The sequence below is a fragment of the Lissotriton vulgaris genome, chromosome 10 (genome assembly GCF_964263255.1).
Source record: "Lissotriton vulgaris chromosome 10, aLisVul1.2, whole genome shotgun sequence".
Lineage (NCBI taxonomy): Eukaryota > Metazoa > Chordata > Amphibia > Caudata > Salamandridae > Lissotriton > Lissotriton vulgaris.
In genome coordinates, this window is record NC_141698.1 from 1,091,948,088 (window position 1) to 1,092,092,266 (window position 144,179).

The window sequence follows — 144,179 nt, forward strand, 5'->3', positions numbered from 1 at the left end:
AACAATAAAAAAACGTTCTTTTCAGAACTACCTCCCATTTATAAAAAATTGCTAGAATGTTTAGCACTTTGGCAACCTCTTTTTCTTTTGATTCGCGCGCCGGTTCGCGCGCCGGTACGCGAACCGGAAGCGAAACAAATTTTTTTTTTTTTAAAAAGGAAGAGTGAGTATAAGGGAAGGAAACAGAGAGTAATGTTAAAAGAAAGACAGCTAGAGGGAGTAACACAGAGATATTGTTTAATAGATCTATTTTCCAAAGAAAAGATGTAAGAGGGTATAATTGAGAAAAACGAAATAGATAAGGAAGTGAAAGAAAAAAAGGAGTGTAGAAGAATAATAACAAGAGTTACTTGGAGAATGTGAGTGAATGTTCAAATTAAGAAGAAAAACAGTAAAGAATGTGGAATGAGAGGTAGGGATAGAACCGGACTAAAACAACAAGCGTGAGGGAAGGTGTTAAGAAAACAGTGAGCGAAAGTAAATAGGAATAAAACAAGGTGTATCATAGTAAATAAGATTAAAACATGTGGAATGACAGAAAGAAAAAACAGAAAGCAGAAAAGAAGAAGTGACAGAAAAGGAACAATTGAAGCAACAAAGAAATGTAAATAACATAGTGTGCTTCAACTACAGGGAGAAAACATAATGAACAAGTAGTGAAAGAGTGAAGAGACAGAGACAGTGAGAGTAATAGAGACAGACTGAGTGAACAGGAGTGAGGAACTATGAAAACAGAGGGACTGAGAAAAGGAGTGGAAGGAGTAGAATAAGTAAGTAATAGAAAAGGAATGAGGGAAGTAGCAAAGGCAGGAAACTGAGGGTTAAAGAAATGAAGCAGTGGAACTAATCGAAGTTAAATGTGATAGAGATGTAACGGAAAGAGTACTAAACACTTACCTTATAATTGTCGTTAACTTAGTCACTTGTTATTTTTATACTTTCAATCTGTGAAAGAAAGAACAAAAATTTTAAAAATATTAAAACATGTATTTAAAAATTAGAAAAGACAAGGGAAAAGATTAAAAATCATCCAATTTTACGTTAAGTTAGAGATAAACATGCAGAAAGTAAGAGAAAGAAACGGTGATAGACAGATAGAGACAAAAAGAAATTGTAATACAGTAAATTACTAAGAGAAAAAAAAGGAAGATAGTTTCATTGACAGAAAAGAAGGATGAAAGAGAAAACTAAATTGAAGATGTGTAAGATACTAAAAGAAAGTGAATAAGGTAAACTATATAAGGAAAGGGTGAATAAGGAAAAAAGTGTGAGGGAGAGAGGAGACAGAAGAAGTGAAGGAAAGACTGTCAGATACAGACTGAGTAAGGCAAGAAAGAAAAATAAGAAAGTGAGGGTGAGTTATACTAACTGATTGCACCAAAAAAGGAGAACCTAAAATGTTTTAATTTAGAAAACAAAGGGAGGAAGATGGAAAAGACAAGCGAAACAGAGGGTGTAAAAGCTGGAAAATGGTGCAAGGGAGAAAAGAAAAAAGCAGAGTTAGAATAGGGAAACAATGTTTGAAAGATAAGTGCAGTTAGAGAACAAGGGTGAAAGAGAATAAAACAAAAGGCAATGTGAGTATCTAAAGAGGATTGATAGAAGGTAGTGAAAGATGAGTGAGCATGAGACAAGATGAGTACATATTAAAAATCACAATTCAAAGTACAGAATTAATTATACATATTAAATGGTTTATTTTTGCTGTTCTCAAAATATATCAAATTCCACTAAAAACAGTGAGTTGAAGGTATTCATCATATAACAGCGGGGAAAAAAACACAATCAAAATGATTGTGTTTAAAAAACCCATATAATATAACCAATCAGAAATCAGAACTCCTCAAAAGTAACTTACTTTCCATGACGTCAAAGGATGTCCTATGAACAGCTTATACTCTGTTGTGCTGTTATTATTTTCTGCCCGCCACTTTCTGAAAGAAAAGCTCCATCGTTTCAACAAAAATGTGACATACAATAAATGACTTCTCGCTCTCTACCGCACTTCTCCTCAAGGCCATTTATAACTCTTGGAATTCTTCTAAGCAAATCCCATCATTTTCTTTTTCCACAACTTTCATAAAGAAAACGTCCAAGATCAGTTTCACAATCCTGTACTAGTATCTCACCCTTCTTGCTCACTCATGTTCCACATTTCCTATAACACTGATACTGCTTACTATGAGGCACACTTACACTACCTCTATGACTACTACAATTATTTAATTCTCTTGAGCACTGTTAATCACTAAGCAATTTAAAACAGCACACTAAATATATCAACACCTAGAAATAAGCTGTGTAATATCCTGATGTTGTCAAAGGACCATCATGTCATATATTAACTGCAGTTACAAATGTTCTTCCTGAAATCGACGACTGTGTGGCCAAAACATTTTTAATTAGAGTTGACAACTTACTTTCATCCGGTTTATATAGTTGAAATTGTAAAATGACATTTCACCCATAAGTTTCTATAAATAATGTGGACAGCATTGCAGACTTACATTACCTCTACTCCTTGTTTTGATCTGCTGCTTGAATTAGCTCATTAAAACAAACAGTTTTCGCTCTGTACTACAGTTATCCACAAGGCCATATAGTGTAGGAGCCATTAGAACCTCTTGAAATTCCTCAGAGGAAATCCCGAGATTCCTTCCCTAAAATTTTGGTTGTAAGAACACCAGGTAAGAATTTTTAAGGTGAAAAGGCAATCTTTTTTTGAAAGTTGAAACAGAATCATTACAGAATGACCAGCCGTTTCCAGATTTCAAATAAGTTGTGTAATGTCCTGATGTTGTTGAAGGACCGTCATGATATATAATTGCTGCAGTTAGAAAAGTCCTTCCTGATATTGACAACTGCGAAGCCACAATTTCTTTTATTAAAGTTGTCAATTTTGTTCCATCAGGCCTACATCATTGGAACATTAAAATGACATACTGGCCATATCTTCGTATAAATAATGTAGACAGCATTGCAGACTTACATTGGCTACACTCCATGTTTTGATCGGCTGCTTTTACTAGCTTATTAAAGGATACTGATTTACTGTCTGGCAAAGTTAAATATATAAATCTTTCTGAGTCTACACTAGTAGTACTTGATACCCTACAATTCTCGCAGTCATGCTGCCATTGATAAGAAAGGCCAAACAGATGATTTACATCTACACCTTCATCTTGCAATACATCAGGCATATACATTAAAAACTCCTGACAATCTTGCTGAATATTTTGAGAGAATTGTGTTTGACCTGAACATTTGTCTAACAGATTTCGAATTTCAGACACACTTTCTACTCTTGTTCTATCAGCGCTACATTTCTCTAACACAGAATTCAACAAACAGCAAAAACTTTGATCCGAATTGATCACAATCTTTTCTTTTAAAGTTTCTAGAGAAAAGACAACATTAACCACTACATTAGCATAGCAGTTGACACCAGAACTATTTTCAAATTGAAAACCAACAACATCTTCAACAGAATTCATTCTCTTTCTGCTTACAATTTTGGGTTCATCGACTTTTGGTCTTTTTGCTACAACCTCCCTACTATTGGTGACATTTCTTCGTTTCCGGCCTACCACACGTTTCTCAAACAAAGGATATTGAGGCAAATGTGGCGCATACTCTCTTCTTAACCTATTGTATTCCTTAACACAATCTATATCCGCACAAATGTTTGTGACATCACACTCAATCAAGTACAATCCCGATAAAGTTCTGACTCGTGACAATGCTACATAAGCCATACCCTCTTTGAACACAGAACTGCCAATATTCACCAAAGCACTGTCTACACTTAAACCTTGTGATTTATGGATTGTCACCACATATGCCAAGCAAACAGGAAATTGCTTACGGCGAACATATAAGTCTTTTACAAGCAAAAACCTAGCTGTGCAACGCCCAATTAGCTGTACTTCCTCAATGCCATCAAATTTAATTTTTAAAAATTCAATTCAATCTCTATTTCTGTATTTCTCAAAATCAACAACATTACCCATTGATCCATTTACCAGACCTCTTTCAACATGTAAATTCCTTCTCAAAATGATACGGCAATTTAAGCACACATTCAGAGTCTTTTCAAAACCAGCAGTTTTATATATAGTCTTCTCTAATGAATCCAATTTAGATTTCAAATTCTCAGACAAAATACTTGTTGCTCCCATATGCTCTATTCTGTCAATAGCTTCCAGTTTCACAATCTCTTGGTTTTCTAAATTCAACATTTTGTTGTTGAAGATGGAATATTCTGCAAGAGTTGGCATCAAACATATTCCAGATTTCTTCTCAGTAATTTTCTGAAAAATATTCTCTGGCAGAACGTCTTCTTCTGGATACAAATTTGACAGTAATCGTGCATGTAAAGCTTCTTTCCCACGCTCGGTCACTTTGAGGTTCCGTGACAATTGTAAGTGGTGTTTTTAACTCGCACGAATATGGTCGAGTCTAGTATCTATGAACCGCAAATGACGAGTTTTGTAAGTGTGCGCAGTTTCGCTGTGCTAACTTAAACCGTTCGTTTGTTATGTGGGTTTGTCATCTGTACCCACGGGTTCCATCTTAGATACGGCATCCATTTTGTCTCTTGCCCTCAAGTAGCCAGCGAACGGACGCTGTCCGCTTCGCGACCCTGGGACTCCCAAGATATGGCGGAAGACGCATGTTCTTTGTAAGTGTCTTTATGACGAGGGGGATGCTACTGTAAGGCAGATGGCGCCGCTCGAGGCTCATCTTGCCGCACGGGCTTATTGTCTCAGTCGTGCATCTCATTAGGCACGTCCCTTTGATGCCTGTATCTCGTGCTTCTCGACACTCCCCTTTTACACCCTTTCCGATCTCCCTACTGTCTCCGTCTTCCTCTGCACCTGTCTTCGTTCCTATTTCGATCTACTTTACTGCTGATTGGAATTTGCTAATGGTGGGAAGATGGGTTTTTACAGTTGGGAACCGCCAAATGTTTCCGCACTTATGTTCCGGATCTTGTGTGTTTCAAAGTGATCTAAGCGACCCCTCTGAGAGCGACTTGTGGGAACCAGGTTGTAAACTATTGTGTATCATGTTATCCTATGGGTAAAAACTGTATAAAAGGAGCGATCCACAAATACAATTTGAAGCAGTCTCCCCGAACTACACTCGATGTACTTCCTGTGACTTCTGTGTTCCCTGCAGTAAATAAACCTTGACTCTTTGACGCCGAAGGAAGTGTCCCGTGTCTCTGTGACTTGTACGCCGGAGCAGGTTACCCACGAAGGTTTCAGGTGTTGTGCCCTGGCACCGCTGGGTCCAAAGAACCCAGTCCTTCAGTTGGCGCCCAACGTGGGGCTGCATCAGTGGTACCGGTCCAAGCCCGACGATCGTGAGGAACTTCGTGTGAAATCTCCGAGGGAAGGTGCACCCCGCTTCATCGATCCTGTTGTCGAAATAAGTGGCCCGAAGACTTTTCCCGCGAAGATTCCCGCCTCCTAACGGCTGCGACGGACTGCTGCCCTGACTGTAGACCTGTTTTGGCGCCTGGCGTAGACCTTGGTATAGCGAGACGATTGACGGGCCTTCCTGAGGACGCCATTGATCTTTGAGTTAAGTATTTGTGGGTCGCTCCCAGAGTTCTTGGTTGTAGACACTTTAGCGAGTGTCTTTGTTGTAAACACTTTAGCGAGTGTTTTTGTTGTAGACACTTTAGCGGGTGTCTTTGTTGTACACGCTGTGTGAGTGTTTTTGTCGGTGACACTTTGCTAGCGTACTTTGTTGTTGTTGTATTTGTTTGACGACTGCAGCCGCCAAAGACCGAGGGTTTAGTTCTTTGCTGGGACTTGGTAAATCCCGAAATCCCGTAACCCTTGAAGTTTGTGAAACTCGGCTAGTGTGCAAGATGCCTGGTCGCAGTACTTTGTTCAGTTGCTTTAGACCTTGTGGTGCGGATTCCCTGCTGGAGGACTCGTGTCCGATACCTCCGGTTGGAACTCCTACATATGACTTATATAGCAAACATGGGCTAGGCCCGATTGCTTTTAACGATTATTGGATCAAATATACAAAGAAAGACGGCGATCTTCGTTGGCCACCTCACGGTAGCTTCGAAGCGTCGATCTTAGATAATTTGGAAATAAAGTTGTTCGAACGTAAATCAAGGCCGGCCATGTTTGATGCCTTTCGGTTCTGGCGCAAAGAAGCCCGACAGAAAGAGATCAGACAAAATAAACGTAGTCAGCGAGATACTGTTGCTACTATAGTGAAGAAAGCTGAGCAGTTTCAGCGTGATAAGGAGGATAAGGATAAGGAAGTGTTTGAGAGATTACAGCGTATGTCCATAGACAAATGCTATCCTGTTTTGCCTACGGAGTCGGATAAGAAGGAAGAGGCAGTTGAGGATTCTTTAATGTCCTATCTTATGAAGTCGCCACCTCCGTACGTACAGGGTACCGCAGCTCCTGTGGTCCCTGCCGTACCTGTTCTTCCACCTGTTATTCCTCCACCAGTTCCTCAACCTGCACCTGCTCTTCCGACTGTTCCTGCTCCTTTGCCTATTTCTATTCCTACTGCTCCTCCGCTTCCACATACTCCTGTTCCCGCTACTGCTCACGCTACTGCTCCTGTGTTGTTAACCCCTGTTGCTGCTAACGTCTCTACTCCTTCTCTTGTTAGTCCTGTGTCTTACTCTTCTCCCTCTACTCGTAATCGTGATTCTCCCCTTGCGACAAACTTCTTTCAGTCGCTCGGACCTGTTTTTGGGTCTGCAGGTTCTGATGGTCCACAGAGACGTAGCCAGCTTCCTGGTAATAGAGAACGTGTTGCGCTATACAATATGGCGATGGGTTGGATGATAAACCCTGTTAGAAATCCACCTCGTGTTGTCCTCGAAACGTTTGATCAATTCAACATACCTACTCAGAGATATGTGTTTGATGAAATGTGCAAGTTCTTACATGATCAGATAGCGGCCAATGCGCCTGACGAGGTGCTGACCGCCCTGTCTGAACTCCGGCTTCAGTTCGCAACTGGACTGATAGTCGACACTAATGTCCGACGTGCTATTGAGCGGTTGCTATCTCTTCGTCCCGCTCCTATTCCTCATGCATTGTTCGTTGAGGACATTGAACAACGAGATGGGTCTGGCCAATATCCTATGCGTGAAGTTCCGCCAGTTTGGGTACCCGCTGATAATACTAATGCTAATGCTCCAATACCAGCACATTTCCAGAGAGTGTGGATACACCTCCCTTGGAAACGATCGGAAGTGCTTCAGGTGAAACAAACTTTGCCTGATCCTCGCAAAAATCCTGCGGGGTATTACAAAGAATTATCGCAGCTCGTAGACGCTACGATAATGAATCTGGCCGATATCGACATGTTGTTTGGCAATGTCGTACCGCAACCGGTATGGGCCAAGATTCGTCACCAAGATCACGCGAATGAATTAGGTGGTGATTGGGCTGCCATTACAGCGGCAGACGCTGGACAAGTGGCTGCTACTAAACCCGATCAGTTGATTGAACTTCTTCCCCAGCGAATCATTACATTAATGAAAACGCTTATGCCAGCTATGAGGGTAAATTGGGACAAGTTGTCAGCCTGTAAGCAGAAGAAAGATGAGAGTGTTTCAGACTTCTTTACGAGGTTCGAGGAAACATTCGTCGATCATAGTGGGCAGGATATGGGTACTGAGGGTGGACAGAGGTTGTTTGTGGATAAATTCGTATCGAACTTATTGCCCGACTTGAGCCATAAATTGAAAAATTCAGAAAGTTCATGGGCCGTTTCTACCTCAGCTCAGATATTGGCTACGGCACAATATTACGAAAATAGAGAAAAAGAGGAAAATGACCGTGCCGATAAAAAGACGAAAGAGCTGAAAACTAAAGTGTTGTTACAACAAGCATATCCGCCGCGTTCTAATCAGAATGCGCCTCAGCAGAATAGATCGCAGTCGCAATCGAATCGATCGCAGCCGCGTAATGATTCATCTTTTCAGAGATCTTCATTAGGGTACAATCAATGTGCTTATTGTAGACAGGAGGGACACATTAAATTCAATTGTCCTGCTTTAAATGACCGTAGTGGTGGTAATTCGTCTAGAGGAGGTCGTGGTGGTGCACAGCACGCATCACGTGGTAGAGGTCGTGGTGCTCAGAATGATCGCTCTGACCATTCATCAAATTCTAATAACTGTTTCGATCAACGTGGATCATCGCAAGGACGATCTGCGCAGTACAATGTAGACGATTATTACGTCGATCAGGGACCTGACGATAGTAATTACTAGGACAGCCAAAGACAAGGAGAGGGAGTGGTATCAGTTCCGGTTGATCAGAGAGGGCCTTACGTCGCAGTTGCTACATCGGGCGTCGTTGAGCCTTTTCTGTTGGACACTGGTGCAGCGAAAAGTTCTATCATGCATTCGAAACTCCCTGGCGCACCTTTGTCTGGCTTAACAAATGTTTCCGTTGGATTCTCTGGCGCCCCCGTTAGCAATCCAGTTTCGCGCCCTTTGCCCCTTAAAATTGGGCCACGTGAGCTCGAAGCTCCATTGATTTTGTCTACTGGTTGTGGCGAAAATCTTTTGGGTCTGGATTTGCTTAAACGCTTGTATGCGACTTTGTATTGTTCTCCTGCGGGTGTAAAGCTTACGTTCGGAGAGAGGGTAGTCTCTCCCATGTACTTGTCCCTCGATAAGCTTCCACCGGAATTGAGTTCTCTTCCTGCATCTTTGTGGGCGACGGGTCCAAATGACGTGGGCCTACTTGATATCTCCCCTTATGTTGTTCAGTTGAAATCGAATGTGCGATTGCCACGTATTCCCCAATATCGTATCTCCCTTGATGGTGAACGAGCTTTGTTAGCGATCATCTATGATTTGATCGAGAAAGATGTCATTGAAGAAACTCGGGGAAACGTGTGCAATAGTCCTGTACTGCCCATTCTTAAACGTACTGATCCTACCAAACCGCCTGTTTATCGTTTTGTTATCGATTTACGGGAGGTGAATAAAATTGTGGTTCCTCAATTCCCTGTTGTGCCTGACATTACGGCGCTACTGACTCTGATTCCAGCTACAGCTTCATGGTTTTCGGTGATTGATTTGAAAAATGCGTTTTTCAGCATCCCGATTGCCGAAGAGAGCAGGGACCTTTTCGGTTTCTCTCTTGGTGGACGTAGCTTCCGGTTCAAACGCGCTCCTCAGGGCTACTGTGAAAGTCCATCGATTTACAGTCAAGCTTTGAAGGGTCAACTAGATGCGTTTAGGTTGCCGGTTGGTGCGGCTTTAATCCAATACGTCGACGACTTATTGGTGGCTGCTGATACTCAGGACATTTGCAAAATTGCTACAGTGTCGTTGCTGCAACATCTCTGTGAGTTAAATCACAAGGTGTCACCTTCTAAACTCCAATATTGTTGTCAAGAAGTAACCTACCTAGGTCACTTATTGTCAAAGGAGGGAAGGAGATTGACCCCAGAGAGAATTGCAGCGATTGCGCGCATGGCTGTGCCACAAACCCAAAGAGATGTGCGTGCCTTTCTAGGTATCACATCGTACTGCAGGCAGTGGATTCCTAATTTTTCATTGCTAGCGAAACCATTGGTGGCTCTTACGTGCAAGGATGTTTCGACTCCTTTACCATGGACGGAAGAATGTCAGAAAAGTTTTTCTGAATTACGTGATTCATTGTGTTCGGCTCCTGTGTTAGGTACCCCTGATTACAGTAAACCGTTCACGTTATATGTTCACGAGAGGGAAGGTTGTGCTTTAAGCGTCTTAACGCAACCTTTTGGTGGTAAGCAACGTCCATGTGCATATTTTTCCTCGACCTTAGACCCAGTAGCTAGAGCATTGCCGAGTTGTTTGAGAGCAACTGCGGCAGCTGCGGTCTCCATCCGACAATCAGCAGGATTGGTCATGGATAATATGCTTACGGTGATGGTTCCGCATGCAGTCGATACTCTTTTGAACCGTACGAAAACTCAGCACTTGACGAGTGCGAGGTTATCTGGGTACGAATTGACGCTCTTGGCAAGCCACATTCAGATAAAACGTTGTAATGTCCTAAATCCGGCAACTTTGTTACCAATTAGTGCAGAGTCAGATGCAGTAACAGAACATGACTGTTACTTGCGGACAGAGGAGGAAACAAAAGGTCGTGTGGACCTTAAAAACACCCCATTGGAAGACCCGGATGGCATCCTGTATGTGGATGGGTCATGTTTTAAATTGCCGAATGGTGATGTGACTACTGCTTATGCTGTGGTGACATTGAATACTGTTGTTGAGACTGCGAGATTGAATCAGAATTCTGCCCAAGCTGCAGAGCTGATCGCTCTTACTAGAGCATGTGTATTAGCAAAAGGTAAACGTGTGAATGTGTACACCGATAGTCAGTATGCTTTCGGTGTAGCGCATAGTTTCGGACGATTGTGGCGAGAACGTGGTTTCTTGACGTCACATGGCACGAAAATACAGCATGGCCAGCTTGTGAACGATCTTTTGGATGCATTGACTTTGCCTGCTCAAGTTGCAATTGTTAAATGTAGTGCGCATCGTAAAGTGACGGATGATGTTGGTCGTGGTAATGCGTTTGCAGATGAGATTGCTAAGGAGACTGCCCGGAACCTTAGCACTCGAATGTATGTGACGAATTCGGTTAGGTGGCCTACAGAATCAAGTATGTGTGAGAATACTATAGAGAGTGTGAAAGCAATTCAGAATGAGGCCACCGACACTGAAAAGATGAAGTGGAAAGAAAGTACGGGAAGGTTGGATGTGAATGGTTGCTGGATTGATTTGTCAGATCAGAAAAGATGGATGTTGCCTGATGCGTATGTACTGGCCGTTGTGCAAATGGCACATGGGTTAGCACATATTAGCGCGAAAGGTATTTGCAAGTTGTTGGCTGATGTGTGGAAGAATGATGGAATTACTAAGTGTGCTGAACGTTTGGTGAAGAATTGTATGGTGTGTATAATGTACAATCCTGGCAAAGGAACCCCAACTCCCCCTGGCAGTTTTGCTCCTCCTTTGTATCCCTTTGAGGTGATCCAATTGGACTTCATCCATATGGAGCGATGCAATAACCTGAAATACGTTTTGGTTGTGGTTTGCGCATTCTCCCGATGGATCGAGGCCTATCCCCTCAAAGACAATACTGCTTTGTCTACTGCGAAAATCCTACTGAAGGAATACTTTCCTCGGTATGGAATGCCTAGAGTCGTGTGGTCAGATAACGGAAGTGAGTTTGTTGGAAGTGTGATGAAGAGTGTGTGTAAGGGCCTTGGAATAAATCAGAAATTCCATAGCGCCAATCATCCCCAGTCAGCTGGATTGGTTGAAGGGTACAATGGCACCCTTAAACTAAAATTAGCGAAGATTCAAGCTACGACTGGACTTTCGTGGCCTGATGCTTTGCCTCTAGCATTACTGTCAACTAGGGCGACTGTACACTCCCGAATAGGGCTCAGTCCCTATGAAATAGTGTTCGGCCGTCCTGCGAATGTGTGGGGGGTTCCTAGGCCAGGAATATTCTCTGATCTTGAGTTTCCGATGTTGATTGATTACTTACATGACTTGACTGCTAAACTGAGGTTAATTCATCAACAGGTTTACGACGCCTTGCCGACGCAGACGGAGGGTCCAGGCCACCAGCTCCAGCCCGGAGATTGGGTGGTTACCCGAAATTTTTCACGAAAAAACAATCTGGACCCTCGCTTCACCGGACCTTACCAGGTGCTCCTGGCCACGAGGACTGCCGTTCGTCTTGAGGGGCGGAAAAATTGGGTACATGCTACCCATTGTAAGCGAGTCCCTATTCCTTTGTCGGCAGACCCGTGGGTAAGGAAAGGCATTGCGTCAACAGAAACAGAAACATTGCCGGCGTTTGTACCTTTTAGCGACGCACAGCTTGTTGGAGAACCCTCAGCGCAGCAGAAAGCCACTGTTGAACATTTGTCAGCAAGAGACTCAAGACCAGACCAACGAACTGATCAGCAGGACGCTGTCTCTTCGACAGATCCTTTGTTCGACGTGCAGACACGTCCCGGGAAACATCGATATTCTTTGCGATCTCACACTAAGGACAAATAAAAATTTGCTTGCTTTGCTGAAATTGATAACTGCAATATCTTCGTTTCCCATGATCAACTTTGAACATTCGTATCATTGAAAATTGTTTTGTATATATATATATATCAAGCTTCTTCCTTGTATCTTTTTCTTCCACAGCTGAGAAATATTGTGCTAATATATACATATTGTGTATTGAGGGCCGTAGGGCCGCGCGCGTACTTCCTTCTGGACAGTAGGTCTTGACACTAGGTTAAAGACCGTCGGTTCCTAGGAACTCCTGGGGATTGACTATTGCTGCACAGAACGAAGTGCGTCAAGAAACGTTGCGGACGGTCGTAGGGAAATGGCATTTTCGAAGCTGAATGATTTGGAAGGAGCTCAGGCATATAGAGTCAAGCTGCAGAAACTTAGTCGTACGAAATGTTTTGTATCCCAGTTGTTTGTTTTGTTTTTAACTGCTTCTGCATTTTTGGCGGGTGGGGTGTATTACACTATGTCTTACTTCTTACTTCCTACCCCTACTCCTACTCCTTACCCTAACATTACTTCTACTGCTTCTCCTCATTCCTTTCATATGTTACCAGAACACGAACAGGCTAGACGTGTAGAATTCCGCAACAATTCCTTTATCCAGCTCCTCCATCAGCATCAGTTAGTGGTTAACACTACTAATTGTTGGGTGTGTGGGTTGATGCCACATACTACGGGTAAGGGAATTCCATATCTGGTGTTACCGTATAGTTCCCAAGGGTCAGCTCGAGCATTCCAAACAATGCTTCGAAGCGCACTGGGTTTCCACCCCACTCCAGAACAACGTTCCCCCAACGCTGGTCCTACCTCGTATCAGTGGGTGCTATCGATGGCAATAGAGGAGATGGAAGATGAGATCCATGATCCTTTTCTTATCCCTAAAGAAGAGGTACAAGCCTATAGGGTCCTAAGTAGAGGGGAATATAGTATGTTCATTAATGAAAAGCAGCTTAAAAGCTCGTCTCCAATATGGGTCGTACCCCACACTGGTAATCTTTGTCTTGTGGGTCGTGGCTCGCAAGCCTCACTTGGAGTAAGTGCTTGCACTGAAAGTTACGTTTTGCCAATGTCCCCGTCCCCTGTGTTTCTGGCTGCCAAGGGTACATACTTTATCTGTCATGATCGTGCATACACATGGTTGCCCGCAGACTTCATGGGCTCATGTTTTGTTGCAAATCTGTTGCCTCCGACGTTTACTGTAGATGCCGATTATCATAAGACTAGAGTTGTACGAGGCGTAATTAGCGAAGAGGATACTGCCGGTCAAGAGGCAGGAGACTTTTTCAAGGGTTTCCTCCCGTTTTGGGGACCTATGGTTAATAGTAGGAACCTGAGACATTTGACTCGAGTGGTAGAATCGACAGCTAACATTACTGCCAGTGCCCTTGGTAATATCACCACAGAACTTCAGGCGGAGAGACTTATGACATTACAAAACCGTATGGTTTTAGATGTTGTCTTAGCAGATCGCGGTGGGGTATGTAAAGTGATCCATTCGAGCTGTTGCATTTTCATTCCAGATAATGCTCCTACTGTCTATCAAGCCATCTCGAAGTTGCACAAGATCTCCGAATCCATACACGTGGATGTAGGGGATTGGACGCTACTTGGTTGGTTTTGGGGCCTGGTGTCGACTTGGGGTTGGAAGATTCTGACGATCATCGGGGTTGTGGTAGTGTTCCTGTTCACGTGTTGCCTTTGTGTGCAGTGTGGTCCTGCCTTATGTGGCCTCTGTGCTACAACGTGTATGAGACAACCATCTGTTACCAAGGGGACTCGGTTGGACAGAGCTATGCTACAACGACATCTTGATGGTCTGATGAATATCGAGTATGATTCCGACTAGTGCTTGCCTACATGAGGGCAAAAGGAGCGTCTGAGGTTCCGTGACAATTGTAAGTGGTGTTTTTAACTCGCACGAATATGGTCGAGTCTAGTATCTATGAACCGCAAATGACGAGTTTTGTAAGTGTGCGCAGTTTCGCTGTGCTAACTTAAACCGTTCGTTTGTTATGTGGGTTTGTCATCTGTACCCACGGGTTCCATCTTAGATACGGCATCCATTTTGTCTCTTGCCCTCAAGTAGCCAGCGAACGGACGCTGTCCGCTTCGCGACCCTGGGACTCCCAAGATATGGCGGAAGACGCATGTTCTTTGTAAGTGTCTTTATGACGAGGGGGATGCTACTGTAAGGCAGATGGCGCCGCTCGAGGCTCATCTTGCCGCACGGGCTTATTGTCTCAGTCGTGCATCTCATTAGGCACGTCCCTTTGATGCCTGTATCTCGTGCTTCTCGACACTCCCCTTTTACACCCTTTCCGATCTCCCTACTGTCTCCGTCTTCCTCTGCACCTGTCTTCGTTCCTATTTCGATCTACTTTACTGCTGATTGGAATTTGCTAATGGTGGGAAGATGGGTTTTTACAGTTGGGAACCGCCAAATGTTTCCGCACTTATGTTCCGGATCTTGTGTGTTTCAAAGTGATCTAAGCGACCCCTCTGAGAGCGACTTGTGGGAACCAGGTTGTAAACTATTGTGTATCATGTTATCCTATGGGTAAAAACTGTATAAAAGGAGCGATCCACAAATACAATTTGAAGCAGTCTCCCCGAACTACACTCGATGTACTTCCTGTGACTTCTGTGTTCCCTGCAGTAAATAAACCTTGACTCTTTGACGCCGAAGGAAGTGTCCCGTGTCTCTGTGACTTGTACGCCGGAGCAGGTTACCCACGAAGGTTTCAGGTGTTGTGCCCTGGCACCGCTGGGTCCAAAGAACCCAGTCCTTCAACTTTCCCGATTCTAACATCTTGTAGAATATTCTTGTAATCTTCATCCTTCACCTGACGCATATTTTCACGCAGCTCAGCATAATTGAAGTTTAACCATATGTTAACGTTGCCAATGCTCCCTAGGCACTTCCTGGTATTTTCATGCGTAAGCAGTTTAAACACTGGTTGTCCTTTCACTGGTGTCAGCTGCAGAAGATCACCGAAAACAATGATATGTTTGCCACCAAATAACACATCATACTCTGTTTTAAGAACTTCCTGCATTCTCAAATGCACAAAGGCAAGCATGACATTGGAAACCATGCTTACTTCGTCAATGATAAGAAGTTTCATCTTCTTCAGGACTCTAGATACTTCACAACAAGCATCTCCAGATAACTTGTGGTATTGTAATTTGTTATCATGCTCCACTGGCAGCATCAGTAGCCGATGCAAAGTAATACCTTAATGTTATGTGCTGCCAGTCCAGTTGGAGCGGTGACAACACAAGACAGCGATGACTCAGTCCTTTTCTGCAGATAATATGAAATTGCTTTAATGAGGAAACTTTTTCCAGTTCCTGCTTCTCCACTCACGTACAGTCGGACAGGCTTCAACGACGTACATGAGCACTCTTTCTTCTCATGACTTAATCCATGATCAATTTGGTTGGTAACTTCGTCATATATTTTCCTCTGCTCAACGTTGAGTTGTCTTTCCAAATCTTCTAAGTTAACTGCATCCTCCTGAGCATGTGCCATGGCTCTTTCCACTTCAATCATGGCAGTGGCAGCTTCATTTTCGATAACTGGTCCTCCTAGTGGATCCTGACTCAATGAAACAGAACTCTGACTGTCCTGAGAACTGTCTCTAGCAATCTCGGCTGCAATTGTTGCTTCCTGCTTGATTTCTGCATTCAACATTTCTAGATATTTTGGAAAAACAGGACATTCTATGGACTCCTTGGCTGCATTGAATGAGTCTTCGTAACAGAGGAAATCTCCAAGCAGTTCCTCTTCTGCACGCCAAGGCTTGAAAAGTTGCAAAAGAGCTAAATAGAAAAACTATTTTCTTTCTGGAGATTCGCAATTCAATTTTCGATGATTTACCAATTGACATTTTTTTTGCTTCACCAGACATCCCTCACTTCCAATTACAGCATACACTCCTTTAACAATATCTTCTTTGATGTTCCTCTTGAAAATGTAATTTTGTAGAACCTCATACAGACAAACATTCTCCAGGTGACTGCTTCTATTTGGATAATATGTATCCAACATGTTGGTCTTCAAAATATCTGTACTGCTTGGCTCCTTCTCCGCCAAATACTCAATTTCCCGTACAGGTTTCAGAACTCGATTACGCGTTGCAGCAAGACCAAGACTTGCCCAAATGATACTCCTAGATTTGGCATAGAGACTTGCTGAAGATAACCGGTCAGAACATTCGTAAGCTCCGATTTCTCGATGCGACAACATCTTCAGACTGAAACTGTACAACTTCTTACTGAGGCTCTTTTCATGGGAAATGTCCTCCCACATATCCTTCAGTTCTGTCTTTTCTTTTTTTGTGATGTAAGACGTCACATACCGAGCCACAGCCATACAGTTGTCAGGCACAAACTGTATATCCATGTTAGCATTCCACATGGACAAAATCACTGGGTTGTAGTCGTTGATGTACTTGGACTCTTCGTTTCTTTTCAAATTGTATGTATTTTTGGGTGATTTCCTCGTCACATTATGTCGCAGCGAAGACATCAAATTGTTCACTCTTCCTTTAGATATCACCGATCGTGGAAATCCAAAACGACATTTGGTGTAGTACTTGTTCTTGTTTCTGAATTTACGACGACAGTACTTTCCACAACGATGGCTTTGAAACCGTAAAACTTGTTCTCTTAGACTTTTGTCTTCCTTTGTCTTTGGAACTGCACATGTAGAATACTGTTCTATGAAACTCATCACTAAGTCATCCAGATCTGTTCCAAATTTGGGTGCATCTTTGATCCATAGCAGCATATGTATATGAGGAGCACCTCTTGCTTGATACTCCTTTCTCCAGAAGAAATCCAACACCTCTCCAAGAGGTGGATTTTTCTTGTTCGTGATGAAAGACATCATAGCTTCAAATCTATGATTGAAGTACCTGCATACATTCACTGGATCCAAAGAGCACAGTTCTCCGGGTGTCTTGAATTCAATATTTTCAATGTTTCCATTTGCCTGTCGTAGAAATTCAAGTAAGTCTTCCCAGCCATACTCAGCACAGCTGAGAGTGAGGAACCATGTGGGAGTTCCTAAGTTCCTCAGCATACATTTTAAGTCACCATGACGACGGTACCAATACTCATTAGTACCACGCTGACATGCCATGAGATTAATCAGGTGAGAATCCAAAATACTGTCTTGCACATTGACTTTATCCATAAAGTCCCTTGCCGAGATATTTCGCAGTTGTACACCACTTTTCAAGATGTGGTTCACTGCATAAGACAGTCCAGACAGATCACTTTCAAACAGTAGATGAAATAAATAGGGAATGCATTGACGAAACCTAGGATCTTCTGCATACAATCGTAAAGTCCGGTATTCAGAAGCAGGAATTTGATCAGGTCGCTCATCATATCGTCCTCCTCGACCTGTGGGAAATAACTGTGGAAAACACTGAGCTTCCAAACTTTCCTCCCAAACACTAATGGGACTCCCTTTGGCTTGTTTCATTTGAAACAACTCAATAGCATTCCCCATGACTTCCTTGGAATGCAAAGGATGAACACTATAATGTTCATATATTTCTTCATTTATAGAGGCTTCTACTTTCTCAATTTGTCCAGCACACAAATCGCTGTCCTCTTCTTCACTTACTTCCTCTTCTGCAACACATACATTCTTGTAGTACTCATTGTTTTTTTATCAAATACAATGTTGCCTTTTTGACTTTCCTAACATCCACCAAATCTTGCCAGATTTTCTTACTCTTTGTCGGAACCCCATTAACTAGGATAACCAGAGGTTCCTCTTCCACTTTCTCTACTCCAATTGTATTAATGTTTTTCTTCAAATCTAAAGGCAAATAAACAACTCTTCCCTTTAATCCTCTCTGTAAATCTGATGGAGGCAATTTCCCTGTCTTTGGCTCCATTCGTACAATAGCCTGAAAGGGATGCACACTTTAAATCAAAATAGATTCATAAGTATTTAAATCCTTCAATTCAGAAGGAATGTCAACCAATTCCAGATTAATATGAACCGCTCTAGCAGGCATCCGGTATTGGTTTAATTTGTTAAAACAATAAGTACACATACGTTGGTCCGATCCCAAATCAAAACAATTTTCTACCATCAAGTATGTGGCAAAATCCTTCCATTTATTATTGTTTTCCATTTCACTTTTTCCATATAAATCCACTAACTTAGTCTGATTCTTATAATAAGTCCGTCGACAACACACACAAGTGAAATTAGGCCTCTCACTTGATTTCACCTGAAAGATGGAAATTTCCTTGTGAAACTTATCTATATTAGAAATCTGTACACTCTCTTCCACATTACCTTCTTCTACTGGGTCAATTTCAACATTGTTCTCTTTACTAGCAAAGTAACAGAACTCAATTTCTTCACAAATATTCTTCACATGTAGTTCGGAACCATGCAAAAGAGCACTGCTTAATTGTTTAAGCATAATTGCTGGACTCTTAGCATAATACAACATTCTCACTAATTTCCTCACTTTATTATGATTAGGGCTCCCGGTTTTCCGTTTTTACGGATTTATACATATAAATACAGACGGAAATCTATATTTCCTTTGTCTGTATTTATATTTATAAACGGTAAAATACTAGAAAATGTTGCCGCGCTGGAATCCAGAGTCCTCGCCATGCCCCCAGCCTGCTGCTTGAAATTCCTTCCTGGGCGCACACACACACAGCCGCACCCGAGTACTTCACACGTCTTTTCACAGACCATTTACTTGTTAATGAGGCTTATTGTTCTGGCACCCCATGATTGTTCTATCGCCCCATGCCGTAGCCTCTCCCAACGCCCCTGACTCCCTGTCCCAGGCCCCAAAATGTGCCTCCTGCAAAGGTGTGACTGACAGTGCACCATGCAGATAACAGACTCGAGTGTGAGTGAATTAGTAGCATCCAATAGAGGGGCTAAGGGGATATGAGGGGTACTGTTGGAAGGCGGTAGTGACGAAATTCGTGGATGGGAAGGGGGGGGAGCCAAACATATTGTAACACCAGTCACGAACAGCGCTAAAGCTGGCCGTGCATGCTGACTATCATCTGTGTGTTTTGTTGTCATAAGTGAGCTGCTCGGATAAGTCTGGGAGGTTTGTGTGGTAATGTGCCCCAGGACTAAGGGAAGCAGGTGTCGAAGGTCAGCCTGAGTCTTAACTTCTGAGTTGTCCAAAGAAAAGTCTGCAAAATTGTGGAAAAGCCTTGCTGCCTGCGTCCCACCTGTTGCTCTGTGACCCCCCCTCACCTCCCCTTCAGTTAAACAAACAGCCACTCAGTTTACTCCGACATCATATCCGAGTTCTAAATAAAAACACTTTCCTTCAGCGCTCTTGCGTTTTATTTTTTGCTTGTCCTCGGTTAAATTGAAATTTTGGCAGAAACAAAAGTTTCAGCGTTTTTTCGGCAGCTAATAACACTAACTGCCGTTTGCAAAGACCTCTCATCTACATGCATCAAATAAAATGGAACATTTTAAGTGTATATTAAAGAAGAAAATGTATCGTCACTAACCACATATTTGAAAGTTAATATAAATGTGGTTATGAAATCCGACGGTGCCTAATAGCTATAATGTGTTATAGGAATTTTCCAGCCAGGAAACCTACAGGAATGCAGAATGGTTCTTGCCGAGCATAGAAAATACTGAATAGCAGTCCCCAATGGAAATGTCAGGAACCTGCAGCTTAAGCCTGCTGCCCACAGTTAACTTGGATGATCAACTGCACTGCATAATTAAAATGCCCCTATTACTGAACGGTTTGTTAAACATTGGAAATCTATGTACTGTACAATTTTCTTGTGACGCAAATTGACATAGTCCCCCCTGGATTTTATTTGGAAACCTTCAAGAGCCTTAGGTTTTCCTGGAAGCGTCCATTCCTGAAGGAGCTGCCAATCTGTTGGAGTATACCAGGGGCCTGCCTCTGAGTTGGGAGTTAAATTAATGAGGTAAGACCAGTGTTTAATTTGCACATAAACAAATAAGTGCCAGGGATCTTGTCAGGAGGTCACCCCAACTTCCACCACCCATTGCCACTGCCGTCGCTTACAATGTCAGTACTTACAAAACTACTGCAAATTGATTGCTTTATTTTACACATTCATGTACAAGAACTGAAAGCTAAAACAGCTCAATGATAACTATGCTATTTTTTTCCGCATTGTATACCCCCTTTCTTAGACTGTTACATACTTGTTTATTGTACTATTCTCCATGTGTCATTTGTCTGGAAACTATGCATTGATTTGTCTGAGATATATGCGTTTATTCCTTTTGTATATTCTTACTTGTGGTCAATACTGGATTTATGTCCTTCCTCCCTTCCTTTGTAAAGCGCTCCGATATCCCTCAGGATTTTGTTCGCGCTATATCAAACTTTATAAATAAATAAGCACTTAAATTCACAGTGCTGCAGCAGTGCATCCTGGCACATGGCTTAAAACCAATTGATTTCTTATTCGCTGTACAAGAAATAAAGTACGTTGGTCATTTAGAAAGGAAACCTAACATCTCACTCAGTTTGCGAGACGAAGGCGAGTGCTGAATTCCTGTGTATGCCTGATTCCCTGAACATAACTCGCTCATTGGCTCAACTGTACATGCTTGACTGTCCCGCCCCAACTGGAACACCTGAATGGGGACGCATATGCGGCCACAAGTATCCCTCAGAGGTCCTTACAGAAAGTCCCCACTTTGTAAGTACTGTGCCCTCTCACTGATGTTCCCCATTTACATCAGTGTGAGCTGTGTGATACACTGCATGTCTGGGTACCATGGCGACAAGAGACACGAAGTGACAGGACAATAAAAGTGTACGTGTACAGCACTGGGTTTATACTGTGCACACTTTTAATCCGTGTTTGTTTTAGGATGGCATCCTTCCAAGAGGAGGGGGCGCGGTTCCTCTGAAGGGGGTAGAGTTAAGTGCCTGTGACAGGTGGCTTTACATGTTTGCTCCTGATAAGTGCTTGTACTCTTCCTAAAGTGTTTTTATAGCAGAACTGAGAAGCACATGTACTCTCCTTTTCAAATTACTCAGTACTGGACCATTTAAAGCACTGCCAAAGCCACAAATCGCTAGTTTAAGTAAGCGCATGTGTGAATTGTCAATTTAAATAAATGTGGAAAAATACTAGCTATAGCATCGCATTCTACTTGTGGCAAAAATAAATGTGGATAAATACAGAAAAAATGCCCCAAAAATAAATATGGATAAATACAGACGGAAATGGCAAAAAAATAAATACCATAAAACCGGGAGCCCTAATTATGATGCACTGCTACCATCCTGAAATGATGAAAAACACTTTGGCATACTCTTCTGGAAAGACAAGCCAGTGAATGACCATGCAAACCTGTCACTTCTCTCACTCTGCAAGGATCTAATTCTTGCAACAACTTCATTTTCTGTTTTAAACTTTTCTTATTAAATGTACGAACAAAATCACAAAGCAAATCGATGGAATCCTGACGCACACTGCAAACACTACTACATTTCCAGGTGTACACTGGACCCTTAGGACATCTTCCTAAAACTTCATCACCTAACACCTCTTCTGCATCTGCACACACAAGTTTTTCTTTTTCAATCGGACAACCATCTTTCACCTCATATGCTCGACCACTGGTGTCAACTGCATGCACCAAATCATTGTCCTGGAAGTAACTCTCCTCATTGAAAAATGCCTCACAACTTGAACTATGCATCCATTCTCCTGAGAAAACTTCACAAAAATTACTACGATTAACTACTCTCTTCCATCTACTATTTGATTTGAAATCATAAATTGCCTTGTTTAGTTTCCTAATTCTATTGATTACCAAAATAAATAACTTTCGCTTAATTTCGAAAGCCTGATCAATAATTTTCTCAACATTTTTCTTTTTCTTATAAAATGCCACTTTCTGTTGACCTTTCTTAAAATTTTTTAACAAATTGACAATTATCCTGTTGCGGAACATTCGTCTACGTATGTCCCTGAACTGATTTTCCCTTCTACTGCCATGCACAGAGTTATCTCCTGCTCTAGCAGAAACTTTTTTGACGGGCCTTTCCTTTCCCTTTAAATTGTCTCTCTTCTTCTGCACTAAAACATGTTCTATAGTGGTATTTTTTCATCTGCAAATTCTTTTTAAAAATGATTTTATTTTCTTACCCGGAGCTTTTTTGGCGACTTGACATCTTTTTATAGTAGAGGACTGCTGCAAATGTTTACCAAGGTGGGGTGTAAGTCGCTTTGCTTCTTTTTATGTCCTCTGCCTTGAGGGCATTTTTGAATTTTTCAAAAGATCTTGAATTGAATCTGTGGAAATTTTTTTTAAAAATTGTTATTTACCACTATTACCAAACAGTAAACCAATAACAGTAGGCAAACAATTAACACACTAGTTGTCAATTCTACCGACAGTAATTTAACAACATAGACAAATTTTGAGGGCGTATTTACAAGGCCCTTGCACCAGGGGGAAGTGACTTGAAATGGCCAAGCACACATGGGGGCGTATTTACAAGGCCTTTGCACAAGGGGGAAGTGACTTGAAATGGCCAAGCACACATGACGGCATATTTACAAGGACCTTGCACCAGGGGGAAGTGACTTAAAATTGCCAAGCACACATGAGGGCGTATTTACAAGGCCCTTGCACCAGGGGAAAGTGACTTAAAATGGCCAAGCACACATGGGGGTGTATTTACAAGGCCCTTACACCACTTATGCGTCACTTTTAACATTTACAATGTGGAGCACCATGGGGCAAAAACGGAACAGATGCGTCACGCATCTGTACCGCAAAAGCGGCGCATTGCAGGAGTCACGTCGCAAGCGCGACATGACTCCTGCAATGCACAGGGGCGAGCCATACATAGCATGGTGCTTCACTCCTTACGCCTGCTTCAAGCAGGCGTAAGGATTTGATTCAGCAATGCCATAAAGCTGACTCTGTAAAATCTTGTAGATTTCACTGCGTTAGTTTTACAGGGCTTTCATGCGAGGGAACGCCCACCCTGAGACAGAATGGCCACATGAAACCTGACGCAGGTTTCACGTGGCGCAGGGCTTTACAGCGTGACACATCTGCCTAGATGCGTCACGTTGTAAATATGTCGCAACATGGCGCATCTTTTGCGCCGCCGCTGCGTCACAAAAGTGACGCAACAGCAGCGCAAAAGAGGCGCACAGCCATCATAAATCTGCCCCTAACATTTTAAATGATTGGTTCAGGATACCGATAAGGTGTGACCTATCCAGAGGTTTGTTTGAGGTGAGGCCTACTCAGGGTTGCAGATGAAATTTAGGCTTGTTGAAGAGTACATAGGAGATAATACATGTGCAGGCCTACAGATGAAGTGAGTCATGTCCACTGCACTCTTGAACAAAGGCCAGACCTCCTCTGTCTCCCTGGACAGGCCTAAACCTCATCTGCACAATGTGATTAGTAATGTTAGGAAACACAGGTGATGTAATTGGAAAAACGTGCAAATATTTTTGCTCATTTCACAATCACATCACCTGTGTTTCCTCAGCTTAGGTATCTCATTCTGCAGATGTAGTTTAGCATATCCAAGAGTACGCAGAAGGTGAGGACTGTATGCAACAGTGCAATGTACATAACTCACCTCCTTTGACAATTACAGAAGCCTCAGCATATCCATGCCCCCTAAACAGTCCTAAATGTATATCATTATTATCATAGTGACTATGAAACTCTAGCAGTACATATTGTGAAACCTAAATGCCTTCAAGAAACGAGTTTTTAAACCAACAAACAAGCAAATTATTCTCCCATATTCATGGTGGGAAGTGAAATATTTATTTAAAGAAACACACACTATTTTGTCCTTCTCATAAATGTAAAAAGCATTTCTTTTTAAAAAAAACGATTTTCTGGTCATAATTTGAAAACACAGCACAGCTACTATGTACAAGCACACCCTGTCAGTACTAATATTTCACATTATCTCTAATTATAATTTGTCAAAGAAGCAAAATCTTTTTGTAAAACATAATGCAAACACTTGACACAAAACAACATTTTAAATGCACAGCTGGCTTCCTTCCAAAAAGCATACTAGTCTCTTTCTAAATTAAAGGAATCTTTTCTCACCTTAGCACGATTTTTAAACACATCATGTAAGCAAATTAGTCTCCCAGATTCATGGGAGAGGTGACTTAAAATTGTCTAGCACACATGGGGGCGTATTTACAAGGCACATGCACCAGGGGAAAATGACTTAAATTTGCCAAGCACTCATGAGGGCGTATTTACAAGGACCTTGCACCACCTTTAAAGTCACTTTTAACGTGGAGAAAATGACGTGAATGTGGCTCATAAGCCTTGTAAATATGCCCCCATGCTGACTATGAAACTCTTGTAGAACATAGTGTGAAACCTAAATGACTTCAAGGAACGAGTTTTTAAACCAACAAACAAGCAAATTATTCTCCCATATTCATGGTGGGAAGTGAAATATTTATTTAAAGAAGCAGACACCATTTTGTCCTTCTCATAAATGTAAAAAGCATTTCTTTTTTTAAAAAAACGATTTTCTGGTCATAATTTGAAAACACAGCACAGCTCCTATGTACAAGCACACCCTGTCAGTACTAATATTTCACATTATCTCAAATTATAATTTGTCAAAGAAGCAAAATCTTTTTGGAAAACATAATGAAAACACTTGACACAAAACAACATTTTAAATGCACAGCTGGCTTCCTCATTGTGTCCAAAAAGCATACTAGTCTCTTTCTAAATTAAATGAATCTTTTCTCACCTTAGCAAATGCTTTTTGAATTTCAAAACAGTCTCAGAAACACACCAATTTTTCTTTAGCAGAGTAAAAGGTATGCACTCCAGAGGCTGCAACCAACAATGGCACAGAAATGCTGAAATTCATCACACATATCTCTCATGTCACCTAATCAAAACTCTTCCCTCACTTTTTTCAAATCAACACCCTTCCCCCCTCTGCCCTTTCTGCCCTTTTTCCATAGCAACTACCTCCTGCCAGACCTCTCATGTTTACAAGTTCACACAACAATGTTTCAAATGAACTCTGAACTCTCAGTACACCTGCTAATCCACTGCAATGTTTCTTAAAATCATTTTTTCTTAACCATTCAAATTACATCTTTCAAAGAACACATCCATGCACCCTAACTTTCTGTTTTCAGCAATGGAAATCCACCAATCACTGCTACTGAATCATTAGCACTCAAACTCCACAGTTTTTTTTCTTTACAAACTCCTACTGTTTCAACTGCCATTTCATTCCCACACTTCATCTGACTGCAGCAGAACCTCCTCTCACCATGTTTTCTGTCTGGATTCTTGGACATAGCTACATCCACTGGGCTCACAGGTATGCTGATAACAGAAATTTACACAACCTCAATTTACAAAATGTGGAAATCAAATGGATTGGGCAGAGAGGATTGAGATGTCACCAATTGATACCATTGGTGAAAACCTTTTTGCATTTGCCAAACCCTGACCTCTTAATAGTGCACTGTGGAGGAAATGACCTAGGCACTTTGACTGGGGTAGGTCTGGAAATGCTTTTAAAGGACACCTTTGAGCAATTGATGGCACTTTTTCCTCAAACTGCCTAGGTATATTCCAATATATGCCAAAGACAGAAATGGAGGTGGTCCAATCAATTTTGTCCGCAAATTGAGAAAGCGAGGAAGCATGTAAATAAGTCTGTTTCAGCTTATATGAGAGACCATGGAATGGGCTCCATCTCCAACAATAACTTGTGTTACTACATGCAAGATATCTACAGAGGAGATGGTGTGCACTTCTCAGATGAGGGAAACAGAGTTTTCATACAAAATTTAAGACTGTGTATTGGTACCTACTTATAAGTACCTAGAACTTACACAGAACCCAAAAGCTCTTTTCAGAGCTACCTTAACTATGATTACTCTTTAAAAATTTCGAATGTACCTTTTTTCACTAATTTTCACTTATGTTCGCTTCCCGGTTCGCTACCCGGTTCGCGTACCGGCAGCTAACCGCACGAAAAATTCAAAAAAATGTTTTCGACATATATGAGCCTCCTCAGCCACCCTTAGAAAACCTAGGGGGTCAGGATACATCTCCCGTGCCCCCTTATACCCTATCCCAACATTCTTTATCCTCCATCTTGTGTCTAAATTCATCTGAAACACAAGATGGCGGACTCCCGTTACGCTGCCGAATAGTTTCCCGATACGCTATCCGGAACGCTACCCGGTTCGCGTACCGGGTAGCGCTTCTACCGCGAAAAAATCGAAACTTTTTTTTTTGCCCCACGGGACCCTTTATTAGCCCCCACATCATTCCTAGGGGGTCGGGAGGGGTCTACCTTGCCCCCTTTCATTATTTCCCCCTTCGTTTTTCTCCTCCTCTTGTCTCTCAATCTTACCGAGAGACAAGATGGCGGCCGTTCCGGACTGTTTAGAATGTTGACAGACACCGGAGAGCCAATCAGCTTCACTTTGCGAAGTTCCGTTACGCGTCAGGTACGCGAACCGGGGCGCTAACCGGAGCGCTGTTACAGATATATATATTTATTTGAACGTTAATTTATCAAAATCCACTGGAGCACATATATTGAGGCATAGCAAAGGCACGTCGGGCAAACAATATCTACAATTTTGCCAAGTTTCGTGGAAATCCATTCAGCCGTTCGAGCTAAAAGTGAGTCCAACGGCCCTATGGAAAATTGCATGGGAAAAACGCGTTTTGAGACCCCCCTTTTTTCTTGGCCCCCCCCCTCGACGAAACCCCCCCGAATTTTCATGAGCTGCTCAGAAACAAAATGTTCAATTTTCCTGAAAATTTCAGCCAATTCCGTCCACAAACGCCAAAATAATTCGACATAGAATTTTCAGAAATCCCATAGGAAAAAAATCCTAACTATATATACCTGCAGACAACCTGCAGATGTTGGAAAATTACACCAGGACAAATGCAGAATGTTTCCCTGGGCCGGCGGATCCCTGAAAAAGCTGCTAGAGCTGTAATCTGGTGGGAACCTCCTGCTTACCAGCACTGGTGAGGGAACTCTTTTTTGGGGAGCTTCTCTTATTTTTCATCATCAGTGTCGCCCCAGAGCGAGAGAGAGAGAGAAAAGTAGAAATGGGAGAAAGAACGAGCATGAGAAAAATGGGTAAACAGTAAAACAGTAACAATGGGATAAAGGAAAATGAAAAGGAGCCCAGACGAGTGAAATGAGGAGACAAAGTGTAGAGTGGTGGAAGACACAGGCATCAACACTAGGTACGCAAGGTAGAGGCGTGCAAGGCTAAACCACTCATGCCTCTACCACGCAGCCTGAACCACGAATGAGTCTTAACCATGCATTCCTTTACCACGCAATTTTGTTGTAAAGGCATGATTGGTATAGGGGTATGCGTGGATTCGTTTGCACCTACCCTGACCCCAACCCCCCCACCCTAATCCCTAAAATTCTAACACTCTACCTTAAACTCTACCTTGAGGCCTAAAACCAGCCCTGCCCTTAAAACTGCCCCTTCCCCTCTCCCTCCCCTGGGGCCTAAAACCCTGCCCCCTACCATAAACTACCCCAACCCCCTGTCCTGAGCCCTAAAACGTACCCCTGTGCTGTTCATAAAACTACCTCAACGCCTTCCACTGTCGTGAGGGCAAAAACCCTGCCTCCATTTTTTTAAAACTACCCCGATTCCACCCCGCCTGAGCCCTAAAACCACCCCACTTCTAAAAACTCCCCCCAAACCATCCCCAGCCCTTACAACTACCCCAACCCCCCCACCCCGAGCCCTAAAACCCTGCCCCTTCCAAAAAGTACCCTGAGCCTTAAAAGTGGCAACTACCCCTTAAAACCACCCCGAAACCCAACCCCAGCCCCACTTACCTGCCCATTTCGGGGCTTCCTGTTCCGATGCTTCCTCTTTTTCTCCCCACCCATCCTGAGCTCTAGACCGCTATCTGTCTTAACCACGCATAAGAGAGGTTAAGGCTGCGTTCAGTCAAGCGTTGTTGCGCTTGCATTGTTCCAACCGTTCCCGCATTTACATTGGGAATACCATAAGGCTACTGAGGGAAAGCATAAAAGAATACATTAGGCCAATTAAAAACAACAACCCAAATTATCAGTTGACTGTCCACTATAACACATTCATTTCGGGTCAGAAATGATTAATATCAAATTCCAGGGCATAGCACTTGTTGGCTCCAAGCCCAGAGGCGACGACAGAATAATGGCCCTAAGGAAAATGGAGACTAAGTGGATGAATAAGGGCCTCACGCCTGGACACCCTTGGGCATTCTAGCGCTATATAAATTTCACAATCAAATGAAGTCAAATCATTATGATGGCCGAAGGACCGTCGGTGGAGGCTTCTCGGCCATCTTACCAGAGCTCTCCATCCATCCTATAACTATCTATAACTATGGCATTTTGATGGGTTGCGGTCTGACACACCAACCGCCACGGTCCCGATAGGCTCCCTTGTGTCTGGACAAAGCTATACCTCTCTGGAGAGCTCTAATGAGAGCAAAACACGCGTTAGGGGTTGCTTTTATTCATTTCAGGTTGGCTTGGTTGGTAATTTATCAATTCAAAGCTGTAATACTGTGCCTGGAGTGGTAAAAGGCTTTTGTCATTTTACAGCTTGGAATGGATAGCACTGTGCTAATCCTATGCTTAAAGACTTTGCTGTAGAAACGGCAAAATACTTTGTCCCTTCCTATCTCAGTGCGGATGGCACTGTGCTAATCCTATGCTTAAAAACTTTGATAGAAAAGCAAACGTTTGAGGTGAGCAGATCTAGAGTGTCGCTGGTGTTGAGACTGCTCTATACAGGAGCTCCTTTTTACCTAAATTTGAGAACTACTCTGCTTTTTTTGCATAATTTATGCGTCACTCTATGCCTGCAAAAAGACTGCCTCCAGTGACGGCACTCCGGTGGTACGTCAAATTTTATTGAACATTAAGGTAGCATGTAGATAGACAAACGTTTATATATATATATATATATATATATATATATATATACATATAGGAGCCGGGAATCTTTCATCTCTACCACTGCCTGCTTCTTTGCTATTGTCATCTTTGTTATGCATACATGCCATTAGACATGATTCAGGTGGAAGGTTCCTAAGTTTTGAATCATAATATGGCTTTATTTTGGTTGTTTCCCACATGAAATTGGCTCCACTTCAATAGGAGTTAATGGAAGAAATATGTTCTCCCGATTCTTTGTTTTAAATCTCCCACTTTCCACTTTAAGAACGTTGGCATGTATGGCTATGATTCAGCGTGCGCTGGCCATGAACAACTCTGCACACCGTCGGGTGGCTGATTGAGATGGAGCACAGGTCTGTCGTGAAAGGTTGAGTGCCCAACTGATACAAAGCCTCTGTCCTCAGTCAGACTACACAATGTTTATCTCCTGTCTCCTGCTCCAGACAGATCAATTCAAGCACAATCACCAAGGCGATAAGAAGAATTAGCTCAGCACACGATGACGTCAGTCAGGTGTGTCCAGCCAGCTGTGACACGGAGAGGCTGAGTCGCGTGGCACGTGAGACCAGCAATAGTCAGGAGAGGTTATTGAAGCTACAAGATCAATGGGTTATTTAGAGATTGGAGGATGCATATCATCTGCCCAAAAGGGGCAGATGTCCCAACTGCTGGACACCCAATGGGAGGTCCTACAATCGTCCTATTAGCTTGATGGGACTTCTCAGTTACATTCCCTCTCAGCATCAGGCAAACCCCGCACTGCAAGCTTTCAGGAGGAGCCTCAAGACCTGGCTCTTCGGATGAGACGAAGCTGCGCGTAAACCCCCTCTCCTTCTCACCCAGCACCTTGAGACCCTCGCGGGTAAATAGTGGGCTTCACAAATCCCTGGTTGATTGAGAGTACTACATCAGACACAAGGAGCTATTATGCAATGAATTAAAAAATTGGTGAAAAAAATCCAAAGTGAAATCTCTTCTTGATGAACGTATATCTACAACCAACATCATCTGGGAAGCTTCAGAGGGCAAAAAAGCTAGAGTCGTTATCACACACATCAGACTCAAGCATGATAAAGCACATCTCCTCTTGACTGGGGACTTTAAATGTGTTACAGAACTCTCAGCGCAGCAGAGCAGAAAAAACTGTGGACTTCCATGAATTCGATGGAGAGATTGAAACTTTCAGAGATGTGGAAGTGGTGGGACGGGGCCACACGAAAACATTATGTAAAACTAAATAGGATTCCAAGGGGTCTGCGTTCACAAATCATCCACACATCTGGACGAAGACTTGCCAAATATATGAACTTCAGTATTTGTATTACTTACAGCCCTGAGGAAGTCGTAGGGTGTCTACCCTGATACGACGAAACGCGTTGGCTAAAGGGAGTGGAAGATTTTGAAACATTAAAAAAGAAACAAAGCCCATACTATTGTTTTTATGTTATTTAGATGTATCTTAATTTGATTGAGAACAAGGATGCGTGTGCTTCAAAAACTGTAACTGTTGACTCCCAGTGGCTGATCCCATCACAGAATTCCAGGTCACAAAGAACTGACTCAATTGGACACACGTTTGTAGCAACTCTGGAGGCACTGTCTCTACCAGCTCTGAGCGGGCGTTTCCCAGAAGATTACTCCCTCACGCTACCCGTTAGTGCTCAAAAACCCAGAAGTTTTAGACTATACGTTCTGCTCAGATTCTCTGTTCAATACAATCCCGTCATATTCCACCCACCTGTGCTGTGAAAGTGACCACGTGCCACAGGTCCTGCTGATCAGAAAAGCCATCAACGCTCAGGCCACTTTAAGCCTTATTGGCTCAGAACAGCCACTTCACAACGGAAGACGCGTTAAATGGAGGTCGGACACCGCTATAAAATACAACAACTGAAAAGCATGGCTACCTACTCTATGCACCGCCCCCATCCGCACAACTAAGGACTGGGAAATCTTTGTACACAAGCTGGTTTCTGCCCTTGTGTGCAGCCGTTGCGTAATCCCATTGACAAATTTTCAGGCCACGCAAACACGGTTCACAAAAGGTCTAAGAATGCAGAAAAGAACATTATGCAAAAAAGTTGGAAACTCTTAAAGCATGCCGATTCCCACTATGGTAGCCAAAGGCAACACCCTCTGTAGCCAATACAAAAAATAAAGCTGGCAAGCCAAACAAAGATATATGAGTAAGCATCGCAAACAGAACTTTGCCTGGCATGTCAAAATACAAACTCAAAACATTTCTGGACAATACAAACACGATTAAACAAGGATCAAAACTGCCTACCACAATAGGGAGCAATGCCATCTCAATTAATTGGATAAAACACGTCACCATGCTCTACAAATTTACAACTGAAATGCCTGTTCAACAACCACCCTCAGGAAAGCAAATAATTGACCAACAGAATCCTATGGCAACAGAAGCACAACTTGGCCAACACACGATCACCTTCAATGCAAGGAGAACAGCATCTGGTCTGCAAGAGCAGAGCTGACAGTGCCCCCCACCCCTATGGTATTCCAGCAGCTGTCCCCAAACAAGACATGGAGGATTCCGGACCCTCTTCTTCGTAGCATATTGCTCTTCTACTCTGATACTTGGGCCAGGGTCAAACTGGGCTATATTACCGCAGTCTCTGACAAAATAAACATCGAACAAGGCGTCAAGCAGGGGTGCGTATTAGCTCCAACTTTATTCAATCCATTTATGTGCGACCTAGTACCAGCATTAAACTCAGTAGTCAATCACACACCAAAATTGGCGAACCAGCATATCACCTCGCTTCTTTACGCAGGTGATGCTGTCCTGAGAAACCAAACCCCAGTTGGGTTCCAGTGACTGTTAAATGGTCTAAATAATCACTGTAGCTCAAATGGCATGACAATTAATTCTGAAAAAGCAAACATTGTGATTTTTGGCAGGAAAATGATAAAATGGGGCTACTGGCATCTTAATAATAGTCGCCTGATTTTTGTGAATATATACAAATATTTTGGGTGTTGGCTAGATGACAAGTAAGGCCATTTACTACATTTAAAATTCTTAAAACTGAAACTGGCCTCATTACAATCTACCTTTTGAACGATCTTTAAAAGCACAACACATTACACATAAGGCGTCTTGATGCCCATTGGGCTGAGTACGCGCGTTATAAATTTGCTTTCATTTCATTTCATTACACATTAGATCTATTGCTGAACATAGTCGCTGCTAAACTCACTCCTACCTTGGCATATGGGACAGAAGCCTTCCCAGGGAAACTGGGCACTTTCTTGAACATCGCACAGAGCGCAGTATTCAGATCATTGTTTACTTCTTCTTTTCGTCTTCAAGGTTGGATCCTAATGTTCTACTGAATAGCTTACGCCGTGTTTGCACGCCTTTCCCTTATTGCAGCCCTGCTCCTACAGTAGTGAGCGCTGAGCTCGACCAAAATGGCCTTGAGAGTGTGATAAAATGTACCCATCCGGCAGGTGGTAGCTCATCCGTCTGTACCTCCTTTGTTCACCAGTGCCCAGGCTGGAAAGTTCCAGCCTGGGAGGGGATTTAGGGTGTTATAAGATGCATATTATGTTTTACGAAGTGTTCTGAAGTCAGTCCCTCAGCAGCTATCTCATGAGGCTTTTCAGACTGGGCTCCTCTGCAGGGCATTACTAATAAATTACTTGGTTTCTATACTCTACTGTCTCCTCGACTCTTCATTTCTTGGAGGACAGAGAGGTGGTCGGGAGTGACCCGGGTGGCCCGATTCGGGTCACTTCCTTCATAGCGGCAAAAGACATTATAACAACTTAGAATTAACAGAGCTAATGGACCACATAAAAGGCCCTATCATAAAAATCTTCTATTAGCAGCTAACGAATGAAATGTCCAAATTGTATACTCTTGCATTATGTATCTGCACTGACCATTATGATACGTTATTAATATTCGCGCTCCTAAGGTGTTGATAACTTAACTTTGAAGTATAAATTCTCTAAAGATATATTTTTGATATTATGTGTTTTTACTCTCTTTTATAAACATGGCTAAATGTGTGCATTATGCTGCTGATATTCTTCTACTGTACTTCTAACCTGCGCCTGGCACTTTAAAGGGATTGATTGTACAAATAAAGTGTTTCTTCATTCATTCATTCATGTGCTACTTGCCTGCCCATCTGCCCTGGGTACACAGAACATTGTGCACCACTCCTCGCCCTCCTTAGATGCATTTCTCAGGGCTCCTTTCAAGACTAATAGTAGCAAAATAATGAGTATTAAGAACTACTATACTTACATAGCATACTATATAACATGGGTCTCCCACGTAGGCCAGGATCCCTTCTGTGTCTGTAGGATATCCATATTTATTACATTTACACAGAGCAGGTTATCATAGAGAACACATGCAAGGTATAAAGACTGTCTGCCTCCACCACTCTATGGTCCCTCTGGACAAAGAATCTAATTACTGCATCAGCTCATATTCAGATCAACAAATCGTGCCTCTGACAATTAAGTTGATTGATCTCACTGCAGATGTTTACATTTTTAATTTATACCTGTGTTGCCAAAATTTGCATAGAAAATGGATTTGCATATTCATTCTCTCTTTGTCCATAGGCTGCTGGCGCCCCTGAAGGAACACTAGTCTAATATGGTTCAGATTTGTTTCATTCTAATTTAATTTTTTAAGCTGCTGTCTTTCTGTCTTTGCTGAGTAATTGATTTAAAATGTGTTGTTTGCTTCTAATTACCTTCGCGTGGCTGGCTTTGGGGTTTTGGAGCACCGTTGTTAATAAACATAAATTGGTATATGTTTTAGGCAAATGTTTGCACATTTGCAAATAGCTTCCTTGGGGTTTCTTCCTGCTTTAGCAGGGATATCGTTGAATGAGAACTGGGGCCGCATTCCAACTGGAATGGCTCCCTGGGACCCAGTTCACAAAGCTTTGGCTTGGTCATGTCTTTAGCCTGACTTGGGAATGGCTCCCTGGGACCCAGTTCACAAAGTTTTGGCGTGGTCATGTCTTCAGCCTGACTTGGGAGTAGCTTCCGGGACCCAGTTCACAAAGCTTTGGCGTGGTCATGTCTTCAGCCTGACTTGGGAATGGCTCCCTGGGACCCAGTTCACAAAGCTTTGACATGGTCATGTCTTTAGCCTGACTTGGGAATGGCTCCCTGGGACCCAGTTCACAAAGCTTTGGTGTGGTCATGTCTCCAGCCTGACTTGGGAGGGGCTCCCTGGGACCCAGTTCACAAAGCTATGGCGTGGTCATGTCTTCAGCCTGGCTTGGGAATGGCTCCCTGGGACCCAGTTCACAAAGCTTTGGCATGGTCATGTCTTCAGCCTGACTTGGGAATGGCTGCCTCGAACCCAGTTCCCAAAGCTTTGGTATGGACATGTCTTCAGCCTGACTTGGGAATGGCTGCCTGGGACCCAGTCACAAAGCTTTGGCGTGGTCATGTCTTCAGCCTGACTTGGGAAAGGCTGCCCGGAACCCAGTTCCATTCTCTGCCTTTCTCAATTATGCTCTCTGTCAATGTCTAATGATGACATGTAAGTCTGGGTCCCCATTAATGAGTGCTGGCGCTGACCACTGGCAGCCACTGGCACAAATTAATCAATGGTGCTATAAAAAAGTTATGTCTTTCGGCATGAGGTTTAAAGAGTGGGGATATTGTGAGTCCTTTTTCCAATTGTTAGCATCATCCTCAACCGTGGTCTATACCCGAAACAGATTTCTGGCTGGCAAATGGTTTGTGTGCCTCAACCAGAAAATCCATAAGAATCAATAGCTCTCTTGTTCTATGTTGAATTGAAGGTAATGTTTATGTTTGGGGTGTTTGTAAAGCACACTTATCACAACATTTCATGGTGCAAATAGTGCAGACTGGAGGGAACTAGTCGCTAAGGGTAAGGGAATAACAGTAATGCCTTTAGTTGTTTCCTGAAACTCACAATAGACAGTGAAAATCATAGAGTAGTCGGTGAAGAGTTCCATTTTCTGGTGGGGGCAACAAAACACGCTTACTGACCTCAGGCAAAGTTATCACCTTTAGTCCTGGGGCTAGAAAAGGTGCATAAAGAAGGAATTGTTGGCCAGGACGGCCACCAGTGGTGTTTAGTTGAATGGATTATTGCCAGTAGGTTGTTGATTATACCTGTCTGGGAGCAAGGGAGGTTCCCTGGCACTCCCAAACCCTATGGACCAAATCAGTTTATATTGCCAGAGATGGCGTCCAAAAATTCCATCTAATTAAGAAAATGCCTTACTGGCACTGAAGTAGAAATTAAAAGAGGACATATGCGTTAGCATAGCATTCAGGGCACTTTCCTGTTCTAGAAGGTTCCGGCTTATAAACCAGAAGGGTGGAATGCAGGACCAGGAGGACTAGATCCATGCCGGTTTTATGTATATCCACGAAGTCAACACTTTTCTGCACTTCTCTCCATACTCAGAGTAACTGAGCTACCTCGCTTTCAATTTCTCTATATACTGCCTAGAAAAGAGTGCTTTTAATACATCCTGGACACCCTGTATCTTAGATTCTATTCTACTCTTACTCTCCATCTCTGCCCTTTCCTCCTCCAGTTGCCTCTGCAGTTTCCCCACCTTCTGTTCCAAATTAGTTACTTCTGACTTTTCTTTTTTTTTCTGATAGTGGTTTAAGCTTAACATACGCCCCTGCAAAAATGACTTGTATGCATCCCACACAATATGAATGCTCCCCGTACCTAGGTTCAACAACAAAAAATCCTTGCACCACATGCCCGTAGTGCATCTCCTCCCCTCCCTTAGATCAGCACTAAGCATGAGCGAATTTTGCGGATCTCGCGTTCGCGAATTTTGCGGATTTGCGGATTCGCAATCCGCAAAATCCGCGAATTCCCGCGAATTTGCGAATTTTTTTTTTTGTGTTCGCCCGTGTTTCTGCCAGTTCGCGAGGGTTTTGTACACTTTCGCAAATTGCGAACTTACCTGTCGGGTCGCAAGTTTCGCGAACTTGTTGTTTCTACGTGTCCAGCCTGTTTGGGACACTCTTCTTCATCACTGCCACTCTCTGTCACCACTGCCACTCTCTGACTACTCATGCCACCCTCTGGCCCACCCATGCCACCCTCTGTTTCATCACCACACCCTCTGGTTGTCCAGTGTACATTATTTTCGGCAAAGCAAAGCACACCTTCCCTGCCTCAAGTGACCTGAATTAATTTGGGGCTGATTAATGTGTCGCAGAATATTTTTTTAGCTGGCACCTGCTTCCTTAGTGCGCCCTGATTAGTGATCTTTTGCACTTGCTAAGTGCTTTCATTGTTGCAAAATTAGTTACAACACCTGCCCTGCCCCAACTGACAATAATGAATTAGGGGCTGATTAATGGATTTTAACTTCCAGCCTGGCTCCTGCTTGTCTCCCTTAGCTGTAATTCAGGACCTTTGTGGCATATGTGTAACTATTCTGAGGTTCAGAGCAGGGTCACATAATAGTTTCAACTGGCAACTGAACTCTGGAGGGGCCCCTCAGGAAGCACTACAGGAAATGGCTACTAATGATGAGCCTGAACTTTTGAACCTGGTAAGTAGTTACTTTCAGTTTTGCTAAGATCGTATTTCTGCAATTTTGCACTTATTCGCGGGGCGCGAACTCACGCGAACTCACGCGAACAGTGCGAGCAGTGCGAGCAAAATCCGCTGCTCGCGGATTTGCGGATTTTGCGGGAGATTCGCGAATCTCGCGGATTGCGGATTTCCCGAAAATCCGCAAAATCCGCGAGCGGAACGGATTTTCCGCCCATGCCTAATCAGCACCTGCAAGTTTCAAGTACGCAACAGCATGGTCTGAAATACTTCTCCATCTCCCTTCTATCTATCAGAAAATAATCTAGCCATGAAGAATGCCCCAATTGTTTTGAGTAATATGTGTGACCCATACTCCTTCCTGCCCTCACTCTCCATATGTGTACTTAATCAAGTTCTTCCAGCATAAAGGCTAGAAAGACAAGTGACTTAGGTGCGCATCAAGAGTCTATCTTATCCACTGCCCATCATGACATTAAAATCCCTGCCTATAGCTATTGGGAAATCATAGTTCACCAAAGACAAAAACATTTCTCTCAGCACTTCTGGATCATCTATAGTTGGGCCATGATACCCTAAACATACCAGGGTCTTGGATCTCAACCAAAACCTTGCTATTACCCATCTTACTTTCTCATCTGCTTTAATGTCAATCACCTCTACAACTTCATGTTGCCTGACCGAGGTTGCCACCCGTTGCATACGATTGATCCTTTGCAACTATATCCCTAATCCATAGATCTTGCTTAAAGAGCACCAAGCTTTCTTTTTTGTGAATATTTTCTCCTGCAGTATCATGATATCCGTTCCATATTCTAAGATAGCCTAATACTAATTTTTGTTTATTCTGCACCTTCATCTCATTCACATTCTTTGACACTAATATTATTGCATGGTCGGCCACCCTATCCCTAGTCATCCTTTCTACCCTTTCCTACTATCTCGCCTCACTGTATGAGTACTGACAGTCCCTACTTAGCCAAGGTGTTCATGAGGACAATTTTTTTTTCTGCCTCATGCTTCCCACCCTTTGACCCCATTACCGAAACCATACCCCATGCCCTCCTCCCAGGGGTACCCTCCCTCCTACCATCCTTGACATTTCTAACATCAAGATTTGAGTTCTGCCTACGGAGTGCTCTCAACCCACATAACCCTCTCATCGGGGGCCTACTAATTTCCCTTCCCCATTTTTACTGTCTGAATAAACTGGTCTACCTACTCAAGGTCCCTGAAATTAAATAGAACTTTCACGTGCATGACTTTTAACAGTGCTGAAAACTTCAGCTGGAGCCTGGCTCCTGTCTCCTTCTGCTGCACAATCCTCTTCCCCGACTACCGTTGCCTATCCTGGGCCTGCCTACAGAGATATAATAATCCACATTTGTAAAGCGCGAACCATCACCTTCTGCTAAAATTCACCTCTTTCACCTAGAGTAACTTAGCTTAAAGAGCTGCCACTAATATTTGTTCCTTTACACTGTATGTCAAGAAATTGACCAGAAGCTTTCTTGGTTTTCTGCATCCCTGATTTAACTTAAAGGGGTTCAGGTGCACCCTCTGAATCTCCAATGCGAGGTCAAAACCTGCCACCTCTGACAACACCGTGCTCTTTAAAGGGTAAATCACAATGGCCTTCAGGTGACCCTCTTTCCAACCCTTCTGCCAGCCCCACTAACATTAAGTTATTTCTCCTGGTATTATTTTCTACTTTCTCCATCCTATCTTACATCCTATCTTTTCATAATTTGGATTTCTGAAGCATTTGATTCTGAACCCTTACTCAGCTCACAAACATTTTTCTCTAGTCTTGTAGTTCTCACCAGTTTTCTTTCCATAGCCTCACACTTATCTTGTATCCCTTTTTGATTGGCCATTGAAATCTCAAAATCCCCCTTCATTTCTAAGGAAATATTCGGTAGCAATGCACGAATCCCAAGCTCCTCACTTGCCTCTATCCAATGACACCTGTTTTGGCGACTCCTGATTACTCTTGTAAACTGAAGTTCCGGCCAAACCCTGCTAATTCTCCCATGGCAGGTTGTTTTCTCCCGAGCAGCTCCAGAAAGTTAAGTTGGAGACCCAGGTTTGGTGGCCCACCACGATTTCCAGTCACTATGAGGACATCTTCCGAGATCTTTCTAATACAGGCTTTGCCAGTGCTCGTAGTCAGAAGGCTACCACTCAAGTAGAAAATCTACTGGAGTGGCCACAAAATCAACTCAAGTAGCTGCACCCTCTCGCTGATATTCAGCACAGAAAGGGCTACTGGCGATAAATCACAACCCGAGCAGCCTAACATGCCTATTTCCACCCATTTGTGAAATCTGCAGAATCTTGCAGAGTTTTTCACAGAATTCCACAAAGTCAAACCTGTTGCAACTGCAAGATTAAACACAGGGGTCCCTGGATCTCCTTGTCAACTTAGGCTCACACTTAGTTGCTGCATTGGAACTTCCTCAGTCCTTAATGTTTTCTCCATCATCAGCTCACCCACCCTGGTGTGCCTCACCCATTCATCGGACATCTCTGCTCTGTTCTTGGCCTTCTTCTCACTGTCTACCCCTGTCAAGACCTCATTTGACTCAGTGCCTACCTTACAAAATGACTTAAGGACGGGGTTATCTTGATTTGGGTCTTTTGAGTACTCTTCCCCCTTTGGATGGTTTTCAACGGCAATTTACAAGTCTTCACAGTTTGTAACCTGGTCTGTTACCCATTCACTCCCCCTGTGAACTCTCCTCCATTTCTTTATGGTGCCTTAGATTTAGCCGGTTCAGCCTCCCAGACCTCAGACTATTCCTACATCCCTCACGTGCAACCCCGGCCTCTACCCTTTCTCCAGTCACCTCACTCACTACTTCCCTGTGCACAACCCTCCCCCCCCTCTAGTGCTGCCAACCTCTCCACCCTTTGAAATGGGCAAACAGCCCAGGACAGTTCTCCACTCCATTTCTCTTGCCACCACTACTGGCATTGTCTGGAGCACCCACCTTTGTACTGGTGCCCTCTTGAAGCTGTCTTGGTCTTTGCCCCTTAATTTTTTCCTTGTCCACTGAACATGGCTGTGCTGCCACTTCCAGCCCTCCCCAGGGCTGTACTGGGAGCTGAAACTGGCCCTGGCAAAGAGCTCTGCCGGCCGGGGGGTGCTTGTGGAAGGAAAGCTCTGTGCCGCTTTTGTGGCTGGGTCGCGATACTGCAGCTATGCTGCAAAACAGGTCCCTGGTAACAAAAACGGACCCCAGGAATCTAAAACCAGTTCCCACCCTGGCAGCCCACCGGGAAAATCCCGGTGCCAGCTACGACCCTACCCCACGGTGAGACCCGCCGCCTGTCACCGCCTCAGCTCTTGGGCTTCAATCATCCAGCTCCCGGACCCCGGCAGCATGAAATTCAGGTTGCGGGGGAGTTGGGGGGGTTTGTATTTTCTCGCCTTCCTTCTCCTAACACCTTAAACTTTCCTCACCCTTCTCTGCCCCAGAATTGCAGCGCACTGCCGAAACACCGCACAAACCTCCCTCTTTCCTCACATCGCACCGCCCCCACAGGCAGATTCCCGACCTAGCTCGTCAGCTGGCCACTGTGTTCCACATCTGAAGCGTTCTATGTACAAGGATTCTAAATGGAGCTCAACTATGTAGGAATCTTTCATGGATTTGGCCCACCTTGGAACTCCTTATTGTAGACCAGTTTGACTTAAAAAAACTGTGACCCGGGTGTGGTAAGTTTTCTACATCGCCTCTGCGTTATTGTCCATAATGATGGCCAGTATGTTCATTTCCATATTCATCAGGGAGGTGTCATGTTGAGATGCTGTTATCCAGCACTTAACACCTCCTTGGGTAATATGGGGGGGCATATTATCAAGGAACGTCGTTAAAATTATCGCTGCTTTAGCGGCAGGAAACTCCTGCTAAAACGGCGATAATGGGCTTGATAATATGCTGTCGAGAATTCCAATCAATCAATCAATAAAGTCTTTATTTCGATTATTCATCATAAAAGACAAAATCATCCAAATTTTAAAACAAATACACCTTCACATGACATCTTTTCTTAAAATACATCGTATAAGTAGAAGAGTGTTGATCACAATTACAACTCCAATTCATCATGGATTAATAAATAAATATATGTACTTTTTAAAACAAGATTTTAAAAGATAAGAATTGGGTACATAAATCTACATTACAATCTTGAATTCGACGTCAGATGCACTAAAAACCATGATAACTACCTTACATAACTGAAGTAGTTTAATCCATAATTCATTAACCATACCCATCCAGAATAAAATCCATCTTTACTCTATATACTGCTTGGCCCCCCCATGTTTGTTTCGGATGGCCCATGCCCAGCTCAAAAACTTTGCCACACCAATCACTGTAAGGGCAGTGGTGTCTGACCTTAGAATCCTTCTGGCTTCCTTCGCTGATCTTATATTCATGGCCATACAATCCGGTTTAAGCCATTTTGTACTAGGCAGATGGTACGCGGGACAGACAAATAAAATGTGGTCTATATTCTCACAGTGAACCTGGCAGAATGTACACTTATCACAAGTTGCAGGATTCCATTTACTTATAAAGAATCTTACTGGCAGGGTGCCTATTCTAAACTGGTAATAAAGTTTCCAGTCAAGAGGCTTCGTAATTAGATCCCAATAGGCTTCCAAAATGGCCTCATCCTTTATATCAAGGAATTCCCTCGACAGTGACTGCCTTGTATGGGAAGAATATGTCTTGGTTTTAACCATTTCCCAGTAGGTTGCCCTGTATGTCTTCTTCGAAGGAAATTCCATAGCATCAGGTTTTTCCCATGGGTTTCTCATCCCCATTTCAGACAACATAGACTTGATATTCATTAACCATGGGATCTTGTGTAATCGACCCAAACTCCTCACTTCTAGTAGGGCCTTGGCATACAAGGAGAGTTCCGGAGTAATCCAGAGTCGCCTCCAGAATGCAAATGGTCTATATCGCGCTACATCCTCAATTTGACGGCAGCCCAGGTCTTAGTAGAGGGGTTGTAAAGGGGAGGATTGTGGGAGGCCTACTATTGATCTCACAAACTTGTTTAGGGCTATTGTGAGAGGGGATATATTTTCAAAGCCCCATATTTCGGCGCCATATAATATGGCTGGGCTAATTTTGGTTGTGTATATTTTTAGTACGGGGGCAACAGGTTTAGTTTGGGTGAATCTATACTCCTTAATCAGTGTGCCAGCTAACTGCGCATGTTTTAGTGCCAACATGTCGACTTGGGGTTTCCAGTTCAACTTTCTACTAAGCATGACGCCCAAGTAGGTGAAAACATCAGTCTGCTCCAATAGAACATCGTTCATGAATACTCTTGCTTTCATGGACTTAGATTTATTGAGCACCATGAACTTTTTTTTCCCAACGTTTACTACTCATGTTCACGTCAGAACACCTCAAAACAAGACAGGGCAGCTTGCAACCCCTGCCTCGTCTTAGATATTATCAGGGTGTCGTCCGCGAACAAGAGCAAGGGTATTTTCATACCAGCTAACAATGGTGCATCAGTTGGGTGGTTTGAAAAGTACTGTACTACTCTGTTTATAAATAAGGAAACCAGTGTAGGTGCCAGCACGCACCCCTGTTGAACCCCTTTGGACACCAAAAACCTCTCAGTAGTCTTGCCCGGTTTGCCCCATCAAACCTGCGCATACGTTGATTCGTGCAGTTTTACCAAAATAACCACCAATTCTGGAGGCATCCCCATTTTCAATAACGCATTCCACAGTTTCACACGAGGAACAAGATCAAATGCAGATTTTAAGTCCACAAAAGCCACAAAGAGTTTGCCCCCGCCTATGACTACCACATTCCAATATATTAAAACAAACCTAAGGGCCTGATCAAGGGTGCTTGTATGCAACTGAAACCCTGCTTGTAATGGTATTAAGATATCGGTTTCAGTCATCCAAGCCTGTATTCTACCAAGCACTAATCTGGCTGCAATCGTCTGAACTGAATCTATTAAACTAATTGGTTTGTAGTTCCCTGGTTCAGAACGGTCACCCTTCTTATAGATCGGCAATATTTCCGCTCCAGACCAGGTTTCTGGAAGTGGGGCACCATTCACTATCACATTTGCTAGAAGCTTTAAATACGGTACCCAAAGTTCTTTATCCTGTATAAATAAGTCTGCTGGGATACAGTCGAGCCCGCGGGCCCTGACTCTCGGGACTGATTTAAAACACGGTCTCAACATCTGCGCTAGTAAATCTCAGCGGTTCATTAGTTATATAAAACTGAGGGATCGCTTCATTACTATTTGTATACTTAAACTGTGCCTCAAAATGCGCTACCCATTTTTCTGGGTCAACATGGTTATTCGGTGTCTGAGTCTGATTGCCGTTGCCCCATTTCACTAAATGCCAGAATTGGGTCATGTTACTCCCTTTACATGCCATTACCAAGTCCTGCCAACGTTCTTCATCCCACTCTTTCTTCGCCTGCTTCTGAACTGCCTTGTAGTTAGCTCTAGACTTTTTATTATTTCCTGGTACCCTTGCTCTAATAGCCTTCGCAAACGAATTTATAGGCCTTTCTACACGCACTATTGTACCATGAACCTGTCTTCAAGATTCTGTTCTTCCTGGGGATACTACTTTTAACGAAGAACGTTTTCAGGTTCTTAAAAAGTTCTTCATGGACTTGGATTAAGATGGAATTTACTACCTCCTGTGACTCACAGACGGAGAGTTTAGACAATGACCCCAATACCTTATCCCTCATCTGGGCAAGTTCACCCTCATTGTTGGCGAACCTTGCCCACTGAACTCTTCTCAGGTCATTGGTAACAGTGACCTCTTCGGTGATAAACTCACCCTCCCTAGTTTTTGCACAGCAAAAGCTTGTATCATTGATTTTCAAAACTAGCGGATTATGGTCACTTTCAGGCCTCCTCTGAACCTCCAAGCAGTGAACCTAGCCTCCACTTACGACTCTCCTCCCACAGCCTCACTTGAATCCAAAATACAAGTGATCACAGGCTTCAGAAGAGAATACCACCCCTCTAAAGTTAAAAGACCCCGCCCTCCCTCTTGTCCATACCTAAGGCCCCACCAGGAAAGTACCCCAGCAAAAAGAGTCTATCCACTAATATCTGCTCATTAACTGTAGATCAGCTCCCAAACATGCAACAGATTTAGCAGAAGCCATCCTCTCCCATGACCTAGACGTTGCGTTCATCACAGAGACATGGCTAAAAGAGTCCTGCACATCTAACCTGGGCTTCTATTGGAATTCTATAACGCATATTAGCAAGCCCATTGTCGCAGTTTTAGCGGGAGTTTCCTGCCGCTAAAACTGCGATAATTTTAACGAGGTTCTTGCTAATATGCGTCTCAATGTTAAATTCACACAGCTGTGCACACTGTAACTCAGCTACATGTTTACTTGACACACTGCATTGGTAATCAGAATGGGGGATTGGCAGCTCCCAGATACTGTGTAGCACGCAGAGATTCCTCCAACAGTTGATTGTTAGGGTTGAATTTTGTTGTAGAAACAAGGAGTGCGCCACACACATTATTTTTTGTTACAGTGCTCAAGAGACCCACGTCTGGGCATACACAGCTCACCTAGGATGTTGCCCTGAAGAAAACAAAGAAGGGATGGTGGAATGGTCGTATTAATCTCAGCCACTGATAATTACTCAGGCTGCATTCCAGACTTTTTCCCAGCATGCCACCTTAGAAAAGAACCAGCCATATGCAAATCAGCCTTACTCCTCCTCCAATACTGGTCTTCCATCCTGAACTCGTAGACCAGGTTACCTCTGAATTTGAACACAATCAACCCCAGAGCAGTTGCGGCCTACTTGGGCCTTCTTTTTGTTTGTTTTTTTGCAGATTTTCTATAGCGCGAACTCGACCCGAAGGTATTGGAGCGCTTTATATGAGCATGAGCACTGGTTACGTTACATATTCAGGCACGGGGAGATTAAGGGGCAGATTTACAAGCCCCCTGCGTCCCCACTACGTCACTTTATGTGACGTACTGGTGGCGCAGGGGGCTCCTCCATATTTACAAGGACAAGAAAAGCCACCCTGCGTGACTTTTCCTCTCCTTGTAAATATGGCCTCTTCACACGCAGCACTGTGTGTGGAAAGGGCGTTCCATGGGTGTTGTTGTGGGTGTTCCCACGCAACACCCATGGAACAGACACATCTTCAGATTTACGAGAAATCGTGAATCTTGAGATGTGTGTGAATGCTACGCCACCCTAGAGGTGGCGTAGCGAGGAGACATTTTTCATTTCAACTTGTTTTTTCTTCTTTCAATGCATGCTGCATTCTACAACACACATTGAAAAAGGAAAAAGCCTGTAGTGCTTGCTTTTGAGCAGGAAGGGGCCCCTTGCTTCACAAAAGCAATCTCCCCATGACAAAGGCATCCTTGTACCATGGTGCAAGGGTGCCGGCGCATGGCAGCAGTTTGTGCGCCAGCGCTGGGGAGAGCACAGGAATGCGACATATTCTTGTAAATATGTTGCATCTCTGTGCTTCCCGAGCTAACGCAGCACGGCGCAGCAAGATGACTTGCTGCATCGTGCTGCGTCACTTTGTTGCAAATCTGCCTCTAAGTGATTTGCTCAGAATCACAGGATATGGACGCGACCCCGAGGCGCGAACCTTGGTTTCCAGCACCAAAGTCGGCAGTCTAGCTGACGGACCACATCCTCTCCCCTAAGTAGGAGACGGTGGTCCCCTTAGTAGGGTGCAGCTTGAGTTCTGTGGCACAGTGAGCAAGGGACAGGTCTCTGCAGACTCCTCGTATTCAGGGCGTTTAGCAAACAAGAAGATGATGGGTGGGGTACCTCAATGAATATAAGACACTAAATTGAAGTATTTCCATATTCAGGGGTGCCAGAGATCGCAGTTGTAACCCCTGTGTGCTGACTTGCGACCCCTGGCTCTGCAGTGACCAAGCAGCGCTAGGAAAAGAGAAATCTATTTCCAGTTTGCACCTATCCTTTTCTATTTCCAGTGTGGATTGGCTCACTGAGATTGTAAACAAATGTGCAGAATCTGTTACAATTTGTCCTGGAAAGCTTCCCTGAGTATCCATGTGATACAATACTGGACACATTGTGTCTCCTTCACAGAAATTAACTCTTTATGAGAATGTTTTTGTAATCCTTGCAGGCCTGTGCTTTTATTTAATTGGATGCTGCATTAATCGTTGTACCACATTGCAGCCATTCTTGTTTACAGTTCTGTCCTGTGGACTGAAACTCATTTCTGGCCCTCCAGATTTAAGTTCTTATTTTTTTAATAAAAGGAGCTGTGAAAGAGAGCGAGGCCTACTGGTGCAGGCCCTGGAAGGGGGCATCCAAAAGAAAACCTGGATGGCTCTGACAGGAACACAGCCCTGGCAGCTTGCCCTGTGGGCATCCTGACTGAGCCCTCCTTGGATTCTGCCCCTTTTTTTATTAGACTAATAGCGAATATTAGCCTGTTATTCATTATTGGTCTAACACAAAAATGCTAACCTTTGCTGCAAGGGTCAGTTGGGCAGTGAATGTGTCTGGTGGCAGCTCTGAGGCATAGAAGCGCCTTCAACAGCCCTCAGAGAGAAAGACCAGAGCCAGCCCAGACTCAGCCCTGGCCTCAGAGGCCTCGCACACCTATAGGCCTTGCCAATCCAGATACTCTGCGGGTGCCCCAGGGGCTTCAGTATTAAGTCTTAAAGGCTTTTCCACAATCAGGCTGTCAACTCACAGTCTTAGGTGTCATCACAGGGTGGGGGTCAAGAGCCTCCCTGACCTCACCCCGCCCTAAGACAAGAAGGAAGCAGGTGAGGTGAAAAGTCAAGAGGTGAGAAACTGAAGTGCAGTGACTATGCAGTAAATAGAGGCAGACTTCAACTTTCAGTTTCCTGCCTCAGAGCCTGAGCCTGGAAGTGACTGTGCACCTGCTTGAGGGTCCATGCACCTGCAGCGGAGGGGCTGAAGTGACTGTGTGCCTGCATGAGGGTTCATGCACCTGCAGCAGAGGGGCTGAAGTGACTGTGCGCCTGCCTGAGGGTCAACGCACTCGTAGCGGAGGGGCAGCCATGACTGTGCGCCTGCCTGAGGGTCCGTGCACCTGCATCGGAGGGGCTGAAGTGACTGCGCGCCTGCCTGAAGATCCATGCACCTGCAGCGGAGGGGCTGAAGTGACTACATGCCTGCCTGAGGGTCCATGCACCTACAGCGGAGGAGCTGAAGCGACCGTGCGTCTACCTGAGGGTCCATGCACCTGCAGCGGAGGGGCTGAAGTGGGCCGGTGCGCCTGCCTGAGGGTCCGTGCACCTGTAGCGGAGGGGCTGAAGTGACTGTGCACCTGCCTGAGGGTCCATGCGCCTGCAGCTGAGGGGCTGAAGCGACTATGCGCCTGCCTATGGGTCCATGCACCTGCAGCTGAAAGGCTGAAGGGACTGTGCGCCTGCCTGAGGGTCCGTGCAACTGCAGCGGAGGGGCTGAAGTGACTGTACGCCTGCCTGAGGGTCCATGCACCTGCAGCGGAGGGGCTGAAATGGGCCGGTGCAGGCATTTGAACCCAGGCATGTAATGGCTGCATCCCTGATGTGATCGCAGACTTGTACTTCCTCCAGCATATTTTTGCTATTTTATTGAATCGGGTTTTTAATTTGCTGTAAGTGTACTTTTATTAACTTTGATGATGTTCTATCCATGATATCATCAGGATCATCATTTGTAATATGACATCACTTCCTGTAATGCTACAAGGGAGATGTTATTTGATGTCAATTCCTACGGTGCCATACTAGGCCAAAAGGCATGTGATGCCACTCCCGGTGCCCCTGGCATTTTGGTGAATTGACCTCTACCACGCCTTAGTCATTGGTGGAATTGGGTATGGACATCTCAGAGTCCATAGGAAGCAGGAATATATTCTGATTGCAGGGGGGCTGGTAGGACTGCTTGGGCTTGGACCTGCTTGTGACAGAGGTGCCATGGAAAGGTTGAGACTGAATTTATTGTGGTGATGGCTACAGATAATTGGGGTTATTTCCTGTAACATCTGTGACCTGGGACCACAGAGGTGAAATACTTGCATCTCATGATGCCCCATCTAGGCAAATGATCCGGACAGTTTTCTTTGCACGCCTGCGCTTTCTTTCCATTGATCCAGTCAGTGGCTTCTACAATTGTGGTCAACACAGGATTAACTCACCATTTATGCAGAAGACCGGCCAGCTCATTAAATATGGGATAAAGTACCCCCTGCTGTACATTGTAAGGATATTGCAGGTCATCGGGGAATTCCATAACCAAATAGAGGAATGAGGTTGAATACGGAGTTCCTTTATAAGGTTACTAGCAGCCCGTCCCGACGTTGTCCGGGAATGAATTGCAGCCGGCCAGTAGTATATTGTTTTGTAGGATTTCGTTTGGATAGCATTTCTTATCTCTGACAGGCCTGTGAAACGCTCCGATTCACAGTGCACTGCTGATGCACTTAAGACTCACCTGAAAGTGGTTGGTGGTTGCTGTTGGACGCGCGTTCTACAAACTGACCTCTTGCTGGGTTCTGCTTTTGCCGCTGCTTCTCGCCGCACCCGCTCCGCGGGTGCCGCTTCGCGGCTGGAAGAGGGAGAGGTGAAGGCTGCGCGCTGTCCCTGGGAGGCGCCTGGAAGGTCTAACTCGCCGGCGCTAAGCAGGGACTCAGAAGACCAGGAGTCCCTGCTTCCCCAGGCCTGAGAGCGGACGCGCCCCCCTTCAGACACGCCCCCGCCTGCAACGCCCACTACTTAACAAACTGCCTGACGCTCAGCGGGACGCGAGCGGGACGCCGAGCGAAGCCCGGGCAAAGGGCGGGCAGTCTTTGGCAGTCAGGGGCTGTCAAGGCTGGGCTGGGCCACGTCCCTTTCCTTTCCATAAGCAGTGAGTACATACGCCCGGTGTGAGCACCCGTGCTGCTCCCCACAATCATGTCTACCCGCTCTGGAAAGCTTCTTAGGAGTGAAGGCGAAAGGGGGTCCAATGCCGCGAGCCCTGTAATAGGAACTATGGACCCCTTTATCACCAGGGTGGCGGCGGTGATTGAAAAGGAGATTGCTATGTCTGAACGGCGTCTTTCCGAGGTCTACCTCCCCTCAAGACGCTCATCCTTAGGGTCTGCAGCCCAGTCGCTTACTCCGGCGAGTGTCCGGGGCAACTCTGTTACCCCACCTAATGTCCCTGGTGTTTCCGCAGACCCCCCCCAATTGGTTGATATAGAACAAAATATAGATAGGCTGGAAAATCTGGCCGCACTCCTCCCTATAGTTACTGCAGAAGATGGTGGCCTTACTAACCTGTCCTCACCACTATCACCTAATCTCCCAATTGTAGTTACCAGTGATCCTCTGCCTTCAAAACCGCTCACCCCCTCCTTAGTTATATCAGAAGGGGAGCCAGATAGGGTTTCCCCTAACACCCAAACTCCCGAATCTAGGCAGGAGAATAGGCCCTTAAGTAAAAAGCCTAGAAAACGTAAAAAGGGTAGGCTAGTGAGACAGACCGCCCTGTACCAAAGATTAAGAAAGCCCTCTGGTCCTGGTATGAGAAACACAAGGGGTAGGTCTATAGTGAATGAAGCTGACATAGTAGGGGATGTGCTGATTTCTCCCAAGGGGCTACACTCAGAAGCCAACACCATCAAGGACTCTAAGCCAACTGATTCAGTAACAGTTGAAAATATCTTCGAGAAGGTATATAGTCTCTTGAAACCGCTGCTAACACAGGTCAAGGGTCTAGGTGAGAGGATAGACAAGCTAGAGCAATCAACCCTTGATGGGTTTCACTCACTCAAAACCACAATTAAACAAATAACTAGAGTGAGTGAAAACAAGGACCTGGGCACAAAGGGGAAAGAACCACCATCCCAGAGAGACCCTAAACCCCCACTATGTCTAAATAAAGTTGTTACTAATAGTCCATTAGTCCCAGCTCCAAAATCTCCTCCCCGTCCCAAAGCAGGACCAAAACATAAGGTGCTACCAACACAATTAGAGCCTGACAAAAATAAGCCTAAGTCTCTCACACAAAAGCAACCACATATAGTTAGTGGCAAAACGGAAGACTCCCAAAATCTAGGCACACGCATTAAACCTAACGGGTTAGCGATAGGGAAAGCCCCTAGATCTGTATCCCAACCTACTGCCCCATCTACCACCTTACCGGTCCTTAGTAATCCAAAACGAAGGATTCCTCCTGTAAACCTTCCACCAGACTGTCAGCCTTTTGTTGCTGTCATGGTTAACGTGCCCCCTTTAAAGGATGGCCAGTTGGAAAACCACCAGTCACTCAAGAATAAGTGTATCCACTGGCTGAAGGCAAATAAGCCAATCCCGTTGGGTGTGGATGGTATCATTCTAAGTGTCCGTAGAGTGGGGTGGGTAGGGCAGGGGAAAAAAACTCAGGAGGGGGATTGTATAATTATACATTTTCAAGACCCTAGAGTAGTGCCCTCGATCTGTACTCCTATTAAAAATATGGGGGCTCCGGGGGTTAAAGTGGTTGATCTTTCTTATTTCTACCCCAGGCAAATTGCTAGCCCAACTAGAGGTAGCTTAAGTACCCCTGTTTTCAGTCAAAACTGGGCCTGGGTTACGGGGATTACAAGGGAGAACCAATTGTGGGCACTAGGGCCTTGCTGACTGGAATTCGGGAGTAGAGCTGAACCAGTAGGAAAGCCACCCACCCAAGCAAATCCTGCAAGTGGGATAGTAGCCCCTATAGACATCCCCCAAGATCCCTGCTCCCCTCAGATACCCTCGAGGAGGACCAAAGATACGGGCACTCTGGCGCCCAGCGACACTCCAGCTGTGACGGACCTAGCTATTAAAGTTTTCAGCTGGAATGTCGCAGGGATTGCAAGAAAATTGGCTCTACCGGATTTCGCTGCTTGTATAGATCAGCACTCCTTGTGCCTCTTCCAAGAGACATGGAGCTTGGCGCCGGTTCATAGGGTGGGATTTTCCTCCTATTCCTCCCCTGCGAAAGTCTCGGAAACAGGGAGGGGACGCCCTTCGGGGGGCCTCCTCATTTGGGTCGCAGCCTCTTTAGACTGCAGAGTAGTGGAGACTCCCACAGATTGCCCGGACATACAAAACATCACCCTAATAGATCAAAGGGGAAGAATTGTCCTAAATGTCTATAATGTTTATGCCCGGGGAACCAAGGGCGGGAGAAAGTCTCCTGTAATATCTCTCCTCGAGTCCTTGTTAAATAACACCCCATATAAGAAGCGTACTTTGGTTGCGGGCGACTTGAACTGTATGTTCGAGCCCTTGGGCTCGGACGTCTCCCTCAACCAGGATGAGGAGGACACCAAGTTGGGGATCCCGGTACTGGAAATCCCACCGATCAGAAGGTGGACAAAAGTGGCGCTCCAGATATATTCCCTAACCCTCGAATTTAACTTAAGGGCAGCTAATGGGAGGACACCTTCGGATAGGGGGGGTGCCCACACGTTCAATAGACCAGGACATACCTCTAGGTTAGATTATTTCCTAATAGATGTAAACCTATGGTCTTATGTAAGGGACATGCAGGTGGTCCCCACGACCGAAAGTGACCACAACTTTCTCTCTTTAAGTATGGACCAGTGGTGGCGCCCTTCAAGGAAGGACAACACTAACCCGGTAGCCGCATGCCCGGATGAGTCTGAAGTCTCCCCTTGTGGTAGACGTATAAAATGGGCAAAATTGGTACTCTCCGAGGCAAAGGTAGGGGAAATTCAAACCCTCTTAAATCATCCGGTAACAACCCTGGGAACATCTCTAGAAGGGGTGGGCAGTGTCAGTGGACTATTTGTCTCCTTGGTAGAATCCTTAACCAACGTGTTTACCTCACACCCTAACAAGTCGGGTAACAAGGAATTTAAAAAACCAGTTGCTGGTTGGTATACCCAAACATGTAGGGTTCTTAAGGCAAAGTTAGTTGAGGCAGTTAAGCACAAATCCCGAAGTGTGACACAGGAAGCAAGGAAGACCTATAATAAGTCCCTCCAAGTTGCTAGGAGGGAGTGGGAAGACAAATTCTGGGAAGACCTGCTCCAGGCTAGTAAAAGTAGGGACTCAAGAGCCTTTTGGAACCTCATAGGCACACGGAATAAACCCGACGCATCTATGAGACCCTGCAATATCCCGCCTCAAAACTGGGTAAAACATTTCGGGACCTTATATCTCCCCCCAGATGGGGAACTGAATGTTGGGATGGTCCCTACGCTAGTAACTGAACCTCACGCCTATGATCTCTTCACTCCCGCAGAGATTGAAGGGGTTATAGGGTGGGTAGCGCCCCGCAAGGCGGCGGGCCCAGACGGCCTTCCGGGGGACCTTATGAGGGCATACCCAGCGAAATGGGGAAGGGTCATTGCCGCTCTCCTAAACGATATCATGAGAGGAGGGGCAGTGCCAGAATCCTGGAAAGGGGCGGCGGTGGTCCCGATCTACAAAAAAGGGTGTAGGGAAACCCCGGGGAACTACCGCCCCATAAGTCTGATAGACTCCTCCCAAAAGATAGCTGGTAAAGCTATCCTTGGTAGGATTCTCCACTGGGTGGAGGAGAATAAAATCCTATCAGACTTTCAGGCAGGTTTTCGGGCGGGAATGGGGACAATAGAGCAGGTGTTTAGGTTGTCACTACTGGGGTGGAAGGTGGTGGAACTGGGCAAGGGTAGTCTTTATTTGGCCTTTATAGACCTGAAGACTGCCTTTGACCTAGTCCCCCGGGAAGAGCTTTGGAGCGTGCTTTATGAGTTGGGACTTCCCCCCTACATCTTGTCCCTCCTCATTAGCCTCCATGCCCATACCTTTGCACAGGTCCGATGGGGTAAGAACGGAGAGCTCACTGAAAAGATACCTGTGTCCAGGGGCGTAAGACAGGGCTGCGTCTTGGCGCCCACCCTATTTTCACTATATGTGAATGGGGTGGTAAAACATCTACAACAAGAACCAGCTGACGCCCCCTGTCTTGGAGGAGTCCGTATTCCCACCTTGCTTTTTGCGGACGACACACTTCTGATCTCGAAGACCCCCCAAGGCCTACAGAAATTGCTAACGCGTTTCCAGGACTTTTGTGCTGCTAAAGGTTTAATAATAAATGTGGACAAAACAAAATACCTAGTCATAAACCCTCCTAGGAAACTGGGCCGCCCACCTACCCTAAACTCAATTCCCCTAGAGAAAGTGGCTGAATTCGATTACCTCAGCATTCGGATCACGGACAGGATGTCTTGGGCAAATCATATCGATAAAATGGTCCTCAACCATAGGAGAGTAGGAGGAGCGCTCATGAGGGAGTTCCGGGCCTCACCCAATAGATCACTTTCCCCAGTAATCGACATCTACAAGGCCAAAGTAGTGACATCAGCCTTGTATGGGGCAGAACTGTGGGGCCACTGCCGTTTGGATGCCCTAGCGACAGCGGAGAGTAAGCTGCTAAAATCCTTTGTCTCTATTCCACTGAGCACACCATCTGTACCAGTGCTGTTGGACACGGGCTGTAAAAACATCAAAGACCAAGCCTTGCTTCGCCCGCTCCTACTATGGACACGAATCTGGAGGGGTGAAGAGCTAAAACCCTACGCAGACGGCCTGGGGGAAATAATGAGTCTGGGGGGTTGGGCTAAGATAAGGTGGTTAAGAGAAACTAAAAAGCTTCTGGAAAAGATCGGTCTAGGGGACTGTTGGTCATCACGCTCAGCCCCTCCAAAAGAAGTGGTCAAGGCGCTTTTCTGGAAATGGACTGCGGAGCGCCTAATTACAAACTCGAATCACTGCAAGTCCACCGTCACCTTCTTACAAATTAAAGATATTGTGGCCTTTGAACCTTACCTAGACCTGATTACTCTCCCCTTTGACCGAGCCCTTTATTTTAAATTTAGAGTTGGATCCCTCCCGCTGGGTGCTGTGGTATCAAAATGGACATCAGCGGCCCGTACTTCCCCCAATTGTGCATGTTGCCCCAGTAGGGTTGAGTCCATCGCGCATGCTCTATTTGAATGCCCGGATTATGCAAGGCCTAGGAGTTTTTGGTTGAAACCCCTTTGCCGTAATATGGGCACACGCAGCCACCTAGAAGCCTTGCGTATTCTAACCACGGACACTTCCCCCTCTATTGTGTGTGGAACAGCAAAATTTTTAAAACAGTTCTGGCTTATTCGTTGTAAGAGATTGTCAGTAGCGGTTTAATTCCCTTTTTAGCTAAATTATTCACGGGCATTTCATGTCCTTTCTTTTTTAAGAGTTCTTATACTGACTTCTTATAGCTATGTTATTTTTGTATACTGTGTATGAATTTATTGTAAATGTGCTTATAAGATATCTCTGCATATCGAATAAAAGCTTATGACTGACTTAAGAGTGCGCGTTCAGTAGTGTGTGAACTCGAGTTTCCCTACTTTATTTTTCCTTGCAATATTATGTAGCGCAAACTCGACAACATGGCATGAGCACAATTTACATTACAGAAGAACACATTCATTTGTGGTAGGCACGGGGAGACAAAGTGATTTACCTGGAATCACAGGATGTTGAGCTGATGCCGAGATTCGAACGTAGCTCCCCAGCTCTAAAGTTCGCAATTCTAAAACTTGTGGCGGGAGGTGTGTCTAAAAGTGTATGTCGGTACTGGCCATCAATGAGAGAGACCTGTGCATTTTTTCAAATGGGTGGTGAAAAAATATGAGTATGTTGCTGGAGATGTGGGCCGCTGTGCCACCAATGTACTTACCAGGGGAGGGTAAACACCCATTATTCCGTAACTTTCTTTCCGCATACCATCACTCCGCATACTTTCATTACGAAAGTACCATGAGTCTGCAATGTCATTATAACGCATGGCATTACATTTTAATGCTTTTACCACGCATACATTTACAACGAAATTCGTTGTAAATGCATGAATGGTAAAAGCATGTTTTTTTTAAATGTTTGGATAAGGTAAGTATGGGTATAGGGGTATATGTTTTGGGGTACTGAAGTATATGTTTTGGGGTGTTTGGGTATTTTAAGGGTTCAGATATAGTTTTGCGTTATGCGGTACAGGGGTAGTTTTAGGTTTTAGAGATAGGTATGGGTTTTGGGGTACAGGGGTATTTTTAGGGTTCAGGGCTAGGTTTGGGTTTTGGGGTACAGGGGTATTTTAAGGGTTCAGGGCTAGGTTTGGGATTTGGGGTACAGGCGTATTTTAGGGTTCAGGGGTAGGTTTGGGTTTTGGGGTAAAGGGGTATTTTTAGGGTTCAGAGCTAGCTTTGGGCTTTGGAGTACAGGGGTATTTTTAGGGTTCAGGGGTAGGTTTGGGTTTTAAGGTACAGGGGTATTTTAAGGGTTCAGGGCTAGGTTTGGGTTTTGGGGTACAGGGGTATTTTAGGGTTCAGGGGTAGATTTGGGTTTTGGGGTACAGTGGTATTTTTAGGGTTCAGGGCTAGTTTTGGGTTTTGGGGTACAGGGGTATTTTTAGGGTTCAGGGGTAGGTTTGGGTTTTGAGGTACAGGGGTATTTATAGGGTTCAGGGCTACGTTTGGGTTTTGGGGTACAGGGGTATTTTTAGGGTTTAGGGATAGGTTTGGGTTTTGGGGTACAGGGTATATTTATGGGGTTAAGATGGGTTAGTGTTAAGGGTGTTGGGGTATTTTAAGGAGTGAAGGACTGGGCTTATTTAAAGCCCAGCGGTGCCAGGGGACAACACCCGAAACCTTCGTGGAGATACCTGTTCCGGCGTACAAATTACAGAGACACGGGACACTTCCTTCGGCGTCAAAGATCAGCGTTTATTTACTGCAGGGACACAGAAATCGCTAGAAGTACAACATAGTGTATGTTCAGAGAGTCTGCTTCAAATTGCAAAAGTGGATCGCTCCTCTTATACACATTTTAGCCATTGCACAACATAACGAACAAAAGGTTACAACTCAGTTCCCACAGTAAACTTCAAAAGGACCGCATTCATGTTTTCAGAAGCCCGGAACATAATTACAGAAACATGTCGGTTCCCAACTGTAAAAGCACACTATCCCACCATTAGGCACATTCCATTCTAGTCGTAAACGACCTATGAGAAGGGACAGAACCAGGTGCAGGAAAACAAAGACAGACAACAGATTGAAAAGAGTGTGGGGGCAATATCGGGAGCGTGATCACAGGATCAAAGAATTCAAGCCTAACGTATGCAAGGCTGAAACAATAGACTGGCACGGCAAGATGAGCCTCGAGCGGAGCCATCTGCTTTTGCTGTGTCACTTCCCTAGTCATAAAGGCACACTCAAAGGAATATGCATCTTCCGCAAGAGCTTGGGAATCCCAGGGTCATCAAGCGGACATTGTCCGTTCGCCGGCTACGTGAGGGCAAGAAACAAAATGGATGCCATATCTAAAATGGAACCCGAAGGTTCAGATGGAAAAACCCGTAAATAAGATGAACCCTTCCAAGTAGTGTAGCGAAAACACGTACATCTACTAATTTCATCATTTACGGTTCGTAGATACCAAACTCATCCATATCCGAACAAGCCCAAAACGTTGTTCCGATTTTCACCGAACCTCAGACGCTCCTTTTGCCCTCATGTAGGCAAGCACTGGTCGATATCAAAATCAATATCGATATTCATCAGATCGTTTAGATGTTGCTGGAGCATTATTCTATCCATCAATGTCTCTCTGGTAGCAGATGGTCTTCTTATACACTTTGTAGCACAAAGGCTACATAAGGCTGGACCACACTGTACACAAAGACAACACGTGAACAGAAATGTCACAACAACCCCTACAATCATCAGAATCTTCCAACCCCAAGTCGACATCAGACCCCAAAACCATCCTAGAAGTGTCCAATCACCTTCGTCCACGTGTAATGACTCAGAGATTTTATGCAACTTCGAGATGGCTTGATAAACAGTTGGAGCATTGTCAGGTATGAAAATACAGCAGCTCGAATGGATTACCTTGCACACACCACCTCTATCTGCGAGTACAACATCTAGAACCATACGGTTCTGTAATGTCATCAGTCTATCCGCTTGCAGCTCTGCTGTCAGGTTACCAAGAGCACTTGCAGTTATGTTAGCAGTTGATTCTACCACACGAGTCAACTGTCTCAGGTTCCTGCTATTAACCATAGGCCCCCAAAACGGTAGGAAACCCTTAAAGAAGTCTCCTGCTTCTTGACCGGCAGTGTCCTCTTTACTAATAACGCCTCTCACAACTCTCGTTTTGTGGTAGTCTGAGGCAACTGTGAAAGTCGGTGGCAAAAGATTCGCGATATAACATGTGCCCGAGAAGTCACGGGGCAACCACGTATAAGCGCGATCATAGCACACAAAATAGGTACCCTTAGCAGTCAGAAATACAGGGGAAGAGAGCATCGGTAAAACGTATGTCTCAGTACAAGCACTCTTCCCAAGCTGAGCTCTCGGATTTCGACCAAGACCTTGCAGACAGAAATGACCAAGGTGGGGTACAATCCAAATTGGAGAGGAGCTCTTAAGCTGTCTATCACCTACTGAAATACTATACTCGGCCTCACTCAGATCCTTGTAGGCTCGCACCTCCTCCTCCGGAATAAGCGATGTATCAAAAATATCTCTATCCATATCAGCAATCGCTATCGTCAGAGACTTGTGGTATGGGCCAGAACCAAGGTCTGTGGAACGTGGCTCTCGACAGGGGTAGGAATCTAGTGCACTCCGGAACATGGTTTGGAATGCCCGAGCTGACCCCTGGGAGCTGTAAGGAAGAACTAAATATGGAATACCCTTATCCATGGTAAATAAATAAATAAAATAAATGTGGCATTTACCCACACACCCAACAGTTGGTAGTGTTCATCACCAACTGATGCTGATGCAAAAGTTGGACAAAGGAATTGTTCATAAATTCCGCACGTCAGACCTGTTCATGTTGGGGCAGAAGATGAAAAGAATGTGGAGAGATAGTGGGAACAAGAACAGAACTCAGATCATAAGAGGGGGAAGTAGGTGAAGTGGAAGGCAACAGTGACTGAATCCCAAAATACACTCCACCCACCAATAACATAGACACAGTTAGGAACAACATGAAAATCTGAAACAAAAAACATTTTGTTTGTAAAATCTTATGCAACTTAGATCTTTGCGCCGACATCATCTCTATTTCAGACAGCTTAGAGAACTCCATCCTCTAAGGACGTCCGTAACGTTCTTGACGCACCTAATTCTGAGTAGCAATTGTCAATTCCCAGGAGTTCCCAGAAACCGACAAAAGTAACCGACCTAGTGTCAGAAACCTGCCAAACAGAAGTAGGTACCCGTACGGCCCTACGGCCAACCCAGATGGTAGGTTTAATCAATTAAGCATCCAATTTTATATAAGTCTCCTAGCTGCACAGAAAAGGAACACACGTGATATGTAAACAAAATTAAAGTACTCAATATCAGGGAAAAAGAATGCAAATGTCCACAATGTTCATAGCAACAGGGAGGGGGTAATGTAGATTCAAAAACAAAAGGGAATTTTTTATTTGTCCATAGTCACGCGATCGAAGGAAATATCGACATTTTCCAGGTCGAGTTTGTTCTTCAAAGAATGGTTCAGGTGGCAAAACAAAGTTCGATTGTTCAGGTAACTGTTCAAAACTTGAATTCTCCGATGGTGAAGACAAAGGTACAGTTCCAGATGATTCAACAAACGTATCTGGCTAAGCTGGATCGATCTCTACAGGTTGAGCATCACTAAATGGCACATACTTTGGGATGACATCAGTTTCAGTCGGGGCAAACCCTTTCCTTATCCAATTATTTGCTGGCAATGGGAGCGGCACTCTCTTCGTATGGGTGGCATGCACCCAATGTTTCCTGCCGTCCAACCGAACTGCAGTCCTCGTTGCCAACAAGACTTGGTAGGGTCCCACAAACCTGGGCTCGAGATTTCGTTTTCTCCCAAAGTTATGAATCAGCACCCAATCTCCAGGTTGGAGTCGATGTCCAGGTCCTTCTGTTTGTGCCGGTAGAGCTTCAAAAACCTGTTGATGAATCAAACTCAATTTAGCAGTCAGATCGTAAAGATAGTCAATCAACATTGGATATTCAATTCTGCTAAATTCCTTAGGCCTTGGAACTCCCCAAAAGTTCGCAGGACGGCCGAACACAATCTCATATGGGCTAAGCCCTACTCGAGAGTGCACAGTCGCCCTGGTCGACAGGAGAGCTAGAGGCAATGCATCAGGCCATGATAACCCACTCGTTGCTTGGATTTTGGCAAGTTTCAGTTTCAGAGTACCATTGTACCCTTCTACCAAACCCGCCGATTGAGGATGGTTAGCACTATGAAATTTTTGGCGAATACCCAAACCCGCACACACACTCTTCATCACATTTCCCACAAACTCACTACCATTATCCGACCATACGATACGTGGCATTCCAAACATTGGGAAATATTCTTTGAGTAGAACTTTTGCTGTGGACAGGGCAGTATTATCCTTAAGAGGGTATGCCTCAATCCATCTGGAGAACGCACAAACCACAACCAATACATATTTTAAATTATTGCATCTCTCCATATGGATGAATTCCAACTGGATAACTTCAAAGGGGCATGTAGGAGGAGCAAAATGACCAGGTGGAGTGGGGGTGCCCTTGCCAGGATTATGCATCAAACATACCATACAGTTCTTGACCACTCTCTCAGCACACTTGGCAATCCCATCATTCTTCCATACGGGAGACAACAACTTACATATACCTTTCGTGCTAATGTGTGACCTGCCTGGGCCATAGTAACATATTTACAACAAGGGGTGGTGAGGGACAGAGTCTCTGAATTAAGCAGAAAGCTCTCACCCAGTCAAGAGATCAGGGCTAGATCCAACACCGTTTTTTAGCTCACTGCACCATCCCAGTTTCAGATCCTGGCTGTATGCAAATTAGTCTGTTCCTGTCCCAGTGCATGATGGGAACAGGGCAAACCAAACTACAAAAGCCAATTCTTACACTGGGAAGGAAACAAGCTCCCGGGGACCGGTTTCTGGCATTACAGCCGTCTTCGGCCCGGTTTGCTTGAATCCTGATGGTGCAATGAGTAAGGGTCTCCCATCTGAGAATACCCTTCCACGCTTAGGGTGGACAAAAATATTTACAACAAGGGGTGGTGAGGGACAGAGTCTCTGAATTAAGCAGAAAGCTCTCACCCAGTCAAGAGATCAGGGCTAGATCCAACACCGTTTTTTAGCTCACTGCACCATCCCAGTTTCAGAACCTGGCTGTATGCAAATTAGTCTGTTCCTGTCCCAGTGCATGATGGGAACAGGGCAAACCAAACTACAAAAGCCAATTCTTACACTGGGAAGGAAACAAGCTCCCGGGGACCGGTTTCTGGCATTACAGCCGTCTTCGGCCCGGTTTGCTTGAATCCTGATGGTGCAATGAGCAAGGGTCTCACATCTGAGAATACCCTTCCACGCTTAGGGTGGACAAAAATATTTACAACAAGGGGTGGTGAGGGACAGAGTCTCTGAATTAAGCAGAAAGCTCTCACCCAGTCAAGAGATCAGGGCTAGATCCAACACCGTTTTTTAGCTTACTGCACCATCCCAGTTTCAGAACCTGGCTGTATGCAATTTAGTCTGTTCCTGTCCCAGTGCATGATGGGAACAGGGCAAACCAAACTACAAAAGCCAATTCTTACACTGGGAAGGAAACAAGCTCCCGGGGACCGGTTTCTGGCATTACAGCCGTCTTCGGCCCGGTTTGCTTGAATCCTGATGGTGCAATGAGCAAGGGTCTCACATCTGAGAATACCCTTCCACGCTTAGGGTGGACAAAAATATTTACAACAAGGGGTGGTGAGGGACAGAGTCTCTGAATTAAGTAGAAAGCTCTCACCCAGTCAAGAGATCAGGGCTAGATCCAACACCGTTTTTTATCTCACTGCACCATCCCAGTTTCAGAACCTGGCTGTATGCAAATTAGTCTGTTCCTGTCCCAGTGCATGATGGGAACAGGGCAAACCAAACTACAAAAGCCAATTCTTACACTGGGAAGGAAACAAGCTCCCGGGGACCGGTTTCTGGCATTACAGCCGTCTTCGGCCCGGTTTGCTTGAATCCTGATGGTGCAATGAGCAAGGGTCTCACATCTGAGAATACCCTTCCACGCTTAGGGTGGACAAAAATATTTACAACAAGGGGTGGTGAGGGACAGAGAATCTGAATTAAGCAGAAAGCTCTCACCCAGTCAAGAGATCAGGGCTAGATCCAACACCGTTTTTTAGCTCACTGCACCATCCCAGTTTCAGAACCTGGCTGTATGCAATTTAGTCTGTTCCTGTCCCTGTGCATGACGGGAACAGGGCAAACCAAACTACAAAAGCCAATTCTTACACTGGGAAGGAAACAAGCTCCCGGGGACCGGTTTCTGGCATTACAGCCATCTTCGGCCCGGTTTGCTTGAATCCTGATGGTGCAATGAGCAAGGGTCTCACATCTGAGAATACCCTTCCACGCTTAGGGTGGACAAAAATATATATAACAAGGGGTGGTGAGGGACAGAGTCTCTGAATTAAGCAGAAAGCTCTCACCCAGTCAAGAGATCAGGGCTAGATCCAACACCGTATACACAGACATGAGTCCCTTTCTCACTGCACCATCAGGATTCAAGCAAGCCGGGCCGAAGAAGGCTGAAATGCCAGAAACCGGTCCCCGGTAGCTTGTCTCCTTTCTGGGGAAGAATTGGCTTGGTAGTTTAGTCTGCCCTGTTCCCATGATGCACTGGGCCAGGGACAGACTGATTTGCATATAGCCAGGTTCTGAGCTGGGATGGTGCAGTGAGATAAATAACGGTGATGGATCAAGTCCTGATCTTTGGACTGGGTAAGAGTGGTCTGCTTAATTCAGACACTCTGTTCATCACCACCCCCTTTTCTGAATCGATTTTGGCCACTATAGGTGTGGCAGGGTATACTCAGACATGAGTCCCTTTCTCACTGCACCATCAGGATTCAAGCAAGCCGGGCCGAAGAAGGCTGAAATGCCAGAAACCGGTCCCCGGTAGCTTGTCTCCTTTCTGGTGAAGAATTGGCTTGGTAGTTTAGTCTGCCCTGTTCCCATGATGCACTGGGCCAGGGACAGACTGATTTGCATATAGCCAGGTTCTGAGCTGGGATGGTGCAGTGAGATAAATAACGGTGATGGATCAAGCCCTGATCTTTGGACTGGGTAAGAGTGGTCTGCTTAATTCAGACACTCTGTTCATCACCACCCCCTTTTCTGAATCGATTTTGGGCCATAGTAACAACAGCAAGCACATACGCATCCGGTAACATCCATCTCTGATACTCTGACAAATCAACCCAACATCCATTCATGTCTAACTTCCCCGTGCTTTCTTTCCACTTAGCCTTTTTAGTTTCGGTGGCCTCATTCTGAATCGCTTTCACACTCTCAACTGTGTCCTCACACATACCAGTCTCCGCCGGCCATCTCACGGAACTCGTAACATACATTCGGTTTGTCAGATTCTTGGCCGTTTCCTTAGCAATCTCATCTGCAAACGCATTACCACGATCAACATCATCTGTAACCTTTCGATGCGTGCTGCATTTAATGACTGCCACTTGCTTAGGCAATGTAAGTGCATCCAAAAGATCGTTCACGAGCTGTCCGTGTTGAATCTTCGTGCCATGAGACGTCATGAAATCTCTCTCTCTCCACAATCGACCAAAACCATGTGCTACACCAAACGCATACTGACTGTCAGTAAACACATTCACTCGCTTTCCTTTAGACAAAACACACGCTCTCGTTAAAGCAATCAACTCTGCCGCTTGTGCCGAATTCTGACTCAATCTCGCAGTTTCCACAACCGTACTCAACGTCACTACAGCATACGCAGTCGTCACATCACCATTCGGCAACTTGAGGCATGAACCATCAACATACAAAGTACCATCAGGATCTACCAATGGAGTGTTTTTCAGGTCAATACGACCCTTCGTCTCTTCTTCAGTTCTTAAGTAACAGTCATGTGGTGCTACATCACATGATTCCATATGAATCAGCAACAATGTCGCTGGATTCAACACATTACAACGTTTTATCTGTATATGACTTGCCAAAAGTGTCAACTCATAGCCGGACAACCTTGCACTCGTCAAGTGTTGAGTCTTTGTTCGATTCAAGAGAGTGTCAACTGCATGCGGAACCATCACCGTAAGCATATTATCCATGACCAGACCTGCGGACTGTCGAATGGACACCGCAGCTGCCGCTGTCGCCCTTAGACAACTCGGCAACGCTCTAGCTACTGGGTCTAAAGTCAAAGAAAAATATGCACATGGACGCTGTTTGCCGCCAAATTGTTGCGTCAAAACACTTAACGCACAACCTTCTCTCTCGTGAAAATATAGTGTAAACGGCTTACTGTAATCAGGAGTACCTAACACAGGAGCCGAACACAACGCATCACGCAATTCAGAAAAACTTTTCTGACAGTCTTCAGTCCATGGCAAAGGAGCCGGAACATCCTTGCACGTGAGAGCTAACAATGGCTTCGCTAACAATGAGAAGTTTGGAATCCATTGTCTGCAGTATGACGTGATACCTAGAAAGGCACGTACGTCTCTTTGAGTTGTTGGCACAGTCATTCGAGCAATCGCTGCAATTCTTTCTGGGGTCAACCTTCTTCCCTCCTTTGACAATAAGTTACCTAAATAGGTTACTTCTTGACAACAATACTGCAACTTAGAAGGTGACACCTTGTGATGTAAGTCACATAAATGCTTTAACAATGATACTGTAGCAGTTTTACAAATTTGCTCAGTATCGGCAGCCACTAACAGATCATCGACATACTGAATCAAGGCCGCACTAGCGGGTAACACAAATACATCAAGTTGACTCTTAAGGGCCTGACTGTAGATCGATGGACTCTCACAGTAGCCCTGTGGTGCGCGTTTAAACCTAAAACTGCGACCACCTAATGAGAAGCCGAATAGATCTATGCTTTCCTCAGCAATCGGAATACTAAAGAAAGCATTCTTTAGGTCTATCACCGAAAACCAGGAGGCAGAGGCTGGAATCAGGGTCAGCAAAGCTGTGATGTCAGGAACCACTGGAAACTGTGGAATCACAATTTTATTCACTTCTCTCAAATCAATTACAAAATGGTACACAGGAGGCTTGGATGAGTCAGTTCGTTTCAAAATAGGTAACAAGGACTATTACACACATTTCCCCTAGTTTCTTCAATAACATCCTTTTCAATCAAGTCATAAATGATCGCTAATAGCGCTCTCTCGCCATCAAGAGAGATGCGATACTGGGGGATACGTGGTAATCTCACATTTGATTTCAATTGGACTACATAAGGTGGTATGTCCAGTAGGCCCACATCATTGGGACCTGTTGCCCATAAAGACTCAGGAAGGGAACTCAATTCCGGTGGGAGCTTATCAGTTGATAAGTACATAGGAGAGATCACTCTCTGACCTAATGTAAGCTCCACTCCCGTAGGAGAGCAATACAGAGTCGCATATAACCGCTTCAACAAATCCAGACCCAAGAGATTCTCACCACATCCAGTAGTTAAAATCAAAGGAGCCTCTAGCTCACGTGTCCCGATTGTAAGGGACAAATGGCTAGAAACTGGATTGCTAACTGGGGCGCCAGAGAATCCAACAGAAACATTCGTTAAGCCAGACAAAGGTGCGCCAGGGAGTTTCGAACGCATGATGGAACTTTTTGCTGCACCAGTGTCCAACAGAAAAGGCTCAACTACGCCCAATGTGGCAACTGCGACGTAAGGCCCTCTCTGATCAACCGGAACTGATACTACTCCCTCTCTTTGTCTATGGCTGTCTTAATAATCGCTGTCTGCACCAATCTCATGCTCAACACAATAGTCATCCACATGATACTGTGCAGATCTACCAGACGATGCATTTCGCTGATCAAAACAATTTCTCGTGTCCGATGGAGGAGCAGAACGCTCATTTTGATTTTGAGAGGTGCCACGACCTCTACCTCGAGAGACTTGCTGATAACCACCACGACCTCCTCGAACCGAGACACCATTCGTTCGGTCACGTAAAACAGGGCAATTAAACTTATAATGGCCCTCACCCTTACAATATGCACACTGATTATTCCCAAGCATAGATCTGGATGCAGAGTATTCAGAACGCGACTGCATCCTAGAAGACTGCGCCTGTGGTCGATACTGCACATGCTGCTGTTGCGAGTCATTCTGATTCGAGCTAGGAGGATACGCTTGCTGCAATAAGACCTTAGTTTTTAGCTCCTTCGTTTTCTTGTCTGCACGATCATTATCCTCTTTTTCTCTATTCTCATAATATTGAGCCGTTGCTAATATTTGAGCTGTGGTTGAAACAGCCCAAGCACTTTCAGAATTTTTCAATTTGTTGCATAACTCTGGCAAAAGATTGAACACGAACTTATCAACAAACAATCGCTGACCTCCCTCAGTGCTCATATCCTGACCACTATGATCAATAAATGCCTCCTCAAACCTAGTAAAGAAATCGGAGACACTCTCGTCTTTCTTTTGTTTGCAAGCAGACAATTTATCCCAGTTCACCTTCATCGCTGGCATGAGTGTTTTCATGAGCGTAATGATTCTTTGGGGCAGATCCGTAATTAACTGATCAGGCTTGGCCCCACCAACTTGCTGTCCATCGGCCGCTACAATTGCAGCCCAATCACCACCTAACTCAACTGCATGATTCTCGTTACGAATCTTCGCCCATATCGGTTGCGGTACTACATTACCAACCAACATGTCGATATCAGCAAGGTTCATAATAGAAGCATCTACAAATTGGGATAACTCCTTGTAATAACCTGCCGGATTCTTTCGTGGGTCAGGCAAAGATTGTTTCACCTGCAAAACTTCTGATCGCTTCCATGAGAGGTGTATCCAAACTCTCTGGAAGTGTGGCAAAACTGGAGGAACGGCAGCAGCATCACCTGGCCTCCACACTGGGGGGACCTCTCGCATGGAATACTGACCAGGTTTCATTTTCAGATCACCGGAGTCGTCGTCAAACGACACTCGTGATGGTACCGCGGACCTAAAGGCTAACAAACGCTCTAATGCACGCCGTACATCATCACCTACAATCATACCGTTCGAAAACTGACTCTGAAGTTCAGTCATATCGGGCGGTACGATATCTAGCTCATCATTATCCCACTCTTCTCTCAATGATTTGCACATCTCTTCGAACACGAATCTCTGTGTGGGCTCATTAAACTGAGAGAACGTATCGAAAACTATGCGCGAAATGTACTTAGCAGGGTGTCTAATCCACCTACGCGCCATAGATACTAACATCTCACTTTCCTTTACACCAGGCATTTGACTTAGTCTCTGAGAGATTTCAGAGACATCGGATTCAAATAACGTTCCGAAAAATGGAGAATAGAGATTAGCAACAGAATGAGGTATACGTTTACGAACAGAAGGAACAGAAGGAGAAGAGGAAAGTAGAACAGGAGCAACAATATTAGGACTAAACGTAGGAGCAGTGGAAGTAGCCAAGATAACAGGAGTAGTAGTAGCAGTAGACTGAGAGGTTACGGCCAGAGGAGCAGTAGGAAGAAGAGGTGGTAAAGGAGCAAGACCCACTGGAAGAACAAGGGGATTTGGAGGAACAGGGCCAACTACAGGCTGACCAGCAGCCACCGGAACGACAGGCGGAAGAACTGGAGGAACTATAGGGGATATAGTACCCTGTACATAAGGAGGTGGTGACTTTAGTAAATAAGATAACAAAGGATCCTCTTTCGATTCTTCTTCCTTCTTTTCAGAACTCGACGGTAAAACCGGATAACATTTATCCACCGCCATGCTATGCTGTCTGATAGAAACTTCCCTTTCCTTCTCTGCCGTGTCTCGCTGATACTGTTCTTCACCTTGCATTATCGAAAGGACACCCTCTTTCCTATTTTTCTTAGTAAGCTTGATTTCTTTCTGTCTGGCCACTTTGCGCCATAACCTAAAGGAATCAAACATTGCTGGCCTAGCTTTCTTTTTAAACAATTTTGCTTCGAGATTATCTAAAATCTCAGTTTCAAAGCTACCATGGGGTGGCCAACTAAGGACACCATCTTTTCTCGTATAACGAATCCAAAATGCGTTATATATAATGGCGCCCACTCCATGTCTACTATAGAGCTCATAAATCGGAGTTCCAACTGGAGGTATCGGACACGAGTCCTCCAACCGGGAATCCGTGTTGCAACATCTAAGGAAATCAAACAAGATACTACGGCCAGGCATCATGCACACTAACCGAGTTTCAAACTTCAAGGGTTATCAAATTACGATATCCTCGCAAAAATACGAGACCCTCGGTTTTTGGCAATCGCAATTGTCAAAGAACCCAAACAACAAAAAGAAAGAAACAACAACTAAGGACCAAAAATGCAATGGAACCATGCAATCAACCAAGTTTCAACAACAACAACCAAGTTTCAAAGTACGAAGCAAATGTCAAGCAAATGCCAAGTTTTCAAGTTTGAAACAAATGTTCCAAAAAGGAACCAGAGAGCTAGCGTAAGAACTGGGAGCGACCCACAAATACTTAACTGAAAGAACAATGGCGTCACCAGGAAGGCCCGTCTATCGTCTCGCCGTACAAAGGACTACGCCAAGCTCCAAAACAGGTCGACAGTCAGGGCATCAGTCCGTCGCAGCCGTCGGGAAGCGGGAATCTTCGTGGGAAAAATCTTCGGACCACTTATTTCGACAACAGGATCGATGAAGCGGGGTGCACCTTCCCTCGGAGATTTCACACGAAGTTCCTCACGATTGTCAGGCTTTGGACCGGCACCACATGATGTCGCCCCACGTTGGGCGCCAACTTAAGGACTGGGCTAATTTAAAGCCCAGCGGTGCCAGGGGACAACACCTGAAACCTTCGTGGAGATACCTGTTCCGGCGTACAAATTACAGAGACACGGGACACTTCCTTCGACGTCAAAGATCAGCGTTTATTTACTGCAGGGACACAGAAATCGCTAGAAGTACAACATAGTGTATGTTCAGAGAGTCTGCTTCAAATTGCAAAAGTGGATCGCTCCTCTTATACACATTTTAGCCATTGCACAACATAACGAACAAAAGGTTACAACTCAGTTCCCACAGTAAACTTCAAAAGGACCGCATTCATGTTTTCAGAAGCCCGGAACATAATTACAGAAACATGTCGGTTCCCAACTGTAAAAGCACACTATCCCACCATTAGGCACACTCCATTCTAGTCGTAAACGACCTATGAGAAGGGACAGAACCAGGTGCAGGAAAACAAATACAGACAACAGATTGAAAAGAGTGTGGGGGCAATATCGGGAGCGTGATCACAGGATCAAAGAATTCAAGCCTAACGTATGCAAGGCTGAAACAATAGACCGGCACGGCAAGATGAGCCTCGAGCGGAGCCATCTGCTTTTGCCGTGCCACTTCCCTAGTCATAAAGGGACACTCAAAGGAATATGCATCTTCCGCAAGAGCTTGGGAATCCCAGGGTCATCAAGCGGACATTGTCCGTTCGCCGGCTACGTGAGGGCAAGAAACAAAATGGATGCCATATCTAAAATGGAACCCGAAGGTTCAGATGGAAAAACCCGTAAATAAGACGAACCCTTCCAAGTAGTGTAGCGAAAACACGTACATCTACTAATTTCATCATTTACGGTTCGTAGATACCAAACTCATCCATATCCGAACAAGCCCAAAACGTCGTTCCGATTCTCACCGAACCTCAGGAGTAAGGGTGGGTTATGATTATGGGGTGCAGGGTTATTTAAAGGGAGCAGGGTGGGATTAGCACACAATATGAGACATGGCATGAAGGGCAGAACAAACCACACGCCCCCAGGTTTTGTGACGCCCCCCTGCACACGCCCACAGCACAACGCAGACACGCCCACAAGGGACTACTTTGCTGGCACAGTTCTTTTACCTTTTAAATGTATATGGTGGGTGTCTGCATAGCCTATGTCCTTCTGCTGCAACTGTCCTCTCCAGCGCTGTATTGGGTGTTGTGATTGGTGCTGTGGTTCCTGAGATTGCCCGCCTCAAAGGTTTGGGCTCTCTCTTCATTATATTAGTATGGATGGAACTCCAAGGTGACTTGCAATATCTTTAACATGTACGACAGGGGTACTTTAGCCTATATAATACATGGTCACACCATCACCTTTCCCACAACCTACTTAAAACCTTGGTGCATAACTCTTTCATTTGAAAAAGCGAGAATGTTTGCAAACATGAAGAATAAAAATAAAACCTCTAGTGCAAAATTAAACACACCAAAATCCTGTTAGATTCTTGTTGCAAACAGATATTAGAAACAGTCCAATACAAGTAGGTTTACAAAAGTAAAGCTGCAGTAGCTCAGAATGTGTAGAAACATGCAGAAATATTCTAGCTTATTTACAACTGTCTGAGGAGTGCAAAACACTAACATGCTCTCTCTGCTTGTCAATGTAAGCTATTAAAGTAGAGCAGAAAAAGAAAAGCAATGTTCCATTTGTGCTTTAAAAAGCTGCTTTAATTATGCTCCGTGACCTGACCTGCCAGTCACCTCGGTAGTCGCTCTGGCAGCAGGCACTGTGAAGCCAGAACTGGACTGTAATAACCTTATAATAGTCAAGTTCTGGCATCTTTTCTTTATAATCATCGCCTTGGTGCTCCACGAGTCACTGAGTAGAAAGAAATTATTGACTGCCGTTTATACAGGGATTGCAGAATCCCATAGGAGGCATTAACCTGCAGTGATGTGTTGTTTGTGGCGCGCCCTGACTACAATGTAGTGTAAATACCAGGATTATGCAGGTGCGTACGCAGGCCCCTGTAGGGCAGGGGGCTCCGAGCCATTCAGTGGGCCCCTGCCAACGCTTTAGGGGGACCCCACCAATCCTTCTAAGGGAATCCATTCAGCCCAAGACCAATGAATATCTGTGATAGATGTCAGACTCAGATGCCCTCATCACATTCTGCAGGGGAGCCCCATCATTTTGAGGTTCAGTACGGGGTTCATGATGCAGACGTGTGATGGCACAGACGAAGGATTGTCTGTGCCTCTTATATTCCATTGGGATGTAATGAATGGTCCGTCTTCTCCTACTTTCAATATATTTAACTCATTGTCATGCTTTCATCATATGAAAACCCTGATAATTCTACTTTACGTAACACAGACACGTGACTAGCCGCTTCGGACACCTATGACAGGAGCAGTCCTCTTTTCAACCGCTTCTTTAATTTTTAGGTTTAATGCCATTATAGTGGTGGGAAAAACTGTACAATCCTCATATAAAATGTGACGATAGACCATCTTGGCTTATTGAAAAAAAACGTATGTGCCTCCATTTTCCCCTATGCCAAATACCTAAGTGTAAAAAGGTTTACTTATGTTGGAAGTCTAAACTGCCACTATCATGAAAATATTTGGGCTGTGTGTGTGATTTTGATCTCTTTGCCACATAGGCAGATTCCTTGGTCTGCCCAACCCCTGCACTGGATCTTTAAGCTCCCAGTAGGAGGGCAGCAGGACGAGGCGGTGCAGACATGTTTCCGCAGAATGGATGGCCTGAGGGCTGCAGGCCCTGAAAGAAGATGGTGGAACGCGCAGACAAATTGCAAGGCAAGCGGGAAGTTGACTGGAGGGGTCGTCCATGTTACAGCGGGGAAGGGAAAAAGGCGCGTATTGGTAACACATGGAGAGGCGCGCAGGCAGGAGTCTCCTCATGCAGAAATGCAGGGTCTGGCCAAGCCTGGCAGAAACTGGGCGACCTTCAAAGCTTTTGGAAAAGACATCATCACTCGGGCCAAGCAAAAAAAGTAATTTGGATTATAAAAAGTTACGGTTTAATTGCTTATACAGTGTTTAATAATTGCATTTGGCCTTCTTTTGTGCGCTTACAATTTAATGCAGATGAGGGAACTGAAGCGCACTGACAGTTAGAAATGAAGGGCCTGGTTTGTCAAGGTTTTATGTCGCCCTTGCGCCGTCTGATTGGGACGCAATGGCAACGCAAACCTAAGTAAGATTTATGAAGTCACGCAAGGCCATTTTGCGTGGCCCTAATGGCTTGATAAAGCTAGAGTAACACAAGGCAGTGCAAATTGCTGTCCTGCAATACTCTGTGGCAGGGAGGCGTGCCATCGGTGGGTGGAGCGTGGGTGTTCCCACACACCCGCCAATGCATTCTGACACATTCGCAAATTTGCGCAACACACAGAGGAGTAGCGAAAAGTGATCGAAAGGTGGCACATGCTATGTGGAGAAATACTGACCTCACTCAGAAAATTGTGGCATGTTTCATCATGGGCTTGCTTACAATACGCCCCTGCACAGACCATGAGTTTATGGGGATGTATATGGGATATTCAACAATGAAATGATTTTGTGTTTGTGTGTTATTTTTAATCTGTATATAATAATGCTTGTTTGTGGTTTTTCCGTTTTTTAATGAAATAAATATGAACTGTATTTTAGATGTAAATAATAGGTATCGAATGGTATATTTAGTATGCATTGCTGTTTTTTATTTAATGCTTCCAGCCTTGAAAAAGTCTCTGTGATGTAAATTACAATTTTCCTTTTGACAACCCTCACTTTAAACGTATTTGACCTTCTATTGTTGACATTACTCCTAAAATTAAATAGTTTGCCGTTTGTCACTGTCCTTATGCTATGTAGTTTGGTCTGGTTAATATAAAGTGCTGGTGCTCGACATTATAAAAAAAGTGACTAATATATTTGTGCATAGTGATTAAAAGGTAGTAAAAAATAGAAAAGGAACCTTTTTTGGGTGTAGGGGGAAGGGGTAGGCCATGTTTTTGTTGAAACACTACATGAGTGTATTAATATTTTACACATGTATATATTAATCTAAGGCCTAATGGCCAGGGCACATTGTGATTGTATGGTTATTTCAGAAAGAAGTTGCTTGCTTGACTCAACAATTTCCACCATAGGGTACTGGCTAAAGGCATTGTATGGTAAGACTGGTTTCACTCAACTGAATTGTATAGATAAATTATTACAGTAAACTGGCATGTAACTCCTCCGAGCTATTTAGCCCGTTTGGATGTTTACTATCAAGGTTGAGGATGTAGTTAATTTCCAATATTCTCAGGTCTCGTTCTCTATCCCCACCTCGCTTGCTCTTTGGGACAGAGTCAATCAGGTAATATTTGAGATCCTTTGAATTGCCATCATGACGTTAATAATAATGTCTGGCTACTGGGTAAGCTGGATCCTGATTCTTGATCGCTCTTATGTGTTGGAGTACCCTCCTGTGCCCGGGTAAGGTGATACTCCCTATGTATTTCAATCCACAGGGGCACTCCAACACATAGACCCCAGGGTCTGATTTACAGGTAAGGCTCTTTGTTATTTCCCTATTTGGGCCTCCAAATGGTGTTACAATTTCAGTAGTATTTATTCCATGCTGACAGGCCTTGCATTTATAGAACCCTTTTCTCTGTGAAAGCCAAGAGCCCTTGGCCGGCTGTCCACATGGATCATTCACCACAAGGGTGTCTTTCATTGATACTCCTCTCTTCTATGTAATGAGAGGGTTTTTCGGGACAGTCTTAACTATCACATGATCATGTTTAATGTAATGCCAATTTTTTCTGATAATCTTACGTACTGCCAAGTGTTCTTTATTGTAGTCTAAGATAAAACTGAAAGTATTGGGAGTCTCATCATTCACAATCATCTTTTTCCTATTTGAGACTAAGGCTTCCCTTTCCACTTGGTTGCATTTTACGAGAGCTTTTTTAAGGAACGTGTTGCTGTAACCCCTTTCTTCGAATCTGGCCAAACAGTCCGCCTGTGCTGTTTGTGCCACATCACTATTGCTACAGATTCTTTTAATATGCAATAGTTCTCCATAGGGTATATACATATACATACACATATAAATTATATATATATATAAATCAATAAACAAAGTGCCCTTCAGCTTCGAGAAAGGCACACAACTCCACTCTGCTCCCTCCGGTATAGATATCAGCACATCAGATAGCTTCCATTCTTTTATTTCATTTGCCAACGCGTTTCAAGACAAACAAGTCCCTTCTTCATGGGCAGCTTTTGGAACCTCTCTGATATTTACAACAAGTTTTTGCCGGTTTAAACTACCCACATGTCCCTGCTGCAACTCCTCCCATCACGTGTTGCAGCACTGTACTTTGGGACATGTAGTACCGATGTTGTAAATTGATGGGGTGATGACTTTAAGTAAGTTCAGTCAAAGTTCCTTTGTTACCAGCATTTAAATTACTAAGTGGATGTGGAATACACCGACGTGCCGCTTTCATTAAATGCAGAGCGAAGTGCAGATTTAGTGAAGATAAGTTCTTCCCCCAGCCTCTCTGTGGTTTACGAGATGGTGCGTCTTCCCCACGGCAAGGACCAGCCGTGTAAGTTTATCAATAAACAAAGTGCCCTTCAGCTTCGAGAAAAGCACACAACTCCACTCTGCGCCCTCCGGTATAGATATCAGCACATCAGATAGCTTCCATTCTTTTATTTCATTCGCCAACGCGTTTCAAGACAAACAAGTCCCTTCTTCATGGGCAGCTTTTGGAACCTCTCTGATATTCACAACAAGTTTTTGCCGGTTTAAACTACCCACATGTCCCTGCTGCAACTCCTCCCATCACGTGTTGCAGCACTGTACTTTGGGACATGTAGTACCGATGTTGTAAATTGATGGGGTGATGACTTTAAGTAAGTTCAGTCAAAGTTACTTTGTTACCAGCATTTAAATTCCTAAGTGGATGTGGAATACACCGACGTGCCGCTTTCATTAAATGCAGAGCGAAGTGCCGATTTAGTGAAGATAAGTTCTTCCCCCGGCCTCTCTGTGGTTTACGAGATGGTGCGTCTTCCCCACTGCAAGGAGCAGCCGACAAAGTATTTTGCCGTTTCTACAGCAAAGTCTTTAAGCATAGGATTAACACAGTGCTATCCATGCCAAGCTGTAAAATGACAAAAGCCTTTTACCACTCCAGGCACAGTATTACAGCTTTGAATTGATAAATTACCAACCAAGCCAACCTGAAATGAATAAAAGCAACCCCTAACGCGTGTTTTGCTCTCATTAGAGCTCTCCAGAGAGGTATAGCTTTGTCCAGACACAAGGGAGCCTATCGGGACAGTGGCGGTTGGTGTGTCAGACCGCAACTCATCAAAATGCCATAGTTATAGGATGGATGGAGATCCCTGGTAAGATGGCCGAGAGCCCTCCACCGACGGTCCTGCGGCCATCATAATGATTTGACTTCATTTGATTGTGAAATTTATATAGCGCTCGAATGCCCAAGGGTGTCTAGGCATGAGACCCTTATTCGGCCACTTAGTCTCCATTTTCCTTAGGGCCATTATTCTGTCGTCGCCTCTGGGCTTGGAGTCAACAAGTGCTATGCCCTGGAATTTGATATTAATCATTTCTGACCCGAAATGAGCTGTGTTATAGTGCACAGTCAACTGATAATTTGGGTTGTTTTTAATTGGCCTAATGTATTCTTTTATGCTTTCCCTCAGTAGCCTTATGGTATTCCCAATGTAAATGCGGGAACGGGTGGAACAATGCAAGCGCAACAATGCTTGACTGAACAACGCATCTGCCTTAACCTCTCATATGCGTGGTTAAGACAGATAGCGGTCTAGTGCTCAGGATGGGTGGGGAGAAAAAAAAGAAGCATCGGAACAGGAAGCTCCGAAATGGGCAGGTAAGTGGGGCTGGGGTTGGGTTTCGGGGGTCGTTTTAAGGGGTAGGGGTCACTTTTAAGGCTCAGGGTACTTTTTGGAAGGGGCAGGGTTTTAGGGCTCAGGGTGGGGGGGTTGGGGTAGTTGTAAGGGCTGGGGCTGGTTTGGGGGGAGTTTTTAGAAGTGGAGTGGTTTTAGGGCTCAGGCGGGGTGGAATTGGGGTAGTTTTAAAAAAAAATTGAGGCAGGGTTTTTGCCCTCACGGCAGTGGAAGGCATTGAGGTAGTTTTATGAACAGCGCAGGTGTACGTTTTAGGGCTCAGGGCAGGGGGTTGGGGTAGTTTATGGTAGGGGGCAGGGTTTTAGGCCTCAGTGGAGGGAGAGGGGAAGGGGCAGTTTTAAGGGCAGGGCTGGTTTTAGGCTTCAAGGTGGGGTTTAAGGTAGAGTGTTAGAATTTTAGGGATTAGGGCAGGGGGTTGGGGTCAGGGTAGGTGCAAACTTAACCACGCATACCCCCATACCAATCATGCCTTTACAACAAAATTGCGTGGTAAAGGAATGCATGGTTAAGACTCATTCGTGGTTCAGGCTGCGTGGTAGAGGCATGAGTGGGTTAGCCTTGCACGCCTCTACCTTGCGTACCTAGTGTTGATGCCTATGTCTTCCATCACTCTATACTTTGTCTCCTCATCTCACTCGTATGGGCTCCTTTTCATTTTCCTTTCTCCTATTGTTACTGTTTTACTGTTTACCCATTTTTCTCATGCTCGTTCTTTCTCCCATTTCTACTTTTCTCTCTCTCTCTCGCTCTGGGGCGACACTGATGATGAAAAATAAGAGTCAATCAATCAATCAGGAGTTTGTTAAAGCGTGACTACTCACCCGTAAGGGTCTCAAGGCGCTAGGGGTGGGGGGCGTGGGGGGGGGCAGGTTTCATTCCACCAAGGAGGGGGTCTGTCGAAGAGCCAGGTTTTGAGGTTTCTTGCGAAGATGGGGAGCAATGTTGTCTGTCTGAGGTGGAGCGGAAGGGCGTTCCATGCTTTGGCCGCGAGGAAGGAGAAGGAGCGGCCTCCCGATCTGGTCTTTCTGGTGCGGGGGACCACGGCGTAGGAAAGCTGGGCATGATCGTAGGGTCCTTTGGGGTGCGTGGAATTTGAGTCCGCTGTTCAGGTATGTTGGCCCGGTGCCGTGGAGGGCCTTGTGTGCGTGGGTGAGCATCTTAAAGGTGATTCTCGCCTCGACGGGGAGCCAGTGGAGTGTGCGCAGGTGCTGGGAGATGTGGCAGTGTTTTGGCAGGTTGAGGACCAGTCTTGCGGCGGCGTTCTGGATGTTCTGTAGCTTGCGGATGAGGTTTTTGTTTATTCCGGCTTAGAGTGCGTTGCCGTAGTCGAGTCTGCTGGTGACCAGGGCGTGAGTGACTGTCTTTCGGTGTTCGAGGGGGATCCATTTGAAGGTCTTACGAAGGAGGCGGAGGGTGTGGAAGCAGGAAGATGAGACAGAGTTGATCTGGCGGTCCATTTTGAGCTCGGAGTCCAGGATGATTCCCAGGTTGCGTGCGTGGTCTGTGGGGGTTGGCGGGTTTCCGAGGGCAGTGGGCCACCAGGTGTCGCTCCAGGCGTCGGGGTTTGGGGTTCTCGAAAGTTGCGTCTGGCGGTGTTGGGCTCGTTGGATAGGGAGAGGATGAGCTGGGTGTCGTCTGCATATGACACGATGTTGAGTCTGTAGGTTCTGACGATGGGGGCAAGTGGAGCCATGTAGACGTTGAAGAGCGTCGGGCTGAGGGAGGAGCCCTGGGGGACTCCGCAGGTGATCGGTGTGGGGTCGGAGAGGAAAGGGGGGAGTCTGACCCGCTGCGTCCTGCCGGAGAGGAAGGAGCAGATCCAGTCGAGGGCCTTGTCCTGGATTCCTGCATTGTAGAGTCTGCGTATTAGGGTGCGGTGGGAGACTGTGTCGAACGCCGCTGATAGGTCGAGGAGGATGAGGGCTACTGTTTCTCCTTGGTCCAGTAAGGTGCGGATGTCGTCTGTTGCGGCGAGGAGGGCGGTTTCCGTACTGTGGTTTTTTCTGAAGCCGGATTGGGAGGAGTCGAGGATGTTGTGTTCTTCAATGAATGTGGCGAGTTGGCCGTTGATGGCTTTCTCAATGACTTTCGCTGGGAACGGGAGCAGGGAAATGGGTCTGTAGTTTTTGAGGTCGGTGGGGTCCGCTGAGGGTTTCTTTAGGAGGGGGTTGACCTCGGCGTGTTTCCAGTCGTCGGGGAACGAGGCGGTCGCCAGGGAGCGGTTGATGGTTTGGCGGAGCATGGGTGCGATGGTGTTGGCGGCTCTGTTGAAGATGTGGTGGGGGCAGTGGTCCGTGGGGGCCCCTGAGTGGATTGACTTCATTGTCTTCAGTGTGTCTTCGGTGGTGAGGGCTGTCCAGTCATCAATCGCTGGTTTCCAGGTGTCGGGGGTGGTTGGTGAGGGTTCAGTGTGTTGGTTGTCTTCGTCGAAGTTGTCGTAGATGCTCTTGATTTTGTGGTGGAAAAAGATGCTGAGTTTGTCACAGAGGTCTTGTGAGGGAGGGAAGTCGGTAGACTCGCTGGTGTGTTGGGCGAACTCCTTGATGATGCTGAAGAGTTCCTTGCTGTTGTGTGCGTGGGTGGAGATTCTGTCTTCAATCGCTTTTTTCCTCGTTTCTCTGATGAGTTGATGGCGGGCGATGGTGGCGGCTCTGAAGTTGTTGTGGGCTTCTGTGGATTTGGTGTTTCTCCAGGCCTTTTCAAGGCGGCGGCATGTGCGCCTGGACTCTCGAAGTTCGGTGGTAAACCATCTGGCTTTCTTGGCACTGGTATTGTTTTTCTTGAGGGGGGCTATCGTGTTGGTGCTGTCCGAGATCCATCTATGCAGGGTTCGGGCTGCGGTGTTGGGGTCCTCGTTTTACGCGATGGTTGGGGTGGAGTTGTTGAGTGAGGAGGTGAGCTGGTCATTGGTGATTTTGGTCCAGTTTCTTTGTGGAAGCATGTGCTGGTGTCTGTGGATGGTGGGTGTTCTGAAGGTGAAGTGGACGCAACGATGGTCGGTCCATGGGAGTTTGGTGGTGTGGCTGAAGGTGATGGAGTTTCCTGTAGTGAAGAGGGGGTCGAGGGTGTGTCCTGCTGAGTGCGTGGGCTCGGTCACGATCTGGCGGAGTCCAATATTGTGGAGGTTGTCCAGGAGGGATGTGGTGTTGGGGTCCAGTTGATTGTCGAGGTGGAAGTTGAGGTCTCCCAGCAGGGTGTAGTTGGTGGATGCGATGGCCTGCAGGGAGATAATGTCCGTGATGGAGTTGGCGAAGGGTCCGCGGGGTCCAGGGGGTCGGTAGATGAGGGTTCCTCGGAGGGCGGCGGTGGGGCTGGCCAGTATCTTGAAGTGAAGGTGTTCCATCAGTTCTGTGGACTCGTCAGGGAGTGTGGTCAGGCGGAGGCTGGATTTGTGGACGATGGCGATTCCTCCTCCTGGGTGGATGGGACGGTCCTTCCTGGAGATCTTGTATCCTTGGGGGATAGCGATGGCGATGTCCGGTCCCGAGGTGGTGTTGGTCCTGGTTTCGGTGTGGAATGCTACGTCTGGGGTGGTGCTGTCGAGGAGGTCCCAGATTTCTGTTGCGTGTTTGTGGAGGGATCGGACGTTGAGGAGGATGCATTGTAGGGTCTTCGGTTCGGTTGTGTTCTTGTGGGCGGGTTGTGCTGGATCCGAGTTCTTGGCGGTGCTGCAGGTGTGCCGGCAGCGGTGACAGCTGAAGGGTCCATGGGTGTCGGCTGGTGATGCTAGCTTGCAGTTGTTGTTGAAGCCTGGGTTGAGTGCGTGGAGTGCTGCTGAGTCGTAGCGTTGGCGGGGCGGAGGTCCAGGGTTCCTGGTGCTGGTTGCGGACGGGTCGCAGACGGGCGCAGACGTGCTTGCCTTTGACGCGCCTTCGGTGCACCAGCGGCGCACCCGCGCAGTGGCCGCCATTAAGTAGGGGTCGGGGAGGGCTGGACAGCTGGGAGGCGGGGAGGGGAGCTGGAAACAGAGTTCCGTCACCAGTGCTGGTAAGCAGGAGGTTCCAAGCAGATTATAGCTCTGGCAGCTTTTTCGGGGATCCGCCGACCCAGGGAAACATTCTGCATTTGTCCTGGTGTAATTTTCCAACACCTGCAGGTTGTCTGCAGTCTGTTCGGAGCAGCAATCTAGAGTCAGTGAGGTGGCTTTCCTATTTTCACTTCCAGCCAGAACCAAAACAAAAGCCTGATTTAAGAGGCAATCCTTCTTTTTTTAGAAGGTGGCCCCCCGCCCTAGGCAGCGCACCCAAACCAACAGACCACACACGCAACCTGGGCTTCATCCTGGACTCCTCCCTCTCCATGACCCCACAAGTCAACGCCATCTCCTCGTCGTGCTTCAACATCCTGCGCATGCTACGTAAGATCTTCCGGTGGATCCCCACCGAGACCAGGAAGACGGTCACCCAGGCCCTCGTCACCAGCCGTCTGGACTATGGCAACACCCCCTACGCCGGAACCACCGCCAAACTCCAGAAGAGACTCCAGCGGATCCAGAACGCCTCGTCACGACTCATCCTGGACATCCCCCGCCGCAGCCACATCTCCGGACACCTGAGAGACCTGCACTGGCTCCCGGTCAACAAGAGACTCACCTTCCGTCTCCTCACCCACGCACACAAAGCCCTACACAGCCAAGGCCCAGGATACCTCAACAGCCGCCTCAACTTCTACGCTCCCAAACGCCAGCTTCGATCGACCAGCCACGCCCTCGCCGCCATCCCCCGCATCCGTAGAGCCACCGCAGGGGGACGGTCCTTCTCCTACCTCGCCGCCAAGACATGGAACTCCCTCCCCTCCCACCTCCGCCTGAATGTCTGACATAATATCGACAGACAGAATATCGAAATACAAAAATATCGGAGCAAAAATATCGACATAAAAAATATCGGAATCCTATCTTCATAAAGGTAAGTACAAAAATATCGAAAAAATAATATCGTAGTACAAAAATATCGGAATCAAAAATATCGTTTTTTTAAATGTATTAATAATAACGTAAAAATAATTTTAAAATACATATAATTTTACAAATATTAAATAAAAATATTAAAACAAAATTAAAACTAATACATATACATTTAAAATAAATAAAACACTTAATAATTTAATGTATTTTTTTTTTAATGTTATTTATTTGATTTAATGTAATATTTTTTTATTTTTACCCTGTACGCCTGTACCCCAAAAACCCAAAACTGACCTTGAACCCTAAAAATATCCCTGTACCCCAAAAACCCAAAACTGACCCTGAACCCTAAAAATACCCATTTACCCAAAAACTGAAAACTGACCCTGAACCCTAAAAATACCCCTTTACCCATGAACTGAAAACTGACCCTTATCCCTAAAAATATCCCTTTACCCAAAAACTGAAAACTGACCCTGAACCCTAAAAATACCCCTTTACCCAAAAACTGAAAACTGACCCTGAACCCTAAAAATACCCCTTTACCCATGAACTGAAAACTGACCCTGAACCCTAAAAATACCCCTTTACCCAAAAACTGAAAACTGACCCTGAACCCTAAAAATACTCCTTTACCCAAAATTAATTAATATTATTTAATTACCAATTAATTATTAATTAACAATAACAATAAAGAAAATATATTAGCACATTAGCTGTAATTAATTTAATTTAATAATTAATATAATTTTTCCCAATTAATTAATTAAGAATAAGAAAAAATTATATATAAAAAAATTACTATAATTAATGTAATTAAATAATTAATATTAATTAATTACCAACTAATTAATAATTATAAATATGTACAAAATTATATTAATTAATTAACTGATTAATATAAATTAATTACCAATTAATTATTAATTAAAATATGTACAAACATATATTAATTAATTAATTATTATTAAATTACTTCCCACCCTATTCCCCTATAAACCCATAACCCGCTACAGAACATATTTATCAATTAATCAATTAATTAAAATTAATTAAAAATTATTTCTCAATTAATTAATTAATAATTCCTACTAATTAATAATTAATTTAACATAATTAAATTACTTCCCACCCTATTCCCCTATAAACTCACAACCCGCTACAGAAGTAAAAGACAATATTTATTTAAATTACATAAAAAATAAATAATAAAACATAATAAATACAATATAATATACACTAAATTTATTTAAAAATTGATATTAGTAACATCAAAGTTATTTATTTCGATATTATTGACATCGATATTTAAAACTTCGATATTACTAATATCATACTAATATCGATATTAAGACTGTCAATATTACTTACCTTCGATATTTTGTCCCATCGATATTTAAACTTCGATATTTTTGTATATCGATATTTAAAAATCGATATTTTGTCTGTGTACCCCTCCGCCTGACCCAGGACCACTTCGCCTTCAGGAAGCAACTCAAGATCTGGCTGTTCGAGCAGTAGCAGATCCCCCTCCCCCAGCGACTCCCATTAATTAGATTGGAGAGATTGAAACTTTCAGAGATGTCGAAGTTTGTGGGATGAGGCCACATTAAAACATTATGTAAAACTAAATAGGATTCCAAGGGGTCTTCGTTCACAAATCATCCACACGTCTGGACGAAGACTTGCTAAATATATGAACTTCGGTATTTGTATTACTTCCAGCCCTGGGGAAGTCATAGTGGGTCTACCCTGATACGACGAAACGCGTTGGCTAAAGGGAGTGGAAGATTTTGAATCATTAAAGAAGAAACAAAGCCCTTACTATTGTTTTTATGTTATTTAGCTGTATCTTACTTTGATTGAGAACAAGGATGCGTGTGCTTCAAAAACTGTGACTGTTGACTCCCAGTGGCTGATCCCATCACAGAATTCCAGGTCACAAAGAACTGACTCAATTGGACGCACTTTTTCAGCAACTCTAGAGGCACTGTCTCTACAAGCTCTGAATGGGCTTTTCCCAGAAGATCAGCCCCCTTGCGCTACCTGTTAGTGCTAAAAAAGGCAGCAGTTTTAGACTATACGCTCTGCTCAGAGTCTCTGTTCAATACAATCCCGTCATATTCCACCCACCTGTGCTATGAAAGTGACCACATGCCACAGGTCCTGCTGATCAGAAATACCATCAACGCTCAGGCCACCTTAAGCCTTATTGGCTCAGAACAGCCACTTCACAATGGAAGACGCGTTGAATGGAGGTCGGACACCGCTATAAAATACAACGACTGGAAAGCATGGCTACCTACTCTATGCACCGCCCCCATCCGCACAACTAAGGACTGGGAAATCTTTGTACACAAGCTGGTTTCTGCCCTTGTGTGCAGCCGTTGCGTAATCCCATTGACAAATTTTCAGGCCACGTAAACACGGTTCACAAAAGGTCTTAGAATGCAGAAAAGAACATTATTCAAAAAGTTGGAAACTCTTAGCCGATTCCCACTATGGTAGCCGAAGGCAACACTCTCTGTAGCCAATACAAAAAACGAAGCTGGCGAGCCAAACTGAAATATGAGTAAGCATCGCAAACAGAACTTTGCCTGGCATGTCAAAATACAAACTCAAAACATTTCTGAACAATACAAAAACGATTAAACAAGGGACCAAAACTGCCTACCACATTGGGGAGCAATGCCATCTCAATTAATTGGATAAAACACGTCACCATGCTCTACAAATTTACAACTGAAATGACTGTTCAACAACCACCCTCAGGCAAGCAAATAATTGACCAACAGAATCCTATGGCAACAGAAGCACAACTTGGCCAACACATGATCACCTTCAACGCAAGGAGAACAGCATCTGGTCTGCAAGAGCACAGCTGACAGTGCCCCCCGCCCCAATGGTATTCCAGCAGCTGTCTCCAAACAAGACATGGAGTTCTGGTCTAGCACACTGGAAAATCTGTTAAAGCACTGCTTTATCACCGAAACCACACCATCGTCTTGGCAAGGCTCGATCTTACACCCAATTTACTAAAAGGGCCCATTGTTGCTCCCTGATAGTTACCGATATATTGCACTGCTTGACATCAAGGCCACATACTTTGCTTTACTTTTACTGGAGGATCTAGAAGCCTGAGCAGTCACAAATAGCATGCTGTCACTTAATCAAACTGACTTTAGACCACTCTCTGGCACCACCGATGATCTATTAGCTTGAAGGATGCCTGCAGTAAAACAAATAATGAAGAAAGAACAGCTTGACCATGTCAATCGCCAACTTTTATGGTCAAAGCTAAAAGCGTGGAGGATTCCGGACCCTCTTCTTCGTAGCATATTGCTCCTCTACTCTGATACTTGGGCCAGGTTCAAACTGGGCTATAATACCGCAGTCTCTGACAAAATAAACATTGAACAAGGCGTCAAGCAGGGGTGCGTATTAGCTCCAACTTTATTCAATCTATTTATGTGCAACCTGGTACCAGCATTAAACTCAGTAGTCAATCACACACCAAAATTGGCAAACCAGCATATCACCTCGCTTCTTTACGCAGGTGATGTTGTACTGAGAAACCAAACCCCAGTTGGGTTCCAGTGACTGTTAAATGGTCTAAGCAATCACTGTAGCTCAAATGGCATGACAATTAATTCTGAAAAAACAAACATTGTGATCTTCGGCAGGAAAATTATAAAATGGGGCTACTGGCATCTTAATAATAGTTGCCTGATTTTTATGAATATATGCAAATATTTTGGGTGTTGGCTTTAAACTCCTTAAAACTGAAACTGGCTTCATTACAATCTGCCTTTTGAACGATCTGTAATAGCACAAAACATTACACTTTAGATCTATTGCTGAACATAGTCGCTGCTAAACTAACTCCTACTTTGGCATATGGGTCAGAAACGGAAGAACCGGGTTTTTAGAACCCAGCGGCGCCAGGAAAAACGCCCGATGTCTTCGAGTTCCCCTGCCTTGGCAAACAGAGACACGGGGACACTTCTCGGTGACGTCATAGACCAAATTTATTGGCTGCAACCAGGAACAGAGGTCTACGAAGCACAACACGGGTGGTTCGCTAGAGACTGCACAATTTAGTAGAGCGAGACATCATCTTTCATGCTAAAAATCACATTCCTGACTAGCAACAATTATTTCCAAACGGACCCATCACACGGTGACATTTCAAACGTATCGCATAACGAAAAACCCACTTTCGGTTGTCCAGCCCACCAGAAATGACAAAGCAAAATCCAACATTCTTGCTCGGACAAGCCGGACAAACCCATAATAAAAGGACCTCAAACCAAACCATAATTAAGCCATAAAAAGGAAGGAACAGAAACAGATGAGAAGCAAGATAGAAGGGTGTGTGCATGTACCATAAACTCAGCAATGTCCTGCACTTTGATTTCTATCTGACCAGCTGCCTAACAAGGAACTGGCTCAACAAGGTCAGCTTCGGGCAAGGGAGTCAGTTCGTTCAGGTCACACAAAAGTCAGCTAAAGGTGTACGTGTCCCAAAGATTCATACGGCCGTAGTCATCGGCCTATGTGAGGGCAACCACAAAATGGCTGCCGTACACAAAATGGAACCCGTAGGTTCAAACGAAATCCCTGAATACGTAGTGTTTCCATAGATTATGACGAAAACACTCGTACATGCCGCACTCGTCATTTGAGGTCCGCTGATACCAAAATCGTCTAGATACGACGATCTTTATTGAACGGGTTCAAAATCACGGAACCTCAAAGCCTTCCCAGGGAAACTGGGCACTTTCTTGAACATCGCACAGAGCGCAGTGTTCAGATCATTGTTTACTTCTTCTTTTCGTCTTCAAGGTTGGATCCTGATGTTCTAATGAATAGCTTACGCCGTGTTTGCATGCCTTTCCTCTATTGCAGCCCTGCTCCCACACTAGAGAGCGCTGAGCTCGACCAAAATGGCCTTGAGAGTGTGATAAAATGTACCCATCCTGCAGGTGGTAGCTCATCCCTCTGTACCTCCTTTGTTCACCAGTGACCGGGCTGGAAAGTTCCAGCCTGGGAGGGGCTTTAGGGTGTTAGAAGATGCATATTATGTTTTACGAAGTGTTCTGAAGTCAGTCCCTCAGCAGCTGTCTCATGAGGCTTGTCAGACTGGGCTCCACTGCAGCGCATTACTAATAAATGACGTGGTTTCTATTCTATACTGTGTCCTCGACTCTTCATTTCTTGGAGGACAGAGAGGTGGTCGGGAGTTACCCGGGTGGCCCGATTCAGGTCACTTCCTTCATAGCGGCAAAAGACATTATTACAACTTAGAATTAACAGAGCTAATGCACCACATAAAAGGCCCTATCATAAAAATCTTCTATTAGAAGCTAACGAATGAAATTTCCTAATTGTATACTCTTGCATTATGTATCTGCACTGACCAAGGCCGGACTGAAAACAGAAACCGGCCCTGGAAAACTGCTCTGCTGGCCCCCCCTGGGATCAGGGGGAATACAGCTTAGCAGTTTGCGACGGCCGGTTTTGGCCGATTTTGCTACCGGGGGCCGACATTGCCGACTCCCGGTAACAAAAACGTCCCACCAGGGGCCCAAAACCGGCCCCCGCCCTAGCGGTCTACCGGGGAAATGCCCGGTTCCCGCTATGGCCAGTCCAGCCCTGGCACTGACCATTATCATAAGTTATCAATATTCGCGCTCTTAATGTGCTGATAACTTAACTTTGAAGTGTAAATTCGCTAAAGATATATTTTTGATATTATGTGTTTTTACTCTCTTTTATAAACATGGCTAAATGTGTGCATTATGCTGCTGATATTCTTCTACTGTACTTCTAACCTGCACCTGGCACTTTAAAGGGATTGATTGTACAAATAAATTGTTTCTTCATTCATTCATTCATGTGCTACTTTCCTGCCCATCTGCCCTGGGTACACACAACATTGTGCACCACTCCTCGCCCTCCTTAGATGCATTTCTCAGGCTCCTTTCATGACTAATAGTAGCAAAATAATGAGTATTAAGAACTACTATACTTACATGGCATACTATATAACATGGGTGTCCCACGTAGGCCCAGGATCCCTTCTGTGTCTGTAGGATATCCATATTTATTACATTTACACAGAGCAGGTTATCATGGAGTACACATGCAAGGTATAAAGACTGTCTGCCTTCACCACTCTATGGTCCCCCTGGACAAAGAATCTAATTACTGCATCAGCTCATATTCAGATCAACAAATCGTGCCTCTGACAATTAAGTTGATTGATCTCACTGCAGATGTTTACATTTTTAATTTATACCTGTGTTGCCAAAATTTGCATAGAAAATGGATTTGCGTATTCAAACTCTCTTTGTCCATAGGCTGCTGGCGCCCCTGAAGGAACACTAGTCTAATATGGTTCAGATTTGTTTCATTCTAATTTAATATTTTAAGCTGCTGTCTTTCTGTCGTTGCTGAGTAATTGATTTAAAATGTGCTGTATGCTTCTAATTACCTTCGCGTGGCTGGCCTTGGGGTTTTGGAGCACCGTTGTTAATAAACATAAATTGGTATATCTTTTAGGCAAATGTTTGCACGTTTTCAAATAGCTTCCTTGGGGTTTCTTCCTGCTTCAGAAGGGATATAGTTTATTGAGAACTGGGGCCGCATTCCAACTGGAATGGCTCCCTGGGACCCAGTTCACAAAGCTTTGGCGTGGTCATATCTTCAGCCTGACTTGGGAGTGGCTTTCGGGACCCAGTTCACAAAGCTTTGGCGTGGTCATGTCTTCAGCCTGACTTGGGAGGGGCTCTCTGGAACCCAGTTCACAAAGCTTTGGCATGGTCATGTCTTCAGCCTGACTTTGGAGGGGCTCTCTGGAACCCAGTTCACAAAGCTTTGGCGTGGTCATGTCTTCAGCCTGACTTGGGAGTGGCTTTCGGGACCCAGTTCACAAAGCTTTGGCGTGGTCATGTCTTCAGCCTGACTTGGGAGGGGCTCTCTGGAACCCAGTTCACAAAGCTTTGGCGTGGTCATGTCTTCAGCCTGACTTGGGAGGGGCTCTCTGGAACCCAGTTCACAAAGCTTTGGCGTGGTCATGTCTTCAGCCTGACTTGGGAGTGGCTTTCGGGACCCAGTTCACAAAGCTTTGGCGTGATCATGTCTTCAGCCTGACTTGGGAGGGGTTCCCCGGGACCCAGTTCACAAAGCTTTGAAGTGGTCATGTCTTTAGCCTGACTTGGGAATGGCTCCCTGGGACCCAGTTCACAAATCTTTGGTGTAGTTATGTCTTCAGCATGACTTAGGAGGGGCTCCCCAGTACCCAGTTCACAAAGCTTTGGCGTGGTCATGTCTTCAGCCTGACTTGGGAGGGGCTCCCTGGGACCCAGTTCACAAAGCTTCAGCATGGTCATGTCTTCAGCCTGACTTGGGAGTCGCTCCCCGGTACCAAGTTTACAAAGCTTTGGTGTGGCCATGTCTTCAGCCTGACTTGGGAATGGCTGCCTGGGACCCAGTTCACAAAGCTTTGGCATGGCCATGTCTTCAGCCTGACTTGTGAGTGGCTCCCCAGGACCCAGTTCACAAAGCTTTGGCGTGGTCATGTCTTCAGCCTGACTTGGGAGTGGCTTTCGGGACCCAGTTCACAAAGCTTTGGCGTGATCATGTCTTCAGCCTGACTTGGGAGGGGTTCCCCGGGACCCAGTTCACAAAGCTTTGAAGTGGTCATGTCTTTAGCCTGACTTGGGAATGGCTCCCTGGGACCCAGTTCACAAAGCTTTGGTGTAGTTATGTCTTCAGCATGACTTAGGAGGGGCTCCCCAGTACCCAGTTCACAAAGCTTTGGCGTGGTCATGTCTTCAGCCTGACTTGGGAGGGGCTCCCTGGGACCCAGTTCACAAAGCTTTGGCATGGTCATGTCTTCAGCCTGACTTGGGAGTGGCTTTCGGGACCCAGTTCACAAAGCTTTGGCGTGATCATGTCTTCAGCCTGACTTGGGAGGGGTTCCCCGGGACCCAGTTCACAAAGCTTTGAAGTGGTCATGTCTTTAGCCTGACTTGGGAATGGCTCCCTGGGACCCAGTTCACAAATCTTTGGTGTAGTTATGTCTTCAGCATGACTTAGGAGGGGCTCCCCAGTACCCAGTTCACAAAGCTTTGGCGTGGTCATGTCTTCAGCCTGACTTGGGAGGGGCTCCCTGGGACCCAGTTCACAAAGCTTCGGCATGGTCATGTCTTCAGCCTGACTTGGGAGTCGCTCCCCGGTACCAAGTTTACAAAGCTTTGGTGTGGCCATGTCTTCAGCCTGACTTGGGAATGGCTGCCTGGGACCCAGTTCACAAAGCTTTGGCATGGCCATGTCTTCAGCCTGACTTGTGAGTGGCTCCCCAGGACCCAGTTCACAAAGCTTTGGCGTGGTCATGTCTTCAGCCTGACTTGGGAGTGGCTTTCGGGACCCAGTTCACAAAGCTTTGGCGTGATCATGTCTTCAGCCTGACTTGGGAGGGGTTCCCCGGGACCCAGTTCACAAAGCTTTGAAGTGGTCATGTCTTTAGCCTGACTTGGGAATGGCTCCCTGGGACCCAGTTCACAAAGCTTTGGTGTAGTTATGTCTTCAGCATGACTTAGGAGGGGCTCCCCAGTACCCAGTTCACAAAGCTTTGGCGTGGTCATGTCTTCAGCCTGACTTGGGAGGGGCTCCCTGGGACCCAGTTCACAAAGCTTTGGCATGGTCATGTCTTCAGCCTGACTTGGGAGTCGCTCCCCGGTACCAAGTTCACAAAGCTTTGGCGTGGCCATGTCTTCAGCCTGACTTGGGAATGGCTGCCTGGGACCCAGTTCACAAAGCTTTGGCATGGCCATGTCTTCAGCCTGACTTGTGAGTGGCTCCCCAGGACCCAGTTCACAAAGCTTTGGCGTGGTCATGTCTTCAGCCTGACTTGGGAATGGCTGCCCGGAACCCAGTTCCATTCTCTGCCTTTCTCTATTATGCTCTCTGTCAATGTCTGATGATGAAATGTACGTCATGGTCCCCATTAATGAGTGCTGGTGCTGACCACTGGCAGCCACTGGCACAAATTAATCAATGGTGATATATAAAAGTTATGTCTTTCGGCATGAGGTTTAAAGAGTGGGGATATTGTGAGTCCTTTTTCCAATTGTTAACATCATCCTCAACTACGGTCTATACCCGAACCAGATTTCTGGCTGCCAAATGGTTTGTGTGCCTCAACTAGAAAATCCCTAAGAATCAATAGCTCTCTTGTTCTATGTTGAATTGAAGGTCATCTTTATGTTAGGTGTATTTGGAAAGCACACTTATCACAACATTTCAAGGTGCAAACAGTGCAGACTGGAGGGAACTAGTCCCTAAGGGTAAGGGAATAACAGTAATGCCTTTAGTTGTTTCCTGAAACTCACAATAGACAGTGAAAATCATAGAGTAGTCGGTGAAGAGTTCCATTTTCTGGTCGGGGCAACAAAAAATGCTTACTGACCTCAGGCAAAGTTCTCACCTTTGGTCCTGGGGCTAAAAAGGGGGCATAAAGAAGGAATTGTTGGCCAAGACTTGGCCACCAGTGGTGTTTAGTTGCATGGATTACTGCCAGTAGGTTGTTGATTATCCCTATCTTGGAGCAAGGGAGGTTCCCTGGCACTCCCAAACCCTATGGACCAAATCAGTTGATATTGCCAGAGATGGCGCCCAAAACTTCCATCTAATTAAGAAAATGCCTTACTGGCACTGAAGGAGAAATTTAAAAAGGACATATGCGTTAGCATAGCATTCAGGGCACTTTCCTGTTCTAGAAGGTTCCGACTTATAAACCAGAAGGGTGGAATGCAGGACCAGGAGGACTAGATCCATGCCGGTTTTATGTATATCCACAAAGTCAACACTTTTCTGCACTTCTCTCCATACTAAGAGTAACTGAGCTTACTCGCTTTCAATTTCTCTATATACTGCCTTGAAAAGAGTGTTTTTAATTCATCCTGGACACCCTGTATCTTAGCTTCTATTCTCCTCTTCCTCGCCATCTCTGCCCTTTCCTCCTCCAGTTGTCTCTGCAGTTTTCCCACCTTCTGTTCCAAATTAGTTACTTCTGACTTTTTTTTATTCTGATAGTGGTTTAAGCTTAACATAAGCCCCTGCAAAAATGACTTGTATGCATCCCACACAATATGAATACTCCCCGTACCTAGTTTCAACAAAAAAAATCCTTGCACCACATGTCCATAGTGCATCTCCTCCCCTCTCTTAGATCAGCACCTGCAAGTTTCAAGTCCGCAACAGCATGGTCTGAAATACGCATCGGCTTGTGCACTACCCTTTTCACATTCTCCATCTCCCTTCTATCTATCAGAAAATAATCTAGCCGTGATGAATGCCCCAATTGTTTTGAGTAATATGTGTGACCCATACTCCTTCCTCCCCTCACTCTCCATATGTGTACTTAATCAAGTTCTTCCAGCATAAAGGCTAGAAAGACAAGTGACTTAGGTGCGCATCAAGAGTCTATCTTATCCACTGCCCATCATGACATTAAAATCCCTGCCTATAGCTATTGTGAAATCATAGTTCACCAAAGACAAAAACATTTCTCTCAGCACTCCTGGATCATCTATAGTTGGGCCATGAAACCCTACACATACCAGGGTCTCGGATCTCAACCAAAACCTTGCTATTACCCATCTTACTTTCTCATCTGCTTTACTGTCAATCCCCTCTACAACTTCATGTTGCCTCATCGAGGTTGCCACCCCTTGCATACGATTGATCCTTTGCAACTATATCCCCAATCCATACATCTTGCTTAAAGAGCACAAAGCTTTCTTTTTTGTGAATATTTTTCTCCTGCAGTATCATGATAGCCGATCCATATTCTAAGATAGCCTAATACTAATTTTTGTTTATTCTGCACCTTTATCCCATTCACATTCTTTGACACTAATAGTATTGCATGGTCGGCCCCCTATGCCTAGTCATCCTTTCTACCCTTTCCTATTATCTCGCCTCACTGTACGAGTACTGACAGTCCCTACTTAGCCAAGGTGTTTATGAGGACAATTTCTTTTTTTCTTCCTTATGCATCCCACCCTTTGACCCCATTACCGAAACCATACCCCATGCCCTCCTCCCAGGGGTACACTCCCTCCTACCATCCTTGACATTTCTAACATCAAGATTTGAGTTCTGCCTACGGAGTGCTCTCAACCCACAAAACCCTCTCATCGGGGGCCTACTAATTTCCCTTCCCCATTTTTACTTTCTAAATAAACTGGTCTTCCTACTCAAGGTCACTGAAATTAAATAGAACTTTCACGTGCATGACTTTTAACAGTGCTGAAAACTTCAGCTGGAGCCTGTCTCCTGTCTCCTTCTGCTTCACAATCCTCTTCCCCAACTCCCGTTGCCTATCCTGGGCCTGCCTACAGAGATATAATAATCCACATTTGTAAAGCGCGGACCATCATCTTCTGCTAAAATTCACCTCTTTCACCTAGAGTAACTTAGCTTAAAGAGCTGCTGCTAATATTTGTTTCTTTACACTGTATGTCAAGAAATTGACCAGAAGCTTTCTTGGTTTTCTGCATCCCTGATTTAACTTAAAGGGGTTCAGGTGTACCCTCTGAATCTCCAATGCGAGGTCAAAACCTGCCACCTCTGACAACACCGTTCTCTTTAAAGGGTAAATCACAATGGCCTTCAGGTGACCCTCCGTCCAACCCTTCTGCCAGCCCCACTAACATTAAGTTATTTCTCCTGGTATTATTTTCTACTTTCTCCATCCTATCTTACAACTTGTATTGATTCTTTTCATAATTTGGATTTCTGAAGCATTTGATTCTGTACTCTTACTCAGCTCACAAACATTTTTCTCTAGTCTCTTAGTTCTCACTAGTTTTCTTTCCATAGCCTCACACTTATCTTGTATCCCTTTTTGATTGGCCATTGAAATCTCAAAATCCCCCTTCATTTCTAAGGAAATATTCAGTAGCAATGCACGAATCCCAAGCTCCTCACTTGCCCCTATCCAATGACACCTGTTTTGGCGACTCCTGATTACTCTTGTAAACTGGAGTTCCGGCCAAACCCTGCTAATTCTCCCATGGCAGGTTTTTTTCTCCCGAGCAGCTCCAGAAAGTTAAGTTGGAGACCCAGGTTTGGTGCCCCACCACGATTTCCAGTCACTATGAGGACATCTTCCGAGATCTTTCTAATGCAGGCTTTGCCATTGCTCACAGTCAGAAGGCTACCACTCAAGTAGAAAATCTACTGGAGTGGCCACAAAATCAACTCAAGTAGCTGCACCCTCTGGCACACTGTGTGGTGCCGTTCTCACTGATATTTCAGCACAGAAAGGGCTACCGGCGATAAATCACAACCCGAGCAGCCTAACATGCCTATTTCCACCCATTTGTGAAATCTGCAGAATCTTGCAGAGTTTTTCACAGAATTCCACAGAGTCACACCTGTTGCAACTGAAAGATTAAACACAGGGGTCCCTGGGTCTCCTTGTCAACTTTGGCTCACACTTAGTTGCTGCATTGGAACTTCCTCAGTCCTTACTGTTTTCTCCATCATCAGCTCACCCACCCTGGTGTGCCTCACCCATTCATCGGATATCTCTGCTCTGTTTATGCCCTTCTCTTTCACTGTCTACACCTCTCATGACCTCATTTGACTCAGTGCCTACCTTACAAAATGACTTAAGGACGGGGTTATCTTGATTTGGGTCTTTTGAGTACTCTTCCCCCTTTGGATGGTTTTCAAAGGCAATTTACAAGGCTTCACAGTTTGTAACCTGGTCTGTTACCCATTCACTCCCCCTGTGAATTCTCCTCCATTTCTTCATGGTCACTTAGATTTAGCCGGTTCAGCCTCCCAGACCTCAGACTATTCCTACATGCCTCACGTGCACCCCGGCCTCTACCTTTTCTCCAGTCACTTCACTCACTACTTCCCAGTGCACAACCCCCCCCCCCTCCGTGCTGCCAACCTCTCCACCCTTTGAAATGTGCAAACAGCCCAGGACAGTTTTCCACTCCATTTCTCTTGCCACCACTACTGGCATTGTCTGGAGCACCCACCTTTGTACTGCTGCCCTAGTGAAGCTGTCCAGGTCTTTGCCCCTTAATTTTTTCCTTGTCCACTGAACATGGCTGTGCTGCCACTTCCAGCCCTCCCCAAGGCTGTACTGGGAGCTGCAACCGGCCCTGGCAAAGAGCTCTGCCGGCCGGGGGGTGCTTGTGGAAGGAAAGCTCTGTGCCGCTTTTGTGGCTGGGGGGGTACAGAAGGGGGGTGGTGATGGACGGAGCATCTGAACCAATCAAACACTCACACCCAGTCAAAAGATCTGGGTTTGCTCCTTCACCGTTCTTTAGCCCACTCTGCCACTCCAGTTCAGACATGGCTATATGCAAATCAGTCTGACCCTGTGCCTCATGGGAACAGTCCAGCCCGAACTGCCAAGCCATGCCTTCCCTGGACCGGAAACAAGCTTCCGAGGACCGGTTTCTGGCATTCCAGCCGTCTTCAGCCCGGCTTGCTTGAATCCAGTGGCAAAGTGAGCAAGGGACTCACGTCTGAGCATACCCTGCCACAATTATGGCGGCCAAAAGCGGTACAAAAGGGGGTGGTGATGGACGGAGCATCTGAACCAATCAAACACTCACACCCATTCAAAAGATCTGGGTTTGATCCATCACCGTTCTTTAGCCCACTCTGCCACCCCAGTTCAGACATGGCTATATGCAAATCAGTCTGACCCCGTGCCTCATGGGAACAGTCCAGCCCGAACTGCCAAGCCGTGCCTTCCCTGGACCGGAAACAAGCTTCCGAGGACCTTTTGTGGCTGGGTCGCGATGCTGCAAAACAGGTCCCTGGTAACAAAAACGGACCCCAGGAATCTAAAACCAGTTCCCACCCTGGCAGCCCACTGGGAAAATCCCGGTGCCAGCTATGACCTTACCCCGCGGTGAGACCCGCCGTCTGTCACCGCCTCAGCTCTTGCGCTTCAATCATCCAGGTCCCGGACCCCGGCAGCATGAGATTCAGGTGGCGGACGGTGTTTGTATTTTCTCGCCTTCCTTCTCCTAACACCTTAAACTTTCCTCACCATTCTCTGCCCGAGAATTGCAGCGCACTGCCGAAACACTGCGCAAACCTCCCTCTTTCCTCATATCGCACCACCCCCACAGGCAGATTCCCGACCTAGCTCGTCAGCTGGCCACTGTGTTCCACATCTGAGGCGTTCTATGTACAAGGATTCTAAATGGAGCTCAACTATGTAGGAATCTTTCACGGATTTGGCCCACCTTGGAACTCATTATTGTAGACCAGTTTGACTTAAAAAAACTGTGACCCGGGTGTGGTAAGTTTTCTACAACGCCTCTGCGTTATTGTCCATAATGATGGCCAGTGTGTTAATTTCCATGTTCATCAGGGAGGTGTCATGTTGAGATGCTGTTATCCAGCACTTAACACCTCCTTGGGTAATATGGGGGGCATTATATCAAGGAACGGAGTTAAAATTATTGCCGCTTTAGCGGCAGGAAACTGCAGCAAAAACTGCGAAAATGGGCTTGATAATATGCTGTCGAGAATTCCAATCAATCAATCAATAAAGTCTTTATTTCGATTATTCATCATAAAAGATAAAATCATCCAAATTTTAAAACAAATACACCTTCACATGACATCTTTTCTTAAAATACATCGTATAAGTAGAAGAGTGTTGATCACAATTACAACTCCAATTTATCATGGATTAATAAATAAATATATGTACATATTAAAACAAGATTTTAAAAGATAAGAATTGGGTATGTAAATCTACATTACAATCTTGAATTCGACATTAGATGCACTAAAAATCATGATAACTACCTTACATAACTGAAGTAGTTCAATCCATAAATCATACCCATACAGAATAAAATCCATCTTTACTCTATATACTGCTTGGCCCCCCATATTTGTTTCGGATGGCCCATGCCCAGCTCAAAAACTTTGCCACACCAATCACTGTAAGGGCAGTGGTGTCTGACTTTAGAATCCTTCTGGCTTCCTTCCCTGATCCTATATTCATGGCCATACAAGCCGTTTTAAGCCATTTTGTCCTAGGCAGATGGTACGCGGGACAGACAAATAAAATGTGGTCTATATTCTCACAGTGAACCTGGCAGAATTTACACTTATCACAAGTTGCAGGATTCCATTTACTTATAAAGAATCTTACTGGCAGGGTGCCTATTCTAAACTGGTGATAAAGTTTACGGTCAAGAGGCTTAGTAATTAGATCCCAATAGGCTTCCAAAATGGCCTCATCCTTTATATCAAGGAATTCCCTCGACAGTGACTGCCTTGTATGGGAAGAATATCTCTTGGTTTTAACCATTTCCCAGTAGGCTGCCCTGTATGTCTTCTTCGAAGGAAATTCCATAGCATCAGGATTTTCCCATAGGTTACTCATCCCCATTTCAGACAACATAGACTTGATATTCATCAACCATGGGATCTTGTGTAATCGACCAAAACTCCTCACTTCTAGTAGGGCCTTGGCATACAAGGAGAGTTCCGAAGTATTCCAGAGTCGCCTCCAGAATGCCAATGGTCTATATCGCGCTACTTCCTCAATTTGATGGCAGCCCATGTTTAAGTAGAGGGGTTGTAAAGGGGAGGATTGTGGGAGACCTACTATTGATCTCACAAACTTGTTTAGGGCTATTGTGAGAGGGGATACATTTTCAAAGCCCCATATTTCGGCGCCATATAATATGGCTGGGCTAATTTTGGTTGTGTGTATTTTTAGTGCGGGGGCAACAGGTTTAGTTTGGGGGAACCTATACTCCTTAATCAGTGTGCCAGCTAACTGCGCATGTTTTAGTGCCAACATCTCGACTTGGGGTTTCCAGCTCAACTTTCTACTAAGCATGACGCCCAAGTAGGTGAAAACATCAGTCTGCTCCAATAGAACATCGTTCATGAGTACTCTTGCCTTTATGGACTTAGATTTATGGAGCACCATGAACTTTTTTTTCCCAACGTTTACTACAAACTCATGTTCACGGCAGAACACCTCAAAACAAGACAGGGCAGCTTGCAACCCCTGCCTCGTCTTAGATATTATCAGGGTGTCGTCCGCGAACAAGAGCAAGGGTATTTTCATACCAGCTAACAATGGTGCATCAGTTGGGTGGTTTGAAAAGTACTGGACTACTCTGTTTATAAATAAGGAAACCAGTGTAGGTGCCAGCACGCACCCCTGTCAAACCCCTTTGGACACCAAAAACCTCTCAGTAGTCTCGCCCGGTTTGCCCCATCGAACCTGCGCATACGCTGATTTGTGCAGTTTTACCAAAATAGCCACCAATTCTGGAGTCATCCCCATTTTCAATAACGCATTCCACAGTTTCACACGAGGAACAAGATCAAATGCAGATTTTAAGTCCACAAAAGCCACAAAGAGTTTGCCCCCGCCTATGACTACCACATTCCAATATATTAAAACAAACCTAAGGGCCTGATCAAGGGTGCTTGTATGCGACTGAAACCCTGCTTGTAATGGTATTAAGATATCAGTTTCAGTCATCCAAGCCTGTATTCTACCAAGCACTAATCTGGCTGCAATCTTCTGAACTGAATCTATTAAACTAATCGGTCCGTAGTTCCCCGGTTCAGAACGGTCACCCTTCTTATAGATCGGCAATATTTCCGCTCCAGACCAGGTTTCTGGAAGTGGGGCACCATTCACAATCCCATTTGCTAGAAGCTTTAAATACGGTACCCAAAGTTCTTTATCCTGTATAAATAAGTCTGCTGGGTTACAGTCGAGCCCCCAGGCCCTGCCTCTCGGGACTGATTTAAAACACGGTCTCAACCTCCGCGCTAGTAAAGCTCAGCGGTTCATTAGTTATATAAAACTGAGGGATTGCTTCATTACTATTTGTATACTTAAACTGTGCCTCAAAATGCGCTACCCGGTATAGAGACAAAATATCGACTCCAAAATATCGACTGGACATAATATCGAGTTTTAAATATAGACTGGACAAAATATCGACTGGACATAATATCGACTACAAAAATATCGTTTTTCAGGTAAGTTAAGTAATATCGACTGTATAAAATATAGATAGCAAAAATATCGATTTTTTAATAATATATAATATGTTATAGTGTATTTTTATGTAATAATATGTGTGAATAGTGTGTATTAATGTTATAAAATATTTTATTAAATGAATTTTGTTTTATAATAATTGCGTAATGTAATTCTGTAGCGGGTTGTGGGTTTATAGGGGAATAGGGTGGGAAGTAATTTAATAATTAATTAATTAATATATGTTTGTTAATATTTTTAATTAATAATTAATTGGTAATTAAATAATATTGATCAATTTTGGGTAAAGGAGCATTTTTAGGGTTCAGGGTCAGTTTTCAGTTTTTGGGTAAAGGGGCATTTTTAGGGTTCAGGGTCAGTTTTCAGTTTTTGGGTAAAGGGGCATTTTTAGGGTTCAGGGTCAGTTTTCAGTTTTAGGGTAAAGGGGTATTTTTAGGGTTCAGGGTCAGTTTTCAGTTCATGGGTAAAGGGGTATTTTTAGGGTTGAAGGGTCAGTTTTCAGTTCATGGGTAAAGGGGTATTTTTAGGGTTCAGGGTCAGTTTTCAGTTCATGGGTAAAGGGGTATTTTTAGGGTTCAGGGTCAGTTTGCAGTTCATGGGTAAAGGGGTATTTTTAGGGTTCAGGGTCAGTTTTCAGTTCATGGGTAAAGGGGTATTTTTAGGGTTCAGGGTCAGTTTTCAGTTTTTGGGTAAAGGGGTATTTTTAGGGTTCAGGGTCAGTTTTGGGTTTTTGGGTAAAGGGGTATTTTTAGGGTTCAGGGTCAGTTTTGGGTTTTTGGGTAAAGGGGTATTTTTAGGGTTCAGGGTCAACAAATAAGATTGTAAAAAATTATTTTTATTATTTTCATTTATTATTTAATTATTATAATTTAATTTAAGTAGTTTTAAGTATATTTTAGTAATTAAAATTTAATATTAATTTAATTTAACACTGTTTTTAATAAAGTCGATATTTTTTACATCTATATTATTGTTAACGATATTTTGTACTCGATATTTTTGTACTTACCTGTTTGTAGATACAAACTCGATATTTTGACTGTCGATATTTTGTCCACGATATTTTGGCAAGTCGATATTTTGTCCCTCGATATTTTTTCAGTGATCCGCGCTACCCATTTTTCTGGGTCAACATGGTTATTCGGTGTCTGGGTCTGATTGCCGTTGCCCCATTTCACTAAATGCCAGAATTGGGTCATGTTACTCCCTATACATGCCATTACCAAGTCCTGTCAATATTCTTCATCCCACTCTTTCTTCGCCTGCTTCTGAACTGCCTTGTAGTTAGCTCTAGACTTTTTAATATTTCCTGGTACCCTTGCTCTAATAGCCTTCGCAAGGGATTTATAGGCCTTTCTACACGCACTATTGTACCATGAACCTGTCTTCAAGATTCTGTTCTTCCTGGGGATACTACTTTTAACGAAGAACGTTTTCAGGTTCTTAAAAAGTTCTTCATGGACTTGGGGTAAGATGGAATTTACTACCTCCTGTGACTCACAGACAGATAGTTTAGACAATGACCCCAATACCATATCCCTCCTCTGGGCAGGTTCACCCTCATTGTTGGCGATCCTTGCCCACTGAACTATTCCCAGGTCATTGGTAACAGTGACCTCTTCGGTGATAAACTCACCCTCCCTAGTTTTTGCACAGCAAAAGCTTGTATCATTGATTTTCAAAACTAGCGGATTATGGTCACTTTCAGGCCTCCTCTGAACCTCCAAGCAGTGAACCTAGCCTCCACTTACGACTCTCCTCCCACAGCCTCACTTGAATCCAAAATACAAGTGATCACAGGCTTCAGAAGAGAATACCACCCCTCTAAAGTTAAAAGACCCCGCCCTCCCTCTTGTCCATACCTAAGGCCCCACCAGGAAAGTACCCCAGCAAAAAGAGTCTATCCACTAATATCTGCTCATTAACTGTAGATCAGCTCCCAAACATGCAACAGATTTAGCAGAAGCCATCCTCTCCCATGACCTAGACATTGCGTTCATCACAGAGACATGGCTGAAAGAGTCCTGCACATCTAACCTGGGCTTCTGTTGGAATTCTATAACGCATATTAGCAAGCCCATTGTCGCAGTTTTAGCGGGAGTTTCCTGCCGCTTAAACTGCGATAATTTTAACGAGGTTCTTGCTAATATGCGTCTCAATGTTAAATTCACACAGCTGTGCACACTGTAACTCAGCTACATGTTTACTTGACACACAGCATTGGTAATCAGAATGGGGGATTGGCAGCTCCCAGATACTGTGTAGCACGCAGAGATTCCTCCAACAGTTGATTGTTAGGGTTGAATTTTGTTGTAGAAACAAGGAGTGCGCCACACACATTATTTTTTGTTACAGTGCTCAAGAGACCCACGTCTGGGCATACACAGCTCCCCTAGGATGTTGCCCTGAAGAAAACAAAGAAGGGATGGTGGAATGGTCGTATTAATCTCAGCCACTGATAATTACTCAGGCTGCATTCCAGACTTTTTCCCAGCATGCCACCTTAGAAAAGAACCAGCCATATGCAAATCAGCCTTACTCCTCCTCCAATACTGGTCTTCCATCCTGAACTCGTAGACCAGGTTACCTCTGAATTTGAACACAATCAACCCCAGAGCAGTTGCGGCCTACTTGGGCCTTCTTTTTGTTTGTTTTTTTGCAGATTTTCTATAGCGCGAACTCGACCCGAAGGTATTGGAGCGCTTTATATGAGCATGAGCACTGGTTACGTTACATATTCAGGCACGGGGAGATTAAGGGGCAGATTTACAAGCCCCCTGCGTCCCCACTACGTCACTTTATGTGACGTACTGGTGGCGCAGGGGGCTCCTCCATATTTACAAGGACAAGAAAAGCCACCCTGCGTGACTTTTCCTCTCCTTGTAAATATGGCCTCTTCACACGCAGCACTGTGTGTGGAAAGGGCGTTCCATGGGTGTTGTTGTGGGTGTTCCCACGCAACACCCATGGAACAGACACATCTTCAGATTTACGAGAAATCGTAAATCTGGAGATGAGTGTGAATGCTACGCCACCCTAGAGGTGGCGTAGCGAGGAGACATTTTTCATTTCATCTTGTTTTTTCTTCTTTCAATGCATGCTGCATTCTACAACACACATTGAAAAAGGAAAAAGCCTGTAGTGCTTGCTTTTGAGCAGGAAGGGGCCCCTTGCTTCACAAAAGCAATCTCCCCATGACAAAGGCATCCTTGTACCATGGTGCAAGGGTGCCGGCGCATGGCAGCAGTTTGTGCGCCAGCGCTGGGGAGAGCACAGGAATGCGACATATTCTTGTAAATATGTTGCATCTCTGTGCTTCCCGAGCTAACGCAGCACGGCGCAGCAAGATGACTTGCTGCATCGTGCTGCGTCACTTTGTTGCAAATCTGCCTCTAAGTGATTTGCTCAGAATCACAGGATATGGACGCGACCCCGAGGCGCGAACCTTGGTTTCCAGCACCAAAGTCGGCAGTCTAGCTGACGGACCACATCCTCTCCCCTAAGTAGGAGACGGTGGTCCCCTTAGTAGGGTGCAGCTTGAGTTCTGTGGCACAGTGAGCAAGGGACAGGTCTCTGCAGACTCCTCGTATTCAGGGCGTTTAGCAAACAAGAAGATGATGGGTGGGGTACCTCAATGAATATAAAACACTAAATTGAAGTATTTCCATATTCAGGGGTGCCAGAGATCGCAGTTGTAACCCCTGTGTGCTGACTTGCGACCCCTGGCTCTGCAGTGACCAAGCAGCGCTAGGAAAAGAGAAATCTATTTCCAGTTTGCACCTATCCTTTTCTATTTCCAGTGTGGATTGGCTCACTGAGATTGTAAACAAATGTGCAGAATCTGTTACAATTTGTCCTGGAAAGCTTCCCTGAGTATCCATGTGATACAATACTGGACACATTGTGTCTCCTTCACAGAAATTAACTCTTTATGAGAATGTTTTTGTAATCCTTGCAGGCCTGTGCTTTTATTTAACAGGATGCTGCATTAATCGTTGTACCACATTGCAGCCATTCTTGTTTACAGTTCTGTCCTGTGGACTGAAACTCATTTCTGGCCCTCCAGATTTAAGTTCTTATTTTTTTAATAAAAGGAGCTGTGAAAGAGAGCGAGGCCTACTGGTGCAGGCCCTGGAAGGGGGCATCCAAAAGAAAACCTGGATGGCTCTGACAGGAACACAGCCCTGGCAGCTTGCCCTGTGGGCATCCTGACTGAGCCCTCCTTGGATTCTGCCCCTTTTTTTATTAGACTAATAGCGAATATTAGCCTGTTATTCATTATTGGTCTAACACAAAAATGCTAACCTTTGCTGCAAGGGTCAGTTGGGCAGTGAATGTGTCTGGTGGCAGCTCTGAGGCATAGAAGCGCCTTCAACAGCCCTCAGAGAGAAAGACCAGAGCCAGCCCAGACTCAGCCCTGGCCTCAGAGGCCTCGCACACCTATAGGCCTTGCCAATCCAGATACTCTGCGGGTGCCCCAGGGGCTTCAGTATTAAGTCTTAAAGGCTTTTCCACAATCAGGCTGTCAACTCACAGTCTTAGGTGTCATCACAGGGTGGGGGTCAAGAGCCTCCCTGACCTCACCCCGCCCTAAGACAAGAAGGAAGCAGGTGAGGTGAAAAGTCAAGAGGTGAGAAACTGAAGTGCAGTGACTATGCAGTAAATAGAGGCAGACTTCAACTTTCAGTTTCCTGCCTCAGAGCCTGAGCCTGGAAGTGACTGTGCACCTGCTTGAGGGTCCATGCACCTGCAGCGGAGGGGCTGAAGTGACTGTGTGCCTGCATGAGGGTTCATGCACCTGCAGCAGAGGGGCTGAAGTGACTGTGCGCCTGCCTGAGGGTCAACGCACTCGTAGCGGAGGGGCAGCCATGACTGTGCGCCTGCCTGAGGGTCCGTGCACCTGCATCGGAGGGGCTGAAGTGACTGCGCGCCTGCCTGAAGATCCATGCACCTGCAGCGGAGGGGCTGAAGTGACTACATGCCTGCCTGAGGGTCCATGCACCTACAGCGGAGGAGCTGAAGCGACCGTGCGTCTACCTGAGGGTCCATGCACCTGCAGCGGAGGGGCTGAAGTGGGCCGGTGCGCCTGCCTGAGGGTCCGTGCACCTGTAGCGGAGGGGCTGAAGTGACTGTGCACCTGCCTGAGGGTCCATGCGCCTGCAGCTGAGGGGCTGAAGCGACTATGCGCCTGCCTATGGGTCCATGCACCTGCAGCTGAAAGGCTGAAGGGACTGTGCGCCTGCCTGAGGGTCCGTGCAACTGCAGCGGAGGGGCTGAAGTGACTGTACGCCTGCCTGAGGGTCCATGCACCTGCAGCGGAGGGGCTGAAATGGGCCGGTGCAGGCATTTGAACCCAGGCATGTAATGGCTGCATCCCTGATGTGATCGCAGACTTGTACTTCCTCCAGCATATTTTTGCTATTTTATTGAATCGGGTTTTTAATTTGCTGTAAGTGTACTTTTATTAACTTTGATGATGTTCTATCCATGATATCATCAGGATCATCATTTGTAATATGACATCACTTCCTGTAATGCTACAAGGGAGATGTTATTTGATGTCAATTCCTACGGTGCCATACTAGGCCAAAAGGCATGTGATGCCACTCCCGGTGCCCCTGGCATTTTGGTGAATTGACCTCTACCACGCCTTAGTCATTGGTGGAATTGGGTATGGACATCTCAGAGTCCATAGGAAGCAGGAATATATTCTGATTGAAGGGGGGCTGGTAGGACTGCTTGGGCTTGGACCTGCTTGTGACAGAGGTGCCATGGAAAGGTTGAGACTGAATTTATTGTGGTGATGGCTACAGATAATTGGGGTTATTTCCTGTAACATCTGTGACCTGGGACCACAGAGGTGAAATACTTGCATCTCATGATGCCCCATCTAGGCAAATGATCCGGACAGTTTTCTTTGCACGCCTGCGCTTTCTTTCCATTGATCCAGTCAGTGGCTTCTACAATTGTGGTCAACACAGGATTAACTCACCATTTATGCAGAAGACCGGCCAGCTCATTAAATATGGGATAAAGTACCCCCTGCTGTACATTGTAAGGATATTGCAGGTCATCGGGGAATTCCATAACCAAATAGAGGAATGAGGTTGAATACGGAGTTCCTTTATAAGGTTACTAGCAGCCCGTCCCGACGTTGTCCGGGAATGAATTGCAGCCGGCCAGTAGTATATTGTTTTGTAGGATTTCGTTTGGATAGCATTTCTTATCTCTGACAGGCCTGTGAAACGCTCCGATTCACAGTGCACTGCTGATGCACTTAAGACTCACCTGAAAGTGGTTGGTGGTTGCTGTTGGACCCGCGTTCTACAAACTGACCTCTTGCTGGGTTCTGCTTTTGCCGCTGCTTCTCACCGCACCCGCTCCGCGGGTGCCGCTTCGCGGCTGGAAGAGGGAGAGGTGAAGGCTGCGCGCTGTCCCTGGGAGGCGCCTGGAAGGTCCAACTCGCCGGCGCTAAGCAGGGACTCAGAAGACCAGGAGTCCCTGCTTCCCCAGGCCTGAGAGCGGACGCGCCCACCTTCAGACACGCCCCCGCCTGCAACGCCCACTACTTAACAAACTGCCTGACGCTCAGCGGGACGCGAGCGGGACGCCGAGCGAAGCCCGGGCAAAGGGCGGGCAGTCTTTGGCAGTCAGGGGCTGTCAAGGCTGGGCTGGGCCACGTCCCTTTCCTTTCCATAAGCAGTGAGTACATACGCCCGGTGTGAGCACCCGTGCTGCTCCCCACAATCATGTCTACCCGCTCTGGAAAGCTTCTTAGGAGTGAAGGCGAAAGGGGGTCCAATGCCGCGAGCCCTGTAATAGGAACTATGGACCCCTTTATCACCAGGGTGGCGGCGGTGATTGAAAAGGAGATTGCTATGTCTGAACGGCGTCTTTCCGAGGTCTACCTTCCCTCAAGACGCTCATCCTTAGGGTCTGCAGCCCAGTCGCTTACTCCGGCGAGTGTCCGGGGCAACTCTGTTACCCCACCTAATGTCCCTGGTGTTTCCGCAGACCCCCCCCAATTGGTTGATATAGAACAAAATATAGATAGGCTGGAAAATCTGGCCGCACTCCTCCCTATAGTTACTGCAGAAGATGGTGGCCTTACTAACCTGTCCTCACCACTATCACCTAATCTCCCAATTGTAGTTACCAGTGATCCTCTGCCTTCAAAACCGCTCACCCCCTCCTTAGTTATATCAGAAGGGGAGCCAGATAGGGTTTCCCCTAACACCCAAACTCCCGAATCTAGGCAGGAGAATAGGCCCTTAAGTAAAAAGCCTAGAAAACGTAAAAAGGGTAGGCTAGTGAGACAGACCGCCCTGTACCAAAGATTAAGAAAGCCCTCTGGTCCTGGTATGAGAAACACAAGGGGTAGGTCTATAGTGAATGAAGCTGACATAGTAGGGGATGTGCTGATTTCTCCCAAGGGGCTACACTCAGAAGCCAACACCATCAAGGACTCTAAGCCAACTGATTCAGTAACAGTTGAAAATATCTTCGAGAAGGTATATAGTCTCTTGAAACCGCTGCTAACACAGGTCAAGGGTCTAGGTGAGAGGATAGACAAGCTAGAGCAATCAACCCTTGATGGGTTTCACTCACTCAAAACCACAATTAAACAAATAACTAGAGTGAGTGAAAACAAGGACCTGGGCACAAAGGGGAAAGAACCACCATCCCAGAGAGACCCTAAACCCCCACTATGTCTAAATAAAGTTGTTACTAATAGTCCATTAGTCCCAGCTCCAAAATCTCCTCCCCGTCCCAAAGCAGGACCAAAACATAAGGTGCTACCAACACAATTAGAGCCTGACAAAAATAAGCCTAAGTCTCTCACACAAAAGCAACCACATATAGTTAGTGGCAAAACGGAAGACTCCCAAAATCTAGGCACACGCATTAAACCTAACGGGTTAGCGATAGGGAAAGCCCCTAGATCTGTATCCCAACCTACTGCCCCATCTACCACCTTACCGGTCCTTAGTAATCCAAAACGAAGGATTCCTCCTGTAAACCTTCCACCAGACTGTCAGCCTTTTGTTGCTGTCATGGTTAACGTGCCCCCTTTAAAGGATGGCCAGTTGGAAAACCACCAGTCACTCAAGAATAAGTGTATCCACTGGCTGAAGGCAAATAAGCCAATCCCGTTGGGTGTGGATGGTATCATTCTAAGTGTCCGTAGAGTGGGGTGGGTAGGGCAGGGGAAAAAAACTCAGGAGGGGGATTGTATAATTATACATTTTCAAGACCCTAGAGTAGTGCCCTCGATCTGTACTCCTATTAAAAATATGGGGGCTCCGGGGGTTAAAGTGGTTGATCTTTCTTATTTCTACCCCAGGCAAATTGCTAGCCCAACTAGAGGTAGCTTAAGTACCCCTGTTTTCAGTCAAAACTGGGCCTGGGTTACGGGGATTACAAGGGAGAACCAATTGTGGGCACTAGGGCCTTGCTGACTGGAATTCGGGAGTAGAGCTGAACCAGTAGGAAAGCCACCCACCCAAGCAAATCCTGCAAGTGGGATAGTAGCCCCTATAGACATCCCCCAAGATCCCTGCTCCCCTCAGATACCCTCGAGGAGGACCAAAGATACGGGCACTCTGGCGCCCAGCGACACTCCAGCTGTGACGGACCTAGCTATTAAAGTTTTCAGCTGGAATGTCGCAGGGATTGCAAGAAAATTGGCTCTACCGGATTTCGCTGCTTGTATAGATCAGCACTCCTTGTGCCTCTTCCAAGAGACATGGAGCTTGGCGCCGGTTCATAGGGTGGGATTTTCCTCCTATTCCTCCCCTGCGCAAGTCTCGGAAACAGGGAGGGGACGCCCTTCGGGGGGCCTCCTCATTTGGGTCGCAGCCTCTTTAGACTGCAGAGTAGTGGAGACTCCCACAGATTGCCCGGACATACAAAACATCACCCTAATAGATCAAAGGGGAAGAATTGTCCTAAATGTCTATAATGTTTATGCCCGGGGAACCAAGGGCGGGAGAAAGTCTCCTGTAATATCTCTCCTCGAGTCCTTGTTAAATAACACCCCATATAAGAAGCGTACTTTGGTTGCGGGCGACTTGAACTGTATGTTCGAGCCCTTGGGCTCGGACGTCTCCCTCAACCAGGATGAGGAGGACACCAAGTTGGGGATCCCGGTACTGGAAATCCCACCGATCAGAAGGTGGACAAAAGTGGCGCTCCAGATATATTCCCTAACCCTCGAATTTAACTTAAGGGCAGCTAATGGGAGGACACCTTCGGATAGGGGGGGTGCCCACACGTTCAATAGACCAGGACATACCTCTAGGTTAGATTATTTCCTAATAGATGTAAACCTATGGTCTTATGTAAGGGACATGCAGGTGGTCCCCACGACCGAAAGTGACCACAACTTTCTCTCTTTAAGTATGGACCAGTGGTGGCGCCCTTCAAGGAAGGACAACACTAACCCGGTAGCTGCATGCCCGGATGAGTCTGAAGTCTCCCCTTGTGGTAGACGTATAAAATGGGCAAAATTGGTACTCTCCGAGGCAAAGGTAGGGGAAATTCAAACCCTCTTAAATCATCCGGTAACAACCCTGGGAACATCTCTAGAAGGGGTGGGCAGTGTCAGTGGACTATTTGTCTCCTTGGTAGAATCCTTAACCAACGTGTTTACCTCACACCCTAACAAGTCGGGTAACAAGGAATTTAAAAAACCAGTTGCTGGTTGGTATACCCAAACATGTAGGGTTCTTAAGGCAAAGTTAGTTGAGGCAGTTAAGCACAAATCCCGAAGTGTGATACAGGAAGCAAGGAAGACCTATAATAAGTCCCTCCAAGTTGCTAGGAGGGAGTGGGAAGACAAATTCTGGGAAGACCTGCTCCAGGCTAGTAAAAGTAGGGACTCAAGAGCCTTTTGGAACCTCATAGGCACACGGAATAAACCCGACGCATCTATGAGACCCTGCAATATCCCGCCTCAAAACTGGGTAAAACATTTCGGGACCTTATATCTCCCCCCAGATGGGGAACTGAATGTTGGGATGGTCCCTACGCTAGTAACTGAACCTCACGCCTATGATCTCTTCACTCCCGCAGAGATTGAAGGGGTTATAGGGTGGGTAGCGCCCCGCAAGGCGGCGGGCCCAGACGGCCTTCCGGGGGACCTTATGAGGGCATACCCAGCGAAATGGGGAAGGGTCATTGCCGCTCTCCTAAACGATATCATGAGAGGAGGGGCAGTGCCAGAATCCTGGAAAGGGGCGGCGGTGGTCCCGATCTACAAAAAAGGGTGTAGGGAAACCCCGGGGAACTACCGCCCCATAAGTCTGATAGACTCCTCCCAAAAGATAGCTGGTAAAGCTATCCTTGGTAGGATTCTCCACTGGGTGGAGGAGAATAAAATCCTATCAGACTTTCAGGCAGGTTTTCGGGCGGGAATGGGGACAATAGAGCAGGTGTTTAGGTTGTCACTACTGGGGTGGAAGGTGGTGGAACTGGGCAAGGGTAGTCTTTATTTGGCCTTTATAGACCTGAAGACTGCCTTTGACCTAGTCCCCCGGGAAGAGCTTTGGAGCGTGCTTTATGAGTTGGGACTTCCCCCCTACATCTTGTCCCTCCTCATTAGCCTCCATGCCCATACCTTTGCACAGGTCCGATGGGGTAAGAACGGAGAGCTCACTGAAAAGATACCTGTGTCCAGGGGCGTAAGACAGGGCTGCGTCTTGGCGCCCACCCTATTTTCACTATATGTGAATGGGGTGGTAAAACATCTACAACAAGAACCAGCTGACGCCCCCTGTCTTGGAGGAGTCCGTATTCCCACCTTGCTTTTTGCGGACGACACACTTCTGATCTCGAAGACCCCCCAAGGCCTACAGAAATTGCTAACGCGTTTCCAGGACTTTTGTGCTGCTAAAGGTTTAATAATAAATGTGGACAAAACAAAATACCTAGTCATAAACCCTCCTAGGAAACTGGGCCGCCCACCTACCCTAAACTCAATTCCCCTAGAGAAAGTGGCCGAATTCGATTACCTCAGCATTCGGATCACGGACAGGATGTCTTGGGCAAATCATATCGATAAAATGGTCCTCAACCATAGGAGAGTAGGAGGAGCGCTCATGAGGGAGTTCCGGGCCTCACCCAATAGATCACTTTCCCCAGTAATCGACATCTACAAGGCCAAAGTAGTGACATCAGCCTTGTATGGGGCAGAACTGTGGGGCCACTGCCGTTTGGATGCCCTAGCGACAGCGGAGAGTAAGCTGCTAAAATCCTTTGTCTCTATTCCACTGAGCACACCATCTGTACCAGTGCTGTTGGACACGGGCTGTAAAAACATCAAAGACCAAGCCTTGCTTCGCCCGCTCCTACTATGGACACGAATCTGGAGGGGTGAAGAGCTAAAACCCTACGCAGACGGCCTGGGGGAAATAATGAGTCTGGGGGGTTGGGCTAAGATAAGGTGGTTAAGAGAAACTAAAAAGCTTCTGGAAAAGATCGGTCTAGGGGACTGTTGGTCATCACGCTCAGCCCCTCCAAAAGAAGTGGTCAAGGCGCTTTTCTGGAAATAGACTGCGGAGCGCCTAATTACAAACTCGAATCACTGCAAGTCCACCGTCACCTTCTTACAAATTAAAGATATTGTGGCCTTTGAACCTTACCTAGACCTGATTACTCTCCCCTTTGACCGAGCCCTTTATTTTAAATTTAGAGTTGGATCCCTCCCGCTGGGTGCTGTGGTATCAAAATGGACATCAGCGGCCCGTACTTCCCCCAATTGTGCATGTTGCCCCAGTAGGGTTGAGTCCATCGCGCATGCTCTATTTGAATGCCCGGATTATGCAAGGCCTAGGAGTTTTTGGTTGAAACCCCTTTGCCGTAATATGGGCACACGCAGCCACCTAGAAGCCTTGCGTATTCTAACCACGGACACTTCCCCCTCTATTGTGTGTGGAACAGCAAAATTTTTAAAACAGTTCTGGCTTATTCGTTGTAAGAGATTGTCAGTAGCGGTTTAATTCCCTTTTTAGCTAAATTATTCACGGGCATTTCATGTCCTTTCTTTTTTAAGAGTTCTTATACTGACTTCTTATAGCTATGTTATTTTTGTATACTGTGTATGAATTTATTGTAAATGTGCTTATAAGATATCTCTGCATATCGAATAAAAGCTTATGACTGACTTAAGAGTGCGCGTTCAGTAGTGTGTGAACTCGAGTTTCCCTACTTTATTTTTCCTTGCAATATTATGTAGCGCAAACTCGACAACATGGCATGAGCACAATTTACATTACAGAAGAACACATTCATTTGTGGTAGGCACGGGGAGACAAAGTGATTTACCTGGAATCACAGGATGTTGAGCTGATGCCGAGATTCGAACGTAGCTCCCCAGCTCTAAAGTTCGCAATTCTAAAACTTGTGGCGGGAGGTGTGTCTAAAAGTGTATGTCGGTACTGGCCATCAATGAGAGAGACCTGTGCATTTTTTCAAATGGGTGGTGAAAAAATATGAGTATGTTGCTGGAGATGTGGGCCGCTGTGCCACCAATGTACTTACCAGGGGAGGGTAAACACCCATTATTCCGTAACTTTCTTTCCGCATACCATCACTCCGCATACTTTCATTACGAAAGTACCATGAGTCTGCAATGTCATTATAACGCATGGCATTACATTTTAATGCTTTTACCACGCATACATTTACAACGAAATTCGTTGTAAATGCATGAATGGTAAAAGCATGTTTTTTTTAAATGTTTGGATAAGGTAAGTATGGGTATAGGGGTATATGTTTTGGGGTACTGAAGTATATGTTTTGGGGTGTTTGGGTATTTTAAGGGTTCAGATATAGTTTTGGGTTATGCGGTACAGGGGTAGTTTTAGGTTTTAGAGATAGGTATGGGTTTTGGGGTACAGGGGTATTTTTAGGGTTCAGGGCTAGGTTTGGGTTTTGGGGTACAGGGGTATTTTAAGGGTTCAGGGCTAGGTTTGGGATTTGGGGTACAGGCGTATTTTAGGGTTCAGGGGTAGGTTTGGGTTTTGGGGTAAAGGGGTATTTTTAGGGCTCAGAGCTAGGTTTGGGCTTTGGAGTACAGGGGTATTTTTAGGGTTCAGGGGTAGGTTTGGGTTTTAAGGTACAGGGGTATTTTAAGGGTTCAGGGCTAGGTTTGGGTTTTGGGGTACAGGGGTATTTTAGGGTTCAGGGGTAGATTTGGGTTTTGGGGTACAGTGGTATTTTTAGGGTTCAGGGCTAGTTTTGGGTTTTGGGGTACAGGGGTATTTTTAGGGTTCAGGGGTAGGTTTGGGTTTTGAGGTACAGGGGTATTTATAGGGTTCAGGGCTACGTTTGGGTTTTGGGGTACAGGGGTATTTTTAGGGTTTAGGGATAGGTTTGGGTTTTGGGGTACAGGGTATATTTATGGGGTTAAGATGGGTTAGTGTTAAGGGTGTTGGGGTATTTTAAGGAGTGAAGGACTGGGCTTATTTAAAGCCCAGCGGTGCCAGGGGACAACACCCGAAACCTTCGTGGAGATACCTGTTCCGGCGTACAAATTACAGAGACACGGGACACTTCCTTCGGCGTCAAAGATCAGCGTTTATTTACTGCAGGGACACAGAAATCGCTAGAAGTACAACATAGTGTATGTTCAGAGAGTCTGCTTCAAATTGCAAAAGTGGATCGCTCCTCTTATACACATTTTAGCCATTGCACAACATAACGAACAAAAGGTTACAACTCAGTTCCCACAGTAAACTTCAAAAGGACCGCATTCATGTTTTCAGAAGCCCGGAACATAATTACAGAAACATGTCGGTTCCCAACTGTAAAAGCACACTATCCCACCATTAGGCACATTCCATTCTAGTCGTAAACGACCTATGAGAAGGGACAGAATCAGGTGCAGGAAAACAAAGACAGACAACAGATTGAAAAGAGTGTGGGGGCAATATCGGGAGCGTGATCACAGGATCAAAGAATTCAAGCCTAACGTATGCAAGGCTGAAACAATAGACTGGCACGGCAAGATGAGCCTCGAGCGGAGCCATCTGCTTTTGCCGTGTCACTTCCCTAGTCATAAAGGCACACTCAAAGGAATATGCATCTTCCGCAAGAGCTTGGGAATCCCAGGGTCATCAAGCGGACATTGTCCGTTCGCCGGCTACGTGAGGGCAAGAAACAAAATGGATGCCATATCTAAAATGGAACCCGAAGGTTCAGATGGAAAAACCCGTAAATAAGATGAACCCTTCCAAGTAGTGTAGCGAAAACACGTACATCTACTAATTTCATCATTTACGGTTCGTAGATACCAAACTCATCCATATCCGAACAAGCCCAAAACGTTGTTCCGATTTTCACCGAACCTCAGACGCTCCTTTTGCCCTCATGTAGGCAAGCACTGGTCGATATCAAAATCAATATCGATATTCATCAGATCGTTTAGATGTTGCTGGAGCATTATTCTATCCATCAATGTCTCTCTGGTAGCAGATGGTCTTCTTATACACTTTGTAGCACAAAGGCTACATAAGGCTGGACCACACTGTACACAAAGACAACACGTGAACAGAAATGTCACAACAACCCCTACAATCATCAGAATCTTCCAACCCCAAGTCGACATCAGACCCCAAAACCATCCTAGAAGTGTCCAATCACCTTCGTCCACGTGTAATGACTCAGAGATTTTATGCAACTTCGAGATGGCTTGATAAACAGTTGGAGCATTGTCAGGTATGAAAATACAGCAGCTCGAATGGATTACCTTGCACACACCACCTCTATCTGCGAGTACAACATCTAGAACCATACGGTTCTGTAATGTCATCAGTCTATCCGCTTGCAGCTCTGCTGTCAGGTTACCAAGAGCACTTGCAGTTATGTTAGCAGTTGATTCTACCACACGAGTCAACTGTCTCAGGTTCCTGCTATTAACCATAGGCCCCCAAAACGGTAGGAAACCCTTAAAGAAGTCTCCTGCTTCTTGACCGGCAGTGTCCTCTTTACTAATAACGCCTCTCACAACTCTCGTTTTGTGGTAGTCTGAGGCAACTGTGAAAGTCGGTGGCAAAAGATTCGCGATATAACATGTGCCCGAGAAGTCACGGGGCAACCACGTATAAGCGCGATCATAGCACACAAAATAGGTACCCTTAGCAGTCAGAAATACAGGGGAAGAGAGCATCGGTAAAACGTATGTCTCAGTACAAGCACTCTTCCCAAGCTGAGCTCTCGGATTTCGACCAAGACCTTGCAGACAGAAATGACCAAGGTGGGGTACAATCCAAATTGGAGAGGAGCTCTTAAGCTGTCTATCACCTACTGAAATACTATACTCGGCCTCACTCAGATCCTTGTAGGCTCGCACCTCCTCCTCCGGAATAAGCGATGTATCAAAAATATCTCTATCCATATCAGCAATCGCTATCGTCAGAGACTTGTGGTATGGGCCAGAACCAAGGTCTGTGGAACGTGGCTCTCGACAGGGGTAGGAATCTAGTGCACTCCGGAACATGGTTTGGAATGCCCGAGCTGACCCCTGGGAGCTGTAAGGAAGAACTAAATATGGAATACCCTTATCCATGGTAAATAAATAAATAAAATAAATGTGGCATTTACCCACACACCCAACAGTTGGTAGTGTTCATCACCAACTGATGCTGATGCAAAAGTTGGACAAAGGAATTGTTCATAAATTCCACACGTCAGACCTGTTCATGTTGGGGCAGAAGATGAAAAGAATGTGGAGAGATAGTGGGAACAAGAACAGAACTCAGATCATAAGAGGGGGAAGTAGGTGAAGTGGAAGGCAACAGTGACTGAATCCCAAAATACACTCCACCCACCAATAACATAGACACAGTTAGGAACAACATGAAAATCTGAAACAAAAAACATTTTGTTTGTAAAATCTTATGCAACTTAGATCTTTGCGCCGACATCATCTCTATTTCAGACAGCTTAGAGAACTCCATCCTCTAAGGACGTCCGTAACGTTCTTCACGCACCTAATTCTGAGTAGCAATTGTCAATTCCCAGGAGTTCCCAGAAACCGACAAAAGTAACCGACCTAGTGTCAGAAACCTGCCAAACAGAAGTAGGTACCCGTACGGCCCTACGGCCAACCCAGATGGTAGGTTTAATCAATTAAGCATCCAATTTTATATAAGTCTCCTAGCTGCACAGAAAAGGAACACACGTGATATGTAAACAAAATTAAAGTACTCAATATCAGGGAAAAAGAATGCAAATGTCCACAATGTTCATAGCAACAGGGAGGGGGTAATGTAGATTCAAAAACAAAAGGGAATTTTTTATTTGTCCATAGTCACGCGATCGAAGGAAATATCGACATTTTCCAGGTCGAGTTTGTTCTTCAAAGAATGGTTCAGGTGGCAAAACAAAGTTCGATTGTTCAGGTAACTGTTCAAAACTTGAATTCTCCGATGGTGAAGACAAAGGTACAGTTCCAGATGATTCAACAAACGTATCTGGCTAAGCTGGATCGATCTCTACAGGTTGAGCATCACTAAATGGCACATACTTTGGGATGACATCAGTTTCAGTCGGGGCAAACCCTTTCCTTATCCAATTATTTGCTGGCAATGGGAGCGGCACTCTCTTCGTATGGGTGGCATGCACCCAATGTTTCCTGCCGTCCAACCGAACTGCAGTCCTCGTTGCCAACAAGACTTGGTAGGGTCCCACAAACCTGGGCTCGAGATTTCGTTTTCTCCCAAAGTTATGAATCAGCACCCAATCTCCAGGTTGGAGTCGATGTCCAGGTCCTTCTGTTTGTGCCGGTAGAGCTTCAAAAACCTGTTGATGAATCAAACTCAATTTAGCAGTCAGATCGTAAAGATAGTCAATCAACATTGGATATTCAATTCTGCTAAATTCCTTAGGCCTTGGAACTCCCCAAAAGTTCGCAGGACGGCCGAACACAATCTCATATGGGCTAAGCCCTACTCGAGAGTGCACAGTCGCCCTGGTCGACAGGAGAGCTAGAGGCAATGCATCAGGCCATGATAACCCACTCGTTGCTTGGATTTTGGCAAGTTTCAGTTTCAGAGTACCATTGTACCCTTCTACCAAACCCGCCGATTGAGGATGGTTAGCACTATGACATTTTTGGCGAATACCCAAACCCGCACACACACTCTTCATCACATTTCCCACAAACTCACTACCATTATCCGACCATACGATACGTGGCATTCCAAACATTGGGAAATATTCTTTGAGTAGAACTTTTGCTGTGGACAGGGCAGTATTATCCTTAAGAGGGTATGCCTCAATCCATCTGGAGAACGCACAAACCACAACCAATACATATTTTAAATTATTGCATCTCTCCATATGGATGAATTCCAACTGGATAACTTCAAAGGGGCATGTAGGAGGAGCAAAATGACCAGGTGGAGTGGGGGTGCCCTTGCCAGGATTATGCATCAAACATACCATACAGTTCTTGACCACTCTCTCAGCACACTTGGCAATCCCATCATTCTTCCATACGGGAGACAACAACTTACATATACCTTTCGTGCTAATGTGTGACCTGCCTGGGCCATAGTAACATATTTACAACAAGGGGTGGTGAGGGACAGAGTCTCTGAATTAAGCAGAAAGCTCTCACCCAGTCAAGAGATCAGGGCTAGATCCAACACCGTTTTTTAGCTCACTGCACCATCCCAGTTTCAGATCCTGGCTGTATGCAAATTAGTCTGTTCCTGTCCCAGTGCATGATGGGAACAGGGCAAACCAAACTACAAAAGCCAATTCTTACACTGGGAAGGAAACAAGCTCCCGGGGACCGGTTTCTGGCATTACAGCCGTCTTCGGCCCGGTTTGCTTGAATCCTGATGGTGCAATGAGTAAGGGTCTCACATCTGAGAATACCCTTCCACGCTTAGGGTGGACAAAAATATTTACAACAAGGGGTGGTGAGGGACAGAGTCTCTGAATTAAGCAGAAAGCTCTCACCCAGTCAAGAGATCAGGGCTAGATCCAACACCGTTTTTTAGCTCACTGCACCATCCCAGTTTCAGAACCTGGCTGTATGCAAATTAGTCTGTTCCTGTCCCAGTGCATGATGGGAACAGGGCAAACCAAACTACAAAAGCCAATTCTTACACTGGGAAGGAAACAAGCTCCCGGGGACCGGTTTCTGGCATTACAGCCGTCTTCGGCCCGGTTTGCTTGAATCCTGATGGTGCAATGAGCAAGGGTCTCACATCTGAGAATACCCTTCCACGCTTAGGGTGGACAAAAATATTTACAACAAGGGGTGGTGAGGGACAGAGTCTCTGAATTAAGCAGAAAGCTCTCACCCAGTCAAGAGATCAGGGCTAGATCCAACACCGTTTTTTAGCTCACTGCACCATCCCAGTTTCAGAACCTGGCTGTATGCAATTTAGTCTGTTCCTGTCCCAGTGCATGATGGGAACAGGGCAAACCAAACTACAAAAGCCAATTCTTACACTGGGAAGGAAACAAGCTCCCGGGGACCGGTTTCTGGCATTACAGCCGTCTTCGGCCCGGTTTGCTTGAATCCTGATGGTGCAATGAGCAAGGGTCTCACATCTGAGAATACCCTTCCACGCTTAGGGTGGACAAAAATATTTACAACAAGGGGTGGTGAGGGACAGAGTCTCTGAATTAAGTAGAAAGCTCTCACCCAGTCAAGAGATCAGGGCTAGATCCAACACCGTTTTTTATCTCACTGCACCATCCCAGTTTCAGAACCTGGCTGTATGCAAATTAGTCTGTTCCTGTCCCAGTGCATGATGGGAACAGGGCAAACCAAACTACAAAAGCCAATTCTTACACTGGGAAGGAAACAAGCTCCCGGGGACCGGTTTCTGGCATTACAGCCGTCTTCGGCCCGGTTTGCTTGAATCCTGATGGTGCAATGAGCAAGGGTCTCACATCTGAGAATACCCTTCCACGCTTAGGGTGGACAAAAATATTTACAACAAGGGGTGGTGAGGGACAGAGAATCTGAATTAAGCAGAAAGCTCTCACCCAGTCAAGAGATCAGGGCTAGATCCAACACCGTTTTTTAGCTCACTGCACCATCCCAGTTTCAGAACCTGGCTGTATGCAATTTAGTCTGTTCCTGTCCCTGTGCATGACGGGAACAGGGCAAACCAAACTACAAAAGCCAATTCTTACACTGGGAAGGAAACAAGCTCCCGGGGACCGGTTTCTGGCATTACAGCCATCTTCGGCCCGGTTTGCTTGAATCCTGATGGTGCAATGAGCAAGGGTCTCACATCTGAGAATACCCTTCCACGCTTAGGGTGGACAAAAATATATATAACAAGGGGTGGTGAGGGACAGAGTCTCTGAATTAAGCAGAAAGCTCTCACCCAGTCAAGAGATCAGGGCTAGATCCAACACCGTATACACAGACATGAGTCCCTTTCTCACTGCACCATCAGGATTCAAGCAAGCCGGGCCGAAGAAGGCTGAAATGCCAGAAACCGGTCCCCGGTAGCTTGTCTCCTTTCTGGGGAAGAATTGGCTTGGTAGTTTAGTCTGCCCTGTTCCCATGATGCACTGGGCCAGGGACAGACTGATTTGCATATAGCCAGGTTCTGAGCTGGGATGGTGCAGTGAGATAAATAACGGTGATGGATCAAGTCCTGATCTTTGGACTGGGTAAGAGTGGTCTGCTTAATTCAGACACTCTGTTCATCACCACCCCCTTTTCTGAATCGATTTTGGCCCCTATAGGTGTGGCAGGGTATACTCAGACATGAGTCCCTTTCTCACTGCACCATCAGGATTCAAGCAAGCCGGGCCGAAGAAGGCTGAAATGCCAGAAACCGGTCCCCGGTAGCTTGTCTCCTTTCTGGTGAAGAATTGGCTTGGTAGTTTAGTCTGCCCTGTTCCCATGATGCACTGGGCCAGGGACAGACTGATTTGCATATAGCCAGGTTCTGAGCTGGGATGGTGCAGTGAGATAAATAACGGTGATGGATCAAGCCCTGATCTTTGGACTGGGTAAGAGTGGTCTGCTTAATTCAGACACTCTGTTCATCACCACCCCCTTTTCTGAATCGATTTTGGGCCATAGTAACAACAGCAAGCACATACGCATCCGGTAACATCCATCTCTGATACTCTGACAAATCAACCCAACATCCATTCATGTCTAACTTCCCCGTGCTTTCTTTCCACTTAGCCTTTTTAGTTTCGGTGGCCTCATTCTGAATCGCTTTCACACTCTCAACTGTGTCCTCACACATACCAGTCTCCGCCGGCCATCTCACGGAACTCGTAACATACATTCGGTTTGTCAGATTCTTGGCCGTTTCCTTAGCAATCTCATCTGCAAACGCATTACCACGATCAACATCATCTGTAACCTTTCGATGCGTGCTGCATTTAATGACTGCCACTTGCTTAGGCAATGTAAGTGCATCCAAAAGATCGTTCACGAGCTGTCCGTGTTGAATCTTCGTGCCATGAGACGTCATGAAATCTCTCTCTCTCCACAATCGACCAAAACCATGTGCTACACCAAACGCATACTGACTGTCAGTAAACACATTCACTCGCTTTCCTTTAGACAAAACACACGCTCTCGTTAAAGCAATCAACTCTGCCGCTTGTGCCGAATTCTGACTCAATCTCGCAGTTTCCACAACCGTACTCAACGTCACTACAGCATACGCAGTCGTCACATCACCATTCGGCAACTTGAGGCATGAACCATCAACATACAAAGTACCATCAGGATCTACCAATGGAGTGTTTTTCAGGTCAATACGACCCTTCGTCTCTTCTTCAGTTCTTAAGTAACAGTCATGTGGTGCTACATCACATGATTCCATATGAATCAGCAACAATGTCGCTGGATTCAACACATTACAACGTTTTATCTGTATATGACTTGCCAAAAGTGTCAACTCATAGCCGGACAACCTTGCACTCGTCAAGTGTTGAGTCTTTGTTCGATTCAAGAGAGTGTCAACTGCATGCGGAACCATCACCGTAAGCATATTATCCATGACCAGACCTGCGGACTGTCGAATGGACACCGCAGCTGCCGCTGTCGCCCTTAGACAACTCGGCAACGCTCTAGCTACTGGGTCTAAAGTCAAAGAAAAATATGCACATGGACGCTGTTTGCCGCCAAATTGTTGCGTCAAAACACTTAACGCACAACCTTCTCTCTCGTGAAAATATAGTGTAAACGGCTTACTGTAATCAGGAGTACCTAACACAGGAGCCGAACACAACGCATCACGCAATTCAGAAAAACTTTTCTGACAGTCTTCAGTCCATGGCAAAGGAGCCGGAACATCCTTGCACGTGAGAGCTAACAATGGCTTCGCTAACAATGAGAAGTTTGGAATCCATTGTCTGCAGTATGACGTGATACCTAGAAAGGCACGTACGTCTCTTTGAGTTGTTGGCACAGTCATTCGAGCAATCGCTACAATTCTTTCTGGGGTCAACCTTCTTCCCTCCTTTGACAATAAGTTACCTAAATAGGTTACTTCTTGACAACAATACTGCAACTTAGAAGGTGACACCTTGTGATGTAAGTCACATAAATGCTTTAACAATGATACTGTAGCAGTTTTACAAATTTGCTCAGTATCGGCAGCCACTAACAGATCATCGACATACTGAATCAAGGCCGCACTAGCGGGTAACACAAATACATCAAGTTGACTCTTAAGGGCCTGACTGTAGATCGATGGACTCTCACAGTAGCCCTGTGGTGCGCGTTTAAACCTAAAACTGCGACCACCTAATGAGAAGCCGAATAGATCTATGCTTTCCTCAGCAATCGGAATACTAAAGAAAGCATTCTTTAGGTCTATCACCGAAAACCAGGAGGCAGAGGCTGGAATCAGGGTCAGCAAAGCTGTGATGTCAGGAACCACTGGAAACTGTGGAATCACAATTTTATTCACTTCTCTCAAATCAATTACAAAATGGTACACAGGAGGCTTGGATGAGTCAGTTCGTTTCAAAATAGGTAACAAGGACTATTACACACATTTCCCCTAGTTTCTTCTATAACATCCTTTTCAATCAAGTCATAAATGATCGCTAATAGCGCTCTCTCGCCATCAAGAGAGATGCGATACTGGGGGATACGTGGTAATCTCACATTTGATTTCAATTGGACTACATAAGGTGGTATGTCCAGTAGGCCCACATCATTGGGACCTGTTGCCCATAAAGACTCAGGAAGGGAACTCAATTCCGGTGGGAGCTTATCAGTTGATAAGTACATAGGAGAGATCACTCTCTGACCTAATGTAAGCTCCACTCCCGTAGGAGAGCAATACAGAGTCGCATATAACCGCTTCAACAAATCCAGACCCAAGAGATTCTCACCACATCCAGTAGTTAAAATCAAAGGAGCCTCTAGCTCACGTGTCCCGATTGTAAGGGACAAATGGCTAGAAACTGGATTGCTAACTGGGGCGCCAGAGAATCCAACAGAAACATTCGTTAAGCCAGACAAAGGTGCGCCAGGGAGTTTCGAACGCATGATGGAACTTTTTGCTGCACCAGTGTCCAACAGAAAAGGCTCAACTACGCCCGATGTGGCAACTGCGACGTAAGGCCCTCTCTGATCAACCGGAACTGATACTACTCCCTCTCTTTGTCTATGGCTGTCCTAATAATCGCTGTCTGCACCAATCTCATGCTCAACACAATAGTCATCCACATGATACTGTGCAGATCTACCAGACGATGCATTTCGCTGATCAAAACAATTTCTCGTGTCCGATGGAGGAGCAGAACGCTCATTTTGATTTTGAGAGGTGCCACGACCTCTACCTCGAGAGACTTGCTGATAACCACCACGACCTCCTCGAACCGAGACACCATTCGTTCGGTCACGTAAAACAGGGCAATTAAACTTATAATGGCCCTCACCCTTACAATATGCACACTGATTATTCCCAAGCATAGATCTGGATGCAGAGTATTCAGAACGCGACTGCATCCTAGAAGACTGCGCCTGTGGTCGATACTGCACATGCTGCTGTTGCGAGTCATTCTGATTCGAGCTAGGAGGATACGCTTGCTGCAATAAGACCTTAGTTTTTAGCTCCTTCGTTTTCTTGTCTGCACGATCATTATCCTCTTTTTCTCTATTCTCATAATATTGAGCCGTTGCTAATATTTGAGCTGTGGTTGAAACAGCCCAAGCACTTTCAGAATTTTTCAATTTGTTGCATAACTCTGGCAAAAGATTGAACACGAACTTATCAACAAACAATCGCTGACCTCCCTCAGTGCTCATATCCTGACCACTATGATCAATAAATGCCTCCTCAAACCTAGTAAAGAAATCGGAGACACTCTTGTCTTTCTTTTGTTTGCAAGCAGACAATTTATCCCAGTTCACCTTCATCGCTGGCATGAGTGTTTTCATGAGCGTAATGATTCTTTGGGGCAGATCCGTAATTAACTGATCAGGCTTGGCCCCACCAACTTGCTGTCCATCGGCCGCTACAATTGCAGCCCAATCACCACCTAACTCAACTGCATGATTCTCGTTACGAATCTTCGCCCATATCGGTTGCGGTACTACATTACCAACCAACATGTCGATATCAGCAAGGTTCATAATAGAAGCATCTACAAATTGGGATAACTCCTTGTAATAACCTGCCGGATTCTTTCGTGGGTCAGGCAAAGATTGTTTCACCTGCAAAACTTCTGATCGCTTCCATGAGAGGTGTATCCAAACTCTCTGGAAGTGTGGCAAAACTGGAGGAACGGCAGCAGCATCACCTGGCCTCCACACTGGGGGGACCTCTCGCATGGAATACTGACCAGGTTTCATTTTCAGATCACCGGAGTCGTCGTCAAACGACACTCGTGATGGTACCGCGGACCTAAAGGCTAACAAACGCTCTAATGCACGCCGTACATCATCACCTACAATCATACCGTTCGAAAACTGACTCTGAAGTTCAGTCATATCGGGCGGTACGATATCTAGCTCATCATTATCCCACTCTTCTCTCAATGATTTGCACATCTCTTCGAACACGAATCTCTGTGTGGGCTCATTAAACTGAGAGAACGTATCGAAAACTATGCGCGAAATGTACTTAGCAGGGTGTCTAATCCACCTACGCGCCATAGATACTAACATCTCACTTTCCTTTACACCAGGCATTTGACTTAGTCTCTGAGAGATTTCAGAGACATCGGATTCAAATAACGTTCCGAAAAATGGAGAATAGAGATTAGCAACAGAATGAGGTATACGTTTACGAACAGAAGGAACAGAAGGAGAAGAGGAAAGTAGAACAGGAGCAACAATATTAGGACTAAACGTAGGAGCAGTGGAAGTAGCCAAGATAACAGGAGTAGTAGTAGCAGTAGACTGAGAGGTTACGGCCAGAGGAGCAGTAGGAAGAAGAGGTGGTAAAGGAGCAAGACCCACTGGAAGAACAAGGGGATTTGGAGGAACAGGGCCAACTACAGGCTGACCAGCAGCCACCGGAACGACAGGCGGAAGAACTGGAGGAACTATAGGGGATATAGTACCCTGTACATAAGGAGGTGGTGACTTTAGTAAATAAGATAACAAAGGATCCTCTTTCGATTCTTCTTCCTTCTTTTCAGAACTCGACGGTAAAACCGGATAACATTTATCCACCGCCATGCTATGCTGTCTGATAGAAACTTCCCTTTCCTTCTCTGCCGTGTCTCGCTGATACTGTTCTGCACCTTGCATTATCGAAAGGACACCCTCTTTCCTATTTTTCTTAGTAAGCTTGATTTCTTTCTGTCTGGCCACTTTGCGCCATAACCTAAAGGAATCAAACATTGCTGGCCTAGCTTTCTTTTTAAACAATTTTGCTTCGAGATTATCTAAAATCTCAGTTTCAAAGCTACCATGGGGTGGCCAACTAAGGACACCATCTTTTCTCGTATAACGAATCCAAAATGCGTTATATATAATGGCGCCCACTCCATGTCTACTATAGAGCTCATAAATCGGAGTTCCAACTGGAGGTATCGGACACGAGTCCTCCAACCGGGAATCCGTGTTGCAACATCTAAGGAAATCAAACAAGATACTACGGCCAGGCATCATGCACACTAACCGAGTTTCAAACTTCAAGGGTTATCAAATTACGATATCCTCGCAAAAATACGAGACCCTCGGTTTTTGGCAATTGCAATTGTCAAAGAACCCAAACAACAAAAAGAAAGAAACAACAACTAAGGACCAAAAATGCAATGGAACCATGCAATCAACCAAGTTTCAACAACAACAACCAAGTTTCAAAGTACGAAGCAAATGTCAAGCAAATGCCAAGTTTTCAAGTTTGAAACAAATGTTCCAAAAAGGAACCAGAGAGCTAGCGTAAGAACTGGGAGCGACCCACAAATACTTAACTGAAAGAACAATGGCGTCACCAGGAAGGCCCGTCTATCGTCTCGCCGTACAAAGGACTACGCCAAGCTCCAAAACAGGTCGACAGTCAGGGCATCAGTCCGTCGCAGCCGTCGGGAAGCGGGAATCTTCGTGGGAAAAATCTTCGGACCACTTATTTCGACAACAGGATCGATGAAGCGGGGTGCACCTTCCCTCGGAGATTTCACACGAAGTTCCTCACGATTGTCAGGCTTTGGACCGGCACCACATGATGTCGCCCCACGTTGGGCGCCAACTTAAGGACTGGGCTAATTTAAAGCCCAGCGGTGCCAGGGGACAACACCTGAAACCTTCGTGGAGATACCTGTTCCGGCGTACAAATTACAGAGACACGGGACACTTCCTTCGACGTCAAAGATCAGCGTTTATTTACTGCAGGGACACAGAAATCGCTAGAAGTACAACATAGTGTATGTTCAGAGAGTCTGCTTCAAATTGCAAAAGTGGATCGCTCCTCTTATACACATTTTAGCCATTGCACAACATAACGAACAAAAGGTTACAACTCAGTTCCCACAGTAAACTTCAAAAGGACCGCATTCATGTTTTCAGAAGCCCGGAACATAATTACAGAAACATGTCGGTTCCCAACTGTAAAAGCACACTATCCCACCATTAGGCACACTCCATTCTAGTCGTAAACGACCTATGAGAAGGGACAGAACCAGGTGCAGGAAAACAAATACAGACAACAGATTGAAAAGAGTGTGGGGGCAATATCGGGAGCGTGATCACAGGATCAAAGAATTCAAGCCTAACGTATGCAAGGCTGAAACAATAGACCGGCACGGCAAGATGAGCCTCGAGCGGAGCCATCTGCTTTTGCCGTGCCACTTCCCTAGTCATAAAGGGACACTCAAAGGAATATGCATCTTCCGCAAGAGCTTGGGAATCCCAGGGTCATCAAGCGGACATTGTCCGTTCGCCGGCTACGTGAGGGCAAGAAACAAAATGGATGCCATATCTAAAATGGAACCCGAAGGTTCAGATGGAAAAACCCGTAAATAAGACGAACCCTTCCAAGTAGTGTATCGAAAACACGTACATCTACTAATTTCATCATTTACGGTTCGTAGATACCAAACTCATCCATATCCGAACAAGCCCAAAACGTCGTTCCGATTCTCACCGAACCTCAGGAGTAAGGGTGGGTTATGATTATGGGGTGCAGGGTTATTTAAAGGGAGCAGGGTGGGATTAGCACACAATATGAGACATGGCATGAAGGGCAGAACAAACCACACGCCCCCAGGTTTTGTGACGCCCCCCTGCACACGCCCACAGCACAACGCAGACACGCCCACAAGGGACTACTTTGCTGGCACAGTTCTTTTACCTTTTAAATGTATATGGTGGGTGTCTGCATAGCCTATGTCCTTCTGCTGCAACTGTCCTCTCCAGCGCTGTATTGGGTGTTGTGATTGGTGCTGTGGTTCCTGAGATTGCCCGCCTCAAAGGTTTGGGCTCTCTCTTCATTATATTAGTATGGATGGAACTCCAAGGTGACTTGCAATATCTTTAACATGTACGACAGGGGTACTTTAGCCTATATAATACATGGTCACACCATCACCTTTCCCACAACCTACTTAAAACCTTGGTGCATAACTCTTTCATTTGAAAAAGCGAGAATGTTTGCAAACATGAAGAATAAAAATAAAACCTCTAGTGCAAAATTAAACACACCAAAATCCTGTTAGATTCTTGTTGCAAACAGATATTAGAAACAGTCCAATACAAGTAGGTTTACAAAAGTAAAGCTGCAGTAGCTCAGAATGTGTAGAAACATGCAGAAATATTCTAGCTTATTTACAACTGTCTGAGGAGTGCAAAACACTAACATGCTCTCTCTGCTTGTCAATGTAAGCTATTAAAGTAGAGCAGAAAAAGAAAAGCAATGTTCCATTTGTGCTTTAAAAAGCTGCTTTAATTATGCTCCGTGACCTGACCTGCCAGTCACCTCGGTAGTCGCTCTGGCAGCAGGCACTGTGAAGCCAGAACTGGACTGTAATAACCTTATAATAGTCAAGTTCTGGCATCTTTTCTTTATAATCATCGCCTTGGTGCTCCACGAGTCACTGAGTAGAAAGAAATTATTGACTGCCGTTTATACAGGGATTGCAGAATCCCATGTCTTATAGGAGGCATTAACCTGCAGTGATGTGTTGTTTGTGGCGCGCCCTGACTACAATGTAGTGTAAATACCAGGATTATGCAGGTGCGTACGCAGGCCCCTGTAGGGCAGGGGGCTCCGAGCCATTCAGTGGGCCCCTGCCAACGCTTTAGGGGGACCCCACCAATCCTTCTAAGGGAATCCATTCAGCCCAAGACCAATGAATATCTGTGATAGATGTCAGACTCAGATGCCCTCATCACATTCTGCAGGGGAGCCCCATCATTTTGAGGTTCAGTACGGGGTTCATGATGCAGACGTGTGATGGCACAGACGAAGGATTGTCTGTGCCTCTTATATTCCATTGGGATGTAATGAATGGTCCGTCTTCTCCTACTTTCAATATATTTAACTCATTGTCATGCTTTCATCATATGAAAACCCTGATAATTCTACTTTACGTAACACAGACACGTGACTAGCCGCTTCGGACACCTATGACAGGAGCAGTCCTCTTTTCAACCGCTTCTTTAATTTTTAGGTTTAATGCCATTATAGTGGTGGGAAAAACTGTACAATCCTCATATAAAATGTGACGATAGACCATCTTGGCTTATTGAAAAAAAACGTATGTGCCTCCATTTTCCCCTATGCCAAATACCTAAGTGTAAAAAGGTTTACTTATGTTGGAAGTCTAAACTGCCACTATCATGAAAATATTTGGGCTGTGTGTGTGATTTTGATCTCTTTGCCACATAGGCAGATTCCTTGGTCTGCCCAACCCCTGCACTGGATCTTTAAGCTCCCAGTAGGAGGGCAGCAGGACGAGGCGGTGCAGACATGTTTCCGCAGAATGGATGGCCTGAGGGCTGCAGGCCCTGAAAGAAGATGGTGGAACGCGCAGACAAATTGCAAGGCAAGCGGGAAGTTGACTGGAGGGGTCGTCCATGTTACAGCGGGGAAGGGAAAAAGGCGCGTATTGGTAACACATGGAGAGGCGCGCAGGCAGGAGTCTCCTCATGCAGAAATGCAGGGTCTGGCCAAGCCTGGCAGAAACTGGGCGACCTTCAAAGCTTTTGGAAAAGACATCATCACTCGGGCCAAGCAAAAAAAGTAATTTGGATTATAAAAAGTTACGGTTTAATTGCTTATACAGTGTTTAATAATTGCATTTGGCCTTCTTTTGTGCGCTTACAATTTAATGCAGATGAGGGAACTGAAGCGCACTGACAGTTAGAAATGAAGGGCCTGGTTTGTCAAGGTTTTATGTCGCCCTTGCGCCGTCTGATTGGGACGCAATGGCAACGCAAACCTAAGTAAGATTTATGAAGTCACGCAAGGCCATTTTGCGTGGCCCTAATGGCTTGATAAAGCTAGAGTAACACAAGGCAGTGCAAATTGCTGTCCTGCAATACTCTGTGGCAGGGAGGCGTGCCATCGGTGGGTGGAGCGTGGGTGTTCCCACACACCCGCCAATGCATTCTGACACATTCGCAAATTTGCGCAACACACAGAGGAGTAGCGAAAAGTGATCGAAAGGTGGCACATGCTATGTGGAGAAATACTGACCTCACTCAGAAAATTGTGGCATGTTTCATCATGGGCTTGCTTACAATACGCCCCTGCACAGACCATGAGTTTATGGGGATGTATATGGGATATTCAACAATGAAATGATTTTGTGTTTGTGTGTTATTTTTAATCTGTATATATTAATGCTTGTTTGTGGTTTTTCCGTTTTTTAATGAAATAAATATGAACTGTATTTTAGATGTAAATAATAGGTATCGAATGGTATATTTAGTATGCATTGCTGTTTTTTATTTAATGCTTCCAGCCTTGAAAAAGTCTCTGTGAGACGAAACACGTGTCAGCGGTGGGAGCTGTGAAGTTGTTATAAAACTATTGGTATTTAATAAAAGAATCTTTGAAGGAATACAACCTGACTTGGATCTCTGAATTTGGAGTTGTATGAATACAAATACGGACACTATAAAAACTCTGATTATGGACTAACTTTAGACAATATAACGGGTTTGGACTCTGAATATAGCTAGATGATTTTCTATGGTATTTTCTAATTGAACACGAACAGGAGTGCTGAAGTGGCTTGTTATCTTCTTTTCGTGTGATTTAGGCATTCGTGCCTTGTTGACATCCCTGGTGGTGGGTGTGTATCAGGCCATAAGAGCACCCTTTTGCAGACAACTTAATAATTATCTTGTTTAGAACTATACGTCTTAAAGAATTACACTGAGAAGAATAGTACTTTATGTGCGGACGTTTTCCCTCTTTAGGGGAACACTACCACCATTGGAGTGGTGTGGCTCACTGGTTAGAGGCGGCAGACCCGGAAGCAGAGGACGGCCTGGGACCAGGGTTCAATTCCCGACGCGGCAGGGTCGTGAACCAGGGTCAGCGGACACGTTCTAACCTCTGTGCCTATTCTAACCAGGGATCACACTCGGCAACTCTGGGCATTAGCTTGCCTCATCTCCTCAATGGCCCCCCACAAACGCCGGGGATGCCTGGTTTCACCTTGGAGATACCCAAGAGGGAACATCTCACAGGGAAAGCCAGGACGGGTTCCCCAGCGGTCTATAGCGCCAGGACACCTCCGGGTAGCAGTGCGCTTTACAAGACACACACATTTACATTTACATTTACATTTCCTTTGCTTGTAACAGACAAATGCCTGGGTGGAGCAAAGGGGAGGGGAAGACGATACAAACATGGAAAAGTAATAATATATCTATATGCATTGGGATCACGGAAAGAAAAGTGCAGTGAAGGTTAAAACTAGCTTGGTGGTGTCTTTTGTTCAACAATTTATTCCTGGACCCACCGTCTAGGTTTAAAAACGTGAAGGATGGTGGTGATAGGAGAGATTTAAGAGTATCTTCACCCCTCCTTACTGCCACTGTCGACATGTTTCTGCCATGTTCAAAGTGCCCACAGTGTAGGGTCACATCGGCATTCTTCAGGACCAATCGGATCACAAATTATGTATTTACCCTCTGTACCTGAGTAGGAGATCCTTCGAATCTGTAATTTCCAAGGGGAGAGTACCCCTAAGTAACTCACACTTGTTTATCTGCAGGGAAAAGCACAAAGCACAGCAGCAGTTTGTGTGCCAGTGCAGGCAGAGAGCAATAATGGGCTATGTAATATTAACAGGGCGCGTTCTTACCTCCTCCTTTACACGCAAGGAGATGTGTTGTGTGAAATATTAATAAATATGGGCCGAGGAGTCATGCTTCCACGTAAAATTACCTGGGCTCCATTAGCTGGGCACATATATTTTACTGAACCCTGATGCACTAACTCATGTTATCAAGCCTGTAGGTGTTGATTGCACCTATTTTTCTGACAACGATGCTTCATTATGCAAAGTGATTGATGTACTAATCATTTGCATCGCCAAATGTACAGCTGCAGGAGGTCATAAAACTTCCTGCCTCAAAAATATTAATGAGACCAGAGGCAGTTTACAACTCATGCGAATGCCTTTGAATGGTCAAGTACACGTTCAAGGTGGACATTTACGCCGGAGTAAGCCTGCATTACAGGTGAGGAAAGATGTGTATGGGTTTGAGTGGTAACTTTGCCAGAAGCTCGAAGTTGGAAGTTTGAGGGTGTCACCAAAAGATCTTTATGGCAATTTCCAGCACAGAAAATGACGCATCAGAAATGGGGTTAATAAAATGGAAGGCAGGTACCCCTACCAACTCAATAAACACCCTCTGGTTAGATTTAAAAACAGTTCTGAGAGAATTTCTGCTTAGCACTGGGTACAGAACAAGCAGAAAGCAAACTCCAGAGAAGTATGTGCTAAGTTCAAGCAGTACCAGCAAACTTAAAAGTAAAGAACACAAAAAAACAGAATTCGCAAATCAATTTACAAAAATAGAGAAAAAAATCAATGACATTGTATATATAACGTTTTAGGGCATGAAGTGCCAAGAAAAAGTAAAGCGCTAAGCAAAAGTCACTGTTTTGGGGGACCGAACCTAGACACAATTTCAAGCCGACCATGATGACACTGAACAAATCAAATGCATCGTCTAGGTCAAAAAATTTACCTTCCGACCTAGTCTTTCTTACAGAAGTCAACATTTACCAGTGAGGTAAGATGCAAGGCTATGGCCATTGAGGGGTCCTGAAACTTTGGATACATTGCCTATGAGCTTCTGCTGATTTTCATGCCAAAACCTCAGTGAGTGACAAACAGATTTCATAGCTGAGGGGGTCACTTTGCTGATCAGATAGATTTGACAACATGCCCCAGTCCAAAGTTTTACTATTGGACTTAATTACTTTTTTGGGTGTCATAGTCTTCGAGCAGGGCAAGGCTTGAAATTGTATCTGGGCAGGGTTCAATGAGACTGGATACTGCAAGGTCCAGGTGAAGAACTAATTGTCAGGGTGACAAAAATGTCAGAGGAGGACAAACCTAGACTTTGACCACCTTGGGAACAACCTCCCTGGACACAATTCAGCACCTTGTCCTAGTCCTCTGGAGGTGCGATGAAGGACCAAACGTTTTTATACTTCGGTGAGAGTTCCTACTGGTTAGTCGTGAGACCCCCCAGCTCATAATGGGAGGTTTCTAGGTGTCAACTCTCTCTCCAGCCAAGTCTCCTGCAAGGTCCAGTGCTCAGTAGTCAGCTGGTCCTTCTTGGGATCAAGAGACCTGCATTTGTGTCCCTGAAGCAGCAAACAGTTGGCCTATGGGGAGTAGTTCCAGTCCCTGGGTGCCAGGAAGAGTTAGGCGTTCTTGAGTCTTTGTGTGAGTCTTCTTCTTCAAGCAGAAGTCAAGAGATGTCTTCCAACAAGGCCTTCTTCCTAGAGTCGAGTATATCCAGGTCCACGAATGTTCTGCGGAAATGGTGGTGGGTGTATCAGATTATCCTTTGCACTAGTGATGGACTGGAGAAATTCTACTACCCATTCCTAACTATTTTCTTATTGTGCCCCCCCCATCTCCTTTTGCAGCAGTTCCTCTTTTCCTTACTATAAAATTACTAAGGAGCCCTTGTTTTAAAGTTGATGATCATAGAAGCCTTTTTTCAGCTCCTAAGCCACTCCTCTATACAGAAGAGCTCCCTTACAATCTGACAGGGTCAAAACTGTTTTTCTCCCATACTGCGACTGGAGCTAGGCTGTCTGGGATAGTTCTGGGATTCATATGAGAATCCCTCCTTGGCATCTCCAAGACAAAGGAGGTAGTACTAAAGCTGCCCTTTCTTCTGACAAATGTTCCTTTCCATGATCACATAGCAAATTCCTTCCTAAGTGGTCAGCAGTCAACACCCATTGTCCCTCCTTGGCCTCCACCAAAGAACATTGACTTCTGAACCAGGGTTGTTATCTCTCCCAGCCAAGGATGTGTATTCCAGCATTGCAGGTGTGATGAGTAACGGAACTGGGCATAAGCCAATTCTGCATGAGGCAGCCTAAAGTACATTTTATGGAGTTGCTTTTGTGCCTACATGATCAAAAGTCTTAATTTACCATTAAATACAATTTTAAAAACCAAGCAGGCAGTATCTTTGAAACATTTTTCTAGCATTTTCCCAAGCAGAGATTGGGAATTAAAATGTTACTACCAGCTAAATGTTTTTAGGGAAAAGTAAAGCAAGGCCTACATAGTGAAACAGTTTTTAATTCATTGTGAGAGCACACCAGCCCCCATATGTAGTGTATCCTGTTTTTATAGACTAGCACCCTTCCCTGCAATCTTAAAGGGGAATATCTTGCGGGTGATTTAATAATGTATTACAAATACATTTCCTCTGCCATGTGTCACAGCAGTGCATTTAAACTGCAACCCACCCAGAGCACTGTGGTTCACTTGATAGACATACATTTTTCTCATATATGTGGGTTGCATAAATATACACTGCAGCCCACATATCATATCTAACTTTCTGTTCCATAGGTGTACTTTAAACATGATTTACAGTGGACAAATATGGAAGTTAAGTAGGCCAAACAGGAAATTCCAAAATACAGACTGACTCCCATTCCCGGGCCTCAACATCAGGGCTGAGAATGGAAGACTGGTGAGCAATGTCTATCACAAATCCACCAGCAGGAACAACCTGCTCTCCTTCAAACTTTTCCGCCCAAAATCTCTCAAGGAGAATTTGCCATATGGGCAATTCCTACGCCTACGTAGGAATTACTCTACCCTAACTGATTATAAGAAGAAAGCAGAACTACTGAGCAAAAAACTACAGGACAGGACTACCCAGACCATGTTATACAACGATCAATGAAACTGACTACTAATAACAACAGCGATGCCCTACTGGAGACCTACCCAAGAGAACAGAATGAGAAGAGCATCTGTGTTACTACACAGCTTCCAATCAAGTCAGGAAGATCATTATGAAGAATTGTCTGATCCTGAATGCAAATGGGATTGAACCTTGAAAACCCATTGTTTACCTTCCAAAAAAGTGCCAGTATAAGAGACCTAGTGGTGCACACAAGACCCAGAACACCAAGATCCACGGCACAACAGGTGAAATCACCATGGGGCCTAACACCGGTCACTGGACACTATGCATGTGGACAGTGCAAAGACTGTCCTCTGACAATCAGCTGCAAGAAACTGGATGTGGGTTTAGCCCTCAAGTGGGATAACGCGACATCGACCCTTGACGAAGTAAGCGGGCTATAGACGGGGCGGTCCGAACGGGGCTTTTAGCAGAGTCCTGGTCCTGAATATAGATTCTAGTGAAAAGCTTGAAATTTGGATAGGGGCTTTGGCCTAGGCACCATGATGTTCAGAATGAATGGTTGCATGACTCAAACTCGAATACACTTTATCCACTGCTGGGGAGTCAGGTAACTCCAAATTGAAATGCTTATGGCAACAGAGCTCTGATGAAATGAAGGATAGAGGGTAAAGAGGAAAATGAGTTTACTAGTCTTGGACACTTAGGAGGCCGGAAGACGGGCATATATAATAGTAATAAAAGGAGGAATGCGGACATATGAACTGCTCTCGGTTTTACCTCTCTGTAACTATTAAGATGGAGGAACTACCACCTATTGGGAACCAGTGGAAGGATATATAAGATGACAATGGGGGTTTCACAGATACGATGAATATGTTTTGGAGACCACAAGTAACGTTAAATTGACCATTTGACAAGAATTGTGCAATGAGTGATACAGACCATTCCCTGAGAGGGATCCTTTACCCAGAATAAGGCCAGAGACCATATGGGCATAGATAGATGGACAAAACATGCTGGTAGTTGTTTAAAAAAAGAAATGGGTGCTTGGAGTGGTAGCTCCTTCCTGGTACCCTGACCTTTTGCTTTTTTAACCCTGCCCAGGAGGCCCAATAATAAATGGAATAGGGGTGGAACCCCCTGAGCTAGTTTTAATCACTTTTTCTGCACTGGTGATCCCTTAAGAGGGATACTTTTCCTTGTTCTTTTCCTCTTTTCCTTACCTCACTAACCCCCAAAAAATCAGCTCTCCATCCAGTGTGTTGGTCTGTACCTGGGCATAGTAGCGGCCCTATGATGAAGCATGCCACTGACTAGTGGGTGAGGGCAATATTTAAAAATCTAAGGATTTCTCCTTTGTTCCTTCCCTTTTCTCTAAACTCAGTGAGTTGCTGCTCTTATCTATTTTTGGTTAGAGACACAAAACACAGTTTCTCTGGCCCCTTCTGTTGTTAGTCCTCTCGTTGTGGGTTATAGAAGTTTTGTCAGTGGAGTTAGAGAAGGCTCAATACCTAGTCTCTTCCTTTGTGATAGCAGTAACCTTGGGCGAAGTACTACGCTACACTCGCGTAGTTTGCGCTACTTCGCACTACGCAAATTGCACGAAGCACAGTGCAAACAAGTGTAGCGCTCATTTTTTGCTTGCTTGCGGTCCTCAACTTCAAGTTGGCGACCGCAAGCGAGCAAAATGACATCCCAGCGGTACTTTTTCCTTGTTTGCGATCAGCAACATCAAGTTGCCGATCTCGAGCGTGGAAGATAAAACTCCCGGCGAGATCCTCATCCTCAATGTGGGGAAGTCAGCTTTTTCATTGCGAGTGGTTGCATATGCTCACAACCGCTTGCGATGAGGAACTACAAGTCCGCGTTGAGAAAGCTGCTGCTCGAGTAGAAAACTACTCGAGCGGCAGAAAACGACCGCTTGCACTGTGCAAGATGTGGTTTGCACTGATTGCACAGTGCGGACAAGCATCCGGCACTGTGCAATCAGTGCGAACTACATTTTGCACAGTGCACTACGCAGTTCGCATAGCTACGCGTAGCTCGCGAAGTGCACTTTGCGTAGCTACACGTAGCGATACTATGCGAACTACCCCCATGGTTAGATAGCAGTTCCAAAATACATCCCAGGTTTTAGAGCGGAAGTACAGACACTTTACTACTGTTTAGCAGAGGTAAAGGGTACATAGTTCTAAAGGCAGAAAACGGAAATAAGAATAAAATTGGGGACCATGACAAAAATGAGGTAATTTCTTGCACTGCACCTTCAAAAGACAGGAGCAAGCAGGCATCTAAGTTGGTAAACAGAGCGGAACACTCCCCACATTGGATGGGTGTCAACGTGAAAGGGTTTCTTCATTAGGAAAACTATAATACCATTGACAAAAAAAAACAAGTCATATGTTGTATTTTGAAATGCAAATCTAACTACTCATGTGCAGTCCATCTCAATTAGTGGACGGTAGTCATTAGTAAATGCTGAAAGAGTACTCATGGAAGTTACAGACATTCCTAGCTCTCTCGTGATATTGCATGAGGTTTTAATGATTCCCATGAAAGTTAGCAAACCTGCTCCAAACTGCATGGCTTGTGCCCACTATGGAGGGCCTGCAAAATGTCCCTCCCTATTTCAAGCTTGATGCAATTTGGAACTCTACCCGGGAACAGGGTTGCCATCTCACTGGATTTAAGTTGCCATGTTGGGATGAGTGGGAAACCAAGCCAGGACATTAGGGCCTGTGGTACATCACAAGAATATGCCCCAGTACAGTGCCGGGTGTTCAACAGGGTCATACCCACAGTAGAGGAGGCGCCCTCTACTGTGACTTATTGATTAGAAGAAGTGCTTTGAAGGTAAAGGATATAGACAGAGTGCAGAGCAAACAAGGGCACCAACAAAGCTGATTGGCTTAGGTGGAGTCAGTGAAATATCATGCAAGGTGAATCTTCTAAGCTTGGAGGCTAATTTATAGAGTTTGGTGGTAGCGGGATACCTGCTCATTACTGGAATGGTCACTGGTGGATATCCTCTACCATGCTGTCCCTGCCTGGCTTTTATTTAGGGATGAACGTAACCCGTGTAATTTGCTGTAGTGTAATGATGCGGAATTAACGTAGTATTACACGAGCTACTGTGTAATCATGACAGAAGAAGAATTTGGGATTTAGAGCTATTTTATTAACACAAAAAAATTCCCCCTAGTATCCACAGTGGACCCGAGGATGAATTTTGTGCAAAGAAATAAAGCTAACTGCAACAGAATACCGCTCAATTGTCCCCAATTTACTCATGGAAATGAGTGCCATTTTCATAGAGCAAAGTGGACACGAGGAGGCGTTTTGCTAAAAGAAAATATCGCTAAATGCAAAACCACGCGAACAGCAGCACGAGCCGCAGCTCGCTAAATTAATTGTTTCTGTGCTTATCTGCCCCCAAATTACTCTTAATTCCTTGAGCTGGAGTAATCAAATTCTTTTTTGAAATTCCACATCGAAGGCTAACGCGGGATTATGTAAATGATTCAGATTACCATGGCATAATTAACCTGACTCCTAGGCATACCTTCATTCCGTAACGCTTGAGGGCGAACGGCAGCTAAATGACACGTGTCCCTGGCTGCGGATTTCTTTTCTTCTCGAATAGTCTCTTGTTACCTCTGCACATTATTGACCTGGGGAGTGTTTAGCTCAGTTTTCAGGTGAATGCCAACTAGCCATGGAGGGCAGATTCATAAAACCATCCGCTTGACTGTACCAGGCTCCTATCATACAGCAAACTCAACTCTCATCAATATTCAGAGGGCGCTCTGGGTCTAAGCAGGAGCAATTAATTAGGAGACACCTGAAGGCAACAACAACACATATTCAACAAAGCACAACACACACTGATGAGGAGCCCTGCGGCTGGCAGTGAGTGCCCAGGCCTTGGCCATTCCCGGGGAGTCCAAAACACTGAGGGTGGAGGCGGAAGTGGGAGAATGATGCATGGGAAGAGGTGTGGTGCAGCGGCCAGGGCGGCTGACTCCGGAACACAGAGGTTCATGCTCCATCGCCGGAATGTGCAGGTCTGTCAGGTCACTACTCACCATTTCAACGTTAGGGCGAGCAGATAAATGGAAAAAAATCCTCTTCCCGCTAGCGTGCATTAAAAACAAGCAAACCACTGCTCATTTGAATACATTACACCCAGTGGTCGAAGTGGGCGGGATCGGCAGGGAACGGCGTGCGCCTGCTTCTTTATTTCAATAGATTCTGTTCCCTTACTTTTTTATTTTAAACATGCATCCCAGGACGGCAGAAATGGCCAAGACCTACCGATAAGGCTCGGTATTTGTGGCCGTTTGGAGACAGGCAGAGAAGGAGAAGGACTCTGTCTTTTCCTGTTTGCACAGAGAAAGACAAGGGCAGTGCCCTCTTCTGCTCTGCCACTGGAAGTTGCCCCCCCCTCTCTTTCTTCCTCTTATTCCCTCTCTTTCTGTCTAACTCCTCCTCACTTACTGAAAACCGTGACTTCAAGAAAGGATTCTCACCTTCTCTTTCCTTCTTTCGTTTATTTGTTCGCCTGTGAAATGGATTGTGTAAAAAAGCACTTTTGCTGGAAATGTCGTCTTTGTCACTCATTTTTCTATTCCAAAGTGCAGCCCTGGAAAAAAAAGCTTCAAAATATAAAAAATAAATGAATGATTAAATAAAGCAAGACAGAGTTTTTGCAAAGTGGCCAGATTGGTTTTATTCACATCCAAACACATTAGCACCACTTTACAGTTTGTCAGTGAAGAACTACTTTTGTTTTTTTGACTTTTTTTCAACAGCATTATTTTCCCTGGGTGGAGAATAACATAATTCCTGGAGGTACTGCAATGTCTAATCGATGGGTGGACTGGAAAACACAATGTGTACCACAGCTCTGTGTGCACGGATGTAGTCTTTTTACACCATACGCCATACGTTTTATAACATATGAGCAATGGACATTGAAATAGGTCCCTTCCGGGCCCTGTAGTCATGCCCTTAACTTTTTAGGCAAAAACACTCATTGATTTCTGAATAGTGAGTGTAAAAGGGTTAAGGTAACTATGTTGTTCCTGCTTACATTTCACACACTTTACTTAATCCTGCATTCCTTATGACTGTTTGCTTTTTCCAGGATGTTGATAATTTTTTTTATAGGCAGCATATTGCTCTTGTCTAGTGCGTAATTTGAATTGAGTCCCATCCAGGTGTTTATAGCAGGGCACAAATTTCGCTTATAGCTAAAGGCAGTGTGATTTTCTCTCAGTGGGGTAGTATGGTGTTCAGTGGGGAAGAGAAAGTGGCACTATGGCCAGAACTGCCGCATTTGGAACTGGGGAACCAGGTTCACCCTTCGTGACCAGTCCACAAGACCACTCTCCTGAGAGAGCACATTCCCATCCCTTAGAGTGCTCCGCAAGAGCTTAGAAGCCCTAGTGCCGGGGTCTCCAACCTTTTCTGTTTTGAGAGCTACTTCAGCTCAAGCAAAGTCCTGTCGAGATACTTGCATATTTTATCACTGTAAAATATTGACTGCACATGTCAACATTACTGTATGACCACCCTAAGCAGGATTAAAAAGTGGCACCCAAGTATTCCAGGTGTTGTTACCAGAAGAAATGCTAAGGAAACATTTATCAATATCCCCACCCTGACTGATAAAGTAACATTCAAATCTTCACATGCCTTGTGGCACAAAGGACATAACCACAGCAATAAGTCTCATCAATTCAGCTTGAATTATCTTTTAAGTATCAACTTTGAATGTGTTTTGGAATTGCAACCTTTTGTCTTCATCAGCATATCAATTTCTGAAAATACACAGATTTTTCTATCACCACTTTCCATTTTGGGTAAACAAACTTAGGGGCATATTAGCAAGGAACCTCGTTAAAATTATCGCCGTTTTATTGACAGGAAACTGATGATAAAACGGCGATATGGGCTTGCTAATATGCGTTATAGAATTCCTATAGAATCCCAGGTTAGATGTCCTTCACATCTAACCTGGGATTCTATAGGAATTCTATAATGCATATTAGCAAGCCCATTATCGCCGTTTTATCTGCAGTTTCCTGTCAATAAAACGGCGATAATTTTAACGAGGTTCCTTGCTAATATGCCCCTAAATGTTCCTGAAGAAAACCTTTGTAAAAAAAAATCCCTTTAAAATACACATTTTCATTTTTAGGAAATGTACAGCCCCCAAACATCAGCTTCTCATTTTAATTGAGCACTCACCAGTACAAACGCCTCACATGGACAGACTGCTTTGAATGCTCAGTTATTACAGTCATAAGCCATGGCACCATAGCACAGAGGACAACTGTATGATGGCAATAATGCTTACCAGTATACAATTGTACCAAGGCTGAACACCATACAGGCCAAGATGGCCACCATATCATTAGTCAAGGCCATTTTTATGCAAGGGACAGCCACACGTATATCAGGGACACCTGAATATCCTACAGTCATGCTCTTGAAATGTCACTGATCGCTGCCAGTATACCATAACTAGACCAAGAATACCCAAAATAGTCAAGGATGGCCATGCTTATGTCATTGGCACCATTATACCATGAACTGACACAATTGTGCCACGGACAAAACCCATATGTTGGGGGGAGCATACCCATTTGTTGGTCCTTGACACCAGGTGTAGCTTACATAAAGCAATAGTGTTTATAATAATGGGTGCACACATAAATGAATGCAGATGTGACTCTTAATTTTCTCTGCTCAGGATTATAGCTTTCCTCAGGCCTTGGCTCCTGATGCACCCAACTGAAACATTTTCACTCTGACTCCTGCAGTCCCACACTTTAGTAAGTCAGCACTGATTACTGCTGAGGCTACCACTACCACTCTTCATTTATGGCCCACTGATCACACACATGGCGAAATTGATAATTCAGAGGACCACCACATGGCCAATAACTTTGTGACTTAGTCCGAGACTGGATAAAGGTGACCATGTGGCAGACTCAAAAGGCAGAGACAATATGTGTTTGATTGTTAAGATGAGTCCCTGCTGTAGGCTGTTTGGCTAGAGATCTTCAGATGAGCAGTGCTACCTTTTTAATATACTTAGAGTCTCTGCATATACTCTCTGAATGAGATACTGGGATTGACTTCACCTCTGAGAGCTACTTTGAGGGTACTGGCGAGCTACCAGTAGCTCCCAAGCTACTCGTTGGAGACCCCTACCCTAGTGTCTTAGCACCAGCAGGTTGACCCTAGTGGTGGCAAGTGTGGGTTAACGTTGAAGGCCTTGAGGAAATATAAGTTTTATGGTCAAGAAATGTTCCCTAACGTGTACCCCACCGTCTCCATGTACAAGCTTAAAGTGCATGTAACTTCCCTCCTGTGCCAGCTATGAAGACGCACATACATTTGCGTCCAACGTTAACATGTCCTCTTTCAGATCCACCCTGAACGGGTTGAATATCCAGTTCCTAAGTATGCCTTGCCAACGTCTTTATGTAGTGTACTTTACACGTTTTCCAGCCCAGGCGAAGTAGGCCCTGAATTTTGCCATCGAGCCTTTTGCTGCCTTCTAACTCTGAATGCCTCAGCCTGGGGCTGCCTCTGTATCCGTGACCTTTACCTTACTCCTTGCGCGGCTAACGGTGCTTAGCTCAGCCTGTTGCCTGCCAAGACTGTATTCAACCTTCGAATTATCTGCTCCGCTCCTCAAAAATACATTCCTGCCTACTAGTTCAAGTAAACATCCTTTCAGCTGCAGAGCAAAGGGTCAGGCCTTACTGTCTCCGTGCAAGTAATTCATGGCTCCTGTTACCATGGTAGGCCCATGCCCCCTCGCATCTCATGCAGACACGTAGACGCTTATACACGCACTCACAGTCAGTATAGAGTAGCCTCTGCCCAAGAGACCTTTTCTCCTAGATAGCATGGTTCCCAAACATCAGATATCAGATATGATATAGGGACGAGTTGATCTGACATGCCAGACTTCTGTCTCTTTCCTCTAGTGTAAATGTCAAGTCCCCTGCACCCTCCAGCTTCACGTCAATCACACGTCATGCAGCTGCGCGCGCATCCAGATCTCAGATTTCTGCTGACATTGCAAGATTCTGCTATGTAACCACCCACTTGTGACACTTTCATGTGACGTTTCTAGCACACACCTCTATGTACACGCCTTGTTCACGCCTTCTGCTTACGTATTGCTAACACGTGTGTGCTCTTATCTTGTTTCTCTCAGCTGTTACGCCTACTGTATTGGTTTGCATTATATGATTTGAGTATAAAAGTTATGTATTGTCAATAAAGCATGGCTCTATCCCTTCCTGAACCCCAGTGGTGTCAGGAACCCGATATCCGGTTCAAGAACCATTCCTTTTTAAGGAATAAAACCCCTAAGAACTCTAACACCACGGACTCTGCGTCTTTCTTTCCGATTGAGTTATTCTATTTTTAGTACTTACCTGCATAGAAATTAGGACGGTAATTAAATATTTACCACATTATTCTGGCGCCCGAACAGGGACCCCTCCCCCACCCCACGCGCCGGTTGGTGCGTTGCAGCCTTTGCCCCCTGCCACAAGTCAAGACGGACAATTACGCGTACCCGCAGGATTTCCTGTATCTCCCTCAGGCCTACGGAGGTGACGGAGACTGCGATCAGCACCCAGACGAGGCGGTGAGGAGTGCGGAGGATCCCGACCAGAGCCTAGCCGAAAGAAGCAAGGTCCGAGGTGTCAAGAGGCCCACCAGTTCCAAAGTATTCACGTATCGAGTCGAGTCGAGTCCAGTCCGGTCCAGTCCAGTCGAGTTTTCCGAGGCCTTCTGTTCCGTGCTTCCCGGTGAGTACCATTGCTGGGGACGCATCTAGACGGGTGCATTTATGTATCTGGTAAAGACGGGTTTGGGTACACAAACACGGTCTGCACTGTTTTAGACAGTGTATCTGTACTGTTTAGCAGTACATCAGGCATTCAAGTTCTTGCACTATTCTCAACAGTGTATTTGTACTGTTTAGCAGTACATCTAGTATCAAGGGTAGTCATATGTGTTCAAAATGTTTTCATGCGATTAATGTCGTGGTATGAGTGATTGTTTGATGTACATTACTGTGTTTATGTGTAACTAGCTGTGTCCAGAGTAAGTAACAAGTATCGAGTATCCAGTACTAAGTAACAAGATGCCGTTTTTCAATAAATTAAGACAGATAGGAACTAGGAAAGGGATACTAGAGGAAGAAATTCCTGTCCCCCCTAGGGACACTCCTGGAAATTTTATGTACCATAAGCATGGCTTAGATGCCATACTGTACCTAGATTTATGGGCCGATTATACCAAGCATCTAGAGGAGAGACACAGGTGGCCCGTTACAGGAACATGGGATGCCGAGTGCATCTTGAGAGTAGAGGAAGCGTTATGGAAAAAGAAAGCCAGACAATCCCAGAAAGATGCCATAGAATTGTGGCGTAAAGAATCACATAAACGTGCCGAAAAAGCACTCCGAAAAGAAGATAAACATAGAGAAGAGTCGGATGAAGTCCGAGAAAACGAATTAGTTAATGAAGGGATCCGAGTAAAAGCAGAACAAGTAGACCGCATGCGAAACACTCTTGTAAATGGCATGTACTTTGTGGCCGAGGGTTTGCCTAAAGCCACTTCAGAAATACCGAAAGATCTACCGCCACCAGTGGTGCTAACTAAAGTAAGTCACAGGACCACCAAAGACATATTCCTTGCTTCCTATCTAGACGATGTAGCTCCCGCTTACACTAATCCACGTGCCCACGCACCGCCTGCTGACGGTGACGGAGGTGGCAATCCGCCCCAAGACAATGTCCCGCCATTACCGCAACAAAGTTCACCCGTTCGACAGACTGCTCCACCTGCTCCTCCACCTCCACCACTTCCCACACCTAAGATTAATATACTAAATCCGTTTGCGCCTGATCCTAGTAAGAGACAAGTTCAGGTACAGATACCGACTCCACAGACACACAATGCTCAAGCCTCCGGTACAGGAGGTGCAACAGGAGGTCTCCAGACCCCGCCACCAAGACACAGATTAAACATTAGGGACATAATGAAGCAACGTACACCGCAATCACCATGTTTCGACATGCTTAAAGAACCCCTTCCATTTTGCAGATATGATCCAGTACCCGGTAAAGACGATAGAATGTTGTTAGCATCACTACGCTTACGAAAAGTTACGGATTACCTAGTGTTATTTCCAGGAATGACTGAACACCTAGATAGAATATATCATTTTGTCCAGACTGGGGAAAATCCTGAAAGTATTAAAGAGGCCCTGGCTCACCAGAAAGCTGACACTCAAGGTTGTATATTACGTTTCTTCATAAATTGCTTAATAAGAGAACGAGACAGGCCTGGAACAGACCGGGAAGAGATGGAAGTACTAAATAGGTGGGGTCAAAATATAGCAGACGGAAACCATGATAAACTAAATTGTATAGCAAGTATGTACAAGAAGATCAGAAAAGCAGTAATAGAAATACACGAAAAAGAACAAGAAAAAGAAAGCGGTAGGAATGACTCCTCCGAGGAGGACGAACCTGAAGAACCCGACACGGCTAAAGAAATGATAGCGTATGTGGGTAAGGGAAATTACCTTAGGAAAGGCATTCGCCCAGAAAGCAAGAGAGTTTTTCTCTCTGGCATATCAAAACCGAGTTCGCCTGAATATCTGTTTCAGGGTACCGATAAAATTCTTCAAGAACGAATGGGGTACCATGTACTCAATTCTATGGATGAACAAGAACTAGCCCGGTCAGCAGTACTATGGGCTGACAACCCTAGTACGTACAATGATGATACAGTAGCACAGACATTTCTGAATCTTTCCCCAGACGAGCAGAAATTGGCTGGTGTGTACATGATTCAGCATCTCATCACGTTATACAACATTCTGATCCAGGTCCCTTACCTGATACATTAGAAGCGCTACTTATGAATAGATGGAGAGGCCTAAGTACCAAGTTAATTCAAATAATTATAGAACAAAGGCATAGATATAACGCTTTCTTAGGCCCAAAATATGTTTCAGCTCCGCCCCTAGAAAGAAAAATGTTTCATGTTGACAGGCAGAATCCTTTACGAGAAGTACATCCAGTTATGAATGCCAATAATACCTTGGAACGTGTGTTTGTGTACACACCTTTAACAAAGTTGGAATTGTTAGAAATGAAGAAACTAGTACCCTGTCATGATAAAGACCCTGCAGGTTTTCACAGAGAACTTAAAGACATGTTACTCATGGGAGATTACACGTATACGGATATTATGAAATTGTTAAAAGTACTGCTGCCCACCGGCATTTACGAGAAACTCAAGGAAAAGGAATGGGAGGTGGGAGATAAAAAGATTATCTGGACTGAAATAGAAGACGAGGAAAAAGGTCGTACTCCAGGGGTAGGCCTTGGGGACAAAGCTAAAGCATTACCAGGTTTAATAGTACAGGTTTTGCCAAGATTATTGACAACCAAAAAGGAAGACTGGGACGCAATCTCAGCCTGTAAACAGAAACACGATGAAGATACTAGTGATTTCTATTCAAGATTCGAGAAATGTTTCATTATTAATAGTGGCCTGAAACCAGGTAGCGAGTCATACCCACATCTTTTTGTAACAAAATTAGTCGAGAACTCCCTGACACAAGTTAAGAACCGTGTATATAAAGTTGAAAGTACATGGCAAGCAAATACGCCATCCCAGATGTTACAAATGTTACAATATCACCAGAACAGAATTAGAGAAGAACAGGATCACGAACAGAGACGTATGAAAGACACGAAAATGAAAATGTTAGTGGCCCAGTCGGTTCCAGCCGACGGTCAGAGAAAGGGAGCGACCCAGACAGGTAATTCAGCAGCTCCCGTTAAAGGGACATGCAACTATTGCAAACAGCCAGGTCACTACGTACATGAATGTTCAGTCCTGAAACACAATATAGCAACAGGTAAAACTAAAGAAAGACCGCGTCAGCCTAGACAAGACCAGGCCCAGCAACAGACTTCACAGAATATGCAGCCTATGCATGCTCCACCACATACAGTACAGACCACAGCGGTATCACAGCCACAGCCCATTGCCGCGACGCAGCAAGTTTCACAGCAGATGTACCAGTACGCCCAATCTGATTACCCCGATTATCAGCGATACACATGAAACAGCCTAGAGAGGGAGGTTGGCTTGCCTCTTATTGAGATTCCTGTAGATCAAGAGGGTCCTTATGTACACAGTCAAGTATTGGGAAAAGACAGAAAGTTTTTAATTGACACAGGGGCAAGCCGCACAACGATCAGCCATGATGAAGTCCCAGGGGCACCCCTCTCAGGCTCACAGAATGTTTCCCTTGGTTTTTCAGGACAGCCTATTGTAAATGAAGTATCGAAACCTGTTCCCCTAGCAGTAGGTCCATTATCACGCGTTACAGACTTGTTACTCACGAAATCATGTCCAGAAAACTTGCTAGGTATCAAAACATTGAAGGCTCTAGGAGCAATGATATGTTGTTCTCCGGAAGGAGTTAGACTTTTTCTGCGTGACTTTAAGGGTCACTATGTATTACGAGAGTTTGATGTCAGATTGAAAAATGTTCCAAAACACCTGTGGGCACAAGGCCCAACCGATGTAGGTTGCATGCACATCACACCATACCGTGTTACACTCAAACCAGGAGTTGTTTTACCACGAATCAGACAATACAAGTTACCACCCGATGCTGTAGTGGCTTTACTGGAAATCATTGAAGAGCTGATTGCCCAAGGAGTGGTCGTAGAAACCGACTCCAATGTCTGTGGGACACAAAAGGAAGTGCAGGCCTTTATAGGCCTCACCTCGTACTGCAGACAATGGATTCCTCAATATGCATTTCTAGCTAAACCACTCATTCAGTTGACAACACAGGAGGCAGCGACTTCGACTGCCCTCCCTTGGACTCAGGAACATACACAGGCTTTTGAGGAATTAAAGAAAGCTTTATGTCAAGCGCCAGTTTTAGCGACACCATGTTACAGCAAACCTTTTACACTTTTTGTTACAGAACGTGATGGTACAGCGTTGTCTGTCCTCACACAAAATCAAGCAGGTTCATATAAGCCTTGTGCTTATTTTTCAAGTACATTGGATTCAATGTCTGTAATTCCCCTATCATTCCGATTCTTAAACGTACTGATCCCAATGCACCGCCAGTATATCGGCTGGTGATTGATTTACGAGAACTGAATAAATGCATTGTCCCACAGTATCCTGTGGTTCCCGACATCTCATCCTTATTGACTGCTATTGATTCAGAAGCGACGTTCTTCACTGTAATTGACCTCAAGAACGCCTTCTTCAGTGTACCCATTGATCCAGAGAGCCAATATCTCTTCAGATTCAGTTTAAATGGCCGAAGTTTCAAATTTTCACGCGCACCTCAAGGATTCACAGAAAGCCCCAGCATCTATAGCCAAGCACTGAAAAGACAACTTGACTGTATCCAAATGCCAGTTAACACAGCCTTACTACAGTACGTCGATGATCTGCTGATCACCGCACGAAGTGAACTAGAATGTGAACAAGCATCACTGACAGTTTTACATTTTCTGGCCGACAAGGGACACAAGGTGTCTCCTTCGAAGCTACAATTCTGTGTTCAGCAAGTTGTGTACCTGGGTCACTTGCTGTCCAAAGTGGGGAGACAGCTCACTCCTGATCGCATCCAGTTAATTGTAAACATGTCACAACCCCAGACACAAAAGGAAGTGCGGGCCTTTATAGGCCTCACCTCGTACTGCAGACAATGGATTCCTCAATATGCATTTCTAGCTAAACCACTCATTCAGTTGACAACACAGGAGGCAGCGACTTCGACTGCCCTCCCTTGGACTCAGGAA